At 41.3% G+C, this 126,108-nt stretch overlaps 8 protein-coding genes across 11 annotated transcripts in view; 4 read left to right on the forward strand and 4 right to left on the reverse strand.

Annotated features, from left to right (window-relative positions):
• The first annotated feature begins 695 nt into the window (after positions 1-695).
• rhof (ras homolog family member F) lies at positions 696-4,899 on the forward strand. Its single transcript, XM_084383650.1, has 5 exons — positions 696-1,726; positions 1,879-1,966; positions 3,362-3,471; positions 3,775-3,909; positions 4,115-4,899. Exons 1-5 carry the CDS (start codon positions 1,592-1,594, stop codon positions 4,277-4,279), a joined length of 633 nt encoding a protein of 210 aa, XP_084239776.1. The 5' UTR covers positions 696-1,591; the 3' UTR covers positions 4,280-4,899.
• Positions 4,900-5,031: 132 nt separating this feature from the next.
• tmem120b (transmembrane protein 120B) lies at positions 5,032-19,600 on the reverse strand. Its single transcript, XM_084383648.1, has 12 exons — positions 19,444-19,600; positions 17,543-17,661; positions 17,066-17,182; positions 16,917-16,976; positions 16,727-16,822; positions 16,541-16,630; positions 16,360-16,425; positions 16,174-16,235; positions 14,549-14,641; positions 9,196-9,260; positions 8,833-8,901; positions 5,032-7,499 (listed from the first exon to the last, which is right to left on the reverse strand). The coding sequence occupies exons 1-12, from the start codon at positions 19,504-19,506 to the stop codon at positions 7,383-7,385; spliced, it is 1,017 nt and encodes a 338-aa protein (XP_084239774.1). The 5' UTR covers positions 19,507-19,600; the 3' UTR covers positions 5,032-7,382.
• Positions 19,601-19,758: 158 nt separating this feature from the next.
• Positions 19,759-21,657, forward strand: morn3 (MORN repeat containing 3). Its single transcript, XM_084383649.1, has 6 exons — positions 19,759-19,932; positions 20,419-20,588; positions 20,708-20,865; positions 20,943-21,102; positions 21,194-21,378; positions 21,512-21,657. Exons 2-6 carry the CDS (start codon positions 20,444-20,446, stop codon positions 21,575-21,577), a joined length of 714 nt encoding a protein of 237 aa, XP_084239775.1. The 5' UTR covers positions 19,759-19,932; positions 20,419-20,443; the 3' UTR covers positions 21,578-21,657.
• Positions 21,658-22,870: 1,213 nt separating this feature from the next.
• orai1b (ORAI calcium release-activated calcium modulator 1b) lies at positions 22,871-24,566 on the reverse strand. The gene is made up of 2 exons (XM_084382950.1): positions 24,249-24,566; positions 22,871-24,151 (listed from the first exon to the last, which is right to left on the reverse strand). Exons 1-2 carry the CDS (start codon positions 24,360-24,362, stop codon positions 23,594-23,596), a joined length of 672 nt encoding a protein of 223 aa, XP_084239076.1. The 5' UTR covers positions 24,363-24,566; the 3' UTR covers positions 22,871-23,593.
• Positions 24,567-24,768: 202 nt separating this feature from the next.
• On the forward strand, positions 24,769-51,367 carry kdm2bb (lysine (K)-specific demethylase 2Bb). Of its 3 annotated transcripts, none has more exons than XM_084382943.1 (21): positions 24,769-25,223; positions 25,778-25,922; positions 26,040-26,118; positions 26,268-26,314; positions 27,457-27,635; positions 27,729-27,835; positions 30,135-30,228; positions 30,579-30,732; positions 30,902-31,017; positions 31,722-31,848; positions 32,609-33,015; positions 33,119-33,205; positions 38,939-39,169; positions 40,662-40,805; positions 41,754-41,840; positions 41,966-42,301; positions 43,031-44,106; positions 44,206-44,369; positions 45,810-45,971; positions 47,292-47,510; positions 48,165-51,367. In XM_084382943.1, the coding sequence occupies exons 1-21, from the start codon at positions 25,179-25,181 to the stop codon at positions 48,344-48,346; spliced, it is 4,188 nt and encodes a 1,395-aa protein (XP_084239069.1). In that variant the 5' UTR covers positions 24,769-25,178; the 3' UTR covers positions 48,347-51,367. The 3 variants fall into 3 exon arrangements, with proteins under 3 accessions (XP_084239069.1, XP_084239070.1, XP_084239071.1); XM_084382944.1 differs by having other exon boundaries at positions 41,975-42,301; XM_084382945.1 differs by having other exon boundaries at positions 47,292-47,533; positions 48,165-48,292.
• Positions 51,368-51,813: 446 nt separating this feature from the next.
• rnf34b (ring finger protein 34b) lies at positions 51,814-73,827 on the reverse strand. 2 transcript variants are annotated; one of them, XM_084382947.1, is made up of 8 exons: positions 73,690-73,827; positions 65,012-65,230; positions 61,208-61,738; positions 58,235-58,297; positions 57,930-58,131; positions 57,814-57,837; positions 56,705-56,746; positions 51,814-54,934 (listed from the first exon to the last, which is right to left on the reverse strand). In XM_084382947.1, exons 1-8 carry the CDS (start codon positions 73,693-73,695, stop codon positions 54,750-54,752), a joined length of 1,272 nt encoding a protein of 423 aa, XP_084239073.1. In that variant the 5' UTR covers positions 73,696-73,827; the 3' UTR covers positions 51,814-54,749. The 2 variants fall into 2 exon arrangements, with proteins under 2 accessions (XP_084239073.1, XP_084239074.1); XM_084382948.1 differs by lacking the exon at positions 56,705-56,746.
• Positions 73,828-84,693: 10,866 nt separating this feature from the next.
• On the reverse strand, positions 84,694-117,842 carry lrrc75bb (leucine rich repeat containing 75Bb). Its single transcript, XM_084382949.1, has 4 exons — positions 117,267-117,842; positions 110,227-110,355; positions 105,348-105,460; positions 84,694-87,166 (listed from the first exon to the last, which is right to left on the reverse strand). Exons 1-4 carry the CDS (start codon positions 117,546-117,548, stop codon positions 86,563-86,565), a joined length of 1,128 nt encoding a protein of 375 aa, XP_084239075.1. The 5' UTR covers positions 117,549-117,842; the 3' UTR covers positions 84,694-86,562.
• Positions 117,843-125,186: 7,344 nt separating this feature from the next.
• LOC311274923 (glutathione hydrolase 1 proenzyme-like) overlaps positions 125,187-126,108 on the forward strand; it is a 7,700-nt gene continuing 6,778 nt past the window's right edge. The window contains exons 1-3 of the mRNA XM_084382946.1: positions 125,187-125,286; positions 125,405-125,494; positions 125,722-125,914. Of these exons, the coding sequence (XP_084239072.1) occupies positions 125,223-125,286; positions 125,405-125,494; positions 125,722-125,914 (347 nt within the window). The 5' untranslated portion in view covers positions 125,187-125,222. The remainder of the gene's footprint in view (positions 125,287-125,404; positions 125,495-125,721; positions 125,915-126,108) is intronic.

Genomic DNA, 126,108 nt, shown 5'->3' on the forward strand with positions numbered 1-126,108 from the left:
TTAGATTCATTTAGACTGGCTGCATGATTGCTGACAGTGATGGAGTGTAACCAAGTACTTTTACTCAAGTACTGTACTTTAGTATTTCTATTTTCTGCTACTTTATACTTGTACTCCACATTTTTTGGAGGCAAATATTGTACTTTTACTCACTACATTCATTTGATAACTTTAGTTACTTTGCAGATTACATAGAGCCACAGTAGCTATTTTTTTAAATTTATTATATAAGGAATCTGATTTTAAAAAATACAACATTTCTACTTTTTCTCAAGTACTGTTGAGGGTGAATTTCACTTTTACTGAATAATATTATAATACAATACCATTAATTTTACTCAAGTACAAGTACAGACACTGTGTGCTGAAAGGTTTATTTACAGGCTAATACTCTTGAATTTTATACAGTCATACTGTAGATATCAAATTAAAGATGCAATACGCAAGAAAAATTTGTTCAAAAGTGAACAAAAATGATCAACGGTTTGAAGTTATGATATCTACTGAAGTTAGCATGCTAACCAGTTAGCACAGCATTGCTCCTGTGCTAGCAGTGTAAACACCAACACTCCTCCGGTGCTCCGAGCTCCCAGCCTGATCCACTAGATGATTGGCTAACCGGGCTGACTAGCTAACGTCAGCTACAATTAGCAGCAGTAAGTGGTTACCCTGGTGATATGCTGCACCCTGTTTGTTTTAAGTATGAATTCATCAGGTGGCCAATTCTTACATGTTACACCTGTAAATTATATTCATTTCTCATGAGGTAGTTCTTGTGAGCATGGAATCTCACACATATTAGACTGACATTTAATTAGTTACCATTAAAGGAATATTCCAAACTTATTCAAACATCCCAGTCTGACAATAAAAAGGGTGGGCAACCGACAATAAAATGCATGAGGACATATACTGAAGAATCTGGGAGAAGTGTGGCAGCTGGTTCATTACTTGTTGTATTATGGAAGAAGAAAAGGCTGTGACCTTTTTACCAGAGTTAGTTCCTGAGAAAAAACAAGTTCACAACAGTAAAAAGCTGTTATGCAGGTACATGCAGATACACGTCCAGCCGATTCACTGGTATCAGGGCTTATCCAGGGCATGGACTCATGACTTCTTTGATAAGAATCTAGAAATCTCAATAATAACTGTGACTTCAGCATTAAGGAAGAACATTTTCAGTGGTGTCTTATTTGCACACCCCTGTCAGCAAAAGGCAGAGCTTCAGATTGAGTACCCACCCAGAATATTCACATGCAATAGAGGAAGTAGGAGCAGCCAGACTCAACATGTGCAGCTCAGCTGTGACTCTATTCATACCGAAAGATGCTGTCGGAGAGCAGGCTGCTAATAGGACAGGAGAGGAGTGTGGGGGGTCAATTGGAAACAGCTTCAATGTGACAGGAACAGGAAGCGGTGAGCAGCTACCTGGTAAAACATGAGGCGCGTCTGTTCCTCTGTCTCGACACTGCCTGTAGATCATCTCAGTCTTTCCAAATATAGATTCATTTGCCATGTATTCAACTTAAATCTGGAGGGAGTATCTTCAACACCATCCTGCCTGGTACCGGTGTGACTGTTTGGAGGTGAAATGACGCAAAACGGTGTCGGGGCTGGTAAAGGTTCCACAAAGAAAGGAGCAGAACTTAAAATTGTGATAGTGGGAGATGGAGGCTGTGGGAAAACATCACTGCTGATGGTTTATGCCAAAGGTGACTTTCCAGAGGTAAGAAGAGCTTCCATGTCATGTAGTGAACCTCGTCTCTTAAAATTGTATCTTCATTTATTTCTACATATATGTTAATTCTGACATACATATACAGTATAGTTCTAGTACAAATTGGATATCTTTCTTCCTTTTCTGTGTGTCAAAAACAGAAATATGCGCCATCAGTGTTCGAAAAATATGTGACCACTATCACTCTCGGAGGAAAAGAGATAAAGCTCAACCTGTATGACACGGCTGGTAAGACTCTTTATCAGACATCACCCCCATGTTCAAACAATGTGATTCATTTCTGTTAGTATCAGTGCTGCACACCTGACATTATGTGGAAAGGCATGAAGGTCTGGAGCAGGCTGACCTCAGTGATCACACACTGAATGGAATATAATATAAACATTGTCCAGATAAACAATGTTATAATAATAATAACCTAATTTCCATTTTGGGGATTAATACAGCTATCTGTCTAACTTATAATAATAATAAGAATCATTTTATAGTTAAGTTAAATAGTTGGTAAATCTTTTAAGATGTATAAAGTTCAGACCTCCCCACACTGTGGGTTCAGTCTTTATCTGGTTGTTCTGACACAGAGGAAGTGGTAAAGGTCGACGCTGACGTTGGAGCATCATCAACATCATCTTTTAGGAACCGACCAGCTGATAATCTGCTGAGCAAACTGCTATGGAATCAAATTTAGAGGGAAATTTTGTGCGAGACACTGTTTTTTACTTCAAAAATAAGCAGAATCTCTTCGCCCCCCACCCATAATTATTGTTTTATTCTTTTTTTCAGTGGATAAGACTCTCTTTATACTGTTTTTACTGTTTATTACAAATGTATATATCAAAACATTACACTTTGTATGACCTTCCATCTGTACAGGTGTGTTCAGCAAGTTTCAAATGTTAAAAGCACAAAAAAAAAAGGAAACAAAAACCCTTAATCGAGTAAAATCTCCCTATTCCTCTTGATGTAATGTTCTGAATTTGTACATCAATTTGATGTATATGTTCATGAATGTATTTTTATTTTAGCCATCGACCAATATCAAAGTCAGACTAATATTTGAGTGTCATTTTTTATTAGTTCACAATATACCACTTCAATGGAAGGGCTTGGCACTCTGTGAGGATTTACCTAATTGTGTTAAAGTAGTGTCATGAAGGTTAACACCAGCCCAATTATCAGTTAGTTTTCAATTCATAATTTAGTTGATATTTGCACAGTTATCTGGCTTTTTGGAGAAAAAATTATTAATATTTGGCCCATTTATGCATCAAAGCGAGCACCGTTTTCTCTTAGTGGTACCTAATCCTAATGGCATGTATTTGAGAGACGTCTGTATTTCTGTAGGCCATCAAACATGAAGTTTCCAATGTGAACAAAAGTAATTCTCACGAACACTACAGTCAGACAGCGCCGGGCGCTTATCTTCTGTAGAAGTGTAGCAGGGTGCCTTACATCAGCGGAAGAGGAAGCTGAAGCCAGGATGTGGTTTCATACAGCTACACCAACTTTGTACCATACGTCGTATCTTTATGTTCAGGCTGCTGCATCCACTTCACACGTTACACACATGAATGACAATAGCGTTTATTATCTAACACGTCTTGTATGCCTGCACCCTTTCAGGACAGGAAGACTATGACAGGCTGCGGCCTCTCTCGTACCAGGAAGCCAATCTGGTGTTAATCTGCTTTGATGTGACCAGCCCCACCAGCTTTGAGAACGTCCTCATAAAGGTAATAATTCATACTGTGTATTAACAACCTGCCAACGAGAATGTCACTATTTAACTGAAGTTCAAATTCAGTTAGTTAATGATTATTAGACTCTGGTATGTTGGTGTTGGCTGCATTCTTGCGGCTATGATTAACTCATGCAACTGTGGACATTGACCCTCTTGAATGCAGGTAGGACTCTATGCTGCGCTGGGACTTTCTCCTCTCAGTGTTATCCTGAAGCACCACACAAGTCTGATGTGAAAAAAAGAATAAACACACAATGACTCAGATAATTCATTCCTTACATTTTCTTTCACCCAGTGGTTCCCAGAGGTGAGGCACTTCTGCCGGGACATTCCAGTCATCCTGATCGGCTGCAAGACTGACCTCAGGAAGGACAAAGAGTGTACGAGGAAGCTCAAGGCCATGAATCAGGCTCCCATCACTTACACACAGGTAAATGAAGAAGACGTGCAAACATTCAGTGATCTGAAAACAGGCCTACAGAAGAGGAAGTGCCCTAACCAGAACCTACAACCACAGTGTCAGTGCAATAACAGATACAGAACAAATACAAATACAGTTTTCTTTACTTATATCCAGCGATGGAATGTAACTAAGTGCCATAGAGTCTAATTCTTGGTGTTGGTTTGGGATGCAGGGTGATGAGACCCGGCAGCAGATGAATGCAGAGCTTTACCTCGAGTGTTCGGCCAAGTATCAGGAGAACGTGGAAGACGTTTTCAGAGAGGCCACCAAAAGAACTCTGGCCTTCAATCGAAAACAAAGGAACTACAAGAGGCAGAAGAAATGTGTGGTTTTGTGAGGACAGTGATCACTTCAGGGTTTTTTTTTTCTTTAAAAGAACCACTCTCTCACATTGGGAGTGGTTGGACGTTCAGAGGCCAAAGATGCTCGCTGTGTAACCAGATGCGGGAGCAGCTTGGTTGGGGATGCGGGGCGAGGAGACGCTGTACCGCAAGTCTGCACCCCATTGAGTCATCCTTTAAAGTCACAAGAGGTAATGACGTAACAGGAAAGACAATTTTTCAAGAAGCAGCAGTGCAACTTGAAATACCTTGTGTCAATATATATTTTACTCATATATGAGAAATGTTACCTTTAGTATTGTTTTATATGTATATTTTTTTCTAATAGGAAGCTTTGCACTGTCTCTAAACCGGTACATTTTATCATAACATTGTGTATTTCTCAGAAATATGAGTGCTTCTTGTATCTTGTAACTTTTTTCCAAAGGTTTTAATAATGTCTGATGTTTTAAAAACGGCTGGTGGATCACAAGTACTGTTGCTTTAACATTTTTGAGGAAATAAAAAAATACGTTGATGAACAGCCAGCAAGGCAAGTTCACTTCCAGTAAAACAAGCACACCGAACTAGAATTTGTTTTGGAGCCATGATAACTTGCAGCACGGCTCTTATCTTTACCAACAGTGCCCACTAGTGTTGGAACAACTGAATGTGTTCAATGGCTGCACACAGTAACCAATCAGTAAATAACAGGTACAACACTGTAATCTATATGTTCTCTCTGAGCGCACAAGAAACACAGAAATAGTGTGTTTTCATTAGGTGTTTAATTATTAATATATGTTTTTGTTTTTTTTACAACAATGTACACAGATTGCGAAAGTGTCAACTGTCTCGTCACTGATCAAACTCAGGCACGAGTTACAGTCATGAAACAAACGAAGACATTGTTAAACATCAGCTACATCATAAAAATCTGGCAGCCCTCTCTCGCATCAAATGTAACATTTTGGTCTGTAACTTCAATAAAAGTGATGCACATAAATACTGTGATTCTCTTCAGCATGATTGCTTGGTGGGAAATGACAAATGTAACGCTACTTCCTTTTGATTTTCCAAATAAAATGAGACGGACATTTTTTTTTTTTGCTCCGACAGGCTGGAGGGAGAATAAGGCATTAGAGAACCTGACACTACTACAGCTGTTCGTTTGAGCCCGTCTGGCCTTTAGCTGAAAAAACAAAAAAAGACCCTTGTGTAATATCATAGAACAAACATGAAACACCAACCAGACGACACTACAGTGAACTAGGGCAGAGGCTCCAGATCTGGTCATAAGTTAATTCATACAAATATTTTTATTCTATATGGTGATTGGAATTAGAAAAACAACAATCCAGCACATTTTTAGTCGTCCCTCTGTAGTTAAAGTTTTACAGTACTGGTGCTAATAGCAGCATTTGATCATAATACATTTCTAAAACATCACATAACAAGAGGGAACCAAAAGCATAAAGGTTTTTTCTGCCAATAAACTAAAATATGTGGGCAGACTTCAAATGTTAAGTAAGCTTGGGGAAAAAGAAGGGGAAAAAAAGTGCAATATATAACAATCAGCCACCTTGAATTCATACTCCCAACAAATAGAGGCAGCATATCACCAGAGTAACTGCCAACTGTATTGTTTTTATACATCCAGGACTGAAGCTACTGTTAGCTTGTTAGCCCAGTTAGCTCTGCAGCTAGCCGGACCACCAGGGGAGTGTTGTTTTTTTTTTTTTACTAGCACAGGAGCTTTGGCCGCTGGGAGAAAGGGATTTTCAGGACCAAGGCTAACTTGTTAGCATGCTTACTTCAGTAGACATCTCTTCAACACAATACAAAGAAGTCTTTGACACAGCGTAAAAACTGATATTTCTTCACGTTCTGTTGATAATTTTAGTACGTTTCTGAATTCTGTATTGTGTTGCAGCGATATCTACTGAAGTTAGCATGCTTACCTGCTAGCCCCAAACTGTCCCAGTCAAAAGCCCCTGCCAGTGATGTAAACACCAACACTCCTCCAGTGCTCCGAGCTCCCAGTCCCAACTGCTAGCTGGCCAGCTAACTGAGCTAACTAGCAGTAACTTTGCTGGCACGATGCCCCCCCATTTGTTTTGAGTATGAATTCAACAGGTGGCCAGTTCTTACATATTGCACCTTTAAGAAGGAGTATGTGAAACATACTAAACCTATGTATGCATTAGCATTATGTTAATGAAAACATTGAGTGTAACTACTAGTGGGGAGTTCGCATGAGAACAACCGTTTTTTCAGACAGTACAAGTTTTTGTGTGTGTTCTTGTGACTTAGCCACATAATATGATTAGCCGTTAGCTCATACAAAAACAGTTATGGCTTTTGTGGCCGCTGCCTGAAGGGAGAAGCAGCGTGCCCTTGTTGTCCAACTCTATTGACGAAACAGAGCAGACTCCAGACGGACAAAATACATCAGGAGGGGTTTTCTTCTGAAAACTGAAGGTCATTTTGGGCAGTCAAGTATCACGTTTATAGTTGTTGATGTAAAAAACAAAATGTTTAGCAGTGAAATAGCACAACAGGGATTAACTACACATAAAAAGTTAGCGAATTCAAGGAACGAGTGCCACATTAAACAACGGTGTTCAACCGAGAGACAGTTTGACCATGACTACTTCACAGAAGTATGAAGCATGTGCGTGACAGACATTAGGTCTTCGAAGGCAAACTATATTCTGTTGAAACGATGCTACCTGCCCTCTTTTAGTTGCATATGATTTGAACAAAGGCTCTCTGACAGATTCATGCACTGACACAATAAAACACACACATTCTTTCCACACACGTTGGTATATACAGGGTAAAGCGACAAACTGTTCGTCTGTTGGGCGAACATCACTTTGTGTTGCGACCGACTGCGCAGCAACATCGACGACGAGTCATTAGAAAGCAGAAGCCTGTTGGCCAGATACTTTGGCTGGACGCTGCTGCTGCCGTCAAAGCCTGAGAGAAACAGAGGTTTCAGCTTCGTCTTCTCCCAGCCTGATCAGACTGTGGTCTGCCTGTCAAGCGATTGTGCGCGTTGGTTCGAAATTACTGGCCTTTTGTGAGAATCTGACGTGTCTCGCCTTAGTTTTGGTCTCAGTCATTCTTTTGCACCGTATCCTGGTTTTTCTGAATCTTTTGGTGGACTACCTTTAATGTGGTGAGGAAATTTCCCAGGAACAGGACGAGAAATGTCAGTGCCAGCATAAATACCTGAAAGAAAAAAAAAAAAACCCACAGGAAAAGGGTGTTTTATTCCAAGACAAAACACGATTTGTAACTGGATATCTGTATTGTGAATGTTGAAGTGTTCGGACATGTTAAGATAAAATTCTGACACTAACATTACACAAGACTTCACAGGTAATTTCCAGTTAAGTATGTGTGCTGCATGAGTCTGATACAGACAAACCTTCCCTGCACACACTCCCATTGACTTAAACTTCAGTATTATCCAACCAGCCGGGGACAACACTTTTATTGAAATTGGTACAATATTGAGGAAGACAGTTGAAGCCGACAGCCGTGAAACAGACTGCGATATAAACCAAAGTACATCCCAAATGCTCATTACCAAAGTACGTCCACTTAAAGTGCTTCTTTTGCCACCGACAGGCTCTGATTGTTACTCCAAGTGTTACATTTGAACAATATTCTGGCTCTACACGCCAATTTCTCACACTGCTTCTCTGATGTCTGCTCTCAGTCTTGCATTATTTTGTGAGTTGGTGATTGTTGATCAGTGGAAAGATAAAGAAAGAAGTTTTTGGTATGTTTTATTTTGTTTTTATGTCGAGTTTGACTTAAGTGTGGTGTACGATGATAAAATTACTGTTTCTTCAAATGCAGTTTGCTTGCACCCGTTTCTCGTAAAATAAAAAGGATCTTGTTCTTTAACAAGAAGGTTCAGCTCTGTAGGAACCATCTCCGTAATGACGCCGAGAACAACCTGAGCCTGTCAGTGGCAGCAACAAGCACTTTAAAGTGTAACTTCGCCTATTTTACACTTAGTGTAGAGTTTACAGGCCCCAGAGGAAGCTGCATGCAATGTGATAAATGTCTCCAGTGATGTCACTCAGGCCACGTTGCATTGTGGGTATTGTAGGCACCAGGTTTTGAAAAGTAAGAAGGAGGTGTGGAATTGAAAAAAAGGAGATATCTCTGGTTTTGTTTTGTCAATTTTGATCATTTGTTTTACTTTTCAAAAACTGTCCATAATGAGCTCACTGACCACTGGTTAACATCACTGGAGGATAACTAGACCTGTAAATACTATTTAATGTGTCAAATTGGTGCAGTTACCCTTTAATTGGACATACTTTGATGGATGTATTGTATCTATACACCATATAAATACAGAAGTTACCCTTTAACTTCAGTGGCCAACTCACACCACCAACTCTAAAAATGGCCTCAAATATGCGTGTGTGGACACCGCTTCGATTCAGACAAACAAACTTTCTCCTTTTGTCCAAACGATTTTTTAAAATCTGCCTCGGCACGTCTCTTGACATTTAAGTAATGGATCTGCCAATGCGATCCTTACCTGCCACTCCTTGCAGTCCTCGTGGCCTGCCAAGCGAAACAGGGTCACAGAGTTGTACAGCTGCCAAAACTGTGGATGAAGAGGACGAATTACCTTTCATAACGTCCCTGCACGCTAGGGCTGCACATGCAAGATTCACTTTGATCCACATCTTTCTCCTTAGATGATGCAGTATTTCAGAACAATGGTGTGATCTTTTAATGCACAGAATACTGATCAAACAATGACTGTTGGTGTAAAACGACCCCATAAGCTTACAAGATCTTATGTAATACCTCCTGATATTAAAAATAATCGGAATAAGGTGTTCAAGCTGTAGTTTGATATTAAAAGCATGAAGAGAAGGAGAAAAGTTTGACTTACATGGCCGAAAAAGAGGAACGGCAAAAGAAAAGTGAGGCCTCTCCACATCCAGGACTGAAATCCCTCTGCAGAGACACAAAACTGTAACAGTGACCATGGGACAACATGACACAGACCACCACACTGTTAGGCAAGGCAAGGCAAGGCAAGTTTATTTGTATAGCACAATTCAGACACAGGGCAACTCAAAGTGCTTTACAGGCGCATACAATTACAGTAAAACATTTAAGATACATTAAAACAAAACATTAAAACAAGTTGAGAAATAGACATTTAAACAAAACATTAAAACAAGTTAAGAAATAGACATTAAAACAAAACATTAAAACAAGTTAAGAAATAGGAAAACAAAAGTCACAGAGAAAAAAAATAAAAGTCACAGTGCAGTTCAAAGACTTAAAATTGCTTCAGTGAAAGGCAGTGGCAAACAGAAAGGTCTTCAGCCTTGATTTAAAAGAGGTGAGAGTCGGAGCAGACCTGCAGTTTTCTGGGAGTTTGTTCCAGATGTGTGGCGCATAGTAACTGAACGCTGCTTCTCCATGTCTAGTTTTGACTCTAGGGACTGAAAGCAGACCTGAGCCTGATGACCTCAGAGGTCTGGATGGTTCATAACGTGGCAGCAGATCAGAAATGTATTTTGGCCCGAAACCATTCAGTGCTTTATAAACCAACAGCAGGATTTTGAAATCTATTCTTTGACTGACAGGAAGCCAGTGTAAAGATCTGAGAACTGGAGTGATGTGATCTACTTTTTTGGTTCTTGTTAGGACTCGAGCAGCAGCGTTCTGAATCAGCTGCAGCTGTCTGATGGATTTTTTAGAGAGTCCTGTAAAGACACCGTTACAGTAGTCGAGTCTGCTGAAGATAAATGCATGGATAAGTTTTTCTAAATCCTGCTGAGACATAAGTCCTTTTATCCTGGATATATTTTTAAGATGATAGTAGGCTGATTTTGTAATTGACTTAATGTGGTTGCTGAAGTTCAGGTCTGAGTCCATTATTACACCGAGGTTTCTGGCTTGGTTTGCAGTTTTCAACATTATAAATTGAAGCTGAGCAGAGACTGTGAGTCGTTCTTCCTTGGCTCCAAAAACAATTATTTCAGTCTTATCTTTGTTTAACTGAAGAAAACTCTGACACATCCAATCATTGATTTGTTCAATGCATCTACTTAGCGTTTGTATGGGATTGTAGTCCCCTGGTGAGATGGTTATGTAAATTTGTGTGTCATCTGCATAACTATGGTAACATATTTTGTTGTTTTCCATTATCTGAGCTAGAGGAAGCATGTAAATGTTGAATAGTAGAGGCCCCAGAATGGAGCCCTGGGGTACTCCGCTTGTCATTTTCATCCTTTCAGATGTGTAATTACCAATAGACACAAAGTAGTCTCTATCATTTAGATAGGATTTAAACCAGTTTAGTGCTGTACCAGAGAGTCCCACCCAGTTTTCTAGTCGGTCTAGTAGTATGTTGTGGTCGACTGTGTCAAACGCAGCACTGAGATCCAGTAATACTAAGACTGAAATTTTGCCATTGTCTGTGTTTAAATGAATGTCATTGAGGACCTTGACTAGAGCAGTCTCAGTGCTATGATGTGGTCGAAATCCTGATTGGAAGACATCAAAACAGCCATTTACTATTAAGTAATTGTTCAGCTGTTGAAAAACAGCTTTTTCAATGATTTTACTTAAAATTGGGAGGTTCGATATGGGCCTGTAATTATTCATTACTGATGTGTCTAGATTGTTCTTCTTCAGGAGTGGTTTAATAACTGCAGTTTTCATGGCTTGGGGGAAGACGCCTGAAAGTAGAGACATGTTGACAATCTGTAGCAGATCTGAAGTCATGCAGTCTGAAACTTTTTTGAAGAACCCTGCTGGTAAAATATCAAGGCAGCATGAGGAAGATTTCAAATGTTGTATTATCTCTTGCAGGTTTTTGTCATTGATTTGGTCAAATTGTGTCATGGTGTTAGAGTTGGTTTTCGGTGGACACATGGATAACACGCCTCCTGTACTAGGTACGGTGGCACAGACCGCTTGTCTAATTTTCTGAATTTTGTCAGTGAAGAAGGATGCAAATTCATTACAGGCCCTGGTAGATAGATGTTCAGAGGCTACTGGCACAGGAGGGTTTGTTAGCCTGTCGACAGTAGCAAACAGGGCACGTGTATTATTATTGTTTTTGGTGATAATGTCTGAAAAGAAGGACTGCCTTGACTTTTTCAGTTCTAAATTAAAAATGTAAAGTCTCTCTTTATAAATGTCAAAATGAACTTGGAGCTTAGTTTTGCGCCACCTGCGCTCTGCCTTTCGGCATTCCTTTTTTTCCATTTTGACAAGCGTGGCATTTCTCCAAGGAGATTTTTTCTTACCAGAGACCACCTTCATTTTAGTGGGTGCAATGGCATCAATAACATTTGTAACTTTAGAACTGAAGTGATCTACAAGGTCATTGACGGAGAACCTGGAGAGGGGAGGTGTGGAGGAGAAAGCCTCAATGAATATGTCACTGGTGTTTTCAGTGATGTAACGCTTTGAGACGACCTCAGTTTGAACATTTGTGTACACACATATATCACTCTCAAAGAGAACACAGTAATGATCAGAGAGAGCAACATCAGATACCAGAACCTTAGGAATGTTCAGACCCTTGGAGATAACCAAGTCTAGGATGTGGCCCCTGTTGTGTGTGGGCTGCATCACATGCTGAGTGAGTCCAAAGTTATCAAGGACACGACACAGTTCTTTAGTCCATCTGTCCTCAGGTTTGTCGACATGGATGTTAAAGTCACCAACAATTAACACACAATCAAAGTCAGTGCAGATAAGAGACAGTAACTCAACAAGGTCATCAAAAAAATCTGTACAGTATTTAGGTGGCCTGTAGATGTTTAGAAATATAGCCCGAGAAGATGAGTTTAACTGAAGAGCCACATATTCAAAAGAAGTAAAATTTCCATAAAACATTCGCTTGCATTTGAGTAACTCATTAAACAGAATACTAACACCTCCTCCTTTTTTATGCTTTCTAGTCTCACTTATGAAAGAGAAGTTTGGAGGGCTTGATTCAATGTGAACAGCTGCACTGTTGTCTTGGTCTAACCAGGTTTCAGTTAAAAACATAAAATTAAGATTGTGTTTGATGATAAAATCATGTATTAAAAAAGATTTTCCTGCCAGAGACCTGATGTTTAATAAAGCTAAATTAAAAGAGTCAAAACCAGCTGTGCAATCTTTTGTGACAGTTTGTGGCTGACGAGGAATGGGAGCTAAATTTAATAGATTGGCAGATTTATTAAGGCACTTCCTGTGTCTCAGCAAATTCACCATTTTTCTATTACCTGTAAACACAGGAATCGAGGAGACTACCTGAACTCCAAGGGGCCCCGGCTTTTCTGGGGGGAAGACATTAAAGATATCAACTTCGTAGCCTGGACCCGGAATGAATGTTAAATTTGACATTACACTCTTTCTTGGCAATTTAAACATTCTTTTTCTATTACCGATCATAACATGAACTGAAGAAGCTTCCAGTACACTGGGCCCCGACTTTCGCTGGGAATAGTCAGGAGTGACATCTTTAGAGCCTGGACCCATAAAACATCAGCAGTAAGAGACAGAAAGATCTAAGTGTGCTGAGCTCTTATCAGCTTGGGGAGGATGATGCCTGTGTGAAAGGGGTGGGGGTGGTGTGTGTCTTAGCTTCACCGAAGGCTGAGGGTGTTTCAGGGGAATGAGAGGAGAGAAAATTGCAGTAGGGCGGGGGGTAAACTGTGTCCCAGCGATGACCAGCTTGTTCATTTGGTCGGTGAACTCCATGAGGGGGGACGAAGGCGACAACATGCCCACAGTAGATGGTGAACTGGGTGGGGTTTGGGGTGGTGTAGACAGTTGAACCTCACAGAGAGAATCCTCTTCCTGTTTGTCCTGACATCTCTCATGAGTGGAGCTCACTTCAGCTGGGGGTTGTGCTCGGTTTCCTTTGTGATTATCTCCTGTTTGTTTCGGCCTGTCTTGCCTCTTGTCCTTGGTGGAGGGAACAGATTGGTGACGCAGGCAGAAAGATATGTTGGACATAAACAGTTTGACTCCTGACCTATTTAGGAAGAGTCCATCTTGCTTAAAAAGATGTCTGCGGTCCCAAAAGAAATTGAAGTTGTCCAAAAAATACATAGAATGGACATTACATGCTCTGGAAAGCCATGTGTTCAGTGCCATCAATCTGCTGAATCTCTCAGCACCTCTTCTGACTGGTGGAAGGGGGCCACTGATTAAAACCTCAACATCCAGGGAGCTGACTGTGTTCAACAGATCAGTAAAATCTTGTTTGAGCATTTCAGACTGCTGCTTCACAATGTCATTCATCCCCGTATGCAAAATGATCTTTTTGACAGTTGGATTTGCTGCAACAATACCAGGGATTCTCGCTGTCATGTCAGGAACCATATCCTTTGGAAAACAGAGAACCTTCATGTTTTCACTGCACATGAATCTCACATCTTTAACAGTGGCATCTCCCACAATCAGAGTTTGGGGCCCAGTCGTTAGCTTTGCCTGCGGCCTGTTAGCTTCTGATTTACGTTCAGCCCTTACCCTTCTCTGTGGCGATGAGTGGTACAGGTCATCAGATGGAGATGCGGAATCTCGGCGTAGTGGAGCAAATCTGTTTTGCATTTTGATAGTTTGTTGTATGGGATGTTTGCTGTTGGTCTTTCCTTTAGCAGCTGACCACGGCTGTGTCCTGCTCTGCATTGGAGTAGAGGAGGAGGAGGATGGTAGTGCTGGCCAGCCGGTAGCATCAGAGATCTCCGGGTGGACGGTTCTTCCTGTTATTCTTCCATCCATGTTCCAAGGAGCAGAGTTCTTCTTTGGCTTTGCCCCAAGAGTGTTCCAGGGAGGACTTCCATGTGAAGATTTACTGCGGAGATCACGGCTCTCCCGTTTCTTATCAGTGCTAGGTAGCTGTGTGTTAGCGTTCTCTTTTCCGCTGAAAGGAAGAGTGGTTTCATTTCCACACAGTCCGTTAACCTCCACATTAACTTCTAATCTGTGGATTTTAGTTTCCAACAAAGTGATCTTCTGCATGAGTTTGTGGAAATCGTCAGTGGTGAAGGGTGTTGTTCTTACTCAGTCGTCTCCGCACAACAATATGACATTAGAGTTGGTCTGAGAAGTGAATTCGCCGAGGCTCTACTCAAATTACTCCCGACATCTGCGCGGCAGCACGCTGATGTTAACAGCTGCCTCCATCTCTCACCTTTACCCTATTTTTCCAGACATGGCGTTGCAGATGGCTCAAGAGTTCAAACGATTGAAATGACTAGCACCCGAAATAGCTTACAACGTACCCACTGTGAGGTCCAGCTGATTTCTCTCTCCCAGAGCTCGCAGCCTGTATAAGCAGCCGCTCTGGTAGTAATACTGGAGGAACTGGACAAAGCCTGGAGGACGAGAATTACACGTTACAGCACAGTCAACACTGAACGGATCAATAAGGTTCAGATGATGTCCTCGTACTGGAAGGGAAAATTATTTTTTGTAGACTAGCATCAGCTTATTACCAGTTCCCAAAACATTTAATGGAATAAAAAAAAGTCAATAGTAGGCCGTGATTTGAAGTTCTGCACAATTAAATGAGGTCATTCTGTCCTCAAAACAAAGAGAGACAGATAACGGGCCACCTTATCTCAGCTTGGCGTGAGGCTTTGAAATGGGACCTTCTCTCTGTTAAAACATTTGACTTGTCACCACAACCAGAGCTCCCGATCACATCGGTTGTCACATCATGCATGTACATGTGATATACGAGGCAATGACTTTAACCACCAGTGGGTGAAATGACTTTACTTCTCTATTCTGGTGAGAAAAAAAAAACTGTTCTTCACAGAAGAGTAGCTTTGTTAACTGATAGCAGGCAAGCAGTATTTACATCCGACATCTTTGATGGACAAAAGTCGAGTACAATTCATGCAAGAATTCAAACTGGTGTCATGGTTCATGTCCTTAATTAATAAGATCTTCATTCAACGAGATCCTTGTGTCCAAATACGGCTGTTCACGTCGACTCAGTTTAGCTCAGCTATTAATATGAGTAAAGTTGAGTCACCTGCCCTGGTGTTCACTTCCTCTAAACATGTCCACACTGTTTGTAATCACAATACAGGCAGGTGATACTGCCCTTCACTTGCTCTGGCCTCAGTCTACTGTACTGTGATGGAGCAGAGCGATAGCACGTGAAACAGTAGTATATAGATTAACAGTGCTGTTCATTCGTCTTAGCACCTGACTACTTCGATATTCTAATTAACATTGGGTCATGTCACCCGTTACTTATTCTCCATCTGCTCTTTTTTCATATTATTTTCATAACAACAAAACAGTGAAACTATAACCAATTTAATCTGTTAATAGTTGATTGACAGAACATTCATCAACAACTATTTTGATAACTGATTAATTGTTTAAGCCATTTTGCAAGCAGGAGTGCCCAATGATCTGTGGTTACAGCTTCTCAAATGTGAAAATTTGCTGGTTGACTCATCATTGTAAACTTAATATCTTTTGTTTATGGACTGTTTATCAGACAAAACAAGATACTTGGCGAGTCCACCTTGGACTGTGGGTGATATAAGAGGCCTATGGTTCACTATTATCCAATCACCTTAAAGACAAACTACTTATTGATCAATTGTAATTGGCAATTAAATTAAATCAAGAAAATAACTAGCAGATTAATCAAGATGATCAGTTGTAATCCTATATTCTGGTAATCATGTGGCTAAAATAGCATATACAGTGTGCATACTTCAAACTAAATAGGACTACATTTTAAGTAGAGTATATCAGACCAAAGGATAAAAAGTTACTGCTGCTTTCTGAGGATGAACCACCTACAACTAGGAGCTCACAGTATACCGCACATATGACAGTAACACATTTTGTTCCAAGTCTAGAAAGCAGATTAAAGTCTTACTTTGATATATGGAGAAAGCAAGAAACTGGCTTCTGAACATCTGATACATGGGCCCCTCTGGCCTGTGAGGAGACACACAGTTAAATAAAAAGCAGTTAGCAGTCACTAACCTGCAGGTTTGTTCAAAAGTAAATACGATTGCTGAAACAGCAACATGTCACGATGAAACCAAAAACAGAAACTCACCAGGTGAGCATCACACCTGACAGAAAGGTGGATACATAATGATGAGACACCCACCAGCCTTTGATCCTGGAGAGAAGAAGAGCACAGGAATAGATGACAGCTGTCAACCCAGTATTACAGCAAGCACAAATACAAATCCTAGCACAGAGAAATCATATAAAAGGACAGATAAAGTGCACACCTGGAGCCGTTGCTCATGAGGATGCTTTCCCTTATGGTCAAAGTGCAGTAGTACCACACCAGCAAAAAGTTGAAGATTTCATCAGTGACCCTAAACAGAAATGGAGAAAATAAAACAGTGAGCAGCTCTTTTAGACTCTGATAGATCAACAACAACACCGACTGAGGGGGGAATAAGTTGTCTCACCGACAGTTGAGAAAGAAGAGGCAGGTTATTGCTCCAAACATCAGGATTATTGTCATATAAAGCTTGAACTTCTCATACTCGTCTTTGTAGGCAAACCTATGGGAACGAAGGAACGACAAAGAAACACGCGTGCGTTTAGAGTCTGAACCTGAATTTTCACGCTGTTCTCACGGCTGAACACGTCACATACTTTGCCTGGTTGCTGAGAAGCGTTACGTTCACATTGCCCAGGACCAAATTCAGGTACAGCCTGAAAACACACAAAAAAAACCGTCAGTAATGTTGAGTGATTTGTTGACTTAAAAAAACAAACCAAAAAAAACCCAAAAAGGTACTTACCCATTTCTCTTTGGCAAATATGCTTCCATATCAAAGAACACATTTTCTTTATCTTTGATTTGTGTCTTGATGTCCGTTATTTGTTCCAGTTGTTTCTCGTCACATGATTGCGCACACCTGTAAAGAAAAGACAAAAGGATCATGGGTGGAAAAGAGGAGGAGGAAGGCTCTCCATGAACTTAAGACACAGTATCTTTCCTGGTATGTGTCAGAATGATACAGTTAATAATAACTTCACTTGTCAGTTCCAGAAATTTATCAAATTTGAGTAACTGTACACTGTTTCCTCTCTTTGATGACTTGGCTGCAAAAACGCTTCCTTGAGTGCTGACAACATAAACTTTCATGTACACTTACTGCAGCCTGTTCAGTAAACGCTATACGGCAAAAATACACTCACAAGTGCGTCAAATCGGACAATGAGCCAGACATGCAAGAGAAACACAAGGTGTGCGGTCCTGATCAGAGAGTGCTTACTTGGTCAGGCTGTGTCGTAGGTCTTTCAGGCATTTTCTCTGTTTACTGATGGAGCTGCTGCATGTTGCCTGAAGGTTGGTGAGCTCCTCAAGTTTTTGCCTGTATATTTTGTGCGTTTCCTAGAAATCAAAACAGACACACAGTTAGAATGGAAACACTTCTAGGAATAGAAACTTCTGATGAAGCTCAGTGATGAGACATGCAAATTTAACACATGTCATATTACACTGAAAACACTCGTGAACAAACATTTGAAAGCGTGACACTGTCGAGAAAATTCTCCGTGGACAACACTGGGAAACTCTGGGCGAACAAAGTCTCCATTCAGGAAGAGATGGAAATGCTTCACCCTGTGAAAACTTGTTTGACCCTACTGCCAGAGCATAAACAGCCCATGACACTCTATTATATGGTGAAATTTATATTCCAGTTTATGTGCAACCATGCTTTCAGCAGCACTGTCTGCGTTTCTCCCCCATCAGCAGGACATGGTGTGTTGGGGTGAGGACGCACAGTCAGCAGAGATAATCCCATGGTCTGAGGTTAGGGACTCATCCCCATCCCCCTTAAATATGATCAGCAAACCCATGACATTATTTCTTACATTTTTTATTTGAATATAGAATATCCAAGACTGAAAAAAGGTCAATTCTTGTTAAAAGTTTCATCACAAGGCCTGGACAAATGTTCTGCGTAAGCTACTGTACATTTGTCGTTTTAATCGTAGGCTTGCTAGGAAAAGTGCTGTTTAAATTGGACATTGCAAACTGAATTTTACCTGGTTGTAAATCTAAAAAGTTCATAAAAATACTGAACTAAAACAAAACTGGACCCCGGGAAATGTTTGATAGGAGGCAATGAACTCAATGATCTACTGTCTGTCAGCTGTGTTCTTGTGCAACCCACGCTCCAAGATCAGCTACATCCTGAAAAGTGGTAATAGATCGTGACCTTTCAGAGGGGGAAACGCAAACATACAGCTGATCACACCAGTATCTCAGGGTTTTCTGTGCATGAACATCACATGACATTCAATCAATAATGTTAACATGATGGTTTGAAGGTTTACTACAGGTCAATCAACAGTTGGGAAGGAAGCAAGTACATATAAACACGAGAGTGTGTCATTAGTTATTCACCATAACAGGTAAGCTTCCTTTTTAGATCCCTGAAACAATTGACAGTCACCTTCATCTTCTTTTCCCTACGGATCAGCTCCAGATTTTACATTTTGATGTCATCACAGGTCCACATCTCAGCTGTCTGAGTTGCATGAGGGGGAGGGCTGGTCGTGCCACATGATGCTTTATCACACCTCAACGTGAACGGCTCCCTTTCCCCATTTTCGACTGCTCTTATTGTTGTTTGAAGTTAGCCGGTTAGCAAACGTGAGCTAGCGTGGTGATGATGTGTGATGATGCATTCAATGACTAACGTTGCGAAATCATTTACTCAGGCCAAGCGACAGAAACAACAAACACGTGGAGTTACCTCTACGACATTTACGTAACTTTGGTAAGCAATACGTCCACATTAAATCAATCGCACAGTAGTACACTGACTGTGTGGTTAGCTAAGTTACTGTAGCTGCTCAATAGCCTAGCAGCAAGCAACCTGCTGCTAATGTTAGCAGTTGGGACACAAGGATGTTACAGTGAAGTCAGAAATGCTAAACGTAAGGTGAAACATACCCCATCCCTCTGATACACCCCCCACAACAGCACAGTTATTGGCTCAAAAGCTGCGTTTACGACTGGTCTGAGAATGAATGGCGAATAGGAAGGAGCCATCCAAACTAACGTAGCTGCTGAGAGTATCGGCTGTCAGTGCCATCCACGGCAAGCTACAGCCAACAATCTCGTTAGCACAGACAATATGCTCGTTTCGGTTTTTTCTATCACCTGTAATTGTTGATATTCCTCGTCAATTTCCTCCCACTCCGTCTGAAACTTCGGTTTGGACATTGTGGTACAGTGGATGATGTAGCGAAGAGGACGGCTTCACAAGGTTTCCACCCCGAGTCTCTCTCCTCACACTGACTGTCCACTCAGACGCCTTTTTAACTGGTCTACACGGCGCATGCGCACATCGTAAAACGCCCGCTTTGGTTGAACCGTGGTTGAGAGATAAGACGCCAAGTGAATAAAAAGAAACCAGACGAATAAATTAAAACGACTCCGGCATTAGCACCTGTGCTTCACACACACACGTAACCAAAAATTAAAATGTAATTTTAATTTATTTTACACTGCACTAATTATAGCGCACAATGCGGTTGCTAGGATACGGCAGATACTCGGCTTTTCTCGGTTGCGGGCAAGCTAGTAAAGTTTATACTTCTAGCTAGCTGGCTAACTGGTTTTCTTAAACCGCTCGGACACATCGCTAAGGTACAAATACTTTGCTTTGAATGAGTGTTTGACTTCCTAACGTTACATTGGTGGGTTATCAGTTAGGCTGTATAGCAACGTTGACTAGGTTAGCTAGCATTAACCAGCTATATAACTAGTGTTAGATGGGCTTGAGCTACCAAGACTAATGTGAGCAAATGTAGCTAACTTTATCCAAAATGTGCGTTAGTATTTACCTCGTTTTATTTTTAACTTTATTTTTTTAATCTGCACTGTCTATATAATATCAATAAAAACAAATGCTGTAATGCTATCTACACACGAAGAATATGTTAGGTGATGTTTTTGTCAAAAGTATCATGTGTGCACACATTCCTTTTCCCTTGTTAGCTAACAGTGTGTATACATTTGACCTCCTGCATTGAAAGAAGGTCAATGTAGAGTTTTTCTCCTTCTACAATGGTATTGTCAGTATATGGAGAATCTTTGCAGCTTCATAGGTGTAACATGTTATTTACACCATAGGGTTTTCATCAAGCTATCCCCAGCCATGCCATTTATTAAAACATTTAATAAAACTCAGCCAATGTCAACATTGCTGGATATTAAGTCACAGAAAAGTGGACTGCGGTGCACAGTTTTCTCAGTCAACGGAAATGAGTACACTGGAGAGTGGCAGGACAACAAGAAGCACGGTGAGATACTTTTTAAGTGTGAGCTTTGACTAAACTCTGAGAAATCTGTGAACACCTGGTTATGAGGCATAACATACTTTGGCTACACTATCACTAAAATGTTGACACATGTTTTACAGGGAATGGAACTCAGGTTTGGAAGAAGTCTGGTGCCATTTATAATGGCGAGTGGAAATTTGGAAAATGTGATGGACATGGCACCTACAGCGTGCTACTCCCAGAAACAAAGGAATATGCAAAGAAGTACTGTGGTGGATGGAAAAATGGAAAGAAGCATGTAGGTATTTGATGTTCTGTTGCACATGAATAATCTATCCACACTGGTATATTTTGCATAATTTTGTATCTCTTTAGGGCTATGGGACCTACCTGTACAATACCTCAGCAATTTACGAAGGGGAGTGGAGTGAGGACCATCGGAGTGGCTGGGGAAGGATGTACTATGAGAGTGGAGATATCTACGAGGGAGAGTGGATGAAGGATAAGAGTCACGGACAGGGCATCATTCGTTTAGGTAAGAGCGCCTTGCTTTATATACATTTTTAAATCTAAAATAGATTATAGTTGAGTGTGGCAAGATGGTGAATTTTAAATTTGTGTCCAAGCCAATGGAAACTGGTATGAAGGCAACTGGCGAGATGGCAAAAAGAACGGAAATGGGAAGTTCTACTATTCTGACAGAGGCCAGCTTTATGAAGGCTTTTGGGTGGATGGAGTAGCAAAATGTGGGACCCTCTCTGATTTTGGGAGAGATGAAGCACCGGCACCGTCGAAGTATCCAATTCCACAGGTAACATTTTGACTATGGATATTTTTACAGCCACACATCTTGGTTATGTGACACAATAAGTTAACCATGGGCAAAGCTCTTTGCCAATGCATAATTGTGGATTAAAATATAAACATATCTTTTTTTTTTTAAGTTACACCTGGTGGATATGCAGTTGGTTTTAGAAGAAGCCCAGTTGGCCTGCCTTGATCGGTGCTGAAGAACAATAAGATCACCAGCAAGTTTACACTCCACAGACAAAGCATAAAAAAGGACAATAAATGGCATGATGGCATTCAACTTGTTGAGTTTTGTCGGAATATTTACACCCATATCTAAGTTGTTCTTGTCTGTGAAGCAAACCAAAAACATCTACGTTAATCCAGCTTACTACCAAACACTAACAATTAAACACTGTCATGATAACAAAATGCTAACTGCTAACTTATATTATCACAATCATAAGGGCTAGGGAATATATTGATATTATACTGTTATGATATGAGACTATATATCATCTTATATTTTGGATATCATTATATCATGATACAGGGAAAGAGTTGTCTTTTCCTGGTTTTAATAACTGCATTATTATTTAAGTGATGTCGTTTTCTGAACTTACCAGTCTGTTCTACTTGCCTTTACTTAAACTTAGTCATTTATCCACATTACTGATTATTTATCAAAACTTGCATTGTGTTACTATTTTGTGAAAGTATTAATAGTCATCCCTACAATATTGTTGCAATCTTGTGATCGAGGTATTTGCTCAAAAATATTGTGGTATTTGATTTTGTCGCCCAATCCTTGTATTTATGAAGTGCTTTTGAGAATATTAGAAAATATTGAGATATATATTGTGTATCCTTATAGAGCCTAATAATATTACAATACTATTTCAAGACCATATCACCCAGCCCTACACATGATAAACCGTTCAGCTCTAGGGTTCCTAAATCATCATCAAACTACAGACATGAAGAAAAATATCTAATGATATGCCTAATCACTAGATTCACTTGAAAGTAATGTCAACACACATTCAAAGGCTATAAGAGCTGGTCATGTGTTACATTCAGTAGTGTCCTGCTGCAGAGCTCCAGACTCGGGCCCACCTCCAGTGCTGGGACCCTTCTCGATAAATTCACTACTAATATACATGTAATATCCAAATGACACATCAACCTTCTGTTTTCTCATGGGTCTCATCAAATATTAGCCTGTACTGTATTTTCTATATGCTGCATTCAAACAACACTCCTTGTTTTGGGTTAACCCAAAACAATCCATTATTCAGTAAGAAAGCTAGGATGCTGTGTTTTGTTCACAGTTTAATCGTTTATCTAATCATTCAGCAAAATAAAAAAAAAGAATCTTGTTTCATCACCACCTTAGCCCAACCTCTAATTATGAAGACAAAACTGCACCTACATGTGACATGTTAACACCTATTAACATCCAAGTTAACAAACTTAACTTGAATTTGTGCATGCGTCTCCAACCACATCTGTAGTTCTACCTCCAATACACACTCATATTCACCAGTTTCTCTAAATCATTTTTTTTTAAAACTCAAACTGACAAGAGGAGAAATGAAAACCCATCATCAGACAGGACTGGCTCAGTTTGTTATCCAGCATGAGGATGATGATTGATGACAGCAGATGTGTATTAAAATGGTAGAAAAAATTTGAAACTTTGAATGTCAAAATTGTGTTAATTGTAACACCATAGCCAGTGCTACAGATGTCAGCAGATATTCTTTAATAATACTGTGCTGTACTGGCAGCTGTTGAGTCAGTCTACGCAAACAGCAGACAAATGGTGATCATTACAACAAATGGTGTACACTGTGAACACGGAGGGTTAAATACTTGTGGTTTACAAAACACGACAAGGTAATTACATTAACAGTGTTCACTGAAAAACTAAACACAGCAGGCAACAGACAGGATTCAGAGTTATTGTTCAGATGTCTCTGCCACAATGTCACAGATACAGTAAGTCAAGCAAAAATCACAGTTAAGACTTTCCAAATATTTGAAGTTACATGCACTATGGCAGATTGGTGAGCTCACAGTTGATCAAAAATGTCTAAAAAATACAAACTCTTTTCACAAAAGTAAATTTCACAACAAAGAGGTGATACATCATCATTCCTGTAAAAAATTAGAAGCCAATAATTGGGCTTCTGGATTGGAGGAATCCCAATCAGTCAGAGTTCGACCATGGACGTCTATGGGAAATGTGAACTTGGAGGCTGCAAGATTGAAGATTCCCCTCTGTTGTCCAGCTCGTTCTGTAGCCTGGTGAGATTAGACAGCTCCTCCAGCTCCTGAAACTGTCTGTCAGTCTTGTGGCTGACCAAGGAGCGGTAGAAATGCACAGCAAAGACTATGAAGACTAAACCAAAGGGGACCATAATAGAGGTGGAGGTAATAGCAGCAGCCACGCCTGATGAAACTGTGTTATTGCTGGACTTGTTGGGCTTCACAGGCAAGAATTTAACCCAGCAGAGTAGAACCACCTCGGCTAGGAAGAGCAAAGTACCAATCACTGTAGAAAAAGCCCATGCCAGCTCGATGTGTCGGTGCATTCGCTCGTGTGGAGACTCCTTCACAGAGTTGAGGTTGTGGACGTTGCTGACGGCCTCTATATTGGGCAGAATGCAGGTGCTGACCATCAGAGCGAACAGGTGGACAGCCACGAGCACAGTGGTGCAGGCACTGAAGGCAATGAGGAGGGCAGGAGGGTAAGGATAGCTGTTGTCCAGCTGCACTTCTACCATCGCCACCTGGAGAACAGGATCAGGAGGAGAACAACTTCAAACACATGTCACTACTGTGTGATGTGAGCGGTTAATCTACAGGACGGCTCGAAGACAACGTTACCATAGCAAATCCAGACAGCAGGGCTGACGTCCGGCTGGACGCCTTCAGTTTAGCTCGGCTCAGGTACAGCTTCCTCCAGGACAGAGCCTGCAGTGAATGCTCGTTCAGACTCATGTTGCGCCTGTTACCAAAGGACTGGACGAGCCGCGCTGACGTAGTTACCTTGTTACTCCTGCGGTACACGACAGAAACAAGCCTTCAACATGCCAGCAGTGTACGCTTACAAAACATTTCACCTCGCCAGCTGACGGAACTGCGGAAGCTATTTTTTCACCACTAGTCTCTCCGGCGTGTTGTGCTGCCGCCTGCACCTTACATTACCCATAAGGCTGCGCGCCCTGAAGGGAACATCCGCTTGCTGTCGGTTACGTTTTGCTCAGTCGTGTTTACTAATCAGCCCCTGAGTCAACACGATGTTAGCGCCACGTTTAATGCGCAGACACCGTCTAAATACATGATTTTTGTCCAACTTTAACAGTTGAACGCCCTCTCACACCAGCCCACGTGACATACGTCATGTCCAACGTACAGAAACAGACTTATAACTAGAAGAATGAATGAAAATGGATATAAAGCAGCTTTTCTGATAAGAACAAGCTATTTTATTGCTTTTTTTGTTTATACCACAGCTGGGTGAACTGTTACATATTAATGGTTTAAACGTAATTTTTTTTGTTGCTTTCGATTACAAACAACAGCGGCTGAGCCGAAGGGATTAATGTGTCTTCTTTGTACAATCAGTTGAAAAGCAGTGAAGTAACATGCCGTGACGTTGTCCAACAATGTTTTGGTTCCTGGCGGTGACGTAATACACAAAAACATGGTTCCCTTGTTTTGAACCTGAAAAGCGTGCTAAGTGCTTCTTTAACTTCACTACGCATGAAGATGCTTTTCGGAAACTGAATGACGGGAGAAGATTCATAAGAGACGATGGCTCAGGCCGTGGAGACGTGTGCTGAATCCGGACGCAGGCTGGTGTGTAGCTACCATCTGCCGTGTTAACGTTAGCTTATGAAGCGAGATTGGCAGCGAGCTAATTAGTTAGCTAAGCTAACGCTTGCAACTGTAAACGTTGGGGATGTTTGTCAACTCACTTGAGCTGTGCAAGTGAGACTCCGTGAGGAAAAAAAGACATATCTCGCATTGTAGATGTTATAACTTCTCTTATATGTTTGTAGTTTATCGAGTACGGTGGTAAAAACAAGATAAACCAACATTTCCTGCAAACATTTGACATTTGTCGTTATGGAGTAACGTGCAAGCATTCACAGGACAAGTGTCGTTTAAAGCCTGTTATACTTGACGTCACATTCAGCAGAAATATGCTCCTGTAGTAACGTACTATAAATAAAAAACCTGAATATGACCCCACTACATTTGCAAAGTTAGGATTGGAATAAATGTTTAATGGTTGTGCACCAGTCATACTGGCTGTGTATGGACACATAAGGGGCGTTATGACAGGGAGAGTTTGCATGTTTGCAGATTTGTCATGTAAAATCATCTCGGTTTTTTTTTTTTAATGGCAGCGCTCCATCTGCCGGAGGATGTACGACGAGAACGAGGATTTGTCTGATGTGGAAGAAATTGCAAACATTAGGGGGTTCAGTGTGGAGGAGAAGCTCGTCAGTGACAGCTACAACGCAAAGTTTGTCAACTTGCTGGAGGGTAAAGGTAAAGTGACACATTGCACATCATATTTCCTTTTTGATTAATTCTTGTCACTGTTTTGTTTTCATATATTTAGATTGTCTTTAGCACAAAAAATGTGTTTTTTCCACTGTGTTGCAGACTTCTCTTATGAATATGTGCAAAGGGAGGCTCTAAGGGTGCCACTCATCTTTAAGGAGAAAGATGGACTGGGGATCAGGTGAGAAGAGCTATCTGGAGTAATTAGTGCTCACAATTTTCATTGAACCCATGTATTATTTGTTGTATATCTTTGTTTTTAACCATTTGGCAACACATGTAACAGATTAACCAAGTGACATCAATCCCTCTTTTTTTTAATTTACACAGAATGCCTGATCCAGAATTTACAGTTAGTGAAATTAAAGGCTTAGTTGGTAAGTACAATGATTCACACATGAACACACACACTCAGAATATATGCTTGAGTTTCTATTTATGTAGCAATTAGAGTGGTTATACAAAACCAAAAGCATATGTGCATCAAGAGGGAAGGAAAGCATCCAAGCTGCTAATTCAGAGAATAAGAGCCAGGAGTCGGTAAGTTTCAGCCTTTGGGAAAGTCTGAATAATTTGCCATGGTCATGCCAGATAACAAATCTCTGAGAAAGTCGTGCGAGGCTGGATTCATCACACTTGTTGGAGCAGCCCTCCTTAAAATGGTCCGAATTGTGCTAAAAGTATCACACAGGCTCATCCATGACCATATTTAGTTCCCCAGCACGGTTTGTGAAAAAAAGAAATGTGACAAAGACACATGTTCAATCTACCTCAACTACGATGAATTGTGAAGTTCAGTTGTGATAGCGAGTTCAACAGCATGGACCAACAGCTAAAAGGCACATTTTTTTTTAGAACTTATAAAGAATCACTCTTATTGTGGAATAAAGTTTACAAATTAAAAAAGCTGCTGTTTTATATAAAATATTGCATCTAGTAGACTGATTGTAGATTATGATGAACATAATCTACAAAGAGGCAATAAAGAGGCAAATTACATAAATAATTGTGTCTTATTTTTATGATTATATGACTGTTTTTTGTTTATCCAACTCTCTATTTGTCTGCCTGTCATATAACATGTTTTTATGTGTGTATGATGGTTATAGTATGAGTGTGTCCATGCCTATTTTCTTATATTGTTGGTTTATCTATGTACTCCTGTAAAAACGTGACATTTTTCCGGCTATTATACTCACCATTTTATCTGTTTATGTTATATAAAAAACAAGATGACACATTGAAACAATTTTCCAATTGCAATTTTGTAACGCATTAAAATACAGCTGTGTGTCAAGCGAAGCACGAGGGAAATGAAGTCAAAACATGATTGGGGTTTAGTTGCTCCATCTAGTGGGGGAGATGGTGAATTACAGGCATCAGCTATGAGCTACTACTATTATAAATCTCAGCATGTTAGACTGTTTTTAGACGAGCGTACAGACAGATTATATTAAATGTTAATGACACTAGAAGTTCTCATAGGTATGATTTTAACTCTCCTGGTTGTGGCTTGCAGGTAGTCGTCGGTCTGTGGACGTTATGGATGTAAGCACTCAGAAAGGGACTGAAATGAGCATGGCTCAGTTTGTCCGTTATTATGAGACACCAGAGGAAGAGCGGGACAAACTCTTCAATGTCATCAGCTTAGAGTTCAGCCACACCAAGCTGGAGAATCTCATCAAGCGGCCCACAGTGGTAAATATCCCATAACACTCTCTGGAGCTATGATTATTAGAGGTCACAAATCAAGACTGTGATCGATGGCTAACAGTGCAGGTTTGGTCACAGGTGGATCAAGTCGACTGGGTGGACAACATGTGGCCTCCTGATATGAAACAAAGCCAAACAGAAGCCACCAATGTCATCTCAGAGATGAAGTACCCTAAAGTGCAAAGGTATGACTTTACAGCTTTGTGTTTCTGTTGTCATAGAAAAATATCTCTTGAGTTTTTTGGAGAAAATTGCTGCTTCAATGACAGTAAATACAATTTCTCCTCCCAACTGAAAGTCTCATGTATCGCTCCATCATTTCAGAGCGCTGCATGCCGTCGGTGTTATCCATCTCCTGTGAGTGCTCCTGATTGTTGCTAGGCAGCAGAGTTTCTCCACGGTTGAGGATGGTTTTGTAACAGCTGTAGTCTGACTGCAGAGAGACCTATTAGCCAATCAGCTGTCAGCATTTGTTCATAGTATAACAGTCAAAACCAATTACGGCTTTCCTTTTAACCTCAGTTGCCTACTAACTCCACTTTCTACCCTCTTGTTTTTCTGTTGAGTTTTATTTATTAATTTAATTATATTTGATTGAAAATCCTCAAATTTAGATAAGTGCTGGTGTTAGGGATTGTGTTTTACATGATGGAATAAATGAAGATTTTTTTTTTTTTATATTTTTTTAATTAAAATCTAATCCAATATGGATACAATCATCTTTCATTTGAGTGCCACTACTAGTGGTTAGTCTGCCTGTTGGTTTGCTGTTACAGTGATGCTTGGTGTCAGAGCAGATATGATGCAGAAACTGGTGCTTTTTTAGTGCCTTTTCTAAGAATTGCGCTTTTTGCAAGTGGCTGTATTCACCACTTATCTGCATACTGTGGAAAACATCTGTACTTGTACAATTTTGCTATAAGCAGATTGATCTGACATAGCTTCCCTGTAAGTTTCTGCCTGTCAGCCTTGCTGTCAGTTTTTTATTGTAATAGAAATTTGTAGTTATTATATAGCTAAAAGTATTAATTCATTTATATATTATTTGACTGAAAGAAAGAAAAAATGCCAAATATTATATTCTAGCTTTTCAGATGAGAGCATTTTGCTGCTTTCCTTTGTCTTGTGTGATTGAAATCTTGAATCTTCAGTTCTGGACTAAAAAAAGCAATGTGCAGACGTCATTTTGGGCTCTGACAAGGGCATATGGACCCCAGGAAGAATAGCCAATGCTTAATCTGGTGCCATTGCGGATCCTAATAAAAAGAAAAGAAAGAAAGAGACATGTTCTTACCAATATTTTGAGAGGACAGAATATCTACTAATATTTGAGCGAATTTGCGTGCATTATCTTTGCACTATGGTCATATATAAGATAATTTCAATGTACCCTCGCAGAGGCTATATCGCCAAGACAGTCAGCACAGCTGTTGTATCAGAATCATGGACATCTCTGAGAGAGAAAGAGAGTGAGAGAGAAACAGTTAACTATATCAGAGTAGTTGTTTTTATGCGCCTTTCCCTTCTGATTTTATAGAGGATCTTCATAAACTCAAAAAATGTTTGGCACTCTCCTAGTGCGACGTTCTTCTGTGAATGCTCTGATTAATAAACGTATTCTTTGATTTTGAAACAGTAGCCACAGGGCTCGTGTCTCTCAATGCACAAGCGCTTAATTGTGTCTGGAAACATGTTAACACATGAAGCTTGTTACATGCACACTTTTCATCATCACTTTAGTCAAAGTCGCGGCCACATTTAGAGTTCAGCAGAGGATAAACTACATGTAGATAGCCATAGTAGTGATGTTATTGAAGATGCATTAAAATGGAAACTAATTCCAATGAGCAGTCCGAGATGCTCAAACATTCTGGGCAGCTGTTCTGTGTGTTAAACTGTGATGCAATGGCTGGAGGCCAAGTTAACAGTGGTGTAGAAGGAGCTCTCTGTCTATTGTATCTGGCATGATATCACCACACCATTTCAGCATCTTATCTGACTCATCTCTGAGATTGCTGATAGATTTTTGTACTGTTGGCTAACTAGCTCTCCATTTGTTTCAAGTAACTGTCATATCATCTCTCTAGGAGGAGGCGCAACATAATGCTGTTTACTGATTTCCTTGGTAATGTGTTGTTTTCATCGTTGGTTAGATGTTGTCAGATAAAGAGAGCTGCTCCCATCGAGCGAAATTACTGAATCATTTATGTCTCGGGGTGCTAATCACCCCTCAATTAATTTCCAGAGGAGAGATGTCCTATTGTGAACAATTTTCTATGCTGTAGTGCTCTTGTGAGTGATTTCTAGTGGTGGTTTCCGTTGGTAGCTGTTGTTTTCGGCACGAACACAACATAGATTGCTGCTGTCTTTTGATTTGGTTGAGCTGTCTTTCTCCTTTTTACATCTATATTTTTATGTCAGTTATATCTTCACTATCTATGTCTACACTGTGACTCTTTTGAATTATTTTGTTTTCTGCTGTAGGTATTGTCTCATGAGTGTGAAGGGCTGCTACACAGACTTCCACATCGATTTTGGGGGAACTTCCGTTTGGTATCACGTATTCAAGGGACGGAAAGTAAGTTAATCCTAGTCTCTTATAACATTTTTTAAAAGGTTACCTCTTGTCCTGCGGTTGTGTCTCGATTGAATTGTTGGCTACACTGCTACACTGCCTCCACGACTACTGGAGGTAGTGCTCTGTGTGTGCCAAGCTTTCAGAAAACGTGCAGGAATACGGACAAAAACAACGCAGAATAAGGGCAGAAAGCTGCGTCCGTATCCGTATGCATATCGAACGTTGAGCATTAATGACGATTTCGGGGTTACGGTTAAAAAACCCCAACAGTTTCATAGTTGATATTTGACCTTTCCTTGCCTCGACTGTACAGCATAGCCTCTAAATCAAAAATCTCTGCCTCTCTTCAGGTGTTTTGGCTCGTGCCTCCAACCCCTCATAACCTTGCCCTTTATGAGGACTGGGTCCTGTCGGGCAAGCAGAGTGATATCTTCCTGGGGGACCGAGCTGATGGATGCCAGAGAGTGGAGCTTAAGCAAGGATACACCTTCTTCATCCCATCTGGTGTGTTGGCATGGTTGTTTTAAAGTAGCCAGCAGGAAAAGATTAGCTGCGACTTCGATAAACCGCAATGCTGAGCTTAACCTGAATATCATACAGTCCATTCAGCTCTGTGAGTTTGCACGAATCCTCTTTATGTTCCCTTATTTCCTTATGTGTGTTTGTAATTAAGGTTGGATCCATGCTGTCTACACTCCCGAGGACACTCTGGTGTTTGGAGGCAACATTCTGCACAGCTTCAACATTCCTATGCAGCTTACCATCCATGAGATAGAGAATAGGACCAAGGTAGGAGTCTTGCTGCATTCTGCACTGTGTAGCCAGACAGACAAGGAAACAAACTGTACCTTGGATGAATGAATCTCTTGGAGAACTAGGGGAAGGAGACTTCAGGACAATGAGAGATGTGGTGTGAGGACAGAAATAAAGTCAAAGAGTCAAAGAGAAAACAGTTGGTATATAAATGTACAATAATATTATGTAATACAAATGGAAACGGATAGAAATGTAGAAGTTTTAAGATATCAGTGTGGTGTTCACCAAACTCCATATTACAAAACACTATTTTTACTTTTTTGCAAAAATATGTCCCAAGCATGAAATCTGACCTGCTTCTGTCTACTTGGATTTCATGGATCATGTTTGCTTTTTTATCCGTGGAGCACATGGCATTTTTTCAAAAGAATAATAATCACATCTTTTTCCTGCAGAAGCGTGCGTGTTTGTTTGCAAGAGAGGCACAACTTCCTGCAAGAGTAATAAACATAGCCTCGCCATCTCTCACTCTGCTGCTGCTGTCAGTGATACAGACACAAACACTGACAGAGCTCTGGTTACATGTGCATACATGGCAAAACATCAGTTTTTGGCTAAAGAAATCTAGCAGTGTTAACTCCCCTCTCAGTGGCTTTTGATTACACAAGCAACGATAACTAGATAAGTGCAGGTAGAAATCAGTTGTTGCACTGATGCTAGTTTCTCCCTCTTTTCAGGTTCATTCCAAGTTTCGTTTCCCCTTCTACTATGAGATATGCTGGTATGTCCTGGAGAGGTACCTGCACTGCCTGACCAAGCGGTCCTACCTGTCTCAGGAGGTCCGCAAAGAGCCTGTTATAATGGGTGAGTGTAATAAAGAAATGTTTTTTTAATTTCTCTTGTGTGTTCCTGGATACTGTTAAAAATCTTGTACTGCAGTTGTGAATAACTCTCGCGAATTATTAAATCTTTTATTAAATGTATTAATGATGAACTTTTCTGCACTAATCGGCCCTGATGTATTCTACCAGGCTCTGTAGCAACACTTTAGTCGGACATACTTATTTCTAAGATGCGGATTGTCTAATTTAGGGATGGGACGAAAAAAGATTTAATGGCTAGAAAAACTCAGTAAGTTGATCATGGTGATTTCGAGGTAATAGTGAATATCCCCACATGAATGACTTAAAAACGCTGTCAAGCTTGATGACTTTCAGGCTTTTATCGGTTTCCTGATTTATTCTGAATTGCCTAAACCTGTCACCATGGCTGAAAGCACATCTTGCACATTTCATCCCCCTCAAAAAACAAGTAAAATCAGATGATTATTGTTGGTCTTCTTCTTCTTCTTCTTCTTCTTCTTCTTCTTCTACTTCTACTACTTCTACTACTACTACTTCCTTTGAACAAACCCACAAATATAGTCATACTCAGAAATGTGGCATTATGGATTACCTTCTGTGTTTGCAATCAATCATGTCATGCATGCTCTTTCAGTGCCATGCTTGATCAGTGAATGAGTCATTCTTTGCTCTTGCCATATTATTTCTGTGCTCTTCCAATAAAAAGAAAGTACAATGTGTACAGACGTGATATAGCTGTTTTTCTCACTTTGTCCCTTCAGACAATGAGGCAAAAGCAAACACAGAGAGCCCCTCCTCTGACTCAAGGAGCCAGGACATAAACGAGGACTCATGTGAGACTCAGGTCAGGGATGACCAGAGTGAAAAACCCGAGAAAGTCACCCAGGATGGTCCCTGTTCACCTGACAACCGGAGGGGCCAACACCTCAAAGCTGTTTTATCTGTCGACTCTGAGGACAGCTGTAACCCCGGCTCCACCTCTCTGGATTTCCCCCAGACACCCTCCGACTCTCCGGCCTCAGAGTCTCAGAGTAAATGGACGCATTTGACTGAGTTTGAACTGAGCGGACTCAGGACGCTGGTGGAGAAGCTGGAGTCGCTTCCTGAAAATAAGAAATGCATTCCAGAGGGAATCGAGAACCCGCAGGCCCTGCTGGAAGACATGAAGGTAAGGAACAAAAGGACAACACATGCATACAGTATAGTTCACTATTCAATAGACATGACAGAGCTCTCCTGACTTTTAATGTTTCCTCTCTGCGGCTGTCCAGGCTGTATTGAAAGAACATGCCGACGATGACCCAAAATTAGCGCTCAGTGGAGTTCCTGTTGTGTACTGGCCCAAGAAAACTATAAAGGTAAGAATATTTAAACTGCAGTGTGAGACTTTCTTTTTGCTTTTGCACCAAACGTTGTTCTTTATCTTTATTTCAGGCTTTCAAATTAAGATTTCTGAAGCCTTGTTGATGCAATGTATTCGCCATTGATCTGTATTTTTTCATTTTTGATCAGCTTTGAGAAATTCCTGGGCAGTGTTTACATCTTAATGCTACTGTTTAAACTTCCATGCTCGACATAATTCCCCGATTCAAGGGAGGAGCTTTTTCTCTTCATACTGTTTTCTTTTCTCTCAGTCTCCTCTCATCAATTTCAATCCCATTTACTCTCTCTTCCCTCTGTCGCTCCAACACTCACTGCACTCCTTCCCCAGAGCACTAGATGTGCTTATTTGCATAATTTTGACTTAACAGGCTGCTGTAATACCTAATTATGTATGTAATGAGTTTTTTTTTATAACTTGTTCTTGCGTCTCTCCATACACACACTTATATAAAGTACGTTTTGCTGAAATTAACACACATATTTTCTCACACTGTTTAAAACACTTGTTTACTATGAACAGAAACTATACTATGACTCATTTTTCAGACCAGATTTCACACCTCCCATGTTTGTTGTTGCACTTCAGGCTTACTCTAGGCTCAAATTGGTATTAGATTTCACACTAACTGATATCAATATGTACAGAAATGTACAGTCAGTGTGTTCACGCTTTACACTTTGTTTCCTTTAGAAATTAAAAAAGAAGTTATTAGTCATATTCTCCTGTCAGTGCAGATGGGGTGGGAATCTCTAGGCACCATAAGATATTATTTGTTTCAAGGCAGGTTTATTTATATAGCACCATTCAGACACAGGGCAATTCAAAGTGCTTTACAGGGGCATAGAAAATACATAAAAAACAAAATGTTAAGAAAATGTTAAAAATGCATTTAAAAGACAATAAAAACAAAATCAAGCAAAAAGTTACAGATTAAAAGAAGTCATGAATCTAATTATTGGACAGCCACAGTAAACTAATGTTTAAAGCCCTCATTTATTTGAGCTGCCAGTTTTAGCGGACTTCAGGTATTCAGGAAGCTTGTTCTACAGGTGCAGAGCATAAAAACTCAAATTTGCTTCATCTTGCTTGGTTTTCATCCTGGGAACACTGTGTCCCAGATGACCTGTGGGGTCTGGATGCTTCGTAACGCACAAGTATTTCGGGCCAAGGCCATTTAATGCTTTATAGATGAGTAATACAATTTCAAATTGTTTCCTTTGACACACAGGAAAACAGTGCAGTGATTTAAAGACCACTGTAATGTGCTCCACCTTCTTGGTGTTTTGTGATTCTGATTCAGACGGCTACGATGCGATGAGAAAATGGTTATTGATGCATTTTTCAAAATTCAGTCTTGCAGAATTATTACAGTGGATTCTGTTGAAAAATCAGTTTTACATTTCCAATTTTTGACCCAGGCGGAGAAGCTTCAAAAGGATGTGGGAGGATGTGATGACTTGTATATGAATATATGGAGGTGATTTCTGTTGGTGTCATGGACCCTCTGGATTCCCCCACCCGTCCCTCCAAAAGGCCAGCTGCTGGCTGTGGGGCCTCTTTGTGTTTGCCTTTTGTAATGAGATGCCATCTGGCTCCATTGGCTGTGTCGGGCTTGCTTGTCTCTCCCTGTGATACACATCATGAATATGACAACACCTTTTCTGCATTCTCTCTCCTCATTGGACAGAGGCAGACTCCCCCCAGTACATATTCTGACACACAGCGGCCTCCCATTGGCCCTGCGCTTCCCAGCGCCCTCCTCTTCTTTGGGGAGGTACTTCATATTAATGAGGCAGGCTCGTCTGTGTTTCCTACATCTGCTTGTGGTATTGTGGAGCTGTGGAGCAGGAGGGGAGGGCTGTAGGCCAGACAGCGGTATCAGGAGTAGAAGGAGGAGGAGACTGCAGCCATGTCAGTTTGCTGTGAGCTGGACGGCGTGTGAAAAAAAAAAAACAGCCATGGCCATGTCGCTGAGCGCTGATGATGAGGACTACGACTCAGACTCTGAGCAGGTTAGCACACCGAACCCCTGCAGGCAGGCAGGCAGGCCACCAGAGGAATGCTTGTGTCAGACAGAGCAGTGTGCAGCATCACAGGGCAGCGAGGGAACAGAGCTACCTGGAGAGAAATGCATTGATTCAGTCTTAGCATCTGTGCTTGGTGTTTGATTTTTGCCCTTTTTTTAAAAAAAAAGAGGTTTGCTGTGTGTTTGTGTGCATGCATGTGTGTTTTCTTCAGGTAAAACCAGCAACAGCAGAAGGCTGTGTTTATATAGCTCAGAGCCTCGGGGCTGCTATTGGTTGTTTCAAAGCAGAGAGGCAGAGGAATGGGAATTCATGTAGATGCAGAGGATGAATCTTTCATGGCTTGAGTGTAAAAGCATCAGATACGCGTGTTGGAATACTTGTGACAGGAAATACTGGACATTTTACAGAGAGTCATCATGAAGGAATGTTTGGATATCGTTCAGTGTAAATGGCTGCGAGGTCTAAGATGAGACCTGCTTACACTGCAAGAAATCTGTTTTTGTTCATTTAAATATTTCTTCTACTTAACTCCGAGCCACACCCCCCTTGCATTAACTCTGTGGCTGCGTTTGGATTAGAAAAACACTGACTACAGACAACTGACTCCATCAGATCAGAAAAAATATTCAGCCCTGTTTCGTCCTCAAACATACTGGAGTCACATTACCTTGCATTTTAATAAACAAATGTATTTATCGTATCAAGGCTAGGACACATGTATTAATCCAGGACTCTACTTTTTCAAGCTCGACAGCTTTTTCAAGTCACTCGTGAGGATATTGACGATTATCGCGATGATAGACGTTTACCGCAATCAACTTATCCTGATTGTTAAATCTTATACGGTCCCATCCCTAATGATGAAGTACAAGTTGTCCACATGGTGTAGCTTGAAAGCCAAGCAGTTCACTCTGAACAACTTTAATTTAACTGCCAGAACACCTGCTTGTATCATCACCATCTCTAAAGCATGCTCTGCAGACTGTAAAAGCACTTTACACTGTTGCTGTGATTCAGTCTTCAGCTTTTGAGTAACTATGCACTCCAGAGGGTTTGTTAGAGTTGGAGTGTGTGGGGAAGAAAAAAAAATTGAGGATTTTGACAGACACTACAATTGCGTTATGAGTCACGATCAGTGGGAAAGATCATTTTTGCATCACAACTTTCAATTATAAAAGCACATTTTTTGGGGTCTGTACCAAACAAACATGTTTTCTCACATCTGGAAAACAAGATGTGTAGGTCAGGACATCTGTGCAGCACTACAGTTTTTCATTATAATGCTGTTCTGTCACACATTTCACCTTCATCCAAAAAGAAATGCAGCTTCTGTCATTTGAATATTGCACAGCCTTGCAATTTTGATAATATTTCGATTAGCTGTGCAGCCCTACTTATGTCATATGGAAAATCATGGTTAAACGCTTAAACTGTGTAGCAGAGCAATCACAGCTCTTTAGATTGACAACATATGTCACTTTAAAAGCTTAACAGGAAAGTAATCCTTCCAGGAACTTGTGAATCAAATGTTTTTGCCCAGTCAATTCCTTCCTCATATATTATATATAAATATATCTCTATATACAGAGAAAAGGTCAAGCGAAATATGAAAATGGGTTTATGTCAGCATATGTCAGTTGCAACCAGCTGTCTGATTATGATAAGGCAATGTGTCCTGTTGTTTCTGCAGTCTGCGCTCAGTATGCACTCTTCAATGTGTGTTTAAGGTGATGTTAAGTACATCCACAGTAATTGATTTCCACTGTTCTCTACAGTAGCTCAAGAGGCTCCTGAACATCAGAGTCCCTTAATGTTTTCCAGCTGCTGTGAGGAGCCCAACAAAAAGAAATCAGTATTTAGTGTATGCAACAGCTACTACCTCTGGTCAAGATATCTTAGGTATTGTTGCAAAAAAAACACCTAAGGCAGTGAGGCAGCTGATTTCTTTGGTAGTGTTGTTGTCAGCATCTTCTATCATTTCGTTTTGGGCATCAGAGGGTTATCTGATTTAGAGATCGCTCACTTAGCAGACAGAGAGGGGTTTAGAGGGGATTTAGGGGGCAATATGGACAGCTTTCTGAAGTAAAGTCATTTGCTGTCTACACTTGGAGTTTAAGTTACAGGTGTAATCAGACAGTATTTAAGACAGTACACATTACACTACAATGTCTGGCTATCGGTTTTCAAATGTGATCTGATATTGGCTGATTGATCATAACTCTGACCTGTCAAAAGCTGCTTTACATATCCAGGAACTGTGTCTTTTTCTGGGTTGTTTAGTCTCATTTTAGTGTTCTTGTAGAGCAGATCTCCTGTCTGTAATCCCCACGAATACCCCCAGAACAGTCCAGCCCTGCCCCCCTCCTCAATATCTCACTCTAATCCTGTCTGGTAACCACATATCTGTCAGTCTATTTCATCGCATTTGTTTGAATAAATTATTGTAACATGGCTAAGATCGAGCCTGCTTTCTGTTCCAGAGTCTCATTACAGTTCTTATTGGTTACAAGTCTGTGTGTCATAGACTGTTCTGTTAGGGAATGGGACGTGGCTGTTGCTATGCTGACGCTAGGAAAAATCTGCACTGCTGCCGATGTAACTAAAGAAATCCGATCTTCATTTCCAAGAGCTGCAGTCTTTTGCACTCCTTGTTCTTTCATCTCACACGTTGCCGCACGTTTTTTTTCTCATGTGGCTCACTTGGCAGTGTTTTGACATGTGGTTTTCATGTTGAGAATACATTGCTGTGGTTGTGTTGTGAGCCTGAGAAGGAGCAGAAGATATAACAGTAATGATGGAGATCAAAGGCATCTCCATTACTCAGTTCTATTAAATAGAGCACATTTAATGTGTAGTGTTATAAATCAGTCTGCACGCCCCCGAACACAGAATAATGGGTCCTAGTGATCCATGTGTGAAATGAAGCCATAAGTGCAGTTCCCCTTTGAAGTAGAAACATGCAAAGCAAGTGTAGTGCTAAATTTGGAAGATGCCTTCAGGGACATTCTTGATGTGTTTGTATTCTCCTGGATGCTGTGCCTTAACAGCCAGGAAAAATGTGTCTTTCTACACAGCAGGTTGTTGTGTTTGTGAATATGTGTACGTATATGCAGGTGCAGGTGCTGTTTCTGATAAGCATGGGTCTGTGTTTGGAACTATTGACCCAGAGTTACAAAGAGCCAAGAAAAGATCAGGCAGCGCCGCCTACATCCACCATACCACTGACCCCTGTTGAGTTTATGTTTTGAAAATGTTCTTGTTACATAACATGATTGTAAGTGTTTGTTATCAAGCCATAGCACCAATATTAAATAAAATGCATTATAAATCAAAACATTAGATCGAGGTGCTCTTCAGAGCGTAACACAAAGTGTGTACAAGCTACAAGGTCATTTATTTGTACCACACAAGACAGGGTTGCATAAAAAAATGTTCATAAACTCCTTAATGTACTTTTTTTTTTTAAAGTTGTGAATCACTGATATTGTTATATAAATGCACTAATATTTGCCATATTCACCTACTTGACCATATTAAAGGAGCATACCTTGTTCATATTTTATGAATATACATGTATCCTTTAACAACAAACTAATTATTCTGAGCTTTAGATGCCTGTTAGTGAAATATTTGGCGTTTTGTTTTAGGTACTTGACACTGTATCCTCTCTATCCCCTCAGCCTCGGCCTCCCAACCGGCCGAAACCTAAGATGGCAGCTTCTCCTGCATCAGCAGTCAAGCTGTCAGCCAGTCGGGGAACATCTGGTGCCAGGAGGAGAAGGACTCGCTGTCGGAAGTGCGAGGCGTGCCTGCGGACGGAGTGTGGAGAGTGCCACTTCTGTAAAGACATGAAGAAGTTTGGCGGGCCGGGCCGTATGAAGCAGTCCTGCATCATGAGGCAGTGCATCGCTGTGAGTTCAGTGTTCATAATGATTCACTTGTGATATTCACATGAAGTGAAATGAGGAGTTTGTCATTTTGGTAAATACGCTTCTTCGCTTTTTAGATTAGAAGATAAAAAACCCTTTTTTATGTCTTCTTGCTAAATATGAAGCTACAGCTAGGTGGCGATTAGCTTAGCTTAGCATAAAAAATGAAAACAGTAGCAAACTGCTAGTGTGGCTAGCACTTAAACTCCCAGTGTTTTCCTGGTGTCTCGTCATCCAACAAAGAATTAAGGAAGTCACTGCACCCGGCCAAGAAATGGTTCCAGCATGTAACTCCTAGTAAAACTTGTTTTTGAACGGATTAAACAAATCAGATATGACACATTGCTTAGTGAGCTTTAGAAGTTTGTGACGACAGATTTTTCCTTTTACCACCAGCATAGCTGTTTCCCCCTGCTTCCAGTGTACATTTAGTGTTTTAGGCCTGTGTCAATTTTCTAAGCATACATCTCAAAATCTCTAAATATCCCTTTAAAGATTGCTTAATGGTTATGGCTTCCTTATCTTATCCTTCAGTTTCAGATGCTTCAGTTTTGGGGCGTTTATGTTTGTGGCTGTGAGGTTGTTATACAAGTCATATTAGCAGCAGCATAAGTAAAAAAAACAGCTGTAGCAGTAGTCACAAAGGGCTATAGAGAGAGAAGGAGAGACAAAGACGTGTGTTCGTATGTTTCAGCACCACGGACAGAGACATGTGGAGAGTGAATGTAATGTTTCTGCTACATACAGGATATATGATTATGATGAGTATATTCGGTTTGATTGGCCAGTTTAAAAAAGAGAGTGAGAGAGACTTGGCATCTTTCCCAATGTCCCACACTTGGGCTCTTAAGCTCTTTAGTAACTGTGTCCCACTTTTAAGTTGTGCCAATATCCTTAACCCACTCTAGATGTTCACTTGAGCTGCTTCAGAGCAGTACTCAGAGTCGACTATACAGAGCCGCCACTCATCACGGTCAGCTGCATCAATATAAAATATGGTGTCAGATTATGACATACAAGGCATTCTGGGAGTTTTGAATAGCAGCAATGAATAAAGGAATTAATAACAACCACATATTTCTAATTCTACTGTATTAACTGACTCTTACACTGGTGTTTAAATATGGGAGGAGAATTGAGTGAAGGCTCCTCTAGAGTGCACATTAGTATTACATCACTCAGCTTAGAGTTTTTTGTTTTCTGGTCTCTTAGTTGAGTCATTTGAGTAGGCGATTACAAGCCATGGCAGCGAAATGAAACTGTGTTTTGCTTCACATTTCAGCAACAGTAGTATCAATATACTGTTTAAGCTACAGGTAGCATGAATATAAAACGTTGCACAAAGCTAAGTCGCGTGAGTGCAGCATTTAAATTAAAATAACGGGAATCCTTGTTAATGGTTTGTTCCAAAAGAGGATATACATGTGAAGCATAAGCCTTATTTATCTTCACGCCTCTGTTTTTTTCCCTCTAGCCCGTCCTGCCCCACACAGCAGTGTGTCTCATCTGTGGAGAGGCAGGGAAAGAGGACACAGTGGAGGACGAAGAGGAGAAGTTTAACCTCATGCTCATGGAGTGCTCCATCTGCAATGAGATTGTCCATCCAAACTGTCTTAAGGTAAATGACTTGGTATCAATCTGTATTGATAATTGTCACCATCAACTATGTTCTTAGAATGATTGAGCTGTCGTATCTGAGATGTACCAGATGTACCACCCTGATATCACCACTGCTGGGGCGCTGTATAAAACATAAATAAGAAAAGAGATTCTAGTGTTTTATTGCACATATCCTGAGGCTGTCTGCTACTTGAACTCTGACACCAAAGCACTTTTAGCAGCAGAGATTGCATTAGCTAACAAGCATTTTAAATGTAGGTAGGTAGCAGCTATCACTTTAATATGGACACAGCACTGTGCACTTTATGCCTAATCGCATTAGGTATGTATGAATGTATTTTATATACCTATTTGTATGTTTTCTTGTCTGTTCATAAGAGCTGCACTGAGGCAAATTCCTATCAACTGTGTTGACATGGCAATAGATTATTCAATTAAATTAGGGATGCAAGTTCTAAGCAATTAGAAGACAAATCACAGACAATAATGAACAGAAGATACACACACTACTACAACTGGTAGAGGCAGAGAGAGCGAGCAGATGGAGGTGGAGGTGGTGTTGATATAGATGTAAATGCTGAGGTAAATGCAGCCAAACATACTATTAAATGCTAAAATGCAGTACTAAAATAGCCTAATTGTCTTCATTTTACTTTCTAATAATCAGTTTTTAGTGATGTACAAGCCAATATTTAATGTTTCTTTTCCAACTACAACCTTCCATATGGCTCTTGTAAATCCCATCTGTGGTGTGTTTACGTCTCCTTTTCAGACAAATTTGTTGACCTCAGTAAATCCAGCAGAATATATATAGTAGTCAACCTCCAGTTATTGGCGTGACCCTCCTTTGAATACATATCAAATGTGTTTGGGGCAGAATGTGTCTCATCAGAGCCTGAAAACACTAGTGGTAATAACTCTGTGCCTCTGTGCTCCTTTTGTTCAGGTGAAAGATTCAAATGGAGTAGTCAATGATGAGTTGCCAAACTGCTGGGAGTGCCCGAAGTGCAACCATGCTGGGAAAACAGGGAAAGTAAGTATCTGTGTGGACTTTGATTATGTCACGATTCAGACACACAGTGAATAAACAGTCAACTGTGACTCAGGATCTCAGAGCCAGAGAAATAAAGTTGTGCTCTCCTTTTTTCTAACCTTTTGGCCTCAAAGCAAAAAAGGGGGCCAGGGTTCAAGTACGCGTCAAACCTCCCCGGCTCGCTGCTGAAAGAACCACGGTTAAACCGGGATTCAAAAGAGGAGCCCGACCCGCCGATGGTGGCTACAGCGACTGTTACTGCTTTGACTCCCACGTCTGCTGTGAAGAGGAAGGCAGAGCGGGACGAATGTCCCAAGAGGAAAGAGGAAGAGCCTCCGAAGAAACGCCCCCCACTGTTGACTCTGGATGGTACGCCTCGACCGAGGCTAGAGGACAACCCTTTAAGAAAAAAGAGGAAACTTTTTGACACCAATGATGAACCTGCAATTGTGAAAAAGAAGGTACGCCCCAAATATATTTGAACATAGAGTCATCTATGATAAAAGTAAGCCTATATTGATGAGTTCCAGTTAAGGGGACTAAAAATCACAAACACAGTGGGTTAGGTTAATGTTTAACATTTTCATTTGAGTTATCTGAAATCACGTTATTGGCTGCTGCTTCCTCATTACGCCAGTGTTTCATTTGGCTGCATTAAGGAGAAGAAATTGGTCATAATTAAATATTCATTGAACAAAATAATCTTACCCGAGGTCCATTTAGCAGCTGACTTTTGATCACATCATGATCTTCTCATGAATTTAGACCTAAATGTTCTCAGAAAAAAACTGGAGATTTGAGTATTTTCCATTCCATGACAGCTGGAGCAAACGCCATTACTGATGCTTTTTTTTTTTTTTTTGGCCAGGCTTTATTACAGTGTCACGTTGTGTTTCATTTGTAAAGGAATACTGTCACAAAGCAAAGTTTACTGTGAATATTACAACGGGGGAAGATACAGAAGAGCCGAGAACAGAAGAAGTGAACTATATAAAAATGTGCAAAAGCGCTGCAGAAGAGTTTCTCAACCTTTGAGTCGAGACTTAAATTGAATTGCAGTAGGTCGGCTTTTAATAAATCTATTTGCAGCTTTCTTAAATGTCACGAGAAAAGAATAAACTGTACATTAGAATATGCAAAAAGTCAATACAATCTGACCCGATGATTACATTCCTTCTGTTCTTTCTTAGAAGAAGCTTTCAAAACAGGAGGATCCCTTGGCTCCAAAGCTGTTGCGGCAAATCAAGACAGAGAACGATCATGGAGATGAAGAGGACGACCCGGAAGATCATGACGATGGATTCTCCCCAGACAGGATTCATGTAAAGGAGAAGAACGAGTATGTTGAAGAGGACCAGGAAGAAGATGAGGAGGCAGAGGAGGAGGAGGTGGTGAAAAAAGAGAGAGACAGCAGTGCAGAGGACAAACCCAAGCTCCTGTTAAGTCCACTGCTAAGAACATCTGCAGCTAGAGAAACTGACCAGTCCTCCTCTAACTCTCCCAGAGCCGGACCGAGCGGCGAGTCAGGAGAAGCTCAGGAGAAGAGCGCTGTCCAGCCAAAGCCTCGCCATCAGCGCCGACGCCTCCCCAACAAAGAGCTGAGCAAAGAGTTCAACCAGGACGTTCCCAAGACAGAAGACTGTTTGTCCAACCAGAACCACAGCTCAGTGAAGGCCGAGGACAGCCCAGCCAATCACAACCGACGACCACTGAAGACTGAGGACTCTGTGACCAATCAGAACCGTAAACCACTAAAAACAGAGGACTCGACCACTAATCAGAGCCGCAGGGCACTTAAAATGGAGGAAGGTTTGGCCAATCAAAACAGACGACCGCTGAAAACAGAGGACAGCCTGGCCAATCAAAACCACAGGCCTGTAAAAACTGAACCTGAGAACGAAGTGGACGTCCAAAAGCCGAGGTGGCCTCTCAATAACGGCAGCAGCGACCTTGGCGATTGGCTGCGACACAGAGGGCGGGAGGTGAACGAGACGCAGCGTGGTTACTCGCCACTCAGCTGGAACAGAAGCGCGCAGATCACACCCATATGCCCCCGTCCACTCCCCTGCCGGTCGCCGCCAAAATGCATCCAAATGGAGCGCCACGTGATCCGGCCCCCTCCCATCAGCCCCCCGCCCGACAGATTGCCGCTGAACGACGATGAAGCGCACGTGATGCGAAGAGAGATGTGGATGATGGTGTTCAGTCACCTGACTCACAGAGATCTTTGTGTCTGCATGCGCGTGTGTCGGACATGGAACAGATGGTGAGTACAAGATAAGTACGGTGGAGCTCAAAAAGACATCGTCACACACTCTTCATCATACAGCGTCCGTCTGTAAATACCTACTGTTTGTCTCATCAGGTGCTGCGACAAAAGGCTTTGGAAGCACATCAATCTGAACCGCTGCAAGTCCATCACACCTCTCATGCTGAGCGGTATCATCCGGAGACAGCCAGCAGCTCTGGACCTCAGCTGGACCAACATCTCCAAGAAACAGCTCAGCTGGCTCATCAACAGGCTGCCAGGTAAATGCATTCAACCAGGTCAACACTGCACAGGGTTTGTGTTTGTAGGAAAATGCCAACAAATGAGATAAGGTTCATTTTTTGGAGGGAGATGAGAGGACTCTTACTCATTAGGTTGTATTTTTTGAGTGTTAAATATCACATGAAGATTGGTATACTAGCCAACCCTCACAAGTTTCCCTGGAGACCCACGTTTATCTCTTCCAGTTTCCACCCAGGGTCACAATTCTCCTGTATTTCTCCTGATTTGTAACAATTTTTCACACTTTTTCACCTTTTAGTTATCATAGCTCGTTTCTTGAACTGCAAAGCGTGAAGTCTGCTGTATTGTTACGCCTCGTCCTCCTCAGTGAATACGAGAGGGACATAGAAATGGAGAGGAGAAAGAATATTTGAAGACATTTTAGACGCCCTGGAGAAGAATTCACATTTGTTATGCAAAGTTTTAAAGGAAAAGCTGCCATGTCAATTTTTCTGTCAATCACGGGGGCCGCAAGGTTTTTGGGTTTTAATGATACCAGAATTTCAAACTTTGATAGAATACTAGGACTACTTTTTTCTAGCTTTTGTACTTAATACTATTGAATGTGGATATTGTATTGTTTTAAACATGCAGCATCGGGAAAGTATCAATACTTTTGCCGTTTTCCAGAGATTATTTTGAAATCCAATCAATCTCACTACTTAATTCTAATAATAACTTTGATAGAAAGGATAAACTCCCATAAGAAAAATGAACCTAGTTGAACTGAGAGTTTTATTAAAGGAAAATTACAGTTTCCTACTCGGTTGATTAATTTTAAATGTTCAGCTCTGTTCTTAGTGGTGATGAAAAGACCTTATTTGACATGTTAATTGAGGAGATATGGCAACACTTTGATACCATTTGCACATGCAGTGATTAAACCAAATTAAACATACATTTAACCATATTTTGTAAAATAAAAGGAACCATTAATGCCACTCATCTTTGAGTAAATGTCTTTTTATTTGCCTCAATAAAGACTCCAAAAGTTCATGACCTGAAGGTAGTTAGATTACTTTTTCAGCAGGTATTGATGAAAAGTGTGTTTGTGTAGCATGTGCAGTTTTTAATAAGTCTTGTTCCCATGTGGCTCCTCTGTCTGGATAATTGCATCCCCTGAGGCTCCTGAATTCAGACGGTTTACTTTAGCTGCTTCTCTTTGTTACTTATACATGTCTTTGCTGGATCATTCAGCTCATTAGATAAGAATACTCAGAACTTCTGTGTTGGTTTATTCTGTGACCTCAGAGTGGAGAAAAATAGGGCACGTTTCCTCAACAGACTGAATGAGAGTCTGCAGCATATTTAGCTTGCAGTGTTGCTGCCTGTGGCCTCGTAGAAAAAGAGATTTACAGAAGATCTTTGTTGTTGTAGCTTCATTTAAAACATGAGCTGGTCCTCGCTGTCCCCTGCAGGTCTGCGTGTGCTGCTGTTGTCAGGATGCTCCTGGGTGGCCGTCTCTGCTCTTTGCACCTCCAGCTGTCCTCTTCTCCGAACTTTGGATGTTCAGTGGGTTGAGGGACTGAAGGATGCCCAGATGAGGGACCTGCTGTCACCTCCTACAGATAACAGGCCAGGTACCAACTTGTCTCTTACACACACACACATTATCCAAAAGTGCTTTACTTTGTAATTTTTCACCTTAATTGTTGTCAAATCCAAAAGCATTTAGAGACTGAACGGTTCCACAGAGGTAAAATATTGACTCTGATTAGCACATAATCATAAAAAATGAAGGCTGTTGTATTCTGTATTTTTATTATTTATTGTCGATAAATCCCATGAAAAGAGCAAAACCATTAATACATCAGTCTGTCTCTTAATACTTTACAACACGACACACCTGTTTAAAAATGAGTCTCAAATGATGCGCTTCAATTTTAAAGAAGGCTAAATAATTTCTCCAAACAGCTGGGCACTGTAGTTTTTAGCAAAAGTTACTCAAACTCGAGAAAATAGCACAATTGTTTGGGACTATTTTCAGCCATGGATCAACACACAATTGATTCTCATGTGATTATTTTCAGCCTCAGGATGGCGTGCGTGGGATTTACTCAAAATAAACTACTGTGCTCGTGTTTATCATAATGAACGAGTGTGGAAGTGTGGCTCATTAATGTGTTTTTAATAGTATTTGAATGACACTGGAGCTCTGTAGCACAGAGGAATAAGCTGCATCAGACTATAGATACATAGTTTACACTTTTTAGAAGGATGATTTAAAGGAGACCGATTATGCTTTTTGTTTTTTTCCTTTCCTTCAGTGTGTTATATACGTTATATGTTCTTGTTCATGTAAAAGTCCAATGTTCATGCTAACGGGAGCTCCTCTCTCCCACAGCAAAACACTGCTCCTGAAACGCCTCGTCAGTAGTCCCGCCTTTAATTCTGCAACTTTGTGCCATCACACTACATCACCATGTCACACATTTGCATAATTGAGTCTATATTCACAGTAGAATATTATTATTTTAATTTTATGAACCTGTAAATGAGCACGTCTCCTTAACTGTCGGTTTCTTTGAAAGAAAAATAAGGAATATGACCTTATTTACCCTTTAATTTCATATATAGTCAAATTAAATTATATGACAACAAAACAGCATCTTTAATGTGATTTTGTCTCAAATATGTGGCTTCTTGCACATGGCAAAATTCATATAGTCAGACATATGTACTATATGTCGGAGCTATTCATTCGTTGTTAGTGTGTAACTTCAGTTTACACAAAGAAACAAAACAAAATTAGTAAAAACTAAAAAAACAAGAAAGTAATTAAACTAAACAACTAACAAAAGAAAAGACTATCAAATTATAATCTATCTACTTCTATTTAATAAAATATCCTATACGAGATGCATCCTCTGAGTCTGTCTCCATCCCTCTCCTCTTTGCAGGTCAGTTAGACAACAGGAGTAAGCTGCGTAATGTGGAGGACCTGCGCCTGGCAGGCTTGGACATCACCGACACGTCTCTACGCCTCATCATACGTTACATGCCCTCGCTATCCAAACTGGACCTCAGCTACTGCAACCACGTCACCGACCAGTCCGTCAACATCCTGACTGCTGCCGGGACGACCACCAGAGACTCGCTCACTGACATCAACCTGTCAGGTAGGAGCCTGTCTTTGCTGGCTGTAAGTCTCACTTGCTCCCCCTAATGGCTAAGTTTTGAATTTATCAAATGTGTTGTGTCCATAGCTGTAAATCAAATACGTCTTTAGTTAAAGGACCATACTGGTGTTTCTGCATTTTTAACCTTTTTGACTTTACACTACTGCAGAAGGACATGCTTAGTTTTACAATGATTTCCTCTTTTCCAGACAGAAAAAGGTATAGTTTTAAGAAGATTTAGTCATGTCAGGAAATGTTTTAAAATCTCCTTCTGAAGCAAAAGTTTGTTTGATGATGTAAGAAATAAATCCTAAAACATCTGCATTTAACACATAAAAATTGAAAAAAATCAGTTTTAATAGAAGTTAATCATTTCATGCCATTTATTGCAAAGTGCACACATGTATCTTCTACTTGTTGTCTGTAAATCAATGGACCATTATGGAAAAAAACAGCAGAAAGGCAAATGCACTTTCTGTTGGAGTCTCCACATTTATCCTGAAAATACTGATCACCATAATGAGGCCTTTTGAGTTTCATGTCCTAGAATAACCTAGAGGGCGGATTAATCCATGTGTGTCATAGCTTATGTCAGTACAGGTCCCTGTTACGCATCATTTGTTCTTTTTCTCCTAACCCCGTTTCTCCCTGCAGTCTGTAACAGGGTCACGGACCAGTCGCTGACCTATTTCAAGCGCTGTGGCAGCATATGTCACATCGACCTGCGGTACTGCAAACAGGTGACAAAGGAAGGATGTGACCAGTTCATTGCAGAGATGTCCGTCAGCGTGCAGTTTGAACTCATAGAAGAGAAACTGCTGCAAAAGATCAGTTAGGCGGAGGAGCACGGAAAAGAATGTGTGACACTCACAAGTGGTAAAACTACTGTCCACATGGAGGCAGCAGACGACTGTGTGCTCGTGGGGGAGCGGCGCCGATGAGGACGGCGTCTGCTCCTGTGCAGCTGATGTAAAGGGAAGCTGTGCTGCTGAGCCAGAATGTAAAAAAAAAATGGAAATCTTGCAAAAATGTTTCTGTTGTTGTTTGCACCTGTTTATATAAGTTATTTATTTCTTTATATTGATTGTTTGTGTATTGTATCATGATTCTCTTTTTGGTGTTTATAGATTATTTTTTGTTCCAATGCAAAGTGCATTATAGAGTAATATTTTTGTATCAGAAAGTGTTTCATACATTTATGTGCAGTATTGATTGCACCATTGTACAGTATCATACCATTGAAATTGATAATCAATCGGCATTACTGTTAAGCTCTTTATTGTTGAGAGGCAAAGGTCTATTTGTTGCCAAACTGTAGGGCGGTAGCTTGTGTTTGTGTGGGTGTTTTTTTATATTTTATTATGTGCGTCAGTGCCCCGTTTCTGATCGAAGGTACTGTACATTTTGTTTTCCAGATTTAGAGGAAAGGCTTCAAAAGTTATTTGCACTGATACAGTAAATATGAATACATGAATGTGTTCACACATACACTATACAGTGTACAGTGTATAAAGCATATTTTTTCAACACTAAAATGTTCTGCTAACTCTACTAACAGCTTCTAGTTAAGTGGGTCACATTAAGACCTGCATACAAGCGTGTCCATCACTCTTTAGTATTAACCGGTGCTTTGTGAAAGGAAGCGTTTTAGCTCTGCATGCAGCAAAGACATATGTTTACATCACAGTAACTGTAGTAACTGTTAATCAATATAACCATCTGTCATTAGCGGAACTAGACTTAGTGGTGAATCGTACAAGAAATGAAGGATCAACAAAGTCCACGATTAGGATCTTAATATTAGTTTTCTCCCCGTATGACAGTAGTGAGATGTGTAACTCAGGTGTAATCAGTCAAAAGGCTGATTGAAAAATGGAAAAGGACTGTTTTCTCTTATTTTCACCAATGACACTGTTAATACTGTATATTTTCAAATTCTCATGACCCCAGATATTTGAGTGTAGTAATCTATTCTGTTTTAGTTTAAAGATCCAGTGTGTTGGATTTAGTGGCATCTAGCGGTGACGTTGAAGATTGCAATCAAGTGAATACCCCTCGTCTCACCCGGCGATAAGGACCTCTTCTCTTGAGCCAGTGTTTGGTTTGTCGATCTGAGCCACTGTAAAAACGCGACAGTACACCCACTTCCTCTGTAGATATAAAAGATATTATTCTAAAGTAACAAAAACCCAACAATTCTTAGTTTCATGTGATAAATCAAAACATTGTTATGAGAAATATATTCCATTTTTGCCAATAGATCCCCTTAAATCCTACACACTGGATCTTTAAAGTATATTTATCCAGCATTAGTAAATCTGTCCAGTAAATCCATGTCACTCTCCAGACATGAGCTTCCGACCACAAGGTTGAGACCAAATGCAAAATATACAGTGTATCGTATGAGACAGAATCATAGTCCCTATATGTACATGGCATTTAGACTGTACTATAGAAGAAACTGCACAAACAACATATTTCTTAAAAGATTTGTGCAGGTGAAAATGGATTTTGTTTGTTCTTGTTTCTTTGTCAGAGATTCCACTGAAGTAGATCTTATTTAACACTGGTTGTTTTCTTTAAAATAATGTCTTAAATTTTTTATTTTTTATACCTTTTGAGTTTAATTGTCTTAAGATAAAGTAACCTACTGTATCAGTCAGTCTAGTGCATTTATTCATTATCATAACATTAAAGGTTCTATATATGACGTTCACTGCCACTAGATGTCGCACTAAAGCACCAGCATCACAGACCAAATCAAAGGGGCGCGTCGACCACACCTCTGCTGTTATACTCTATTGCCCTCCTCAGAGCTACCAGACTCCATTGACAAAACCAGTCATTTTTACGTTGCAGATCGTCAAACTCGACAGACAACAAAATAACTCTGCTTTTGTCGAAATCAAACCTTTAATTCACTGAGTTAAATGTGGAAATATTCAGGATCTACATGCTGTTTTTCCTCGCTGTACAAAAGTAACATTCAGCTTGGTAAATAGCCGTTTCTTCAACTCATATAATGGTGTCAGTTGGGTCACTTATTTCTCTTAGTCTCTTTATAAACATGGGGAAGACCAGCTACCAAAACAAAGAACAGAGAAACTGATTAAAATCCACACAGAGGGAGTGTGACCATTCTCTGCTCAGGACGCCATTACTCCACTAGATCTTTACACAGCCAAGTTGTTTGCTGCCATATTAAAGGGGCGCTGTGTAGTTTTGGAGAAGAAATTAAAACTCCGAATTTTATTATTTACAATATTAATGAGGTAATATTACAAACTCTGGAATATTTATCTTTTCCACAAGTGAATAAACAAGCTGTTCTCAGAGGAAAATAAGGTCCCCAGAACAATGTCTGAAGCTACAAATGTGGCAGGGTCCGCCAAATATAAACAGAGTAAAACAGTATGAAACTGTGTTGTCCTTTAGGGTCAGTTTGTTTATTCAGTCATAAAAAGAAGTGTGTTTGTTTACTTAGTTTGTTTTGGCATTCCTCCTTCAAACTACACACTAAATGTTCAAAATCTCATATAAAGAACCTTTAAAGTGACATTTTTTGCTATAGGAATTTCCAACTCAACAGTTTGATAGGTTTCTGTTTTTCTTGAAAACTTTTTAGAAATGATGTCTTTAAAAGGTTTTTGTGTAACTTTTGAAATAGCACTTGATACGGTTCAGTGGATGGGTTTACATTTACATTTTGTTTGTTTGTTTTTTATTCAATAACCATGACTCCATGAATATTTTAGTACATTACTGTAAATGTTTTCGATCTGTACATAATGTACATGTAAAGCCTCTAGGAAAAGTTAAGTCAGCCTTTGAGATATTAAATTCATTTTAAGTACTGAGCTGCGTGTGCATTTGGTCCATTTGATTCATGATCATGATTATTTGTTCTTGATATTAGATTTGTTCTTATTATTTATGTGAAAATTCAACATATGCAGACCATCAAATTGGCTGTAAGTGAGCAAAATCAAGCTTTAATGTACGACTGATTACAAAATGAAGAGCAGGGTTTAACTTTCTGGTTTGTAGTACTGCATTTTATTGAGTCTAATAAATCATTTTCTCTCGTTTACCAAAATAAAAAGGTTCAACATTCCAAAATATAAAGATCCAGGATTATGAGTGCTCATGATAACCTCCTACTCTGATAGTACTGTAGCTGCCCATGAATGACATCTTAGAGAAACAGCAGCATCAACAGACTTACAGAGTTACAGTGTTTTTGGTGTCGGTGTCTGTTTTGGATCTGAAGCAGACGACGACAAAAAGTGCTAGAAAGCGAGACCATGACTGACGCAACTTTAATGGTGAGAGAGTGACATGAACTCGTCTGACCAAAACCAGCAGAAATACATTCTGAAAAACGGTATATTTTTATTTTTAAACCTCCATGATAAGTAGAATTTTAAATCATGTCGTCTCCCAAGTAAATGGAAAAATATACATTTAATGACTTATCAGTAAACAACAATATAAGCTATCTATGCGATTCACTTAACAGCAATTCAGCTTCTTCTTCTTTTTTTTTTTTTAAACAAACCACAGGCATACTGTACACACAGATATTTTAGTGACATCTGAGTTAACTGGATCTCATGACAAGAAAACAAAGTGTTTCATTTGCATAACAGGTTAAAGTAAACCAGGCCTCCTCCAGCTCTCACTGTGTGATGGATATTTGGAAGGAACGCCTCGACAACATGACATAAAAGGTGTGTTCATGTTAACACTCAGGAAAGAGGAAGTAGCACCTGCTAAGATTCGACAAGTCAACGGACAACACAATCAAAGAAAGACACTTGGTAGACTTGGAAACTAAATGGTATTGCTTGGTGGAAGTCATTTTCAAAAAGGGACAGTTCACCCCCCAAAATCAAAAATACATGTATTTCCTCTTTCCTGTCCTATTTATCCATCCAGACTAGATGTCTGCTTTCCAGAAATCACAACCCAGTTACTCAAGATAATCCACAGACCTTGTTGTGAGCTGTTTCAATGGGAGCTATTTTCTTTCTGTGTCATGGCGAGGAGGACATTGATGTTTCCATCTCCGTCACAAACACGAGCCTCTCATGAGTAGATGCAGCTTCCTTCTGTGCAGTGATGCTGTTAGCAGGTGTAGTTTGGTTGGAAGAAAATAGTTCCTACATTAAATTGCTAACTATTTTTCTTTTATACCAAACCACATCCCCCAACCGTATCACTGCGCAGAGGGAAGCTGAAGCTACCCATGGACGAGAAGCTATCTGACTAAGCTAACTGAGCTAGGTCATGTTACAGCTCAGCGGAAGAGGACGACGGTTAATATTTAGACTGCCCTACATCCTACTACTGCACCTACTAAGGGACAAGAGGCTAGCTAACCAAGCTAACTAATGCTACAGTTTAGCCAAGGGGAATGGCTTTAATGTTTATATCCTGCTCTGTCAAGAGCACAAGTGTGCATCTACCACCCATGGACGAGAAGCTAGCTAGGGTAGCCAGCTAATGTTACAGTTTAGCTTGAGAGTGCACCATTAATGTTTACATCTCACGCTGATACAAGCCTGCATCTACTAAGGGGCGAGAGGCTGGCTAACTAAGCTAGCTAATGCTACAGTTTAGCCAAGGGGAACAGCTTTAATGTTTACATCCTGCACTGTCACAAGCACGAGCCTACATCTGCTCATGGACAATAGGCTCAAACAGCATGGGATGTAAACATTAATGGCGTCCTCTTCGCTAGCTTAGCTGATTTAGTTAGCTAGCCTCATGTCCATTAGCAGTTGTACGCTTCCGTCTGCACAGCGATACAATTGGCGGACGTAGTACACATAAAACATTTCCTACATGAAAGTGCTCACAACAAGGTCTACAAATTATATTGAGGAACCAGGTCATGATGAGAAGGCAGACATCTCTACAGCTGATATCTCCAAAACTCAGCAACTCACACTAAAATGATCTAGATGGATCAATAGCACTACAGGTAAGAGGACAAATAACTATTTTTGACTTAGGCGTGAATTGTTCCTTTAAATTAAAGAGGAATGAGACTTTAAGACATAGATAAATATAGCCTAGTACAAGAAAAAATCGTAACTCAAGGTCCACTTATTGGCTGTCTCTGGAGCTTTCACCTGCATCTCATGGTCTTCCTCAGTCAAAGGATGAGGCAATCCACATGTTCACCCCATCATATTACCATTTAACCATTCTATATCTGAGTATCTGCTGAAGAAACCTGTGAAATGTAGTCCCAAAGTCCAGGAAAAATGTAGTAAGTGAACCTTGACTTCAGTTCTTTTTGGTCAAACTGCTGTTTTCCAACGTTCACGCTCTATAGTTGTAACAGGAATGTAGTGCAGCACGTGGCGTGACCACGGAGCGTTTTTATTTTTTACTGTTCGTGTCTTCAGCAGAAATCACTTCATTTTGGATGAGAAAATCACATCCTTCACACAGCAGGCGTTCAAACGTTTACTCGTACACACTTATTTTTCTAAGACTGAAAAACAAAACAAAAAAAGTAAACTATCACACCAAGCTTGCTGGTTATGAGATGCATATACTGTGAAATCTTAACCAAATACCGATCAAAGGCATGACGTTTGGCACCTTACACCCTCCTGTGTGTGAGACGAGATGACTCGGTGCACGTGGTGTTCGGATCAACGAAACAGACGTCTTCTAAAAACACATGTAAGTCTCTTTTTTTTTCTGATATTGCACGTCCTAGAGAACACTGAGGGAGATAACACGGTGTCATGTGACATGACTGTGTAAACCATATTGACTCTAACCCTGGGATCTTATATTTTTCATCCAACTGCTTCACAACAACCCCCCCTCCACTTCAAGTATCCGTGGGACCACCTCCTCTCCTCTCCTCTCCTGTGAGCAAAAATCTAAACAGAGAACAGAGAGTAGAAAGTGATGGCAGGGGTTTCTGCTGTGTGTTTAATAGACCAGAGCCAGAAAGAGTGAGTGTCCCGGTGCAGCTGATGACGGTCCACCAGGGAGGACAAGTGGGACTGGAACATGAGTTAGTAAAGGACGAGGGGAGGGGAGACAAACCATGGTAGGCAAGAGGCAACAGTCTGGTTTCAAAGACCGGGAGGTTGCTCGCGCCCGCTGCAGCATTAGGCCCTGCGAGACGTCATGCACAGCAGTTCATCCTCAGTGACAAACTCAGGGCTCGGGCCTCGTGCACGCCTGAGGGCCTCTCCGGCGCTCACAGTTTTAAGACTTGAAGACGTGCACGGCCCGCACTACGTACTGCCTGCAGATGGGGCACTCGCTCATCCTCTTGCCACATTTGGTGCAGGTTACCATGTGACCACATTCCAGCAGCACGCAGTCGATGATGGCGTCCATGCAGATGCGACACAAGTTTTCATCAGCCGCCAGCTGAGCTTTGACACCATCTGTGGAGGGAGATATGAGAAGCTGTTTTTCAGTTACAGTGCTTCTCTTGCAGGCTCATTAAACTGTATGGAGCTCTGTGATGTTGCACAGTCACAACTCAAGCTGCTGAAAATCTGAGTGAACATAACCACATCGTTCACCACGGTTTGGTCGTTAGCAGTAGATCCTCTCTCCTAACCTGTAACTAAGTATAACCCTGTTTTGTTAAAAAACTAGCTCATCTGATCCCCACTAACAATGAAATCAAGCCCAAGGTAAATGCAGGAAGGCAGATATTTGCAGATATGTTTACATTTTTGTTTTTGGTAACAGAAACACATATTAACCATTCAATTAGCATGCATAATGTTGGCATATTAGCTCTTTATGAGACATTATTAAGCACTTACTAATGCCTTATTCTGCATGACCATATGCAACAACTACTGGGCCAATAACCTCCTAATAACTGCTAAAGTGTTAGCTGATTTCAACTCAAACCTTTAAAGTAAAGTAAAGTAAGTAATGAATGATTCAAACTTGTTGTAAAACATCACTGTATGGTGGAAATGATGATTAAACATGAACCAGTGACAGGATACGATGTGTGGCAGAGGGGTGCTGATAAACTGATGGAAGGAACTAAAACAAGCGACAAGCTTGAATTTATTTTGGTGGGTGCTTGCTCATCTTTATTGTCTTTATTATATCCGAAAAGGAGGTTATGTTTTCGTCTGATGCTGGGTTGGTTTGTGGGCCCGATTAAACAAAAACTACTGTTCGGATTTCCACGAAACTTGTACGGAGGACAGGTCACAGCCCAGAATAGACCCGTTTAACTTTTGGTGTGGGTCCGATAAAGGGACAATCCAGGAAATCTTTCTCGCTTTCTTTAACATTGCGATTTTTTGGACATTTTTGTTAATTTCTCAGGGAATAATGCATGGATCCTGATGAAAAATATCTAGATCTGGTGAGTTTAACTTATGGTTAAGCAGTTATGGATGGTTTAAACTGGTAAAATTTGGATATTGCATTAGGCTTAATTGAATTAAATGGGCCTTGGTGGAGGTATGCGCTCTACTGACTGCCATTAATTGTAAGATTAAAGATATTTGTCCTCCAATGAGGTGGAAAAAAAGAAAAATCAGCTGCAGCGATGTTCAATTTTCACAATAGCTGACTTGTTACTTTAAATGTAATTTGTTTCTTCCAAATAAACCGATGGTTGTGCACTGCTTCACAGGACGTAAATGTCTGACTGCTGACTGATAGCTCCCCGGTCTAATTCTGGCTCCTGCTGCACACATCTTGTGCTACGAGGGAAAAGCCCAACCCATCTGCCGTCCCTCCTCGTCTGACTATTAAATGGGCTAATATGATCCTCAAGCCTTTTATGTCAACAAGAGAGCCTCTACGAAGCTTGACAATACAATTACACCTGATGGAGACATGCAGCCACTGAAGTAATATGATGGCTCATCAAGGAGTAAAAGCTCTCAGGGAGTGCATTAATGACAGGATGAGAGGCTGCCCTTCAGAATAAAACGAGATGATGCACGCTGGAAAAAGAAACGGGAGTGACAGAATGTGGAGACACTGAATCAGGCAGGAGATAATGACTCAAGTGACCATAATGTGATAATATGTAGGATGATATAAAGGATGGAGTGGATAAAAATGCTGCAGCATGCCTTTACTGTTTACTGCTATCAGATGATCAGGGCGATGCACATTAAGGAGCAGATGGAGAGAGTGCTGTGAAGTGGCTTTTTACACAAACATCTTACCTCCAACTCCACTGTTGCAGAGAGGGGGAGGATATGCAACCACTTGTGTAGATAAGAATGGGCAGCAATAAAGACAATCTATTAGTTTAGGAGACAGTGAATTGACCCTATTTTCAGCATTTAACATCACACAACAGGACGGAGTTATAAATGTATTTGCATGTAGATTAAAGATGTTAAAGGAACAGTTCACCCAAAAATGAAAATTCACTCATTCCTCAACTCCATGCTGACGGAAAGTCAGGTGGAGTTTCGTAGTCCGCAAAACATTTCTGGAGCCTCACAACAAAACAGCGTTGTAGCACTCTCCTAAACAACTGAAGTAGATGGAGACTTGTTTCAAAATGTGAAAACACAACCTAAAAAAAAACATAAAATGGCTCCATACCGTTCAGATAATGTAATCCAAGTCTTCAGAAGCCCTGAGACCTCAAATTGATTTGAAAAGACATTTACATCCTTGTGTAAGCCGATGTCTTCACTGTAGCCGCTAAGCTAAAGGAGTTAGCACACTGAAGTTGGGTGCATGAGCTCAAATGCGCATCAAGGGTGTAAACAACGTCTTTTCAAATCAATTTGGGATCTTGGGGCTTTCAGAGTCGTACAAATTATGAACTCTGTGGATCAATTTTATGTTTTATGTTTATTTCAGTTGATTTTTTTTAAGTTTTAAAACAAGTCTTCATCTACTTCAGTTCAGTTATGAAACTTCACTTGACTTTTCTATCAACATGGAGGCGAGTAGATAATGACCAAATTTACATTTTTGGGTGAACAGTTCCTTTAAAAAGGTGCAATTTGTAAGAATTTTTGTTGAAAACATTCAAAAATTAACTACAATTATCAACAGGATGTGAAGAAATACCAGTGTGGGCGTCATGACGGCTGTGTGTTTTGTTGCAGTGATATCTACTGAAGTTAGCATGCTAACCAGCTAGCCAAAGCCCTTCTCGCTCCAATGGCAGGTACAGTTAGCAGCAGGTAGCGGTTACTCTAGAAATATGCTTCCCCTTATGTATGAATTTGGTAGATGGCCAATTCTTACATATTGCACCTTTAATGTAATATTTTAAACCTGTGAAATATGAAAAGCAAACAACAATAATTACCTGCAGTTATGCTCACATTTTCCACTAGAAAAAGAAAAGGAGAAAATAATGTATAAGCAGAACATCATATATCAAAAACAAATTTAAAAAAAATTAAATCAATTAAAAACTCTTACTGGATTTCCGGTTCTGCTCGTTCTCTCTGTAGAGTCGGTGCACTCGCTCCAGCAGCTCCCACTTCTCGCAGCAGCCGGAGTAATTGACAAAGTTCCTGGCGAGAATCTCTTTCAGCTGGCGGACGGAGAGGTTTTCTATCGCCTCTTCGTTGTCCAGATCAGACAGCGAGGCCCTGATCCTCCTCTGTGTCGCCGGACTGACCTGCAATCGATAGCCTCCGTCAGTCTACAATCATTTTTGTTCCTGCGGTATACAAACACTCATTTGTAGCGTAAAGGTGGAAAACAACCCTCGAGTGTTGTACCTCTATCATATTTTCAGTGGGCTCCAGGTTCAAGAGAGACGCTGTTGGCGTGTCCTCCTGCTCCTGTTAGAGAAGAAACCAACAGAAGTTCATTTAAATTTATTTAAATTCGACAAATATCAAATCCCTCCACTTACATTCAAAGTCAAAATGATGTGTCAAGATATGACCTTGAATTTCGTCCTTTAACTGCAGATCTGATGCACAAAAACTGACAAGAAACTAAATTATCCATATTTGTTTGTCTCATTAACAGCATGATCACCCCCCATTCAGCATCACTGACTCTGTGTTGATTACATCCTTATTTTTTTTTTTTACATCTGTTCCTCTACAACATTCTTCAACACTATCAATAGACGTGCTGTGCCTGATTACACTTTATCATTTCCTCTACCTCTGTATGACTTTCAACGGCGTGATAAAAAAAAACACTTCACAGCTCTGTGTGATCCAATTCTTCACATTGCAGCTGTTCCGATATCTAATGAAAGAACAGAGATGTTTAAACACTGACTCGGCGGTGGTTAATTATTCTCTTTGAAGGTGGAGGTCAGGAATTTGCAGGATGAAAGGAGAATAAATGGAGCTACAGACGCCGTTTGGCGGGAGTGTATAGCTCGGTATTATCTCAGCCATTTATGTGCTTTGAAGAGAAGATATCGTCTCTTTATTCTTTTATCTGCTTGACAAAAGAGAGCATGTGAAGGGCTGAAATAAGCTCTAACTGTGATATCAGGCTGCTTCTGTAAAAAGTAAAAACATCTGTCTGTCTCCGCACCATCTTCCTTGACTGAAGGTTTGTTAATAATGTATACGTCAGCGTCGTGGTGCCAGATGCCCGCCCTCGCACCGACATCATGCCTTTGCTCGGGCTGCGCTCCACCGAGAACAAAAACCGGAGCAGCAGCCCCGACACATGCAAAGTGCCAAACCTCTCCGGAGCACAACGTTTCTCTGACTCCATGTTAGATCTCATTCAAGCATTTCAAGCATGTGAAAGTACTAGAAAGCACTCGGAGAGCGCGTGCTTCTGTCAAGGCTGCACAAGCTGCTAAATTTGTTATTTCATGACAGAAAATGTTACATCTGCATCAAAAAAGTGACGGCGATCGACAATTATAGGCTACATGATGCAGATTTGTGTCTTTTTGTTGCAGTAGTTCATGAGAACATACTGAAAATGCTGAAGAAGACAAGAAAAAATTATGTCTTTACACCAAATATCATCATAATCTGTTGCCACATCTTTGAGACATCTTGTTGAAAAAACAAGCAGGACCATAACCAGATACTTTTGGTCTCCATAACTTGAATAGTGCTATACACGAAACTAGCGTTGACTAACATTTTCCCTTGGAGGGCCAAAACTGAAACTTGGCCCCCACATTACCCACAATGCACCTTAGCCACAGAGTATATATGTTCTTGTGCATGTAAAAGATCTTTAAAGTTAAAAACGTCCAAAGTCCACACACACAAAGTGAAACACCTCGTCAGTAGTCCCGCCTTTAATATTGTGACTTTGTGACATCATACTACCTCGCAGAGGCAGACATTTGCATAATGTATGCCTAGCGGCTAGTTGGCTTACATACAAATTTATTTAACACAGCTGCATTGTTGTTGTTAGCGATGCTGGGTCAGGCATGTGTGAGCTGACCAATCAGAGGAGACCGAATCAGAAACAGGAGGAGGGCCTTAAAGAGACAGGAGCTACACCTATTCTAGTAGTAACCCAAAATACAATGATGTACCTGGAAATAAGCATCATACGTCTCCTTTAAGACACAAAAATGTATCTCTCTCCAGGCTCAGAGTATGAAAAATATTGAATAATTATGGACCCTACATATGTATAGAGCATCTACAACAAAAACATTACTATCATTTCTTAAAATAAATTTTCATTTTTTCTGCTATAAACTCTGACAATGATCTGGCAGCCCTGCTTCAAATGTTTAAGATTTTCAAGTCCAAAAAACCAACGCTGCATATCTTTTTGTTGTTAAATTTTTTAAAAGTAGTCTTCGCTGCACAAGCTATAAATATCTAAGTAAGTCAAGTAAGAAGGGTAATCTTTAATCTTTATTTATATTTGAGATTTAAAATTTTGATCTCTAGCTGAATCTTTGTCAGTTTCAGTGAAGTTGTTTGATACAGACGTCTTAGATTACACGCTATTTTGCTTTTTTGTTAAAGGTTTGTTTTTACAGTGTGTATCACACATTTACATTTGGTTGTAAACATAAATAACCCCAAGAATCTCAACGTCTGTATACTGTGTGACGCAGGAAAACAGCAATAATCTATGGTGCGGATGAGAGATGTACTGTAGTGTTTCTGCTGTTTGGCTGCAGCTGTGACGCTGTGGGGAGTTCTCAACCTGTGTGCCTGTTACATAACAGACTCAGCCTATGTAACCGACCTAAAAAAGGCAAAGGGCTTAAGCTGTGGCGCTGGCTGGTCTGAGGGCTCTGCACACACACGCACACACACACACACACACACACACACGTACACACATACACATGGCTAGCGCAGCTGTTTCCAGATGTCACGTGCAAATCCTGCTGAACACTGGATCGGCGCTGCAAATCTGATCTTCTCTGCTATCAATGGAGCGAAGAAAATCGAGTGAAACGTAGTCGATTTTCAGGGAGAAACAAAGCACCACGGGACCGCAGAAACACAAAGGGAAGAATAAAAACCATGAAAACAATGAATGAATAACTGGCGTCTAAAGATATTCACGAGAGGGCGTTTGTTTGTCGGGAAGTTGAAAGGAAGAAGTCTTCTCCCGACTTGAAACACTCACACTGACACTTGTAAATAAGCTGATTTCACCTTTGAAATTAATTATCTTGGATAGAATGAGGACAGATGTGAAGAAGTATGGCGTATGTTAATGACTGAATGTATGTTTGTGTGTGTGTGCGGTGTGTGTTTTCTCGTGAACACACACACACAGACCTGGCTGGTGGTCCCTGAGCTGTCACTTGGGCTGAGCACTTCTCCCTGAGAGGCGGAGAGGACCGACTGTTCAGAGGTGGAGCGCGTGGCGGAGGGCGGCGAGGCGGCGTGCGAGTGGGGGAGCGAGTGCAGACTGTCTGTGTCATCCTCCCCATCCTCCCCGTCCTCCTCCTCCTCCTCCTCCTCCTCCTCTTCCTCCTCCTCCTCATGCGTGTCCTCTTCTTCCTCTTCCTCTTCTTCTTCTTCCTCTTCTTCCTCCTCCTCGTCCTCCTCCACCACCGGTCTCGGGGTTTCCCTCGTCCCCTGATGACAGAGCACCAGGTCCACCAGGTCCTCCTTCTCCCTGCATGTGTCGGTGGGGATGTTGCGCAGCAGCAGGTACTGGCGCAGGTCTTTGACTCGGAGCTGCATGAGCCGAGGCCTCTGGAAGGCGGTGCCGCGCAGCAGGTGGCAGGTGGTGCAGCAGCGCAGGTTCTCCTGAAGCACCGAGCACAGGGCGCAGAAACTCTTCTTACAATCACAGCAGATGTGCTGTTGGAGGAGAAGAGAGTCATTACAAAATGTTGCTGAAACTCGAAGAACCGCTGAGGTCGCCCTCATTAACAACAATGTCGAGTTACAGACAAAGTTAAAGCTGGCAGTATTTCTCTAAATGACATCCTCATAGTACATGACGACTCTCTACTAATGACAGGGAAGCTGTTTTATTTTAGTTAAAGACGGACATGATGTAATCAGTGATTCTCTTTCTTCTGACGCAGGAAAGCAAACATTTTCAACAGCAGCATTTAAGGAATCTCTGTTTTTAATCATTTCTTAAATAGGCCCCGAAGTCGGACTTCTGTCAGCATATTAAACTATTTATGTCACGTCTGATGAATTAATGAGCGATTTACTGAAAATTCAGATTTGGGCCAAATGAGTTTAATGCAAACACAGATCTGTAAAGAGAAGATTCTGGTACGGCATGTTCGGGACACATGGGAAGTGTCTGCTAACATAAGTATGCCAAGTGTGAAGGACGGTAGGTAGCCACATCAACGCACATATTAAACGTTCCTATGACAGAGAATCATACATGATCACACATCTCTCCTACAACTAGCCTAGAAGAAATCTAAAGAAGCCACCTCGGGAAATTATTATGGACATTTTAATATATTCATATTCTGATCCAGATTTATCCCAAACAGCCATATTGTTGATGAGTCAGCTGTCTCTGAGTGAATCCCCACGATAAACAGAAAGAAAAAAAACAAACTTCCATCTGAAGCAGTCGCTCATATTCTCTGTGCAGCTCAGCCATTTTCTGGGAAAGGGGTAAAAAGACATAAACTATGTGTAGCTCCTGGTGATGTTTGACATTTTACTGGCTGAACACTGTCTCCTGATACACAGCAGCAGAGTAGATTGACACTTCAAATGGACAGGAAAGCAGGTCGGCCATTGCTGTAAACATTTTCTTATCACTTGTGCACAAATGCGCTCTGGTCCACCAGAAGCACATTTCTACCGCAACAGATACGTTTCTTCAATCATTTGTTGTTAATCCCCCGGCGTGTCTTTTCTTCGCACTATGAAAATATCACGCTGACACACAAATGTGGTGTCCAGGGAGTCAGAGAGGCAACTGGTGTGTGTGGATGACGATAGAGGGATCTGAAGCAGCGAGCACAGAGGAAGCCAGTCGCTGCAGCTTTTTCATCAGTGTCTCGGAGCATCTGACTGCCAGACAGATACACTCTGCCATTACACTCTGACACCCTCAGCTGTGCACAGACCCGCCAAATGCCAGCATGAATACATATGGTGCATGTTTTTAAAAAGGGCCATGATGGTGAATTTGCATCTTTTGGGCATTAGCTCCAACTTGTGTCTGATCTAAAAGGCTGCTGACCATTTTTCAAAACAAAACACAAAGTTTTTAGGTCAACTAACAACTTCTTTACCAAAGTAAAAGCATGAATGTACTTCAAAAATTCCAGGTAAGTAAAAAAGTAAATACGTATTATCAACAAAATGTACTTAATAGTGACACCAATGGGTGAAATATTATCATATATGACATAATTAGATCGTTAACTCTGCTGTTAGCTAGTTTGCTGTTAGCAAGTTAGCTCGGTTAGCCGTGCATCTAGCGGTGTGGACTGGGAGCTCAGAGCACCGGGGGAGTGCTGGTTTTTACACCGCTAGCACAGGAGCTCTGGACCCGACGGGCCGAGGCTAGCTCGTTAGCATGTTAGACAAAGACACTTGGAGCAACGGTTGGCTAAGAATAGATGACATCAGCAGACATTAGTGAAAGAATGCAAAGCTTAGCATTAAAACCTGTGCAGGTTTAAACATTAACAAGTTCCCTGTTTCAGTTAAAGTGCACAATAATGCCTATAAGAAGCTGCAAATGTAAATAAAACATTTATAAAGATATATTTACTATTTACTTTTGACAAATGATGGATCATTTTACCTCTTTGTGCCTTTTTATGCAACTTAAATGAAACCATCTGAGAAGTTTAGAGCAGTGTTTGTCAGTCACGGTCCTCGGGCCCCCTGCCCTGCATGTTTTAGATGTTTCCCTGCTCCAACACACTTGATCGGGTCGTTATCAGGCTTCAGCAGAGCTTGATGACGAGCTGATTATTTGAGTCAGGTGTGTTGGAACAGAAAGGCTGGGAATTACTGGCTTAACCTTTTACAGTGCCGTGTATTTCACTGTCGAAGATTATAAAATTATTTTTATGTGAAATCTAAAAGGTAGCAACCAAAGTTGACGAATACGTCATGAGGCAAAAGCACATTTCCCTCTGAAATGTAGTGGAGTGGAGCTATAAGGAGCGTAAATTGGAAATACTCAGGTAAAGTACGAGCACCTCATAGTCGAGTGCAGAACTTGAATAAATGTACTTTCCACCACCTCACAGGACGGACGTCTGCTTCTACTTATTTCAGTGCAGCATGAAAATCAGCTTAGGCTGCTCGCTTTAAATAAGTTTTGCATCACAGTGAACAACGTGCTGTCTTTACATTTATTTCATTATACAAACATGATCATCCTCTAATTGAGCCTGTGTCTTGTTCACTGGCTGTTATTATGATTTATTCACGTCTGTCTCTTCCTCTTATTTTACTTCAGTTAACTGTCGACAGGGAGTTGCTGTAAAATAGCATAATGCATGTTCAGCCAGCCAACTCTGTAGAAATAAAATCATATAAATGAGCTGTTGTCATTGACTTACCTACATGATGTACACGATAAAGTAAGAATACATTAATCTATACCTGTTTCACTTCAAACCAAATGAATGTCATTTCATGTCTGCATTAAAGGGGTCTCCGTTCAGCGAGTGACTCAGAAATTATGGATGTCAGTGTTTCCTTGAATGCACCATGGAGTCCCTGCTCACAACGGCACGCAATGATTACATAATTCAGACATGATAGAAAAAAGCTGACTAAATGTTGACTGTGAGGGATTACTCAGACGAGTCTCCCGTCTCTGCAAAATGATTTTTATACAGCGCTGACATGAAGTGAGACCAGGCAGCTGCTCGTCAGCCATGTAACGTGCAGTGAAGAACGTTTCTGTTTAACGGGCTAAAACACGCAAAACCAGCTGGTATGTTTTGCGTTTTGGGTCCTTTCATGCCGAACATAACAGTATGGCCTTTTGATATATATTATAATATATTCCTTCCTTCATATTCAGATAAACCTCTCCCTCTGTCTCTGACCACCATCACATCTTCATGGTTGAACCAGTTTTTAGCACCAAACTCATCACAACCCACAACCGCTCTCGCTCACCTTGCGTCTGAAGACAGAGAAGGCCAGTCCGCAGGCCTTGCACAGCTGTCCGGCGCTCCCTGAGCTGGTGGGGGGGTAGGTGGAGTACCCAGCACTGGGGGCGAAGCGGAAGGGCCCCGCCCCTGCTCCGAACCCCGGCTGCTGAGCCCGCACCGTGCCCGTGCCCATCACCTCGTTCAGCAGCCCACAGCATGACGCCCACATGGACGATGCCCCCGCCTAAGGAAACACACAGAAACACACACATCATTTTGAGATGTCTTTTGCATAATTTTCAGAATAATCAGTTTGAGGATGTTTTAAGGGTGAAAAAAAGTCAAAATTCTCTGATTCAAGCTTCTTAAATCAAGTGAACATGTTTATTTCTTTACTTCTGTACGACAGTAAACTGAATATCTTTGGGTCGTGCACAAAACAAGACACTGGAGGAAATTATCTCTCCCAATTTTCTCGCATTTTATAGAGCCAACGAATCCACAGCTTCCAGGTTCTCCAATTTAAAGATTTGCTGATTTCCTCTGATTTTTACATCACTGTAAATTATAGATTTTGGACTGCGTACGATAAAACAAGCCAACCTCAAAATGTGGGCGTAATAGTGATGATCCATCCAACAAATCATGTGAAAAGAAATCTGTTTAATAAGATTTAAGGGGACGAGCGAGCTAAAACATTTCAGACAGAGAGTGAACACGGCGCTGCAGCCTCGGACAGTATGAGAGAAATAATTCATATTCCAGCCACCTAAAATAAAAATTATGAACCTGAAAATGAGCACAACATCTCCTTTAACCTTTCAAAAATCTATCCTGGCTGTCTCAGTGCAGCAGGGGCAGACCTTCCTCCTCCTCGCCCTGACTCCACATATAGAGCCTCCTCGCTCCTCGGATTACATAACGAATCCCTAAGCAGATGGGTGAGGTCAGATCACAGGGTGTTTGTGACAAGTCGGAGCAGAGCGCTGCCTTAAAGAAGAGATGTGGCGGGACCCTGTGAATTCCATTGTTTTCCGCATGCAGCCGGGAACCACAGAGGGCTTACATTATGCTCATGTCAGCTATTGATTCTGCGGGCTGGTGGAACAACAGAAGACATATTCTCTGTCCTGCGCCGCCCCTCCTCCCTCCGAGTCTCATCAGTATGCTCCAAGGAGCCGTGGCTCCCATCACGCCATCTTTGCTCCCTGTCTCCGGCCCGTCTCGTGGTCAGCAAACACATCCGACTGACTTTAACTCCAAACAGATCACTTACTTAAAGCTAGTTTGGACGTTTCCTCGGGCTCCTCTTCCTCCCGTTTTGACCCTCGCAAGATATATTTGCTGCGTGGCCGAGGCTCCTAACTCATCCTCTGCTTCTCATTTGTTTATCAAATTGTACAAAATAACACAGCGACTGAGAAATTTAACCCGCAGCTCTCTTTAGAGATTGTCATTAATAGGAGCTTTTAGAGTCTACTTCTGTCTAATTATCTCTAACCTCCAAGACTCTTACAGAGCACTCTCAATAATGTGCTGCTGCCCAGTATCTCCCCCTCCTCCCTCCCTCCCTCCCTCCCTCTCTCTTCTGTCTCTCTCTCTCATTCATTTTCTTTCTTGTTTTTTTCTCAAAGGAGATAATCTCCATAAGCCGTTTTTGTGATTACCGAGCAAAGCGCTGTGTGATATGGTTCAAACAAGTGTCCTGAAATTAATAAGAGTATTCTTTTCTAAAGATTTGTTGATATACAGCGAGGTGACCGATTAAACTCGAATAAAATGCTCCCATATATTAGACAAGAAGTGGCCAACACCTCACTGAGACACTTCATGTTGGTTTTTCCTTCAGTTTGTCTCCCACCTGCATTTCCCAACGCTTCAAAATGTACGGAGACTAAAGGCAGAAACCCAATCGCCAGAATAAATGTTAGCCAAGTACGCTTCTGCGAAAAAAAACACAGATAGGTTAAAACTGGATGTAAACGACGGTCAATGTCTCCAGGTGTCCTTAAAAACATCCAGCGGTTGGACTTGAACTCCAGTTGTCCATTTGGCAGCCTTGTTTCAATCTAATATTACCACCACTTTGCACTCCACCTCCTGCTGCGAGCGGTGGCTAAAAGCATGTAATGTGAACGTGATATGCCACGTTTGGTAAACATGTCAATCTTGGGCGGTACTTTGGTGCACAGAAACGTTCACTGCAAACATAATATCCTGGCGACCGGGTTGTATAAAGTCATCAGAAAGATCCACTTGCTAATTTTATTCCTACCGTGTACACATCTTAGTGTTCTTAGCATACGTGTCCTCGCTTGTGCCGCCTCTCCTGTTTCTTACTCATTTGACTGTCTGTGTTTTACAGCGTCAGTTCTGAACAAAGTATGAACGGTGCTACATCAGGAAAGTTTACGATTCATTTTTACTGCAAGATTTAAGCACTTATTTGCTCGTTTTTGCTGTTGTGCGTCTTCTCCTCCATTAAATCTTCCACAAGCAGCTCACTTTATCCCGATGTACTCCACCGGCTTTATGTGCACAATAAAGCCACGATGCATAACAACGTGAATAATTCGCCCGTGGCATAAACTTGACCTGATGTTCTGCTCCTTAAAAGTCTCCCATGTAAGATGCGGCCTCCTTCACACGGGGAGCGAGCCACTAAAAAATAAATAAAAAATGTAATATTTAGTGCAGAGAAGCTGCAGTCTGGCCGTGAAATAAGTCTTATCTGGCTGTGAGCCAGCAGCACGAGTTCCCTCTGTCACTTCAATTAGCGCACTGTAAGCTCCGCAGACAGGGAGTCCTGAACAAACAGGCGACAAGAGCAAACCTCACATGTAGTACTTTGTTTCTCACTTGTATCCTCTCTATTTTCTCCACAGCTCCGTTTACTGAAGCTGCATCTCTGGGAGCGCTGTATTCCACTCATGTCATTCCAGTCACCTTCACAGACTGTGACTGTCAGGCCTGCACCAAATAATTCAGATATTTCTCACACTGCTGATGGATCTTCGACGTCAAATAAGGTCAGCAAACAATCCGGAGCCGGTGTGCACACCAACACCGAGGCACAGATTTAAATAGAGAAACCCAGAAGGGAGGAAAAACCTGCAATGATCGGGCCTCGGGTGAATCTACGGTGGCGTGACCTCGTAAAATCAGTTTTTGAGGATCAAACTGCAGAAATTGCATCGACACAGACAAGTGGAACCATATGGGAGCCTAGATGGAGCATAAATGGGTCATGTTGTGACTGGAGTGTTTAACTGCAACTGAAACGACACCAGGAAAGAGAGTTTTCACCTTCTTTTGAAACACCGAGCGACTTTTCCTACGCTTCTGTGCGTCTACTGACAAAAATAAGGACAATTCTTAAACCAGATAGAATCGACTGATGTGATAAATGCACGTTATTTTAAACTTAAAGAGGCACTCCACTGATTTTACACATCACACACAGGAGCGCAATATCCAAATTGCAGGAGCTGCAATGTTTTTGATTTAAACCGTTGTCGTGCTACAGAGACGCCTCGACTCATGTTGCAAAAATAAAAGAAATTCTTAAATAAACCGTTCTTTGAGAAAAAGAAGATGACAGGTTGCTCACAAAGTAGATAAAAAGTGTTTGGGGTGCTCTTGGAAAATGGGAAAAAGAGTGCTTCAAAAACCAGAGGCAATCCAGGCACTCCAAACAAGAGAAAGTATCAAATCGAGGAAGGAAATATTACAAAGCCTTTATTATAGTGGCTAAACCAACAAGGTTCAGCCTCACACACCACTATTATACATGAGGATACTGAAAGAAATAACCCTGATGATGTCATCTGGGTCATTTTGCCCGAAGAAGTCGTTTTGGCTTATGTTTGACTCAACAGAGAGATATAAACTGGACGCAATAGGCAGTTAGGAGGCAGGAGGAGCTTTATCCAACGCGGTAAAACACTCGTATTTCTTCAATCCAGGATGCAGCAAGGGTGCTCCTGCAAAACAGCGTCGGTGTGAACTTGTTTTGCATGTCGGGAGGCGAGCGCTGGCATTTAAATGGCTAAATCCCCTCAAAAGAAAAGCTAAGTGATGATAGCTTGTTTACATTCGCACCATTAGCGACCAGATGAGGGTTAAGCTACCTTGCCATTTTCAGCGTGTGGGTTGCTAGCTCTGAGGTCGTCGTCGTCGCTTTCCGTAGAGACGGGAAAATTGGAATTTGAGCCATTTAGTCCGATAACATTTAGAAAGTCTAGTAGATCCGCACCGTTCAATAATTTTATTCCCATTCAAGTTAGCTGGATGCTAAACCGGAAGCTAGCGGAAGTCTCTAATGCGCACGCTCTATGGGCCGCACAACAAGGCAGGTCTTGGTAATAGTTGATCTTTTTTGGCTTCATGCGCCACTGAGAAGCTTTAAGCGGGAATGCACGAGGCTCCGCTTCCGAAGCAGGATCCATCGCTTCTACGCTAGCCATTAATTTTCTATGCAATGCATTCTGGTAGCGTTGCATTTCGAAAGATGGGCTCATAATGAGCCGCCATGTCGGTCTGGTTTGAAATCATGAAGCAGACAGCCCTCGAGTGGCGTTCATCCAATCAGCTGCAGCCAGCGAGCGGTTGCGTGGTTGGTGGAGGGTGTGTCGTTTCAAGAGTGCAAAGCTGGGAAGCGGCGGTTTCAAAAACGCCCCTGTGGACACGTACCAACAGACTACATGAAAGATGGTGATCAGATGCATTGTGGGAAATGTAGGATCCAGTGTTTCCACACACCGGGGACTAAAATTCAGGATATCTTGGCCACTACTGCTTTGTTTTTATCGTTCTAAGCTTGATGGAAGTATACTGTACATCACCATACTGACCCCTGGTCTATGCATTTGCAAGCATTTTATAGTCGTCCACACACAGATACATACCAAACCAATAGTGCTCTGATGGCTTTCATACATTTTATAGCCATCACTTATTTCCATCATCCACTGTCTCTCTCCCACATTTCATTTCCTCTTTCTCTCTGCTGTCTCTTCCCCCTCTTTTTTTTCTCTCTGGCATCAACTGGAAATGTCACTCACACTGTGAGAAGTGAATTCTGCCTCCCCGTTGAGACCGGAGAGCGAGGCTGCCACTGGAAATAAAACTTACACATTACTGCCTTTTGTTATTTGTCTAAAAACGATGAGAATAAATGTAATAAAGCATCTAAATGATTCAGTGATGTCGGCTGGAGCCTGCAGACATCAAATCCAGCGAAGTCTGGCGAGAGACGCACATCAAACTCGAGCAGCTACCAGCTAAGTTTGGATTTGTGTCTGGAAAATAACAGATTTACACAGTTTACTCCAAAGGCAGGAGAAGGCTCTGGGAGGATTTAGCCTGGAGAACACTTTTGGTGCATCACTACAAACAGATAGAGACTGCAATATCAAAACATGACTGGACTATTTTACAGCCACCGCCACAAATCTGCTGTGCCCCCTGGACTCTCTTTATAGCTTCAGACTTCTTCATCTACTTTAGAAGTCCAGCCCTCAGTGAGTTTAGTCTCCTTTGGAATAATCGTGATCCACTGAGCGACATCTCATAATTGAATCAGCGATTTGGTATTAGTATGGAGTATTTACGTCCACGATGTACAGCACGTGCCGGGGAAATGAAATGATAAGAGGATTTCGAATGGACAGTATGTAAAAATCTAAGGTCCCAGATTAAAAATGTCATCGATAACACACACTGCGCAGCAGCCTTTCCCCGATTTGAGATGTATGCTTACACAATTCAGCTAACGCCGCCCGTTCCACAGGGGCAGAAAAGCTGCTTTTCAATTTAAACCAGATTAGGCCACAAAACATCACGTCCATTTTGTTTTCCTGGGACAGAGTGAGCGATGGTGTCTCTTAGGAAAATTAACAATTGTTAAGCAACTCTGTACTCGCTTGCTTGACCTGCTGCAACACAAAAATGTGACACAAGTGCTGAGGTATGTGCAGAAAATACACTTTAGTATCGACTGTGAATAACGTGTTCGTCCGGTGTGACATTATTGTTGCACTTTCCGTCGAGTTTGAGCAGCAAAATGACGTCCGCCGTGATCGCTGCCTTGACCTACAAAACAATGTAGTGCCTAAATGTGTCACATACTGCCGGCATGCTTATTCTCTCACACGGCATCATAGCTCATGAGCTCTTTGGAGGTTTTATTAATAAAAGCCTGTTAGTTAAAACCGCAGATGTAGAAATATTTAGCATAGGCGAGGGAGATGGCAAAGATTTTGAGTATCCAGCCAGATGAGATGAAGTAATCAGCCGAGGGATGTTTTTCTAAGTAGTCACAACCACCAAGTCATCACCAAAACAAGGGTGTAGTGTAGAATGAGGAATGGCTCGATAAAATCATCAAAAAGCATCGCAGAGGTGAATTCTGAGACGAGACCTTCAAAAAGTGGTCTTGAGACTGAAACCGGTCTCGAGTACTACAACGCTGGTTTTTCTAGCAAGGTTTTTTAAAGTATGCGCACATTAAATATGTGTTTCTGGCAGCCAGAATAGTAAATAAATAACAGATATTTCTAATCCTCGATGCTGAATTAATCTACACAGAGGCATCACTCATAATTTATATTCCAACAAAATCAAAGAGCACCGGCATCACTTTCAGAGGCCTCGATAAGCTTTCTGGTCCCTTAACTCCAGACTCTTTGATATATTTACTCCAATATTCGAACCATAGGTGTCATTTACACTGAGGACGCTGGGGGACATGTCTACATCAGCTTTAAAAAGCATAATTAGTTAAAAATGTGCAGAAAAATAGCATATAGATGACTGTTACTCGGCCGGCCGACGTTATAGTGCTTTTAATGCTGAATATTTTCGGATCGTTGACTCTGCTGACTCTCTCCAGTTTGTGCCCTTTTGAGACGCCATCATGCAATGTTTCTCCTGCAGTAATTATCCGCTCTAACCTCGTACTGATCCCATTACATTGCCTAAAATTGCAGACATTGAAGACCATTTAAAAAATGCCCCTTCATTCAAGCCCTCATGGCCTCGCTGCTTTTCAACACAAAGTGTGATTTGAACTCTGTGTTACCAACGTGTTTTAAAAAAACCTATATTACTATTATTTTTTTAACAGCTGTATACTATCAACCTTGTCTGGATGTTATGTTACGGATGTCCTTGAAGATACATAAGCTGCTTGCTGCTTATTTACTTACAATACGAAACAATCCAAATTTATTAGAAGGGTGCACTGAAATTCATTCTGCATCCTCAGGCAGCTCCGCTAAAGAGGCTCTCACACAAACCAGATGTTCAGTTACACATACGGCTCATTTCACCAAACATCCTCAGATCCAGATCTTATTCAGCAGCACACTGGGTTTTGGTTTAGCAACAGGATGGACCGACGTATGAACGATTTCTCCAGCCTGTTGGGTTTTAATTCTTTTGCACATCAGGCCAACGTGCTGCTCAACTTGTGCACTGAAGTTGCATACAGGTGTACGGGATGCTGCTGGGAGGTAGCAGGGTCCCGTTTCTAATAAATAAATTATGTGATATCGGATCGCTGACACCAATTCCAGCATTTTAGGCAGTATTGGAGGCTATCCTGCTAAGCTATTCCTGGCTATCGTTCTAGGAACAACACTATTATTCAGATATAAAAAATACCTGAACAGACAGAGCTGAGTCGCTGCCTGTTCGAGGGAAACCCCCCATCCTGGCACAGAAATCACCATATCTCTCTATGAAATGTAGCAGAGTAAAAGTCCTGTGAAGTAAATGTACTTAGTTACTCCATGACTACTATATTTCTAATTGCAAAATGAGGACATCCACCTGTTAAAGTCCTGAATACAACAGGAAGCCTGCAGAACAACTGCAATAACAAGTCATTAACTGCCTCAGACATTCTTCACCGGTGTGTTTACACAGTCCTAATGATGATGATGATGGTGGTGATGATGGTGATGATGATGATGATGATGGTGGTGGTGGTGGTGGTTGTAGTGCCTCCACCTCACCTTTCACCACATAACCTGCCGCCACCAGAGCACCAATGACATCATCGCCATCATCTTCATCATGATCGGTCCTCCTGCCTGCCAGACAGCATCATCACCTGTCCTCCCCTGTGCTGTGCTGTGCTGCAGCAGGAGACTCGGACCTGAGAGGTGAATCTCTCCTCCTCCTCCTCTTCTTCTTCTTCTTCCTCTCTCCGAGCACCGAGACGTCCCCCAAACATCCCCGCACTCCCTCACTGACCGCAGTCTCTATCTCATTAGAGCGGATTAGAGCCTGACGATGAATGGACGTCGCTCCAGCGGCTTTAGTCCACTGAACTATCACACTGGGGTCAAAGCTGGCTCGTTAAAAGGCTACACACTGTACCTACTGTTTATAGGGACGACTGGAGATGCAGGGGGAGGCATTTCCAGCCTTGCAAGCTCGCCAGGAAATTTAAAAAAAAAGGAGAGATTTACAGGAAGGCGGCGAGGAAATGTGCGAAGTTCAAACCAAACTGTGATGCTGCATTTAAAGCCTGTTGATGTAATCCCACCTAAGTGCACGCTAACACATTATAATTGACATTAGGGACGGAGGTTTCCCCTGCCTCTCGGTGCAGCGTCGTGCGTAAAATCACCCCCGAGAAACACACCGCATCGTCAGGCAAGTCCGAGAGCGGAGAGGGGAAGCTGCAGCACGTACCTTCATTGCGCCTCCCGTTTGAGGAATCTGCCGAGTAATGTCAGGACGACGACCATTGCAAGTGCACAGGGAATCAAACCATTACGTCTTCCCTCTCTCCAGCTGCCTGTGTGTGTGGAGTAAGCATAACGTAATGGCCAAGCGGGGCCGCAGCCAACCACAGCGCGCACACGGCCGCTGGTATCTTTAGCAGCCAATCGGGATCCGCGGAGCGCCGGGGTGGGCGTTCAGGGTCCGTGCGTAAAGACGCATGTGTGAGCCCGACAGACAGACGCATCATGCTATTTTCACAGCTTCGCTTTATTGGAGTGAATTAGCTTCTTTTTTTTTTTTTCTTTACCTGTTCGTGTCTTATAATAAATGTGGCACGAACGCTCAGCTGCGCCACGCCTAAATCTTAAAATCAAATAATGTCACGTCACTGAAATATCCTGCGCTTTTGATTTACTTCCATCATCCCAAACGTGTTTTATTTTTCCTTCCAACTTGAGGAATTATTTCTTTTTTCACACTCAGAGGAGGTAATAAAAAAAACCGGATTATCCTCAGCGCCAACACACGCAGCGTTATTTCTGTTTCTCTGGTACCAAAACTAAATGCGTCCACAATCTTATTTACCGCCATATTTAGCCCGTGTGTGTGCGCACGCCTGCGACTGTGCGCGTGTCAGGGCACACATGGCTGCTGTCTGCAGTAAAGAGATTAGAGGGGTTTTCTTCCACCACATCGGCCAGTACCGCTGCGAGCCCGCAGGGGGCGGCAGAGAGCGCCTGACACATCATTATTATCATTCAGACATAACTGAGCCGCAGGGGAGGAAGGCTGCTCATGCTGCTCATTACGCTCTTACTGTATAATAGAGCTGCAATCACACACAACTTATAATTTGCGCGGCTCTTGCAGCATCGCATGACACAAAAAAAAGTGCGTCTAAGGTGCTGAGGAATCAAAATGACGCAAGGAGAGAATTATTCTGCTGCCTGAGTCGCTCCTTTAAACTCTCTGCCACTTCCAGCACATCAAACAGTGACCCTACTATGTTGATTTTATTTCACACAAGCACATTAAAAGATCTGCGGAGGCCTCCGGGCCACCAGTGACACACTTTAAGAGCCTCACACGCAGCCTGAATATTCTCCCCGCTGTGTGTTTAAACATCAAAGTTGTGTTGGAGGAAGGAAACGTGCAAACTCTTTCTCACATTTGTAAAATGCAGACAAATTAGGAGTGGGGGGGGGGGTAATCGTAGGTGTGGCGGTACCTCAAAGGGTAAAGTCACAGCTTCCCAAATTGCAACATATCCTCTCACCTACTTTTAGTGGTGAGGACGTGCTGCTGCTTTGGGTTTCTTTGCTCCACTTTTGAGATTTATGCCACCGCCTAAATACAGTGATGGTGAATGAAAGTGTGTTTGTGGTGCCAACAGCTTTTTTTTTTTTTTTTAAATGAACAACAAGTACATCTACTTTCCAGAAACAGTGTCCCCATTTCTGTGGATAATCCACATTGCTCATTGTCGACAGTTTTCACGGGCACTATTTCTTCGGCAGAAAGTCGATCCAAAGAAAACGGTCAACGGATTATCTGAAGTAACTGGGGCACTGTTTGATTTTGAGGCTATGAGCGGCACATGACATTTTACTGATGTTTACTGAACAAGGCCTTTCCGGCTGTCCGGAACCTACAGGCTCAAAACTTAAGGTGACGGAGATTTTTCCATCGTGGCTCCTACCCAACCATCTCCCCCTGTTCTTAAATAAAGCAGGTCTAGAGAGAGTAGTTTTGTTTATTTTCTATTTTCCTCAATATTTGTATTGTACTGCAACTTATGACTCTGATTTTGAGGTGCTTTATACATTTTTCTTACTTACATCCTTCAACAAGGGAGTTCCTACACCACACCCACTCCAGGCCTAATTCCCTCAAATTCACAGACCCAACATGGCATATTCTGAGACATGGATCGAGGCTAATTACTGTGGAGAGCACTGAGAAAATATAACGAGAACTATCAGGCTTTGCAGAGGCTCACAGACAGCAACTAAAAATAAGAAAGTGAAGCTTGAACGTGTGAACGCCTCTCAATTGTACTACTTTGTTATGGTAACGGCAGAAAACTGCAGGAGGTGCACATGCAGACGGTGGAACGAAGACTATTTACTAACCAGATTTGGGGTTTTCACTGGTCTTAAGGCGAAGATGATTTGTAATCTGCACAGTAAAGTAACTATATTTTTTCAGATGAATGAAGAGTAGTAAAAAAAATATGCTATATTTGCCTCTGGAAAGTAGAGCAGGAGAATAAAGTTGCATAAGATAGGAACTCTTATTAATTGTGCTGCATGATGGCAGAAGACTGCAGGAGGAGACACGTTTCTATTCTTGAGCAAAATAATCAAATTCAAGCACTTTCAATGACTCAGGTCTATTTATATCCAATGTTTTCCCCTCAAACTGACAGACTTAAAGATTTCAAAGACCTGTGGGTACCCTGCTTCAGGATTTACTCTGTATGACACTGAATATCTATTAAAGCTTTATACATAATACTGTCACACTGTGGACTTTATGTAGAAACATTATATTCTAGATAATTGATTATTGGACTTTTTATACAGATAAATAAATTGTCCTCTTCAGGGGCGTGTAAAGTGTGAGCCTGTAGTATTGACTCGTTGGTGGACGCTGCATTGACTTCTACTCATTCTGCAGCAGACTGACTGTATTCTTGCTTCACCCTCACCCCAAAATTAAATAGCTAATTTTGTGGAAAACAGCTTTTTGTGAAGTCACAATGTGTAAAAATATGTGAGTTTTATCAACAAAAATTGGAGTATCAGAGGTGAAATGACTAATTCTGCAGACAAATGGTGTTTTACTACAACATCTGATATTACCGCTGCATTCATGTGCATGTTGCATTTTACTGATGTAGATGTGTAAGGTTAGGCTCACTGTAACTACTTTGTATACTGTTGGGTAGTTTAATCTACAGAAATGCATCATGTTCGATAAGATCATTGTATGTTCGTAGTGTCGCTGTCCTGTTAATAGATAATGGCTGAATTTTTGAAAGTAGGATGATTTTCTGAACGCTTCATCCTTCAGTTTATCGTAATGGTATGAAAAGAAAATGAACACTTGTAATCTGAAAACTAATTGAAGCTGTCAGACAATGTACTGGAGAAAAAAGTACAATATTTGTCTCTGAAACGTGGAGTAGAAGTACAAAGTTGCATAAAATGGATTTACCCAAATAAAGTAAAGTAAAATAAAGTGTTTATAATCAAGTACAAAGAATCAATGTCAGCCCCCTTCGCATTAAAGGACAAGTGTGTACTCGGGTCCTCCACAGGGTGGTGATGTGATGTTGCACGGCCATGTTTGTAAAGTAGCCCAGAACGGACAAACCAAACAACTTTTACGATTTCAGCACCCATCGTAGGGGGAGGCCGAGACAAGGGGTGTTTAATTGGTTGCAATCCGCAGCCGCACCACTAGATGCCAGTAGATCCTACACAGAAGAGAAGTGTCAGACGGGTGATGAAGAAACACAGCAGTGAGTCTAAGAGAACAAAAAAGTCAAAAGGCCAGTTGAAAATGAAACTTTATCCAAACAGGGAAAATAAACATCTGTCAGACTAAATAGAAACAGCTCCACTGGTCTTGTTGACGTCTCCTCAGTCTCTCACACTCAGTTTAGTGTCCGCTCTTGACCTACCTACCCAGTGGGGGTTGTATCCGTGTCAGCACTTGTTGCCTCTTGTCCTTTCTTTTCTGCACATTAGTTTGTTTTTTCAGCCGTGCAGACAGAGTGTCAGTTTCCTCTCAGCCTTCACGGAAAAATGAAATCTCCTTCTACATCACTGACTTTGTTACAACACATCTTTCAGTCAATTTAACATTTTAATGAATCTATTTAAGATCCCCTCCAGATGTCTTTTACAGGCTTTATGACGTAAAAAGGGATGTGGTTTCCCCCCCACGAAACTAATTACCGTGTTAAACATTTTTAAAATGACAATGACGTCCGTTTTCTGTGAAAGTTTGTGATCAAACCGGTTGTGCGATGTCACAAAATCATGTATGGCTGTATGTACTTGTCTTCAACTCAGATTTAAAATGTTCCAGTTCAACAGAAGATCTGGTGTCACCACACCATTTTCGGTGGAGGGGGTTCTCATTATGACTTCCCAGAGGTGAAGCATTGATAGTGCTTTTGTCAGATCAGCAGTCAGAAACACAAAACTGTTCAATTTACCATAAAACAGTGAAAAGCAGCGACTCTTTACATTTATAAAGCATGAAACAGAGACTATCATCCAATTATTAACACACTTTAGTATCAACATTATTATTGATTCATTTTCTGATAACAAACGAAGCATTTCTGGTCCAAACACACCTGAGATTTGTCGTGGAGCTTCAATGAATGAGAGAAAAAAGAGGAAAAAAGTACAATATTTGTCTCGGAAATGTAGAGTAGAAGTATAAAGAAGCACAAAATGGATTTACTCTAATAAAGTAATGAAATGAGTGACAAACACAACTTGACACAATATTTAGATCTTTTATTGCGTTCAACCATCCTCAGCACCGACGTGAGAGCCTCTTACAGCACTTTGCATTCGCATGAATCTGTTCTACCTCGCTCGACTTGGTCACGACATCTTGTTCTTCTCTTATCCTTCAAACGTCATAAGATCATAATATCCACTTACTCCTGAAACTCTTCTACATATATCTCATCGATTTGGACATATATTGTTTTTTTTATTAACATTCCCACAACACACAGGAAGAGGTTTCAACTCCCACTTGGGCTATACTCATAAATAAATAATATACATATACATAAATAAGCTGTTGAGATTAAAAAAAAAGTTGGGAAGCTGTGTAAAGCACAACTATTCTTGATATATCGTCAATTGAACACAGATCGATTGATCACTTTTAGGTCTTTAATTATGTTTTACACAGTAAACTTTAGCAGACCTTCCTTTCTGCACGTCTGTGACTAATCACCATAATGATGTGGTGTGAAATTGAAAGTCGAGCAGAATTCACATGGATTGCAAATTGCAACATTGCAACTTCCCGGAGGGGACTGATTTCCCAACATCCTAATCGTTGTAATACCTTGGTGGATTTAAAAAAATAAATAAAAATATTAGGCCTTTTCATGGTTTTATAGACATGAGAGCAGAGAGAAGACAGGATGGGGGATTAGAGAGGGGGGGTTTTGGTAAAATCATAACCATATTGGGAAAAAACATCAGGGAAATTTCCCTCACAGACATTGTGCCACTTTGACTAAAGATGTACTCACGAGTGTTCATTCCCTTCCCACACTTGTTCCCGATAGTGTCTGTGCCGTGTTCCCACAGCTGCCTCCCATGTTCACCCTGTTGCACAACACAGATGAAATCTAATCGAACTCCTTCACTCTGCTTCTACTTACACACTTTATGACCACGTCATGGAAATTCCGCCAAAGTCTCCAAAATATTTACTGGAAAACACATTTTCCTGGAGGAATTTGTTTAATTCTGCTACAAACAAGAAAACAAAAAAAACCCCAAGACCCAACACCTTGTAGGGGGTGTTTTTGGATCCCTGGTGGCTCGTCACTAACTAACTTTGGATGAGAACAAACAGCTCTCAGAAGTTCATGTAAGGATCGTTGTCTTCTAAACGTCTGGGAAAGAGTCCAACACCCATCTGTGTGCAGGATTGTGAAACATGAAACATGACCCCCAATCACCACACAGCTAACTCCCCCTCACCAACACACACACATATCAAACACACACATGCCAGATGTAGTAAAACACATTGTCCATTACAGCCTTCTTGGGACGTCTCTGCTGTGTGAGTTCACTCAATGCATCATGCTAAATGTAGCATGCAGCTCCTGTCAGGACTCCAGCAAACACATATATCACATTTCCTTTTGTTCTCCTGCTGAGATCTGAGTTTGTTTAGTCAGTGCACATGAATGAGGGACTTGATTCCAGCTTTACAAAAACATTCAGCTGCTTCTTGTACTGACAAGCCCCACACGAAGCTGACGCCCACAGCTGATGTGCTGCTGACAAGTGCCACTAGATGGAGCATGCATGCTTTCAAAGAGACGACAGTCTGCTGCTTGTGGCGTTTGTCATTACTGGCAAATCTGAAAACATCGAGTATGTTATACAATAAAGGCCATAATGGTAATGTATACATCATTTAAATGTAGGGTGGGGCTCATTTTAATTGATTTATATACTGCTGGCCAGTTTGTGAAGGATGAAGGATAAATGTAAAGTAATTAAGTACATCAAAAGAGTAGTAGAATACTTGTACTTAGACCACTGTTTAATATTCATACATAGTCTTTTTAATCACTTCTATGACTTATAACTTCTATTTTGAGAAGTTTACTCACTTACTCACTTGTGTAGTACCCACAGGGTACTTATAAGTACTCCAGTGGTACAGCTACATTTGTAAGTGCCGTAAACAGATGACAAAAGAGACCAGAGAGCAAAATAACACACCTAAAAACCTGAATACACATCTTAAAAACTACAAAAAGGTAATTGAACAATGTATAGTGTATCATTTTCAATGCAATTAGAGTCATAACTTGTTTTTGACTTTCTTTGCAGTTGTGATGAGTAGCTTTGTAGATGTAATTCACTGTCCTCAAGCAGTGATTGAATGTAACTGAGTACATCTACTCAAGTACATTAATTACGTACAACTCTGAGTTACTTGTCCTTTACTAGAGTATTAGAGTATTTCCATTTTCTGTTATTTTATACTTTCACTCAACTTTGTTTTGGAGGCAATTATTGCACTTTTTACTCGATTACATTTATTTGATAACTTTAGTTACTAGTTACTTTGCAGGTAGCACGCTGCATCAGCGCCAAAGCAGCACATTACATGTATTTATTCTTTATCAGCAATTAGGTTAAATAAAACACTTATTCTGATGATCTGAAAAATGCTGAATATACTGTCAGATCTGATAATCAGCCAAGACGAGAGTCTTAGTTTTGATTGTACTTTAAGTACATTTATTGCTGGAAAATTACTTTTTATTCCTAAGTACAATTAGTATCAGATACTTTAATACTTTAAATCAAGTACTATTTGTATGTGTGAGATTAACTTTTGCTATTTTAATAAGATACCTTAACTTTTACTCAAGTATGACTTTTGTGTACTTTTGATAATACTATACTTAACATATGACAATCATGTGAAATACAAGACATTGATAGATATTAAACCAGTGTTCTCAGCCTTTTTGGCTCGTTTCTCTTTAGAAAGAAAAACAGAAAAAAGATGTGTCTAGTTTTGGCACTTTGTCACATGTCAGAATCATTTGAGCCACTACTTCCTGCCTCACCGTCTCAGATGTTTGTGGCTCAATGAGGTCAAATAAACACAATTTTCACAAAAAGCAAAGATGAGAGGAATGTCAAAAAAAAAAAAAAAAAATGAAAACAGATTTCTATAGTTTTTTCTTCCTTTCCTCTCCTGTGAATCATCTCACAGCCCCTCTGAATTATCTGGCGACCCTTCCGAGGGACCTGACACCAACATGGGGAATTAAAATACCTAATTCTCTATAAAGCACTCACTTATTGACTTTTATTTGTGGAGGAGTAGTTAAACATTGCAACACTGGCACTTTTACTTCAGTAAATGATAAGAGTTCTTTTTTCCACCATTATGATGAGCCAGCTCGTTCTGCATTACAGCCTTATGAGCTACTAAGTGAGCTGCTGTCCTTGTGATGATGTGGGAGAGTCTGCATTGGGGTCAAACTGCAGGAAGTTAGAAACAGAAGGGCGAATAAATGAAAACATTCCCTGTGCCTCCTACATCACTGAAGCACAGTGTGTAATAACCTGTGGCCTGTTACTGCACACAGCCCGTGTCTAAGAATAACCAGGTCGATGGATAACGATTTGGCTGGACTGTTGCTTTAGTGAACAAGGAGTGAAAAATCTGTGCAAACTGTTTGATGATGAAGCCTGTGGGCCTCTTTAGCAATGTCACAGTAACACATATTACAGTGCAGGGGATGCAAATGTTAGACAATTTCTTTAACTGATAGTCGGCTGCCTTAACAAAGGATTATTGGTTATCGTTCATAAGATGTGAAATATGTTGAAAATATGTTGAAAGTTGTTTTAACCACTGACATGTTTTATGTTTGATGCAAAATCAGAGTAGCCTTCAAGGGTTTTGTATTTTATTTTGAAAGATTGGAACTGGAACATCCTTTACTCTCAGTCTCAGTTGAAGCTCACGACAGTTTGTGCAGAAGGACAGACGATCAGTCAACTTCAGAATTGATTTTAAGATTTAAAGGTGAGCTCCTAATCCCACATGTGCCAGGTCGTTACATGAGATCCTCTGATACGGTTCTACTGGTTGTGCCAGAACATGGTTTGGTAACTCATTCAGACTCTGGACATTTATAACGCTAACAGCTGGCATGCAGTGGCGGTCCTAGCTAGCAAGACACCCTGGGCGAACCTCACCCTCAACCTTCAGCCTTCTGGCCATATCTTACAAATCGCTCCTTTAAATCTCTTCAAGAAGCAGCTTGTTGCACTTGTATTCACACCCTTGATGCAATTCGAGCACCTTGTACCCTTGTTAAGAAAGGCGCCATACAAAATAAACATTATTATGTTGGCATCTGCATCTGCGGATGAGGAAAATGATCTGATACCTGTATGAATTAAAGCTGCAGAACAGCTGGACCTTTGGTTGACACTGATCTCTCAACCCCAAGGAGAGGAACGTCTGTTTTTTAATGAGGTGTTGGCTGAACTTTATGGTCATTTAGGAGGTTTTCTGGTGCTGTTTGACTGTATTGAGTGCTGTGAAGTGTTTCTAATAAATCATCCAACCCACAGATACCAGAGGGTAGAATAAATACGAGGAATGCTTATCAGACAGCAGCCGTCACGATGACCGTCCAGCTGAATCAACACCTCTCTAAAACAGTTAGAGGACTTTTGTATTAGACTGCATTAGTCTCATCTATACAGGTGCCTACAAACTTTCAACTGTACATATGTATGCTAAGAAAATGCAAAGAAACTGATAGTTACATATAAAGTGTATATATACCTCTAAAATGTTGCAAAATAGCAGTACCCTTTACAAAAGTGCCTCACAGCTGTACTCACTGCTCATTGTTTATGTCTGATAAGCTGCACAGACATGAAGGGCTTGAACTGCTAAATGTCTGCAGGGTGTTTCAGCGTCGGCTACAAACCAGAACAGGATCCTCTGTTATCTGACACTCCTCCGTTTCTTTAATAGAGGGACGAGCAGGGATCGAAGATGGACGGCCTCAGGCTCTCCTCCTGTGCTGAACATGAAAATGCCTCGCTAGCAGAGCAGCTACAAGTCAGCAGGATGTTGATATTATTCTATCCCTGACAGGTCCATACAGGGCGCCGCTCTCATCCACACACTGCATTAAATGCTGACATGGAAACCAGCTGCTGAAGAAAACCCCAGAGTCATCAGACTTTCTCTAATGTGTCCCTGAGGTATAAGAGCCATTATTAACTTTCAGGGTTTTATATGTTAGTGTGCTGGAGGTAGAAGTATACAGACTGGTTTTTCATTATAAAATATAAGAACAAGTCCCAACTCTGTTTGTTTATCTGAAGAAAAAGAAATATAACAGAATATGAACTTGTTATATAAGAAATGACAGATAAGACTCTGATCTATTTAGTCATGGTGGTTATTTTTAAATGCAAACCCTGCTGCAATTAACACAATCCAGGTACAAATGCACAGCAGAGTGTACAACTAAAACCTTTTTAAAAAAAGGAGGATTAAACAAAAGTTCATCACGACCCCAAATAAATACTCATACTCTACATAACTGAATACATTTTTACGATTTGTGTAGACTTTGTTTTTAAAGCTGCATTGATCAATATTTTAAATATGAACCCGTGATGTGAGAAGAGTCGCTTAAAATCAAACACCTGGCTATGAGCCGACTCTCTGGTTCCCCTCAGCTCTCTGGAGCTTTGAAGCTCTTTCAGATCATTGTTGTGGTTTTCTGTCCCGTGAGACTGTTTAGGTTGTGAAAAAGCTCTAAAAACAAATCAACAATCACTGACGAAGAAAAATATGGAAGCCTTTTTCCGCCAGTCAGAAAATAAAAAGAGGAAAAAAAATATTCCCACGGTAAGACATCGCGTGATAAAAGCCAAAATTTATCTCATAACTTGGACTTTTTATCTAATAATTACAGCTTTTTTTAAATCTCAAAATTATTACTCGAAGAAATGGTTTTCCAAGTAAAAACTGCAGTGCATTTAATGGCCATTGATGGTTGGCTCCAGTCCCATAGACCCCAATATTGAAATGCATAACTTTATAACAGACGAAACATTTTTACAGCCTGGCGTAAAAAACAGCTGACAGCTAATTTGTATGCGCAAGTAAAGGCCCCGGCTGCTTTGAGTGACAGCTAGCTGCTAGCTGCCTGGCTAGCTGTCAGTAACGAGGCTTCATTCAACCCACCTGTTTGCTACGCTGGGCATGTGTCCTGGGCTTTTAGCTTGTGAGTATAATTTAGCATTCAACAGCTAAAGAGTCAGATATTTCGCTCAGGAGGTGGTGGAGAACAAAAATGAGATCAAACTGGACTTAAATCCATCTGGTAGCAAGAAACATGATTAGAAATGATGCCAGTCTGTATCTGCTGGATGTGTAAATAAGCCGCTGTTTGCCGTATCCCCTTCATAGCTTGCTGCACTGCCCCCAAGTGACCTAAAAGTTTTATTATCTGCAACAATAAAAATACACAATTGTGATTTCTTCTCATTAGATCTCTATCGGCAGTCTCGACCACTATCTCACTTCTATGTGACTGATTGTACAACACACTATTTTCACCATTTTGAGATAAACGATCATCACTTCAGACCGACCAACTACAAAAAGTCAAAAAAAGGCAAATGTTACTCAAATCATGTTTATTTTTGAAGCAACAGCAAGCAAACATCACTTTTACTTTAAAAGCGGGCCACGATTTCAAAAGCCCAAATCAATTCAGTAAATGTATGACTGATTTTATTATGACAGACTGTGACATGTGTATCAACGCTGATGGTTTATCTGTTCAATCAAAAAAATTTGCAATTAAACATTTATTTTCGGGTGTGGGCGACTTGGTGAGTTGTTTTTATGTCAACAACAACCCATAAAAACAAAGCTTGTGCATTCAGGGACGGAGTCGTCCTTAAAGTGCAAATGAGTAAACATTTCATTTCGACGATCAAAGGTAGTAATTTACTCTGCATGTCCGCAACACACACAGGCACACACTCTAATTATGCTCTCATAGACACACACGCATACACGTACGCACACAAACCAAGCATCCTGTTCATTAATATCCCTGTAGACACAAATAAACAGATTTTTTCCTGAATAATAGCATGGAAAGAGAACAGACCACATTAACATCTGTAGGCAGGGTAAAATGTGGGCTCGTACAGCTGGGTTCACATGCGGCGTATTTTATCAAATGCCCCCAAAAAACAATCCCTAATAAAGTGGAATAATAATGTACATGTAAACATGCTCTCTGTGGGATCTGATGTCGCGCTACGGTAAACAATCATGCCCATTTCTTTAAAATAACGATACAAAAGGATGAGAACTACACATCTACAAAAAGAAAGTGTTGCAGTTCTTTCATGCCACGACAAAGATTTATGTGCACGCTGCAGCACCGCGGAAGATAAAAGCTGAGCTGTTTGTTTTGTTTGTGTGACATTGTCATTTCTGTGTACGCCTTTTAAAACAGAGTGGGCATCCTTCCTGTTGCTTATGGTCTGATTCATAAATAGAAACCTTCGTAAACCTCCAGTGGCCCAAATTATCTGGGGCTAGTCCCGATTTGCTGAGAGAAAATAGATCCCCTGCTCACCATCTGCGCCTGAAGGGGCCTAACGAGGCCTGATAGAGGCGGTAATCAGTTCATCAGCAGCTCGAACGCTGCGTGTGTGTGTGTCGTCTGCATGTCTGCATGTGTGTCAGGCCGAGGCTTCTCTCCATACAGCTGCAGCATCAGTATGCTTGATTAACTTGTGATAACTCATATTTTATTTCAAAAAGAGTTCCTGAATAAATGTGTGTCACAAAAGAAACAACTGGAAGCATATTGAATGTGAAAATAAGCTCACTGACTTTGAGTTCTGATACTAAAAACGTACATACTATAGCAAAGGATGTCAAAACTGAACCCATCTATCTCCTAAGTAGGACATTTAGTTACTTTGACTTATTCAGACTTTGCACAGAAACGGGGCAGTGGGGGCAAAGTTGTCAGAGAGGCCGAAGCAGCTGGGCAAACGTGCCCTGGGAATGTGAATTAGTGACGCTCCCCTTTTCCTCAGCCGCTGCTCTTGAGGTGCCCCTGTGCAAGGCACTTAAACCCCAGCTGCTCCGGTGGAAAAAATTGGCAAGAAATGGGAAGTGTCAATGTGTGAGGGCACGAAACTCCAGGAAAAGAAAGCGCTGGAAAACACAAACGTGTTCGGTTGAACTTCTCCGGGATAAAAGAAGGTTGCATCAATCCATAAACAAAGTCTTTGAGTCTGTACAACCGCACAGCTGCCTGCATCACATTGTTTCAGTAGTCAGAGCATCCAGAGGGACACACAACACAGTTACTTATTTCAAAGTTATTTTCAGACACATGTGGGTCACTGTTAGCATCTGCCACAATGACACCTGCTAACACAGGAGGCTAAACTTAGGCTGGGGTGATACTGATGGATAGAAGGGGCAGCCAGTCTCAAAGAAAGTAGCTCTGGGCGATCACCTCCCACAGAAGTGCACTGGCACATTTTTTGACGTGTTTTCTTCTCCAAAGCCCCAGGCTCGAAGCTCCAGCCTGTCCTCCTCCTCCTCTTTATCATCTTCCTCTACATCCCCCTCCTCGTATAGACTGGGCTCCTCCACAGAGGTCTCCATGTTTGGGTTGTAGCCACTGAATCCCTGCGCCTCTCTGTATTCATAAATGGTGGGGAGGCTGCTGCGTAAACCGAAGCGGCGACGCAGGGCCACGAGCAGCGGCTGCGGCACTGTGAAGATATCCACATTGTTGCCCATGTCGACCCAGGCCAGGCAGGGGAACTTCTTGGGATCCTTCACCGCGTCTGTCAGGTCCTTCATGATGGCCAGAGTCAGGCGGTTGCCGTTGACGGCTAGTATGGTCAGTTTTGGCAGGCCGCCGAGGCAGGGCAGCAGCAGCCGTAAGCTCTCGTCCTGCAGCTCGGTGAAGCTCAGGTCCACGGCCGACACCGCGTCGCTGCTGCTCTGGAGGTAGAAGGCCACGCGGTGGACGTCTCGGCCCGACAGTGGGATGCCTGACAGGTTGACGACGTCACCGGACAGTTTCTTCTTCAGGGTGGTCTTCAGACTGTTTGAAAAGAGGAGACAAAACAAAGTTTGTTTACATGGTTGATCACAGAATAGCCATGTGTTGCGACAAGCACTGGCAGTTAGTTTTCCAAAAGTGCGTAAAGACAAACGACCTTTACTTCATCATACTGAGGTTATTGATTTAAAAGGCTCCGTAATGGGGTGCCACACCGTCCCACAAGTGCAGGGGAACTGCACAGTATGCAAAAAAGAAACAGCATCCACCAATGGAGTATACAAAGTGCAGTGATCGATAATGTAACGGACGAGAATTTGCATTTAAATGTGTCTCGGTCCGAGTCCCGCGAGTAACAAATTCTGCCTCCTGGGCTGAATGTCACCCGCTGAAAAGCACCAGCTGTTTTCAGTTACGCGTGTCACTCCCTTCCTGTAAAGCCATCTCTTAGCCAGCTCTCTAAGTATGTTAGTGCAAAACAAACATCAAAGACGATAAATAAATAAATGAATGATAGGCAAACAGACCGAACAAGGCAAAAACAGAAAATTGTGCTCCTTCTGTCAGGGCCAATTAGAAACAAATATGTGACCTTGTTTTGAGATGGGACTGCAGTTAAAACCCTGGGACAAGTGTCTTTTGGAAAACGGGGACTCATGAGAGAAATGCACGTTTTCCTTTGGGTTTGTAAAAATCAGGTCACATGTGTCTGAAGTATTGTGAGTGACACATGAATAAGCCTCTTGAGCTGGTCAGGAAATTTGAAAAACATGAGAACTCACTGTTGTGATCCCCCTTTCTCACGCTACAACCAATCAGTTTCAATTACAAATGTTTAAACAGTAGCAGTGACACGCATCATTCCTTTAAAGGCCTCGTGAAAATCTAGTCAGTGAACGCAGAGACAGAGACAGTGAAAGCCTTAAAGGAACAATTTGGCATTTTGGGGAATATATTTATTCACTTTCTTGTTGAATTAGACTAATGTTTTTCAGTCTTAGTCCTGCCCTGCATGTTTTAGATGTTTCCCCTTCCACCACGCTGTAAATACAAACTCAATACTGCCTGTATCCATTTCAAATTAAAAGCCTTCTAGTGTTTCAGTAGACAGAATCACATAATTTCCTAACTGGGCTTTATTGTGACACATTATCCGTATGTGACCTCTTTAAATGCCGCTGCTGCCATCTTTTCTGCAGTTTCACGCAGCTGAAGTCTTATTTCATTTATTATTTCGATGTTTAACTTCAGGAGAAGACAAGTTAGGTTGAATTGAAATGGTGCACATTATGTGTTGCAGTTGCCCTGATGGACTGTAGTGCTGTTACACTCTCATTCATGGGCTCCAATTATGTTCCTCTTGTGCAACATCTAGTGGTGAAATTCGGTATTACCAGTCCATTCTGGTCCTAGCCTCTTATTAGACAGGTTTTAAATTATTTATGTCAGCCCTACCTAGTCGGAATAATTGGAAAAATTAGCTCCCAACGGGGAAAATCCTCCTTAAGTTGGAAAAACAACTTGGAAAGTTAATAAAAATGTTGGTACATGACTTGTTAACTGTGGTTTCATATACACGCACATTTGTTGATGTAAGAATCTTTTCTTTTCTTTTTCTTTTTTTTTTCAGCAATTCACGTGTTGCTCAAATATAATTAGTAATATAATATGAGGTTGTAACGGCTAGTTTGTGTCCGTCCACATAGAGAAACCTAGATCAGTCAGAGAAGTTATTTGTTAGCACCCTAACCCTGACAAACACAACACACCTTTTTTCGTAACGTCCATGTTGCTTCCAAATGAAAACTTTAAAGCTCATAAACTCATTGAAGTTGGATGAATGACATTGCAACTAGGAAAATGAGACCATCTGAGGAGCATGTGAATGCACACTTATGCTTGTAGCAGCTAATGTAGCCTCACTAGCCTCAAGCAGAAATGAGGAGCAGGCTACAGAAGTTTGTGTAGCTTCCTCTGGAGCCATTAAGGACTTTTTTCACATACACGGTGGCACTTTCCAAGAACTGCAAACAGACTTTGATGTGTAAAATCAGTGGAGTTCCCCTTAAGCAACGGTGAGCATCTGGCTAACTTAGCATTTATACGGGAAGCAAGAGGAAACAGCAAGCCTGGCTCCGTCCAACTGGAACAAAATTAAACATCCAGCACCTCCGCACTCACTAATTAACAGCCGGGATAGCCCCCAGCTTCCAGTTAGCTAGCTGCTGGCAGTAGCTTTATATTCATTGCGCACACAAGAGTTAATTCTACCTTTCCTAAAACGCCAAACTTGTCCTTTAACTTTTGTCAGAATTTGATATCTTCTTATACATTGTGCAGATCAGACAGGAGGATACAAGTGTATGTGATGGACGGACAAACACACTTTAAGGAGGCAAAAATGGGCGAGAAACCAGGGTGATAAAAGACAAGTGATAATCTATTTCCACCTGTTGTCTGCGAGCTAAGGTGAATCCATCTCAAGGAAAAATACTTAAAGTATCATACCTGTCAGGTTGGATCATTGCATCCCTCACTGCCTCTGATAGTTTGAAACAAAATGTTCTCGCTATACCAGAATGTGGTTAAATATGCATAGGAAAGATATAAGGCAGCTGCACGCATGTCATGGTAGCATTGGGGTGTTGGACAGAGCCTGCTGCAGTGCATTAGACTCCCTTTGTTTTTACTGGCATGTAGACTTGGAAGAAGTCAGAGGAAAGACATCTGCCAAACAAATGATAATGAGGTGGAAGCGTGGGAGACTTTGTTTAAAAAATCCGACAGGCAGGAGAAAAATGTTCTGTTTAACTGGCCTAAGGTTTATCCTCTCTTTGTCTTTGTCTTGTCTGCCTTTTACTCGTCCCTCTCCCTCCTCAGGCACAGTGAGGATTATCCTCGCATCTCTCTCTGCTCTCTGGTCTGTCTGGGAGCGTTATAAATCAGCAGGCTGCACTTTTTACATCTGTCACCCTTTCTGCTCGGTTAAGGCAAAGAATAAGATCTGTAGCACACCGGGGCTGTGATTCGAATGATTATTGATTCCAGGAGAAGGCTATAATTCATCTCTCCCTCCTTCATTTCCTCACTGTTGCTCATTGCCTCTCACTTTCTTGCTCTCTCTATTACTTGGCCTCTTTCGTTTCACTCCTGTAATCCCACTCCCTTTCTTGCTCTGAATTAGATCTGCTGAAGCACCTGCATCTGTGCTTTCATTTTTCCTTTTGCAACGCCTTACAGTATTTCTGCATTTATTAAATTTTCATCTAGCCACCTGAATACAAACTGATTCTTTACGGAGTAAAATGTCACCGTCGTTTCTCATGTGAAAATGCTGCTTGCACGTGCTCCCCTTAACCGTTTCTTATGTAAATATTACAGCATATTGGTTGAACATAGTACTGACTCAACACTAGATACATTTAATGATCGGAAGTGTGGAAGAAGTGACTGACGAGATAGATTTGGTTGATGCTTGTTTAAAAAGCGCAAAAACAGACAATAAATACAAGGTTTAAATGTGGTTAATGAGAGTGTTGGAAGACTATGGATGCTCCATCATAGACCATATTCACACGGAAGCCATTTTCCTCTGAAATCACGCTCAGGGCGGGAAGCTAAATCTGAACGGACATTTTGCAATTTTTCAAGTTACAAACAACTTATTTGATAACCCACTAGCTAACGTTAGCATATAAACACTAACAAAGCCAACATTAGTGTTTGATTACATCCAGTGTAATCCACGGTTATGACTTGCAACCTGGAGCACATCATCCCAACATTCAAGCTTCCCACCTTGAGCTTGAGGTCAGGGTAAAATGGCCGCCATGTACATTTGAGTTTTCTGAATGTATCTGTCCAGAAAGACATTGCTGTGGGCAAGCAGAAAGTTTTTATTCAGCTTTGGGAACCATACATGAATGTCATAAAAAATGAAAATGTAGGCTTTACTTGAAAATATATTGTAAACAATGTAGGGACATATCTTGTTTTATTGGTATCTGGACCAATAGTGGAGCAAGTTAAGTGTGTGTGTATGTGGCTGTGTGTGTCTGTGTAACGTTTGTATTGTCACTGTGTTTCTTGGATGGGATGTTTTAACATAACAAATGACAATAAACATACTGTGGAAAAATAACATCCAAAGGCTGCAAATAATGATTTTCTTAGTCCGATGGTTTAATCGTTTCTTCCAGTGGTTCCCAACCTAGGGAGCCCTGAGGTGTTGCATCTGAGAGGCTGTGAGATGATTAATTGTTTCAGCGCTCAAATGTTATTGACTTTGACTGTAGCTTTGAAAATGCCAGGAAAGTCTGACTTCATCTGCAGCTACTTGGCACACTCGACCACATCTGTGACGTCAGACGGTTTACTGTACCACTGTGCAGCTTCTGCACTTGGCTGTAATGAAACTGATCATGAGCATCGACTTTGTTTTCTTGTATTCGTGTACACGAGGGTATTCCTACTTCTGCGGGAGCCCTCTCCGCTCACCTTTGTGCCTATGTTTGTGTAGGAAGACACAAAGTCAGGCAGGAGCTGAGTGGGTTGCGCAGGGAGAGCATGGTGGGCTCTAATGTGGCTTTAATGAGGCAGAGTAAAGGCGACTTCATACTTCCTTCAAAATCCGCTGCCTCCCAAGTCCGCGAGTACAGTTCCACCCACAGGCTGCTTGGTTGGCTGTAGGCCCAGGGGCACAGCTAGCATTTCTAAAGCCACAGTATACACTATAGTCCATCAGCATGAAATGATAGCAACATAAACAACAAAATGTCTCATCTCTCTCCCTCTGATGTGGCTGCCATGCTCGTAGGCAGTGGTGCACATCCTCTTGGACCAGCTCAGACAGAAGCAACATCAAAGGACAGTCTACCCGCATAAACATGATTCGAAACAAGAGCGTCCCCTGCATCGGGACTCATTTAAAAGCAAACAAGTGAGGGAAATCCATTTATTGACGTCCTCAGGAGCAACTGATACAACAGTGCATGGATCTAATAAGAGCTGACTCTCATGTGTCAAACTATTGGCTGCTTATATGCTTCTTCAGGCAGACTGTCTAATTGCTTTTCATAGCATGTCTTTCCTCAGGGATGTTGTTAACTTTGACGCGCTGAACAAGGGTCCTAGCTGTTCTGTAGTTATGTAAACCCCAGAGGTAGAGCCAAAACATCTGGGGTTTGTGATGTTGAAATGGAGTGCAGGCAAAGAGACCAAGCTTGCAGAAAAGGTCAGAGGAAAACAAGAGAATGTGTTTTTTAATTGTTCGTTTGAGAAACTGTGTTTTGAGAGACGCAGTGCCGAAGAATCAGCGACTCAATCTGTTTCAACTGCAGCGGATTTGAGTTCACGCTGGATAAGAAACCCACAGTGGCTTGATCTGTCTCGCAGGGTGCCAGCGTTGATACAGAGATTTAGTCAGACAGCCTCGGCTACTCTTTGACTACTGTATCAACTGCATGCAAAACATATCACATCTTGCTCTTCCCACAGCAAGAATGAATCATTAGTTTCAAACATACAATTCACACCTGTGATATCTGATGATATGTGAACTGTGGCTGTTTGCACTATCAAATATTTATATGTTATGTATGGTTTATAAAATATACATTAGTATATTGCATATAGACCAAATCCCAAATTTCCTTTTCTGTCAAAGATCTTAGAAAAGGTCAACGATTTACTGCTCACATGAGTCAATAGCACTTAGATTGCTCTACTTAGGGTAATCAATGGTCTTCTCCTTGCTGCTGATGCTGGCACTTCTGCACTGATTTTACTTGAGTTGAGCTTTGCATTTGATACAGTAGATCATAGTATTTTAGTTTGTAATCAGGATGTGCTGGGGCTCGCTGGTTAGCTTGCTAACTTCAGGAGGCATTTCTGCAACACAACACACAGACGCCATAATGTGAAAACCATTATTTCTTCACTTTCTGTTAAAAAATGTGCACGTTTTTTAATGTTTTCAAGTAAAATTCTTACATATTGCACCTTTAACCTGCATGCAACCTCAGATCCTGCAACACAACTCTTCTAGCAGTCCCCTTTTATACAATTGCATTTCCGTTCTTCCTTTGAATCCCACTTTTAACTTCTTTTTACTGCTTCAGCCTTTTCTGCTGTATAATTGCTTTTCCTAATTTTTTTTTCTGTTGAAAGAAAAGTGATATACTGTACAAATAAAGGTTAGACATTTATAATTATGATTATCTTATTATTGTATTGTTCTATTGAGCGATACATGCCCCGACAAGATGAAAGCCTCTCCATTAGGTCCTTGCAGGTCAATTGACTTTTGTATTCATTGATTTTGTAGCCATGTCTGGTGCCACTCAGCGTGAGGTTAGTCTCCACGCAGTCTTGTTGTTTCTTCTGATGTTACAAAAGTTAAGTGCTCATCATCTGAGTTAGTCTGCATCTCTCCTACTTCGCCATTCTGCAAATCAATTTCCGCTTGAATGCAACCAAACACTCCTTCTACACTTAACCTGAGAGAGATGGAGCGCTGGAGAAGCGAACATTTTAAAAAAGGGCTGAAAGGGTCGAGGCAACAAGTTCATTCTCCTAGATTAAAATACAGTCACATCTTTACAAGGAGGATCGCACAATCCTTCAATATGCTGCCACCAGGGTGAGAGTTAAAAGCAAATGGCAGGAGAAACTTGTAATTTGTCCGCCCACGTAAAATACATGTTCCCCTTCATTTACTCTCATGAATCAGTAATACATCGAGAGACAGAGGGAGTTCTTAAGGTTAATTTTTTTCTCGTGTGCATTTACTGTGGGATTTAATATAACAATGAGTGTTATAAGACTGTCTGGTTTGGTAAAGTAAATATATTTAACAGTTTGACCTCTTTTTTATTGCCTGAGCATTCACTCTTTTCAGCAATGCTGTATAATCACAGAGCCTTCACTGGAGCTACTGGGGTTGCAGTTAATATGACACACTTCATAAAGTTCCCATTTCAATCCCATGTTAATGCCATAAGTTAAACTGATGCGTCAGATGAACCATCTGGGAAGGCGCTGCAAGAAACAAAAAGGGCAGCGATTCAAAAAATACTTGGCAGGTGATTTGACGAACCATCTGTCTGTCACCGTCTATCGCAGGCTAACTTTAACCAATCAGATCAACAGCAGGGGAGCGCTACCACCAGCAGAGCATGGAGAGAAGAGTGAAAACATCTTGCTATCACAAAAAGCCTTCAGTGGCGCTCTTTGCACTGTCAATTAAATACGCTCTCCAGTTCTGATATAACTGATGCTAGCAGCGGCTATGCTACCCTCTTAAGGAGCCGCCATTGTTGCTTTCAAACAAACAAACAACCCCGTCTCTCACTTTTCACATCTAAAACACAGATGTAGCTGCCAGTTGTTCCTTGCAGGACGCCGAGTGGTTCAACCACTATGGTTCAGCCACAAGCGCATCCCTTCAAGCCTGGCATGATGGATTTGTGAAATTATGGGATCATATGATCTTGTGAACCGATAAGTTGCCTAATTAGTCGAGTAGCTTAAAATACAACGTATGCATGTAATGCTCTCATTCACAGTCTTTCCAAGAGTTGGATGAGATAATCAATCTCCTGCAAAATCCTGCACGACACTTTAAGTATGAAGCTAGCACCAGCAGGTGGATTACGTAACAAAAACACAATGATTCTTATTTTAGTTGATTGTACTCCACTAAAAATATAATAAAGAATATTTTTATTCCACTTCTGCCGATAGACCTCCTGTGCAGGACGTACAATAACCTCATAACCCCAAAGGGGTTGCTTTATTAATACATTAATAATTCATTTACAACTTATAAACTTTTAAAATCAGGCCTTACTTGAAAGTGTTACCAGTAAGGGTCTCGCAGACAGCTTGATAGTAATTGGTTTCAAAAGAAACGCTTCATATTTTAATATTTTCTCACTTAGTACGAGTATTTTTCTTGCTGATGTGGTTGTAAAATCTCTGTAATATATCCAACAGTATCTCAGCCAGGAGGACAAACTCTGCAATACAAATTCAACTATGTTTCCTGCTGAGCCTGCAGAGAGACACTTGACTCATTTCAGGGGAATGAAATAAAAGCACTTGAGAAACATTGGAGTTGGACGCCGTTCCAAAGACCCGTGGGATCGGTCAGATCAATGTCTGCTTCATCAACGCTTTGGTCTTGACCTGTTTACTCCTCGGATCGATCTAAGATGTTTTGCCTCCGGGCATCTGTATAATACATGGGCGGTAGTCGAGCTCAGCCGTGGGAGAGCCTACAAGGGTCTAATTTACAAACTCATCCTTGAAAAGTGCGCAGCTGGTAAAAGGCTGCTCTTTTATTTCTGTTTTCTCACCCCTTCTTTTATCTGTATGTGCCTTCAGGCGTGTGACTGCGGGCTACAGTGCTGAACATTTCCTCAACCAGTTTGTTCAACTCAACTCGGTTTTAGCATCAAATATGTGACTCTTGCGCCTTGGGACAGTTTGGCCCATGTTAATGAGAATCCTTTAGAGTCACTCTGAGCACAAAATGTAGTTAAATCTGCCACAATGCGACTGTCACACTGATACTACGCTTCTGCAGGAAATGTGCTGGGAAACATGAAAGCGGTGAGTGCATGCACCATCCAGCGTCCTCCAGTCATGAGGATAATGGCACATTTTCTGGGAAGGAAAAAATAGCCCCGCAGCTCATTTGGATTTGGATTAAATTTCAGTGAAACACTTAGCGAATGGGCTGATTAGGGCTTCCTCTATTGTGCGTCGTCAATGGAGCAGCTTCGGGCTAAGCACTGTTTTGACACCTCAGATCACTCACTTGTTTCTTGGAAACTTTGAATTTGTCAGAGGGAAAGTAGTAGCGTCGACGTCAACGATAGGAACAGCACATGTGCCATTAAAAACATCAAATAATGGGAATCAAATCATTAAAAAACAGCTGAGTTAAATCCTTGAAGATGTAGCACCATCAATCTCATCAGTCTTGTGTACAGGTGGGAAGGTGGCGCTTTAATTAGCGCCGAAAAGGACATAAAAAAGGACACGGGGCTGCCGAGTGCACCGAATCTTACATACAACTCTCATGGGCTCTTTGAACATGAATGTTCGAAAGGCGTCAAACAGCATAAAAAGGAGTGACGTTTCTTCTCAGTGCGAAACATAACATTCGAAAAAGTGAGACGAGAAGAAGAAAAGAACAAAAATGTCCTTATTTCTCTCTCAAGCTTAGTTTACACCAAAAACAACACCTACACGGATGCAACATGGATTAACTCAAATAATGACTTCCGACCACAGATAAAAGCATATTTGTGCTGTGCCAATGATTATAAAACCTCTCGGTACAGAATGTACCATAATGCACCTCTGCAGCGTGTAAAATGCAAAATGTACTCTTCGCCCGAGCTATAAATTCACCCATGATTTGATTCAATGTGACAAACTAGACGCTGAGGAGAAAAGGATACTGCGACAGAACACATAGAAAACAGTATGCATTACATAACTGTATATCATGGAGGAGTGCGCCTGTGTCTGCCGTACTATGTCAAGGCACGGTTATGAAAGCGGCATTAAAATGCAGGGCTCTAAAAACGCAGACCGAGGGGCTTCATCGTCGGGAGTGATCCGTATCAGCCCTTAAAAGGAACGAGAGCCGCAGATCATCAGAGGCACAACAATCATTGTTTCTGTTATTCTCAGGCGGCTGCAGCCTTATCGCAGATTAACAGTTAAAATCCAATCAATGAGAGGTTAACAGAGGTTCAATCCTTGGATAAAAACCAAGGAAGCCTTTCAGTGCTGTTATTTAAAGCAGTCCGGCTCAATCTTAAACATTTCTGTTGGGTTAAAAACACCTGCGGCCTTGTGTTTACCGATCAACACGTTTAATCTTTCTAATTATTTCATTACGGCCCCCCGCGCCCTGAAGATTAGAGGGATGGATACTGTGTGTCTCTTCTTCCTCCCCCTCATCCTCCAGCATCTCGGTCTGTACCGCGGGAAGCCCTCAATTATTCATGCACGAGGATGGTGGCTGGATCTTTAAGTCTCTATTAAAAGTGGAGGTCAAACAGAAAGTGGATTGAGCAGACTGAGTGCAGCACGCAGTCAAGTGGGACACTCCATCTCGGCTATGAGCAGAGGATGCAAAACCTTTCGCAAACCAGACATCTGCCATTGTGCAGTCAAAAACCACAAATTCGTATTTCTCACATATTCCTTCCCCGTGTTGTCAGATTTTTGCCCTCGCCCGAGGAGGGTCGGGCAGTCAGAGGTCAGGCCTGCTGAGTCAGAGCCTGTTCGGCCTTCCACTGCACACCTCAGGGGGGTGACTTGGCTTCAAAAATAGGTCATGCACTTGTTAGAGGCAGATGACACATGGCTCACTGTACAGATGCCACATGTACAGTAAATGCATTAAGGAAGAATTACGGAGTTAATATTTTCTTGACGCGGCGCAGCAGCCGTGTGACAAGAGAACAGGTGTAATCAGATTATAGGTGACAGCTCGTTATTGCGACGGGGGCATCACCTCAGGGTGGAAACATACTGAACTGCAGGAAACACCTCGAGCCACAGTAAAGAAACGGATCCAGGGTGACACATCATTGGGTTAGAAAACCACTCAAACAAGGAGTTTTTTTTAATCATTTTTTAAAATCTCAGTTCATGTCAAATACTGTGAAACTGACACCACAATGGCGTCTTTAAATCCATACAGATATCGTGATGTATCATTAGTTGATTGTCTTGCAATGTATCGATTATCGCAGAGCTGCTGTATTGTGACACTATCGTTATCATGGCCAACACATTGTGAATTGCATCGTATTGTGAGTTACTCTGCGATTCCCAACCCTTCTGTTTACTGTATACAGATCCAACAACATGCAGCTGTTCAGCTTATGTTTTACTGTACTTTACGTAAATGCTGTAAATTAAACATGTATTTTCCTTTCAAAGCCATATTTTTTTCATGTTGTCATTTTGCCCTGGTGTCTCTTGTATCTCAGTAATTTTGACAAAATGGTGCTTTGGGCTAAATGCTAACGTCAGCATGCTAATATGATCATGTTTACCTTGTTCTCCTCCTTAGGTCAGCATGTTAGCCTGCTAGCATTTGCTACACAAAGTCGAACCTCGAGACCTCAAAAACAGGGAGGGATTTGTGTGTTTCCTGCATTCCTGTGACATTTAAAGAATAAAAATAACACAACACGAGTAAAATGCAACAGCACTTTTGTGTCAAATAACTTTAATTTTAGAAAACAAAAGGGAAAACTAAAAAGGGAGAACTGTGACCAGGGGAGGGAACCGGGAGAGGGCAATGAAATACAGGAGGTGCATGTTCGCTGCGAATAGCTGCGGCTGATGGGAATACTAAAATATTCCACATAATAAACAAATCATTAAAGTTATTATAGTTAATCCTTAAGAGTATATAAATGTCTGCACCTAATAAAGCCATAGATGTTGAGACATTTCCCTCTAGAGGTGGTAAAGTCAGGGGATCACAACTGTCAGATATGGTCTGGGAACCATGAATGTCTGTATCCATTGAACATTTTTCTCCCACATAATTAAAAAAGATTTTCTTCTTCTTGTTCATCCACTATGTAGGCCAACGTAGACTTAGTTCTTTATTGTTCATACTGTATGATATTGTGGCCGGCGTGCCTCTACTAGAGTATGCCAGCTTCTTTTGATTAAAGGCCAAAACAAAGAAAAACAAAAGCTTTTACATCACAACAATGAAGACATGGCCTTGAATGAAGCTTAGTTTTATAATTATGGGTCAGCAGCACGAACAACAGTGAGCATTGCAAAGCTGGAAGGTGTTAACGATATTGCTTTGGCCCAGGAAGGCTCGTGTAAGGGAGAAGGGCTCAAAATAACAGCGAGAAAGAGAGGTAGAGGGGATTTCTTTAAAGATTAGAGCAAATTAGTCTGAGCAGAGCGCGGGGAAACTGGAGAGAGAGTCCCAGCGAGCACTTCTCTGGTGATTAGCCGCTGAAAAGAAGTCGAGGAATCTGGAACGCAGACGTTGAAATGCAGCTGAAAAAGTGGCCATAAGCATCTAGACTATTACACACGCGTCTGAGAAACTTTCACTGCTCAACCAAACGTAGTTAGAGCCAAGATGCCTCGACGGCTTTTCACCGGCTAATGCTTTCCAGGCTATGATTCAGAAGCGAGAGGATGACGTGATGTGCCACTTGAGGAAATTAGTTTTTTAGCCTATGAGCAAATGGGATTATCTTGTTGAAGTGGGAAGGACATTCCAACTCTGGTGATGCTGGAGAAAGAGACAAATTCGTAAGCGTGATGACGCAGGTCACGGGTTGATGTGCAGGACGGGCCTGTAGGTGGTGAGCTGTGGCTACTTTAGTCAGCTTCGTGGAGTTTGAGAGAGAAAAACCACCAGAGGCAGCAGAGGATGACTTGTTGTAGGAGAATTTGGCGAGGTTGAGGACGAGTTAGACAGCAAAGGTTTGGACCAGCCACAGGGGCTGAAGTGCGTATTTTCGAGAGCGAGGAGAGTGTTGGGATAGTTGAGACAGGAGATGATGTAACCCCACACTAAATTCTAGATGCAGGAATGTGAAAATAAACACATAAACACATTCCCCAGGGCTTTTAAATCTGTTTCGTAACAGTTCATACAGTGGCGAGACCAACACAAACAGTCGAGTGCCCAAATTGTGGTAATCGTGGTTAAAAATGATCCAAAAGGCACCGACACCCTAAACATGGCCGAGAGCTCAAGATCAATGACTGGAATTAGCTGAAGTCAAGCCGAGCTGACTCGCTTGGGGCTAGCTGTCACTCAAAGCGGCAACACCCTTAAAGGATAAGTACCGTTTTTTACAACCTGGACCTTATTTCTGGCAAAACATATGGTCATTTACTCACCCAGATAACTTTGGTGTCATTCGGCGTCGTTCGGACGAAATTAGATCCAGTGTAGCGGCGATATATCCATATAATGGGAGAGACGGGGCAGCGACACACAGCCTCTATATAACGCATTATCTGCCACGAAACTAGTTCATTTCATCAATATTTTGTTATGAAATGCTAGCGCTATTAGCCTCTGAGTCCGGGCTCGTCTATTGTCAACATCCGGGGTCTGTAGGCTGATCTACTACCTCTGACCTGGAAGATGTCGTCTCTGAGCTGCGCGCGCACCCGCGGCAGCGCGCCTTGTTTACCTGTAGCTGCTACTGCTAGTTTGACCCCGGATGTTGTTAACGGACGAGCCCGGACTCAGAGGGGAATAGCGCTAGCATTTCATAACAAAATATTGATGAAATTAACTAGTTTCGTGGCAGATAATGCGTTATATAGAGGCTGTGTGTCGCTGCCCCGTCTCTCCCATTATATGGATATATCGCCGCTACACTGGATCTAATTTCGTCCGAACGACGCCGAATGACACCAAAGTTATCTGGGTGAGTAAATGACCATATCTTTTGCCAGAAATAAGGTCCAGGTTGTAAAAAACGGTACTTATCCTTTAATTAGGCATAACTTTTAAAGGTGCAGTCTGTAGTTTTGGAGAAGAAATTTTAATCAGGTGAGAAAGATCTACATGGCCGATGTTTTATGCCTTAACAAACTCTCTTTTCTAGCTTCAAACGGTGTTCTGTGGACCCTATTTTCCTCTGAGAACAGCTTGTTTATGTGGTAATGGAAAAAATAAATATTTCTGTGCTGCTGGTTATTGAATGCAAACCCGCAAGTTTTGGCTGCAGCTGCAATATAAACCTTGGGCAACATTGTCTGGTTTCACATCTGGATTCTTGAGGCTTCTGTCAAACTAGTTCGTACATTGCGTTGCCTGATAGCGAATGTGTTTACAGCTACTTTGAATGGACACAAAAAAGCCTGTTGTCAAAGAGAGGGGCGAGACATTTATGGTGTTGCACTCATCCATGCACATAAAAAGTAGTTGTATGAAGAATGCTAAGCAGGTCAATTTCATACTTTTTTTTGCGTTGACAATTGCAGTCCGGCCGTCCTTTGTTAAAAGGTTTGACTGTGGCCATTTCCGTGTGATGGGTTTCTTGCCAGCAGCCATGCGGGGTGATGATGCTGTTTGACAGTCCAACAAGCACGTTTGAAGCTTACGGATGCCTTCAGCAGTGCAAGGAAGGGTCATTGTACCACTGTCAGGAGCATCTTTGTCATGTTCAGACTGAGTTTGAGTGGAGGTCTGATGAGAAATCCAGCTGGAGTTCAGGAGAATCACGCAAAACAAGTGAACAGCTACAGTAGGGTCGAGACCAGTCCTCTTGAATTTCATGAATTACGATTTATGAAACATGTTCATGATGTTAAGTGTTACCAGATGTTGTTATTGAGAGTGAAATAAGCCTTAAGGAGCCTTATGGTTACAGACTGTTATCTGGATTAAGTATTTATTTATTTCTTCCTACTAAACTCTTATAAACACTGAGTCACAGATATTTATGCAGAGTCCTTTTTGGCAGGTGAACATGTGGAAGTCACGACAAAGAAAAAAAGCAGGCGACATACTGTTTGTTCAATAACTGTCAAGCTTTCTAGGAAGATAAATAAAAGCAAGGGACTGAGTTTAGCACAGCCTTCGCAGTGTGAGTTGTGGGAGGAAAAGGCACTTTAGTCTGAACAGTGTGAGGTCGGGGTCAAATATCAGGCTTCAGGCAGCTCACCCACAGCTGATTACACCTGCCCAAACAGCTGTCATCGCCACGACTCCTTTCACTCTTATCGTCAGTCGGCACAACCTGCACGCCTGTTTTTATTAAACTTAAATCCTCTCAGTACTTCTGCTGAACAGGATATTCTGTGCTGACTTAAATAAAGCAGAAAAAAGCTAAATACACTTTGCAAAAACAGCTAGGTAAAAAAGGCAAACGGCTCTATTGAAGTGTATAGTCACACATCATTAGAAAGCTAAAATTCAATAGTATGTCTGTGTGTTTCAGTTGTGTATGAAACTCCAACAAAACTGTCTTCTCTCACATCCAAATGTCCACCAGATCCATTTCAGTAACATATTTAGTCCAAAACACAATATTACAGTACATGAATAAAATTGTGAAAAAATGGCAAAGAGCGATGTGAATCGTCGACTGACAGCAGCTCCTATGCCCACCATAGAGCCTACAACAGCTAATGAGTGATCATGTAGACAAGTAACCTTCTTTCTCTTCCTTTTCCTACATGTATCTCCTGAGCCGCTTACACGCCAGCCTCTGGATGATTGATGCACCATGTAGCCAATGAGATTTCAAATCCAGTAATATATAGTTTATCACAGTTTTTAAAGCCCTAAACTTGAAAAGTATGCAAGTATGTAGTTTTATGCATTTTGCTCTTCGAATAACCTGTTTTTCCACCTAAGCACTTGTTTTTGACTATTTCATATGCATTAAGCTAGTGTAACTAAGGAAATAAAGAACTATAAAGAGGTTTTGTCCCTGTTACTCTCAGGCAGGGGTACTTTGTGGTCATGAAATGACATTTTTCTTGCTAGGCGCCTTGATATTACCTTCGAAAAACAAGTGATTTTGAGGGATATTGTTATCTATTTTGAACTTTGACTATGTAATGCGGACCCATTGTGTTTTCCAGCTCATAGGGGCAGTTACAGGTCATCTCCAAGCTTATTTTTGCATTAAAAAATGTAGGAGAGAAAAATAAATCTGCTAATAGATTGAGAAAAGTTGATTTAAGAGTTAATTTCCAACTTGTTAAATAATGACACCTTGAGATTGTAGGACGGGTCGGCTGCTGTCCCGAAGCGTCTGTTTTCGACGAGTTGGGAATGAGACTCAAAAATCAACTTTTCTTACAAATAGCACCTTTAATGCCAGAATAACTTACAGTACAGAGCTTCTCAAAGCTTGGGAGAAAAATCAGCTTATAACCTTTCAGAAGAACCTCAAACCACGGCTCTACTCCAAATGGTTCAACAACAGCTTTGTATTTACTTTGGGCTGGACTGGGATAGGCATTTTGGATATTTTCACATACTGTACATATCCAGGAGTAAGAAGGGGTTAACAATGGAAACAAGAAGTCAATCGTCTCCTTAAATGTACCGAAGATGTCTGTAATAGCTGCTGTAAGAGCCTCGCATCAATTACTTCCTCGCAGTAAAGACAAGCAATGAAAAAGCATCTGCAATCCGAGTCCAATCTTTCTGGAAATGTGCTGGAAGGGCAATTTCAGTCCAATAAAAGATATGAGCTTGATTAATCTGAAATTCAATACCAATTACAGTAACATTAAAAACTCCTCTGGGGACTCGGCAGCACTGTACTTCTCAGAAACCTGGCACATGCGGCAGCAGAGACGAAAAAATGAAATTAGCTTGACAGTATATATAAAGTGTGACACACAGTAAGAGAGAGCGAAGCAGGCCAGAGTAATAAAGCTTGAATCATGACTTCTGTGCAACCAAGTGCACATGTTTCACTTACAAACAATCTAATATATGTCATGGTTGCAGCACATTTTTTCGATTGATCAAGTGTCACTTGAAGAAAATGAAATTGTATGAACGCAGTGTCGGTTTTAGGTGATAGCTAATGCTTTCTCGAAAGATCAAATTCACGATCGATTCGAGGCGAGGCTGGTTAGAAAGAGGGAAATGCATGACTTTCTAATCGGCAACCTTGCAGTGATTCCCCCCTCCCCCCAAACCTTTTTTTTTTTTTTTCTCTCCGACTGACAGAGCGTTTCCCCAGAGCCTCAGCTCAAACTGCAGAACCGTTCTGTGTGGCAACTGTTGAACAAAATGGACTCTCACATGCAGGAGAGAAAAATCCCACAGGAAAAGAGAAGAGGGGCGGGAGAGAAATCAATGCGAGGAAGGGATTTTAAAATAGGAAGAAATCGGAGAAAGGAGAGCAGAGAGGTGAGGGGAGAGGAGACGGACTGACAGGGAGAGGGAAATAGAGAAAGAGAGGATCGAGGTAATGAACAGATCAATAACAGAAAAGCATTTGAAAGCATGTAAACAGCGTCCTAATGCTCCATTTGATCTAAAGACGCTCGTTTCTGTTGCCGGCTTGAGCCCCACAGTGAGCGCTGCTGTCTGGGTGGGTTGCAGTGAGAGAGACTGAGCTTGCTAATGAGCACACAGGGAGAGCCTGCCTTGTTGTTCTGTTGAGTGCTATTTCGAAAATATTGCAACCAAGAGACCGGGGCGGGAAGTTAACTCAAGCTGTCAAAAAAATCTTTCAATCTGGGTTAATTGCTCAGGGAGAGGGAGCCTCGTGATCATCATTAGAGATGTTTTTTTTTTTTTTTTTTTCGTTTCATAACATCTCCGCAAATGTACCTGTTACTTAATTTGAGATGGAGGGGATTGTTTTGTGTTTCACTGAGGCGTAGATCATCAGTATGCAAGTTTGGTGGCAGTGGCAAATGACAAAGAGAAGCAGCAAATCCTCACATTTAAGAAACTGGCACTGGAAAATTAGTAAAATAGAGAAAAGTAAAGTTTATACATGCGTTTAAAGGGGCTCTTTGTAACAATTCAGCAATTTAGATGCATTAATCACTTTATTTTATTAATCACGCAGGTTGGACACTAATCAGAGCTGCAGCATTGATTGCAGAGTGGCGTATTCGACAGGTGGACCATCAAATCCATAAGAGCTATCCCCACGTTCCTACTGTCCGTGAACATCCTCCGGTTTCTCTGCAGAAATAGTACACCCAAATGTCTGCGTGTAATAGATATTCCACCTCTCTATGCCAGTGTAGCGGTGGTGAGACTCTCCATTATAACCACTCACACATAAGGATATTCTGTCAAACAGATGTTCAATATCCTGTATGGTTGTCAGTGTCTTCTTTTCAACCTCAAAGAACATTTGAGAGGATTTGTGGTGCTAAAAATGTCATAATTTAGCAATTATGAAAGAATGACTGCAGAAGTTTTGAGTCACTATCAAAGATTCTGGTTTTAAACTCAATTTTAATTGTGGCGATAAATCCGGGGAATCCTCCCAAAAGAGTGATACATTCCCAGAAAGTAATAATATTAACCTGCAGCCCTAATTAACACTCTATCACAGATGCAACCTTGAAAGACTGCAGGAAAATCGTCCCTGAAAAAAGCAGAGGACTTCTCCCAAACCAACTTTAACTCAGACCGGTATTTCAGAGAGGCTCTAGCAGGATGTTTTTGCCACGGCAGTATCAGAGAGGACACACTCACCAGGCCTGAGACTTCCTCCTGGGCACGCTCTGTCTCGTCCACTTTGAGTGAGGGGTCAGGTGGTAAATCAGCTGGCGGCAGATCTTGTTGGTGGACTTGAACGAGTCGGTCTCCTGCAGCAAACACAACATAGGAATGATGGACAACAAGTATAAATATACAGTAGCTCATGCTACAAATCAAAAACAGACTAGCTGTTCAGAAACAAAGGCAGGTGAGACATCGTGGAAGTATCCATGTGGATTCAAATTTAGTAGCAAGATGCAACAACAGACAAAGACAAATGTGAACAATGAAAGTGCTTTTTTTAAGCGCAGGAAACTCAGTTGCAGATTGTGCAATCTTTCTGCACACATTTCACTCTACTCTGTGTTTTTTGATAAAACAAAAGATTATTCTTATCACTTCAACGTTGGGTGAAACTGAGGAAGAAGAGGCCGCTGGATTTCTAACTAATCCGTCAGGTAGGCTAGCAGGCTAACATCACTGAGGTTGGATATTCTGTCCTATTTACTCCTGTAACCACCTATTTGTAGGAAAGTTGATTTTTTTTAGTCTCATTCAAAACGCTTCAGAAACTGGCGCTTTGGGATTGTAGGTCAGGTTAGCCGCCATCCCACAGCGTCAGTTATTGACAGGCTGGGAATGAGACTAAAAAAAATCAACTTTCTTGCGAATAGGAGACTTAGGCTAACCAAGCTTTCAATACAACAATGAATAATGACAATTCATCAATAACATTGATCGTGTGGAAATTGAGAATATGCGATTCTCTCGCCACTTAAACACGTCACGTGAGTGCCCCACGCCACATGTCTGCGCTTAGTAGAAGCAGCTGCTGATAAAAGTCATGATAGCTTGGTGTAAAATAAACCTTCAGCCTTTTTGTTAAAAGCTAATAATACAAAGGTGGCTTTCTTTTATCTCTTATAGGCAGGGAGAACCCTGAATTTGAGGATTCACTGGGAACAAAACAAGCTTGTTTATTTTTAATGCGAAAAAGTCGGCAAAGGTTAGACGTGTACAAGGTAAAAGTCGTTCATGAACGCTGGAAGCTCTGATCACTCTTTCCTTCTCCCTTCAAACTACAGATGCACTGATTCCCACACAGCCACAAAGTGTTTCTTTCTCTTCCTTTGAATACAGCTGCATCATACATCTTCTACGTGGAAACATTCATTTACCCTGCCTCCGTCTTGCTCCTCGTCTCTCCTCCCTCCCCCCTCTTCCTCGCCTTCTCTTTTCTCTCTTCCTCCTCCGTCAAAGACTTTAAATGGAACGGGCTGTGCTGAGCAGGCTAAATCTAATTAATGGTACAACACGACAACAACAGAGAGGCAATGTGGCGAGAGAGGAAAAAAAAGACAGGGGGCAATTTACCTTAAGGCGATTAACCATTCCTGCTGCCACTTCTTTTCTTGGGCGACAAACAAACATGCCTCATACTTTCAAAACATTCGGCGCTGCTGTTTCAGCCACTTGGATGACTGAACACGACGTTAGAGCGGCGCATACTGATTCGCAATGTGAACGTATACTTAGGAAATGGTGAATCTGTGGTCTGGAAGAATCATCAGAGTCGATAATTGTGCATAGCTGTGACCGTATTAGAATCGTGAGACATTAATCACGCATCAAAACATAATGTACATTAAATCAACTGTCTGTAACGGACGACAATGAGCTTCAAGTTACTTAACTCTTATGCTCTGATATGTCCTTGAATATATAATGTAAATAAATCACAGAGTGGTGGAGAATGCTGGCCACAGAGGCAGCTGCCAGGCCTTATTCCAGCACACTGCCTCTCTACATCCTCGTCACGTCTGACACAGTATCCTGCCACGGGTCGCCAGCCAGTCAGGAGAACATTGCTGCCAGCTCCTCACTCTCCCTTCCTCCCTCCTGGGCTTTCCTCACCGAAGTAAACAGCGATAAGATTAGACTTTCTTACAGGTGATTATCATCTGGACTGGCTAAGTAAAAACCAGACCACAGTCACTTTATCTCGAGGCGACCCATCTCTTTCCGACAAGAGATAACTGCAGACTTTAGATAGCCGTGATGGCTGCTGGGTCTGTGCTTTACAGCCACTCTGAGCAGCCTCTGTAGTGTCTTCTTCACACTCATACCCCGAGTTTGAGATGTAATTTGAATTTTAATATCTCTGATTTGTATGCCACCCTACAAGTGGATGAGCTGGCAGCCAGTCTGGATAAATCATGATGCAAATCTTGAAGGATTCGTCCTATAATTTATTGATCATATAAATCTGAATGTAATTCACGTGCATAATTGACGAGGTTGTCCTAATGACGAGGAATCAACATTACGAGCATTTTGTTCAGCCACTGATTGTGTTGGTCTGTCATACTGATATGAACCAACCTTCTTCAACATCTATTAATAATCTACATGAAATCATCTAATGTTTAACCTGTCAATCAAAGTGAGAGTGACAGCAGATTATAATCTGTGTTTTTCAATGCTTGTGTTGTTCTAACCCTTTGTATTTAAACTAATATCTTCAGGGACTGTATACATTACATAATAAATTGTAATTTTAGTCATATAGAGTTTTTCTTCATAATTTTAAGGTATCTCTGAGGAAAATATTGATATCGTTTTTTAAAATGCATTTCTTGCATTACATTACCCGCTCGCTAACTGGCTAAACTGTTAGCCTCCGTGGCTTCTAAATGCTGTTGCCTAGCAGCAGTGTTCTAACGACTTGAACATCAAACATATCATGCGTCTACATTTCCAACGTTTTAACCACCAGGCCACTAGCTCCATTTGAAGGCAGCAGGGATGATGTATTTTTGTAGGCTAACCCGTAAGTTAGCATCGTCTTGTTTGCCTCGACAAAAAGCCTATGGGTTTTTTTGATGATGTCGGAAAATAAGCTCTGTGGCAAACACAGGTTTATGATACTGCTTTTTTTCCATCCGATCTGACTCCATTCACCCCGTTAATACTTTTCATACAGTTCCTTACAAACAGTGAAAGGTGGGACACAACAGACTTCACAGCACTCAGTGGACTCCAGCAGCACCAGCCTCTCTCGTTTGATCCCACCTGCCACCTGTCAGAGCCCTCAAAGTGCTCTCATTGTCAGTGCCAAAGCCACACTGCCCCACAAGCCTCGGTGCCATTGACCGTGGCCAGCGGGCCTGCTGACCTCAGCATGATGACCACTGGGCACCTGCCCACGCTTTCCAGTATTATGCAACCAAGGTAGATTACCCCTGCAGGTATGCCACTGTGCTGAAAGAGCACAGGAGCAGCAGGGAAGACAGACCACATGGTCCCGCTGCAGAGTAACACCCTGACACAGTGCCTCCCATCGGACGTACCATTCATCCCTGACCTCTCTAACAAGCAGGTGTCCCCTTTGCAGCTGGGACTGAGGGTTAGTTCTCATTTAATGCTCCAGATTGTCCACTGATAGGAACATTTCCACATGTAAAATGAGCTGTAGAAGAGACTTCCCAGAATGTGCAAAATGTATGTGATTATTTAAAAAAAATAATGAAATAAGCATTTCATGTGAAAGCTAAGTTTATCACAGTGTTGCTGTTGCTTCTGATGACATAAATGAGTAAATCCCATTTCTTGGATGCAATCTGATAGAGAAAGTTTTTCTAAAATGCAACACACAATATTTACATATTTTTTTACAATATTTTTTTGTTCAACTAATACAGTGCCCATACAGATTATCTGTTATTGTGAGGGGTTCACAGGTCCAGTCTCAAGCCTCTTGAACTGCTCAAAACTCATCGCGGCCACCCCAAATAATATCAAACATGTTTTATACATGCGATTTAGAATCTAGATGATTACATCAGTACTTTCCGAGCTGTGGAGTTAGAGCAACGAAGCCCGATCCTGCTGCTGCACACAGCGATTGTTTATTCAAAATGAATTATTATTGGACAAGTTGTGTGTCCAAACTGCACCGCATTCAACACTGCACTTCTGTGGGCCTTCAGCAACACACCTGCCAAGTGTGAAGTTGATCGGATGAACGGTTCTCAAGATGTGTGAATAACAAACAGACAGACGGCAGAGATTCCTTCCTTTATAGTTAGATTTAAGATTTACAATATTTAGATAGAAAAAAGGTCACTATGACCATGCAAAACATTGTTTTGCACATACAGTAAGCTCCTGTTACACCACAACTTTTGTATTATTACACTTTTTATTCTCTATACCAAACAAGCTATAATGTGTTACTTAGTGAGCGTTAGAGTTACTTTGGTTTTGGAAAGAGCCCGTTTCCAGTCTTTGTAATAAGCTAAGCTAACTGGCTGCTGACAATAGGTTTAAATTCATAGTACAAATGATAAATGAGATGAGAAGTGGTGTAAATCTTCTCATCCACGCTGGCATTTCCCATCGTACCAAACTATTTCTTTAATTAGTCTTCAATGACCCTCACAGCTTTAGAATTATGTTCTACAAAGGCAAGATTAATGTTAAAATGTGCTGAGCCGATCCCTTTTCCCCTGTAAAACATGAGCCAGTCAGAACCTGTGCATAGTATGCAGGATTCTTACATAATAAAAGTTAATATTTCACCTGATACTGTATACATTTCAAACACACCTTGAAGTACATAGTTCTCCATTGTGCTAATGTTTAAACACCTACAATATAATTGTCCTTGGTCCCTAGCTTCTGCATTTGATGTAACACAAACTGACAGTTCATTGTTGTCACAATAGCATGACAACAAGCATGACACATGAACTGAGGCATGGATAATAAACGTGGACATGTTGCCACTTTAGTTCTTGTCCTGTTAATCAACATCAAGCTGTTGTTTCATAATTCAGGAAAGTTAAAAACGGTCTTATTTTTGACTTCATACCCTTTTTGGACACTGCAGGTCCCGCGCGAGGCTGAGCAGCAGCTCATGAGAGATGGGGTCCACCAGGTTGAGAAAAGCTGCATTCTTGTACAAAATGTCATTGAGCGACGTTCCCTGGAGTCCCAAATCCTGTGAGAGAAAGAAAAGAGAGAGGAGAGTGCTTAAGTTAACTCTTAAAGGAGACTTATTTTGCTTTTTCCTTCAGTGTTTTATATGTTTGTGTACATGAAAGATCTTGAAAGTTTGCACCAACAGAAGCTCCTCCCTCCCACAGAAAACACTGCTCCTGAAATGCCTCGTCGGTAGTCCCGCCTTCAGTTCTGTGACTTTGTGACATCACACACCATCACCATGTCACACATACAGTACATTTGTATAATTTAAATCTAGCAGCTAGTTTGTAATGTTAGAATTGATTTATCACAGCTGCTCTGTTGCTGGCTCAGGCATGTGTGAACTGACCAATCAGAGCAGACTGGGTATTCAGAAGGGGGGGGGCCTTCAAGAGACAGGAGCTAAAACAGAGCGTTTCAGACAGAGGGGAATACAGAGCTGCAGCACTGTTGTTTGAGAAAAACTGATGTGCTTTAGCCTGTAAACCTATTCTTGCAGTAATCCAAAATAAAATAATGAACTAAAATTCACATGCAGTGAAGAGAAATTAAAGAAGTCTGAGACACATTTGATTTAATATTCAAGTGACGTTTCACGGATAGTTGTAATGAAAATACATCGCCCATGTTTAGAGGCTTTGTTCCTCTTTCATCTTGCTCTCTTATCTCGGCGAGCTGATAAGGGTTTGACATCAGAGTCATGTGTTAACACATGTGCAGTCAATTAGGGGTGGGGACGGTGTCTGTGTGCAAATATGAGAGTGTGTTGGGAGCAAAGATTAAGTGAGCTAAGATAAGAGTGGTGTGTCTTTTTTCAGATAATACGACAGTTATACTCTTCAGCGAAGAGAATAAAACTCCTTCTGGTTCCTCTTATCTCATTTGCAGGTTTCAGTTGTAGTTTTGCCGGAGGGGATTTCTATCATTTTCACAAAACACGACTCTTAACTATCCGAGGGAAATATATTTTGATTCCACTTAAATGCACTTCTGCTTTCTGCTCTTCTGGTCAAAGATTGTTTTTATGCGCAGGAGCCAGCACACATGATGATATATTTCTTATTTGCAGTGACAATGTAAATATGTTGAAGCTGCATCTTCGGGGTAATACTTGGAGTGCTGATGCGTCATTAGCATCTGGTGTTTGGGAAGAAACATTTTCAGATACATCAAATGCAAACAACAAACAGCAGGGAAGACGCACAAGTGAGCAGATGAGACAAAATCATGAAAGGCTGGGAGTAAGAAGAGAGAAAGTCAAAGAAAATCTCCTCTTTTTAGGCATAAAGCTGCCTTTCTCTCCTAATCCATAACAACTGTTAAAAGATGTTTTCCTCTACTCAAACATATTACACTTGCATCTGCTGTATGAAAACAACAGAACAAACATATTTGGACCAGCATGCTCTTGTTTCTAGTGATCAGTGGAAAAAACTGTCAGCTCCATATGAAGCGAAGAGCTTTTAAAATAGCAGGCGGGAGTTAAACATGCTCTATACGCTCTGACAGCCCTAACACTTCAGGGCACAGCTGAAGCAAAGAGGAAAACTCCCATCAGCATTTTCTCCTCCTCCAGCTTTTGGGTTGATTTATTACAGCAGAGCTCTTTGGGATTCCCTGACGCTGGACCATCCTCCAGGCCAGCGCTCCCTTCAGTAAACCTCATTTAGTGCAGACTGAGGGTGCCGCATGTGTCCATAAATGAAAGCACAGAGATAATTTTATGATGATGAGGATGTTGTGTTAAGCAGCTGCTGCATCAGATTGTTCATGAGCCGCTTTGTGGAGCTGATTTAAAACCACATTTTTAACATACACACAGAGAGATCTGATCCTGTGGATTACTTTGACTGATTCCTAATCATAAAAGCATGAAATGTTTTCCTGTTTGTCACCGATGGGATGCCTGCGTGCCTTCAGATCCTGCTACAAATGTCCTCGAGAAAGCTGCATATCTAATCTGACGTCTGCTTCATCACAAAAAGTCTGAATAAAGCGATGAGGCTCCGAATCGCAGAACATCATCCCACACATGCAGTTCATTAGAATCCAATTAGATATACTGCACGCGGTGACAAATCCAGTCCCACAGTTTTCTGCTTTTGTGTGAGACACGTGTCATGGCTGTCAGGTGATGGACCTTCCAACTTTTGTTTACTTACTTTAAAAAAAAAAAATACTGACCTTTTATGCCGTCATCTTGAAATCCAAGGTATAAGGTCAGAACTGTCTGGTTATCATGTGAAAAAATACTGAAAAGCCGCTTCCTGATGATTCAAAGACATAAACGGCCAGCAGCAACAATGCATCGGCAAGTAGGACGAGGTCAATATGTCAACTTAGTCATATGTGACAGGACAGATGAGGAATAGTTCTGACTTGCATACTCTTCACGTCCTTGAAAGGGCGCACATCTCTCGTAAAGTAAGTAAACATTTTTGTTGGCTCTGGTGGCCCCTTAGAGTTCCTTGTAGTACGTTTGATTTGCTGCAGTCAACCTGTCCCTCAAGTGAAGGGAAACTCTGTACAAATTGTTCTTTTATCCAGCTTTGTGATGTAAATAAATGATAATTATACTTAAATATCATTCACTACCTACAAAGTGAGACTCCGGTGTCAAGTCTTTTCACTTCCATAAACGGATTTCATATTTTACTGATATTTATGCTGTAGCTACAGGCCGAATGAACCAAGTGGCGAGACCTTGACCTTTTGAACATGTTCTCATATTTTCAAATAATCTTATTTTGTGAGAAAACATCCCTGAAAATAACCTTATTAAAATGAACTATGTTTATTCACTTTCCCGCGAATTGATGCCACTCTTGCGTCTCTAAAGTAATTAAGTTACAGCCAGGGGGAGGTTAGATTATCTTAGCATAAATACTGGAAACAGATGGAAACAGTGAGCCTGGCTCTGTCCAAAAGGAAAAAAACATCCATCTAATTAACATGTGATACCTTCTTTGTTCAATTCAACCATAAACTAAAATGTTAAAACAACTTCCTGGTGTCCTGTTGTCACCGTGAGGTTGTCATAGGACAATATAGAACGTACAGTATTAATGAGCGAGCTTTAGAGGTGCTTGCAGTTACGTGCAACACATTTTCTGAATATGCACAGCTTCATATTTACTGTACAGACATGAGAGTGGAGTATATCATCTTGTCTAACTCTAAGTTTGATTCCCAAAATGTCACACTACTCCTGTCTGTCTTTTTTTTTTTTTCATTGGCTCATTTTGGGGTCTTTTTGTCTTTATCTGATGGCAAGACTGAGAGGCAGACGGTAAATGTTGGGAAAGAGAAACAGGGTGAGGACATACATGCAGGACATACTGTATTTCTACCCAAATTATATTACAGGATGGGTAATAATATGATTGCAAAGGCACCAAAATCTGCTGCAGCTCTGGCTCGAGGTATTTACAGTTGAATAAAATGAATAATTATGTGTTGTGACAGCTAACCTTAGACTTCAGACAGGTCTTCACACACTACAGAGAGCACCTTCATTAGTGTCTTCGCCATCGCTGCACATTGGTTACTCGGTGTGCAGGTTGTCGAGCGTAATTGATATGACTGTTTGCTGACTCTTTGTTTACTAATGAATATCTAGAAGACCCCAAACTAATTAACTTAATGGCCCAGAAGGCAGATCCGCGATGGAGATAACAGTGCGGGGGCCGGTGTTATTGGTTCCTCTTTGTAATGACTTCCTCAACGTGAAAGAAACGTGCTCCAGCATCCATCATCTGAAGTTGATTATCTCCAAATCCATCCGTCTCTGAGAGGAAAAGCTCCTGTGCTGCCGGAGAGCAACGGCGGGGAGATCTACTGCCAGTTTTTTTTTCCAGGGTTGGAAGTATTGTTAGTCAGACACTTGGCTTCAGCCCCAACAACATACAAGGGTAGCAGGGCTCTGGCTTCACCTCCCTGAGAGAGAGATGGAGGGAGTGTTGATGCTTCGTGAGCATTTTAAATGCCGAGCTTCGGAGAGAGCTGCCCCTGCTCACGACCGACAAATGTACATGATGATCTTTAAAATCCCTTTTTCCTCATAAGATATTTCTGACTGCTCTAATGAACAGGCACAGAGACGTTAGAGGAAGCTATGCATGAGTCACATCCCTTCTGCTTCACACAAATATGAAGCTTAAGTTTAAATTCCCCCCACATCTATTTCATCCTCACTTAATGGTTTCAGTAGAGATACCTACAAATCAGTCCTCAGTTCAGACACCCGTGGCTTCTCCTCGGCATTGTTTCGTGCTGTAATCTGCACACATCTGTATAATTTATTCAACAGCACCGTACAGATGGGCAGGGAGTTTTCGTGACAGGGGGCCCCTCTTGATCAGAACTGCTTTTGTCTGAACTTCAAAACTGTTCTCCTTTGATCAATCCGCAACAGAAGGCAGAGGAAAGCTCAAGCTGAGCTCTAAAAACTATTTCTTTTTTTTCCCTCATCCCTCCCGTTTGAATAAAACTGCAGAAAGTGAGGATTAGACCAGGAAGGGCGTTATGCAGGAAAGTGTAACAGATAGAAAACATACCTTACATATGGTTGGGAGCTATGAAGCTGATGACAATGAAGTGTTTGCACAATGCTGCGCACTGGGGACAGATTAGTGCTATTTAACCATACCACATTCGAGAGGCATTCAAGTTTGTATAAACTGCTTCTGCGCATGTGGATTTACGTATTTAACATCTTCTCATATATTTTAAACCTGCTTCACACAGGAGGCGGTGAACAATGGCAGAAAATGAGAGCAGACATCAGAAATCAGAAAACCGTCTTACCAAGAGTCTAAAGGTGATACAGTATATCATGTCTTTGAGCAAGTCATTCACTAAGAATCAGAAAGTGTGTCATTCTTAAGAAGGGATATTAAGTAATGCTTAACTAATGCATGACTCATAATGATTTGATGCATGAATTAATGCAGCATGTATCATGAATTCCAGTTGCTCACCATTGACCATGACTTTATGCACAGGCTGCAGGGTGCGACTCTTTTGCTCACACATGCGTCCAAAAGTGCAACTTCAAATTTTCATCTATCGCAGCGGTGCGTCTAAAATTTTGCGGGTCTGATCTGCAGGTGCAGTGATCGAAATGAAGACAAACATTTATCTGCACCTTTACATAATGTGTTAACAAATTAAATGTAAATGTACCATTGGGTGCAATTGAAATGCAAATGAAAAAGTTTGGCGCACCAGTGCAACCAGTGGGAAAAGTCAGTCTGGAGCCCTGTGATGTGATTAGTTGAGGAACCTTAACCACACTGTATGTGATTTCTGTCGATACAGATCTCTCAATCAAAACAAAACAAAGGACCTAGGTAGCATGGGATCATGGGAATTGCTGTCCTCATTGTTCAACAACCACCGTTGCTGGTGAAAATCTATCTGACGTAACTCAGGCAGAAATGTTGATGGACGAGACGATGTTTAAGTCTTATTCACATGACGTTTAGACATATTCACCGTCTTCCTACCTCACTCTGACTCTTATAGGGACGTGCAACCAAATGAAACGCACAAACAAAATTACGATATCCTTGCGTTTGAACATTCTTGGAAACATTTGGGATAATGTCAGTACACAACTCATCAAAACATACAACAAAGGTCTGGTTGTTTTCAGACATTTCAATGCTCAAATGTCACATATAACATCTTTAATTCACAGTTCAGTTCCACAAATGTTCATTTACGTCACAGTATTTCTGTATTCATGTTTAAAATGTAAGTGTTTGCAGTTTGATTAATCACATAAAGTCATTGTTACGTCGTTGTTTGTTAATGGGGTGCAACAGGAATTCAAAATACATCCTGCATTTATTCATGCATCAAATCAAATCAACATGACTCATACATTAGTTAAGCATTACTTAACTGCAGAATATCATTTGTACCCTTATCATAAAGCCACGTGAATTCATTTGACCAAGTCTTCCTCAGCTGTATTTCAAAGGGCTAACATACAAAACACACAGGGCTCTGTGTCCAGTGTTCGGAGCTGATTGAATATTCAGATCATGAACTAGCTGGCTTCCTGGCCGTTCCCTTTTAGACAAAACAGGTGGTTGATTCAGACCAGCGTCTCACCCAATGAGGCATCAACCTCATTATACAGTAAGTGCTTCTTATTTCTCAGTATTATTTTTTTTTTTAAAAAAGGGGGGGACAGAGTGCAATGTCCTGCCAGACTTCCTAACTGTGAAACATTGATGAGGGAAAAAAAGTAGACGATTAAATAACTTTAACTTTTGAAAATGATGAACACACTGACACCTGCTGATACACGTGCCGCTCCATGAAGAGTGGGATTTCCTCCAATGAGTGCCATCATGGTAAATCATTCAATTAATGTGTACAGTAGTAATGGCTCATATCTGTGCCTAACAACCCATACGTGTCAGGTTTATTAAAAACAGGGCTGCAACTAACAAGTTGCTCTCATCCTCTCAATTAATTGTTTGGTTTCTCATAAAATGGTGGAAAATGTTGATCATCATCCTCCTCAAATGTCTTGTTTGGTCCACCAACTCAAACATATGCAGTTTACTGTCACAGAGGCGTGAAAAATAGAAAATACTGACATTTTACAAGCTGGAATAAGAAGACCGATTAATCGATTATCAGAATTTAACAGCTGACAGCTAAAAGCAACAGAATAAACTGCTGCTATTATTATTTACATTTTCAATCATCTGCAGATTAACACAAACTATTTTAGTTTCTAAAAATAAATGAATTGCAATAAAAAAAAAAATGAATCAAAGCAAACTTTTTTGCCCACGTGCTCATCAACAAAACCCACTCACAGCCTCACTCAATCCCTTTAATGACAACGTTTTCAAAATAAAGTTCCTCCAGCTCATTCGTGACCCCCCGGCCACGTCTCCCCCTCACCTTTCTCAGCAGTTTGAGCACTTCAGCCGCCTGCTCCATCTTCTGCTCCCTGAGAAGCCTCTGGATCTCCCGGATCCACGCCACCCGCCTGACATATGGGCTGTGGTTGGTTTTCCGCAGCATCCCTGGCAGCTTGTCGGACTTGAGCATCAAGGAGGTAAACAAGAAGTCTCCGCCGCCACTTCTCTCGCCCTCTCCCGGGCTGTCATTCCTCTGGCGTCTCCTCTTGGACAATTTGCTGTCAAAATCGAGACTTCTCTGTCTGGTCAACTTAGAGCCCATCACTCCTGAGAGGATGCGTCGGTAGTGATAGTAGTGGTGGTGGTGAGAGAGATTTTACAACATGCAGCCAAAACATCACACTTAACTTGCAGCGGAGATGAGCCGAGACACTGCTGCCCCTCAGTGAAAACAGTGTTTGAGAAAAGTTTCAAGGCTGCCGCATCATCATAACAACGCGTGTCCGGGCTCGCCTGCCGTCGGTCCCCGCTCGCATCCGTCCACGCACACTGCCTGAGCGCACTGGCATCCTTTTGCTTTACTCGGAGCTGGTGCGCTCCTCAGCCAATCAGATCGTGCTTCTCCGCACAGCCCCGAGAGTGAGAGTCAGGGAGGAAACTGTTGGCAGCTTGAATATCTCACTTGACCCCGCGTCACAGCGCACAGGTTGTTTATGTGACACCGAGTCAATCAGTGAAAGTAGACCTGTTTAATCCTCCTGTGTTATTTCAGGCTCTTATGTAACAGTTTCGTAATCTAGCAATATGAAAATGTGATAGATAGATAGATAGATAGATAGATGGATAGAATTTATTGCAGGGGTGTTGCATTGGATTGCATTACATTTTAAAGAGGTTCATATTGATTTGTCCACCCCCTAAGGGAGCTCAGGTTACCAGGCTCTGACTATGTATGTAGCCTGTTATCTGTTATCTCAGTGGATGTGAAGAGCGAGCTAGGAGAATTTATGCACAGCACTCGCTGGGTAGCAGATTTTCTGATGTTTAAGGGCAACATGGGCACAACTGTCCTGTACATTAAAGGTCCCCTATCGTAGAAAGTGAGATTTTCTGTGTTGTTTTTTTTTGGTGCTGTTTAAATAATGCTAAAGTAGACACTTTTTTTTTTTAAGTAATACATATGAGCTTGTAGGAAGGTGCAGAATAAAAATATCTCTTTTCCTTAAAAACATTATTATGATTGTGAATTAATAAGTTAAAAGATGTTGTCATTTTCCTCTGAGGTCAGCTGCTCAGATAATGTTATGCTGCTGGTTTTCCAGGATGCGAGCGGTATAAACATAGGGAGTCTTACCAATTGTTATAATTTCACTACTTCCCAATTGATCAACAATTAAAAAGCAAGTGACGATATGTTGGGGGGGATATGATATGAGGGGTGTTGGGCCATATTTCAAGGTAAAACTACATACTTGATAGTCCATTAGCTGACGTTAGCATTGAACCACAAATGAAAATCTGCATTTGATTACATTCACTGCGATTCACTTCCAGGTTTAAATAAATGTGTCCAAGTTGTGCGTTTATATTTTAATATTAACACTATCAAACAGTAACGTTAGCTATAGGAAGTGGTTGAATGCTGAGAAATCGGGACTTAGTGATAAAGATTTGTCTGATTCCCTACGTTTAAGACTTGGAACCTGGAACACAGCAGTACGACCTTTGAGGCTCCCACCCTTGACGTGGTGTCAAAGGAAAATTATTTATAACTATAATTAGTAATGTTAGCATTAGGGTAGGGTTAGGGTTAGGGTTGGTTGCAGAAACACCAGCAGAGACCGTGCTGAAACACAGTGGGCGATGCTGGCTCAGGCTTGTGAGTGCTGACCAATCATAGGAGACTGGGCTTTCGGGGAGGGGGGCATTGAAGAGACCGGCAGTAAAACTGAGCGTTCAGACAGAGGGCGAATACAGTAGAATGAGAAAAATAAAGTGCTTTTTGAATATTAGAGCATGTAAACATTTTAGTAGACGCTCAAAATAGTGTGAACCTTAAAATGAGCATAATATGAGACCTTTAATGACAGGTAAGTAGCTGTAGGACAGGCTGCCTGCTGAGGCTGAGTAATAGCATTAAATCTCTCCTGTTTAAATTGCAAAATAGTCTCTAACTAAAGTACATCCATCAGCTATGCAGACTGCATGAGCTCAAGGTTTGGGTGCCCATTAAATCAGGAATAGTATTGATCAAGCCCAGACAGATGGGCTGGTAGAGAGATACTGAAAAAATATAAACAAATTAAATGCTGAATAAATACATAAAAACATGCTGTAGTAGAGAGGCTTTAACAGAACAGTTAACAGTTAAAGGCAAATGGTTTAGTAGTGATGCATCTCTAAAAAACAACTAAACAGCAGCCGACCTCAACTGGTTAAACTGGTTACCACAGCCACGTCACTGTTGGGTGTTGTTACAGGAGCAACCAACTTAAAAATGCAAATAGAGAAATAGAAAAATAAAAATCTTGCTTTTCCTGACCTGTACTCACCTTCTTACCACACTGAAGTGACGTGTAAGTTCATGCTTTAAGCCTGGTAGTAAGTTACTCTTAATGAATACACATCAACTAAATGCATGTGGTGAATCTGTGCCTGTCTGGTCAGTGAGGATGTGAGATGAGTCAGGGCCCGAGCTTTCAAATCCTAATCCACTGTCGGCCATTTATAATATAACCACGCTGTTACATCACCAACAGCTCGCAGTGTGATTGAGCGTAATAAGTTGTCTCCACTCCCAGACTAAATGCAAAAGCCATGGAAACAGTGATGAACTGTACGCTGGAGAATAGAGTAATATTGTAGTTCCCGAGCGCCTGGTGCATCCCCATCATGCTGGTAGTAAAGTGTAATGGCTCTCATTGGCTCTGTCTGGATTTTCCGATTTAACTGCCCACCACAGGGTTATTGATCTCCAGAAGTGTCTGGGTTATTACTTTTTCTCAACACTCTTTACCACCAATTTTACCACCGTCGAAGAAAAAAATAAATAAAAGCATCCTCTGCACGACAAGGCTTTTTCCAATTTACAATGTTTCGTTTGACTTGTCAGAAACCTCATACGCAGGATTTTGTACCCCCTTTATGTATAATACACTTCTGCAAAGACTATCCACTCCAGCATGAGCAATGCCCCAAAACATATTATGCACCTTACTGGATGACGGATATGTGATTCGTATTGGTCCAAAGCAAACAATTTAAATTGTGTGAAGTTGTTTAAGAGTCACAAAATCCTCAGATGAATCAAAAAAAGTTCCTTACTGACAATCAACTTTAGTTTTCTTTCATGATCGTGGTCACACTCCAACCTTTACCTTTTAATGAAGGACCACTATGTAGGATTTAGAAGCAGAAATGAAATACGTGTTAAATAAAACAGTATGATGGTGGTTGTGTCAGGTTGTAGCCGCCCAGATGAGTGCGACGTTTTCCCACATACCGTGCCCGTTTTTGTTTGAAATGGAGCTATGTAACAAACTATGGGTATTTAGTATAGATGATGGCCTACAGCTGTGAAAACACAAACACGAAGTGCTGGTGTTATAACAGCTGTAACCAGATGACGGCAAAAATAGACTGCATGTAAGAAGACTCCTTGGATGGTGCTAACACTTTCAATGACCGGGGGTAACAAGGATATTTTTGTATACCAAAACCTAAATGTATACGAAAATACACACTTAAAGCGAGACTTTGCCACCATGTGATGTTGCTTCACTTTTGAAGAAAAAGCTTTGTTAGCCTGATTAACCATTTAACCTAAACATCTAAGTATTACTAACATTCAAAGTCACCTGTCAGCTTTGTGTCTAATTGCACTCAGACCTTCAGCACCTTCATGCCATCTGGAACTGAAACAAATCAGATGTTTGAGCACTCTGTTTGTTTTCCCATTTCCTCTGTTTATATGATGGTTACCTGCGATAACCGGTATTATACATCTTACCTGGGAGTTCACCTGAACAATAAACTGGACTGGACGGATCACACTGCAGCAACCTAGAAAGGCTGCAGTCCGCTCCGACCAAGAAAGGTCGGAGCGGACTCCATCTGCTGAGGAAGCTCAGGTCCTTTGGAGTGCAGGGGGCACTCCTGAGGACTTTCTGTGACTCTGGTGACATCAGCCATTTTCTATGGAGTAGTCTGCTGGAGCAGCAGCATCTCGGCAGCAGGTAGAAAGAGACTTGATAAACTTATCAAGAAGGCCAGCTCCATCCTGGGATGCCCTCTTGACCCAGTGCAGGTGGTGGGAGAGAGCAGGATGATGGATAAGCTGTCATCGCTGCTGGTGAAGGAGTCCCACCCCCTGCCGGACACTATCACAGCACTGGGCAGCTCCTTCAGCGATAGATGATAGATAATAGATGATACACACCAAGTGTGTGAAGGAGAGGTATCGCAGGTCCTGACTTCCTGCTGCTGTCAGACTGTACACCCAGCACTGCTCCCAGTAGACCTCACTTGTGCAATAAAAACTGTATACATAGCTAATTTCTCATTTTGGTTTGCACTAACTGGGCAATTTTCATACTAGTGTACTTATTATTTATTAATAACAATACACTGCCCACACTGTTTATAATTACACTGTTTATATCTGTACATATTATGTATATACGATTCTATTTCTGCTCTAGCTCTTCTTACCTTTTTAGTATTTTGTTTATTATTGTTTATTGTTACATTGAACTGTCCTTTGGCTGCTGTGACGCACACATTTCCCCGTTTGTGGGACTTATAAAGGAATTTCTGATTTCTGATTACCTGACAGTTAGCCCGGGGCCTCCGTCCCGTCTCTGGCTGCTTATTTAACAGACCCCTCTCATCCGGCTCTTCACACTGTTCCCCTGCAGCTTGCTCTCAGTGCTCCTTCCTCCCCTCATGGCAGATGTGATCTTCGCCCACGCAGCCCTGAAAGCCTTCGTTTTCCTGGTGAGGAGGCACTTTATTTAAAACTTTGAAATCAGAGGGTTTTTTAATGCCGTCGCGCCAAAAATATGTAGTTGCAACAGAGCTTTGAAGCAGGTCCCTCCTTAGATCAATTTGTAAAAAGTGTTGACCACCTGCATTTCCTCCATTTGAAATTAACTACCAAAAAACTGAGGCTACTGTTAGTTAATCTTTGTTGCAGATAAGTGAGGAATCCTGCAGATAAAGAACTATTCATTTAGTGAACTGTTTAGCTTTGAGTGCCACTGCATATAAAGAGCTATTCATCTAGTGAATTGTAGTTTCCTCTCAGTTTTAGGGCCACGCAATTGCTCCGTGGTATTTCAGAAAAGTGATGTGAAGATTGAATACAGATGGCTGACTTTAAGGTCGTCTCAGGTTGTTTCTTCTGTCTCTGCATTTTTTCTCCCCTTGGTAAAATCAAGATAGGTGTTTTATGATGGGGTGGGTTAAAGTTTAATGACTTTCTCATAGTTATACATTGAGAAGCGCAGTTAGCCTATAACCTATCGACTGCTGCAGATCGAGGCGAACGCATTTGGTGAGCAGCTTGTCGCTGAGGCCCCCCGAGAAGAATCAAGGTAAGACAAAACATTTTAATACGTATCAAGGAGGTTTCATCTACATCATCCAGGTGGTAAAATGTTGAATTCAAATCTAAGACGAGGATTTGGATTTAAATTTCTCTACGTCACTTCACCTCACAAACATTTGCTTTAAACTAACTTTCAAGATGGGTCAGTCAGAAATGTTTAAATGGTTTGTGTACTCTAATGCTCAACAGCAGCTCTTGTGCTGTGCAACTGTATCAATTCATTTGCCTGTTATGTAATCTGGCTTCATTCCTTTGACAGACCAAAGAATCTGCATGACAGTCGGCTTTGGGGTATGCAGCAAATTGGAGGTTTATTAAGCTAAAAAACGAAACCTTTTTCTTCTTTTCTTTTTCTCTCTGGCTGCGTAAAGCACAGCCGGGAGAATACACCGACTCACAGTCAGATCCTCTCGGACATACAAACTATTCAGTGTTCAGACAACTTCACTTCAACACAACTTAATACATACCTGAGAAATATGCATCTCATCGTAGGTATTCATTTAATTGACAGCTACTTTTCTAATTTCTTCCCCAAATAGTGATAAAGTACTTTTAATCTCTGTTTAATCAAACTTCCTGGCAGGGACACTCAGGAGCCCTGTGTGTTGGCAAGTACTGAAAAACACACCTTCTTAAACTTTAGCCTGTTAAGCAGTGAGGTTTTAAGGATGTCAGTAAAGGTGGATTTTTTTTAAACCAGGGAATTATTCAATGCAAACTGGGATTAGGGTTGTAATGCTGCCAATGGGTCTCCATATTTAATGTGACCTATTGCCAACAGGTCGCTTTGTCAAGTCAAGTCAACTTTCATTTGTTATCTCATGACACTTTCCATTTGAAACAGGTCTCGACCGCACTCTCTAACTCATTTATTTACAGAGGCCCAACATGTCCCCCGGGAGCAAGCACGAGGCGACAGTGGCGAGAGAAAACTGCCCCGATGCCTTTGTGCAACACATATTTGGTCAAGTGATGTCACTTGAGTCAGAGTTGATTGGATCCCAAGAAAAAAAAAATCTGATGTTGTGGAGTAATAAATAAGCAATGTCACCAGACCTCTATTGTTTGCTCTCATTTCTGCTTGAGGCTACATCAGCCGCAACCAGAATAACAAGGCAGAGCCTCTGTTGAATTGCCAGTTGTGGAGTTGCATTGTGGGTAACGTAGGTGCCAGGTTTTCAATGAAGAATGTGTGGAATTAAAAAAAGACAATAAATCTGGCTGTGCTGCAACAATTTTATCCTTTTATTTTTTTTAAAACCTGATAATCTGATTGCAATGCTTAATTGGTGGAGAACTCTTTTAAGCCATTTGATCTCATTTTTGAATGCGATCAAATGGCTTATTTTCCTGTTTTATTACAGTAAGTAAAAAAGCATGCATTCGCCATTGACTCACCAGCTAACCTTTTACTCATTTGCCCTTTTGACCGCTGTAGTTACTTACTTACTTACTTCCATCAAACATTATTCACCTGTCAGAAAAACCAGAAAAACTTGTGCAACTTCCTGCTCCTAGATTGTAAGTCTTCAGACAACAGTGTGTCTTGGACTCAGCTCATGCACACTCACTTCACTTCAACTAAATTTGCCGTCCTGCTGTATAGAAGATTTTCTGGACACTGATTGGCATGATGGATTTGATTTGTAGAAGCTTAGGTACTTTGACATCTCAAGTGTAAGTTTGAACTGTCATGTGACGCATTATATTGCTTAAAATGTATTGATTCTGCTGATGATGCAATATTAATACAACATTTAAAACTGTATTGTGGGACTTAGTGTGTCATTTCTGAATTATTAATCCTTTTGATCAATGTGATGTGTAATGGGTTTACAGTTGTCTTTGTGCCTCTCTTTGCACTTAAATACAAATAAATCTTGAATACACACAATGCTTTTTGTCTTGACAGGCATTAAAGTATTTATTATTCCCGAGCAATATAAATGGCAAAGAAGACAATACTTGTGGCTCTGGCGGTTCTGCTGTTGGCAGCTGTTGGCACTTTTGTGGGTGTCTTCTTCGGTGTGGGGAGAAGGACGGATCCGAGTCAGCATGTGAACCTGAAGGCGGCTGTGGCAGCAGATGCTGGGCCGTGTTCAGAGGTCGGCAGGTGAGAGCTTCCATACACGGACTGTAAACGGACTTGTACATGCATGCAAACATGAGCAATCCTCGCACACACTTGACTCTATCGTACATAAAAATCCCTGTGAACCTGCGTTGTTTGATATTTGTCTTTGCCAGTGCAGGGTCTTAAGATCTTCAGTGTAAAGACTAATCCTCCCTTGGTGTGCTTTAATTAATTTTTACCACAGAGACATACTGAAGAAAGGGGGGTCTGCAGTGGATGCCTCCATAGCTGCTTTACTGTGTGTTGGACTTATGAACCCTCACAGTGCGGGCATCGGAGGGGGGCTTTTCTTCACCATCTACAACGCAACAACTGGTAAACCTTCACTCAAGCAAACATCACTACCACCAAAGACTTCTATTGTTTCCCCACTGACACAACAAACCCTGTATCCTACTGTACATGCATTTCCTCATCTGTGACTCACACACAGGGCTGGTTGAAACCATTGATGCCAGGGAGACGGCACCACGCAGTGCGACAGAGAACATGTTTGGGAACAGCACAGAATTATCCCAGAAAGGTAATGTTTAACCAGCGCTATCTCTCAGACATGGAAATTAGTAGAGGGAAGCTGTAGTAAACATTCTTTTGAAAGAGACTGACCTTTTGATAGGGACAGACAAAAGCAAGATTAGAGTGTATATTTTCTGAGAGCTGTGACAGACTCTACGCTCAATAAAAACAACAAAAACTTCAAATGATGTTGATAATTTAAGTCTTTGTTTCCTTGGTTTCCATGGCTGGTAGGAGGGTTAGCTATTGCTGTACCAGGGGAGATTCGAGGCTATGAGATGGCACACAGACGACATGGCAAGCTGCTTTGGAAAGACTTATTCCAGCCGAGCATTGAACTTGCAGAAAAAGGTTTTCCTGTGGGCAGGGCACTCGCCAAAGCTCTGTCCAGCAAGAAGGACATCATCATCAAGGACCAAGCCTTATGGTGAGAGGTCTCAACCTAACAAGTATCAACCCATTCACCAGGGTAAATGTTCTGCAAATCATGGACATGTTGAAACTTTAGGTTTCTTTATGTTCAATGTTCAGTTTCATGTTGTGACAACTTTGTGCTTATGGTCTGGTTAGGTTCAGGCAGAAAACCACATGTTTTCGGGTTCGGCAAAAATAATGTTCTGT

Source organism: Pagrus pagrus (assembly GCF_965226575.1).
Source record: "Pagrus pagrus genome assembly, chromosome: 19".
NCBI classification, from domain to species: domain Eukaryota; kingdom Metazoa; phylum Chordata; class Actinopteri; order Spariformes; family Sparidae; genus Pagrus; species Pagrus pagrus.

Bases quoted from the DNA above. Each gene is read 5' to 3' on its own strand.
- rhof (XM_084383650.1), top strand. From the start codon at position 1,592: ATGACGCAAAACGGTGTCGGGGCTGGTAAAGGTTCCACAAAGAAAGGA. The intron at 1,727-1,878 runs GTAAGAAGAGCT...TGTCAAAAACAG, and splicing joins CCAAAGGTGACTTTCCAGAG to AAATATGCGCCATCAGTGTT. The intron at 1,967-3,361 runs GTAAGACTCTTT...GCACCCTTTCAG, and splicing joins CAACCTGTATGACACGGCTG to GACAGGAAGACTATGACAGG.
- tmem120b (XM_084383648.1), bottom strand. From the start codon at position 19,506: ATGTCCAAACCGAAGTTTCAGACGGAGTGGGAGGAAATTGACGAGGAA. The intron at 16,631-16,726 runs GTGAGACAACTT...ATTTCTGTTTAG, and splicing joins CTCTTCTTTCTCAACTGTCG to GGTCACTGATGAAATCTTCA. The intron at 14,642-16,173 runs GTAAGACTTTAA...CTCGTCCTCCAG, and splicing joins TGCTTTCTCCATATATCAAA to GCTTTGTCCAGTTCCTCCAG.
- morn3 (XM_084383649.1), top strand. From the start codon at position 20,444: ATGCCATTTATTAAAACATTTAATAAAACTCAGCCAATGTCAACATTG. The intron at 21,103-21,193 runs GTAAGAGCGCCT...TTTGTGTCCAAG, and splicing joins ACAGGGCATCATTCGTTTAG to CCAATGGAAACTGGTATGAA. The intron at 21,379-21,511 runs GTAACATTTTGA...TTTTTTTTTAAG, and splicing joins CGAAGTATCCAATTCCACAG to TTACACCTGGTGGATATGCA.
- orai1b (XM_084382950.1), bottom strand. From the start codon at position 24,362: ATGAGTCTGAACGAGCATTCACTGCAGGCTCTGTCCTGGAGGAAGCTG. The intron at 24,152-24,248 runs GTAACGTTGTCT...CCTGTTCTCCAG, and splicing joins TGCTGTCTGGATTTGCTATG to GTGGCGATGGTAGAAGTGCA.
- kdm2bb (XM_084382943.1), top strand. From the start codon at position 25,179: ATGGCTCAGGCCGTGGAGACGTGTGCTGAATCCGGACGCAGGCTG. The intron at 26,119-26,267 runs GTGAGAAGAGCT...TAATTTACACAG, and splicing joins AAAGATGGACTGGGGATCAG to AATGCCTGATCCAGAATTTA. The intron at 26,315-27,456 runs GTAAGTACAATG...TGTGGCTTGCAG, and splicing joins TGAAATTAAAGGCTTAGTTG to GTAGTCGTCGGTCTGTGGAC.
- rnf34b (XM_084382947.1), bottom strand. The intron at 61,739-65,011 runs GTGAGCGAGAGC...CTCCTCCAACAG, and splicing joins TCTCTGTCTTCAGACGCAAG to CACATCTGCTGTGATTGTAA. The intron at 56,747-57,813 runs GTAATTATTGTT...TATCTACACAAG, and splicing joins AAATGTGAGCATAACTGCAG to TGGTTGCATATCCTCCCCCT.
- lrrc75bb (XM_084382949.1), bottom strand. From the start codon at position 117,548: ATGGGCTCTAAGTTGACCAGACAGAGAAGTCTCGATTTTGACAGCAAA. The intron at 105,461-110,226 runs GTATGAAGTCAA...TGTTTGCTGCAG, and splicing joins ACCTGCAGTGTCCAAAAAGG to GAGACCGACTCGTTCAAGTC. The intron at 87,167-105,347 runs GTGAGTGTGTCC...CTTTTCAAACAG, and splicing joins AGGAGGAAGTCTCAGGCCTG to TCTGAAGACCACCCTGAAGA.